This window comes from Ranitomeya variabilis, chromosome 7, assembly GCF_051348905.1.
Source record: "Ranitomeya variabilis isolate aRanVar5 chromosome 7, aRanVar5.hap1, whole genome shotgun sequence".
Classification (NCBI taxonomy): Eukaryota; Metazoa; Chordata; class Amphibia; order Anura; family Dendrobatidae; genus Ranitomeya; species Ranitomeya variabilis.
The window spans coordinates 245,046,086-245,190,264 of NC_135238.1; the positions used below are offsets into that span (position 1 = coordinate 245,046,086).

General features: G+C 46.3%; 1 protein-coding gene across 1 annotated transcript; it reads left to right on the top strand.

The window, feature by feature from the left end:
* The first annotated feature begins 50,776 nt into the window (after nucleotides 1-50,776).
* Nucleotides 50,777-106,561, top strand: EN1 (engrailed homeobox 1). The gene is made up of 2 exons (XM_077275259.1): nucleotides 50,777-51,450; nucleotides 106,055-106,561. The coding sequence occupies exons 1-2, from the start codon at nucleotides 51,099-51,101 to the stop codon at nucleotides 106,369-106,371; spliced, it is 669 nt and encodes a 222-aa protein (XP_077131374.1). The 5' UTR covers nucleotides 50,777-51,098; the 3' UTR covers nucleotides 106,372-106,561.
* Nucleotides 106,562-144,179: the final 37,618 nt, after the last annotated feature.

Below are 144,179 nucleotides of genomic sequence, written 5' to 3' on the forward strand. Positions count from 1 at the left end.
GTGATCACCAGTGACATTATACACAGGAGCTCTGTATATAGTGTACAGGTAATACAGTGATCACCAGTGACATTATACACAGGAGCTCTGTATATAGTGTCAGTGTACAGGTAATACAGTGATCACCAGTGACATTAAACACAGGAGCTCTGTATATAGTGTCAGTGTACAGGTAATACAGTGATCACCGGTGACATTATACACAGAAGCTCTGTGTATTGTGTACAGTGTACAGATAATACAGTGATCACCAGTGACATTATACACAGGAGCTCTGTATATAGTGTCAGTGTACAGGTAATACAGTGATCACCAGTGACATTATACACTGGAGCTTTGTATAAAGTGTCAGTGTACGGGTAATACAGTGATCACCAGTGACATTATTCACAGGAGCTTTCTATATGGTGTACATGATGCTGTCCTCACAATAGCATGTTGTGTACTGAGACATGTAGCTAAACCATCTGTCTTCTTAAAGATAAAAAGTCTGTAAAGATGTAACCTTTTATTAATTCTAGATGTGACAGATAAAGGTGGAGCTATAACATGCAATAACAGGAGCATTTAAGAATATATAACTGTACAGTGAATAAAATGCAGAAAGTCTGCAATACACAGTAACGAGGTAATATACAAGCTGATAATTACCTCTCTAATACAACAAACGTAATAATAAACACAGGACTGTAGCACATAGATATTGACTTACCAACTATGCTTAGAGCAGGTTATTTACAATGAGCATGATAGAAAAGCGAGTGCTATGGTTTCTCCTCAGAAGCATACAGGAAGAATGGCAGCTCTTCCTTTCACAGTGTCAAATAAGGCCGCAATGCAGGATCTTCCCATGATACATTGCAAACTGTACTAGAATGCATACATTGAAACGCCAGCAGATGGTGTTGTTACCTAAAAACCATAGAAAGAATTTATATATATACAGGAAAATATACCTATAGCAATCGTGAGGCATACAATGACCAAACTATCCTGCTAGGACAGAACAGTGATCACCAGTGACATTAAACACAGGAGCTATGTATATAGTGTACAGATAATACAGTGATCACCAGTGACATTATACACAGGAGCTCTGTATATAGTGTCATTGTACAGGTAATACAGTGATCAACAGTGACATTATTCACCGGAGCTCTGTATATAGTGTCAGTGTACAGGTAATACAGTGATTACCGGTGACATTATACACAGGAGCTCTGTATATAGTGTCAGTGTACAGGTAATACAGTGATCACCTTTGACATTATACACAGGAGCTCTGTATATAGTGTCATTGTACAGGTAATACAGTGATCAACAGTGACATTATTCACCGGAGCTCTGTATATAGTGTCAGTGTACAGGTAATACAGTGATTACCGGTGACATTATACACAGGAGCTCTGTATATAGTGTCAGTGTACAGGTAATACAGTGATCACCACTGACATTATACACAGGAGCTCTGTTTATAGTGTCATTGTACAGGTAATACAGTGATCACCAGTGACAATATTCACCGGAGCTCTGTCTATAGTGTCAGTGTACAGGTAATACAGTGATTACTGGTGACATTATACACAGGAGCTCTGTATATAATGTCAGTGTACAGGTAATACAGTGATCACCAGTGACATTATACACAGGAGCTCTGTATATATAGTGTCAGTGTCCAGGTAATACAGTGGTCACTGGTGACATTATACACAGGAGCTCTGTATATAGTGTCAGTGTCCAGGTAATACAGTGATCACTGGTGACATTATACACAGGAGCTCTGTATATAGTGTCATTGTACAGGTAATACAGTGATCACCAGTGACATTACACAGGAGCTCTATATATAGCGTCAGTGTACAGGTAATACAGGGATCACCATTGACATTATACACAGGAGCTCTGTATATAGTCTCAGTGTACAGGTAATACAGTGATCACCAGTGACATTATACACAGGATCTCTGTATATAGTGTCATTGTACAGGTAATACAGTGATCACCAGTGACATTATACACAGGAGCTCTGTATATAATATCAGTGTACAGGTAATACAATGATCACTGGTGACATTATACACAGGAGCTCTGTATATAGTGTCAGTGTACAGGTAATACAGTGATCACCAGTGAAATTATACACAGGAGCTCTGTATATAGTGTCAGTGTATAGGTAATACAGTGATCACCAGTGACATTATACACAGGAGCTCTGTATATAGTGTCAGTGTACAGGTAATACAGTGATCACCAGTGACATTATACACAGGAGCTCTGTATATAGTGTCAGTGTCCAGGTTATACAGTGATCACTGGTGACATTATACACAGGAGCTCTGTATATAGTGTCAGTGTACAGGTAATACAGTGATCACTAGTGACATTATACACAAGAGGTCTGTATGTAGTGTACAGATAATACAGTGATCACCAGTGACATTATACACAGGAGCTCTGTATATAGTGTCAGTGTAAAGGTATTACAGTGATCACCAGTGACATTATACTCAGGAACTCTGTATATAGTGTCAGTGTACAGGTAATACAGTGATAACCAGTGACATTATACACAGGAGCTTTGTATATAGTGTCAGTGTACAGGTAATACAGTGATCACTGGTGACATTATACACTGGAGCTCTGTATATAGTGTCAGTTTACAGGTAATACAGGGATCACCAGTGACATTATACACAGGAGCTCTGTATATAGTGTCAGTGTACAGGTAATACAGTGATCACCAGTGACATTATACACTGGAGCTCTGTATATAGTGTCAGTGTACAGGTAATACAGTGATCACCAGTGACATTATACACAAGAGCTATGTATATAGTGTTATTGTACAGGTAATACAGTGATCACCAGTGACATTATTCACCGGAGTTCTGTATATAGTGTCAGTGTACAGGTAATACAGTGATCACCAGTGACATTATACACAGGAGCTATGTATATAGTGTTATTGTACAGGTAATACAGTGATCACCAGTGACATTATTCACCGGAGCTCTGTATATAGTGTACAGGTAATACAGTGATCACCAGTGACATTATACACTGGAGCTCTGTATATAGTGTCAGTGTACAGGTAATACATTGAACACAAGTGACATTATGCACAGGAGCTCTGTATATAGTGTCAGTTTACAGGTAATACAGTGATCACCAGTGACATTATACACTGGAGCTCTGTATATAGTGTCAGTGTACAGGTAATACAGGGATCACCAGTGACATTATACACAGGAGCTCTGTATATAGTGTCAGTGTACAGGTAATACAGTGATCACCAGCGACATTATACACAGGAGCTCTGTATATAGTGTCAGTGTACAGGTAATACAGTGATCACCAGCGAAATTATACACAGGAGCTCTGTATATAGTGTCAGTGTACAGGTAATACAGTGATCACCAGTAACATTATACACAGGAGCTCTGTATATAGTGTCAGTGTACAGGTAATACAGTGATCACCAGTGACATTATACACAGGAGCTCTGTATATAGTGTCAGTGTACAGGTAATACAGTGATCACCAGTGACGTTATACACGGGAGCTTTGTATAAAGTGTCAGTGTACAGGTAATACAGTGATCACCAGTGACATTATACACAGGAGCTATGTATATAGTGTTATTGTACAGGTAATACAGCGATCACCAGTGACATTATTCACAGGAGCTTTCTATATGGTGTACATGATGCTGTCCTCACAATAGCATGGTGTGTAATGAGACATGTAGCTAAACCATCTGTCTTCTTAAAGATAAAAAGTCTGTAAAGATGTAACCTTTTATTAATTCTAGATGTGACAGATAAAAGTGGAGCTATAACATGCAATAACAGGAGCATTTAAGAATTTATAACTTTACAGTGAATAAAATGCAGAAAGTCTGCAATACACAGTAACGAGGTAATATACAAGCTGATAATTACCTCTCTAATACAACAAACGTAATAATAAACACAGGACTGTAGCACATAGATAATGACTTACCAACTATGCTTAGAGCAGGATATTTACAATGAGCATGATAGAAAAGCGAGTGGTATGGTTTCTCCTCAGAAGCATACAGGAACAATGGCAGCTCTTCCTTTCACAGTGTCAAATAAGGCCGCAATGCAGGATCTTCCCATAATACATTGCAAACTGTACTAGAATGCATACATTGAAACACCAGGAGATGGTGTTGTTACCTAAAAACCATAGAAAGAATTTATATATATACAGGAAAATATACCTGTAGCAATCGTGAGGCATACAATGACCAAACTTTGGACTGCAACTATCCTGCTAGGACAGAACAGTGATCACCAGTGACATTAAACACAGGAGCTATGTATATAGTGTACAGATAATACAGTGATCACCAGTGACATTATACACAGGAGCTCTGTATATAGTGTCATTGTACAGGTAATACAGTGATCAACAGTGACATTATTCACCGGAGCTCTGTATATAGTGTCAGTGTACAGGTAATACAGTGATTACCGGTGACATTATACACAGGAGCTCTGTATATAGTGTCAGTGTACAGGTAATACAGTGATCAACTTTGACATTATACACAGGAGCTCTGTATATAGTGTCAGTGTACAGGTAATACAGTGATCACCAGTGACATTATACATAGGAGCTCTGTATATAGTGTCAGTGTACAGGTAATACAGGGATTACCAGTGACATTATACACAGGAGCTCTGTTTATAGTGTCATTGTACAGGTAATACAGTGATCACCAGTGACATTATTCACCGGAGCTCTGTATATAGTGTCAGTGTACAGGTAATACAGTGATTACTGGTGACATTATACACAGGAGCTCTGTATATAGTGTCATTGTACAGGTAATACAGTGATCACCAGTGACATTATACACAGGAGCTCTGTATATAGTGTCAGTGTCCAGGTAATACAGTGGTCACTGGTGACATTATACACAGGAGCTCTGTATATAGTGTCAGTGTCCAGGTAATACAGTGATCACTGGTGACATTATACACAGGAGCTCTATATATATCGTCAGTGTACAGGTAATACAGGGATCACCAGTGACATTATACACAGGAGCTCTGTATATAGTGTCATTGTACAGTAATACAGTGATCACCAGTGACATTATACACAGGAGCTCTGTATATAGTGTCAGTGTACAGGTAATACATTGATCACCAGTGACATTATACATAGGAGCTCTGTATATAGTGTCATTGTACAGGTAATACAGTGATCACCAGTGACATTATACACAGGAGCTCTGTATATAATATCAGTGTACAGGTAATACAATGATCACTGGTGACATTATACACAGGAGCTCTGTATATAGTGTCAGTGTACAGGTAATACAGTGATCACCAGTGAAATTATACACAGGAGCTCTGTATATAGTGTCAGTGTATAGGTAATACAGTGATCACCAGTGACATTATACACAGGAGCTCTGTATATAGTGTCAGTGTACAGGTAATACAGTGATCACCAGTGACATTATACACAATAGCTCTGTATATAGTGTCAGTGTCCAGGTAATACAGTGATCACTGGTGACATTATACACAGGAGCTCTGTATATAGTGTCAGTGTACAGGTAATACAGTGATCACTAGTGACATTATACACAGGAGGTCTGTATGTAGTGTACAGATAATACAGTGATCACCAGTGACATTATACACAAGAGCTCTGTATATAGTGTCAGTGTAAAGGTATTACAGTGATCACCAGTGACATTATACTCAGGAGCTCTGTATATAGTGTCAGTGTACAGGTAATACAGTGATAACCAGTGACATTATACACAGGAGCTCTGTATATAGTGTCAGTGTACAGGTAATACAGTGATCACTGGTGACATTATACACTGGAGCTCTGTATATAGTGTCAGTTTACAGGTAATACAGGGATCACCAGTGACATTATACACAGGAGCTCTGTATATAGTGTTAGTGTACAGGTAATACAGTGATCACCAGTGACATTATACACTGGAGCTCTGTATATAGTGTACAGGTAATACAGTGATCACCAGTGACATTATGCACTGGAGCTCTGTATATAGTGTTAGTGTACAGGTAATACAGTGATCACCAGTGATATTATACACAGGAGCTCTGTATATAGTGTACAGGTAATACAGTGATCACCAGTGACATTATGCACTGGAGCTCTGTACATAGTGTCAGTGTACAGGTAATACATTGATCACAAGTGACATTATGCACAGGAGCTCTGTATATAGTGTCAGTTTACAGGTAATACAGTGATCACCAGTGACATTATACACAGGAGCTCTGTATATAGTGTCAGTGTACAGGTAATACAGGGATCACCAGTGACATTATACACAGGAGCTCTGTATATAGTGTCAGTGTACAGGTAATACGGTGATCACCAGCGACATTATACACAGGAGCTCTGTATATAGTGTCAGTGTACTGGTAATACAGTGATCACCAGTGACATTATACACAGGAGCTCTGTATATAGTGTCAGTGTACAGGTAATACAGTGATCACCAGTGACATTATACACAGGAGCTCTGTATATAGTGTCAGTGTATAGGTAACACAGTGATCACCAGTGACATTATACACAGGAGCTCTGTATATAGTGTCAATGTACAGGTAATACAGTGATCACCAGTGACATTATACACAGGAGCTCTGTATATAGTGTCAGTGTACAGGTAATACAGTGATCACCAGTGACATTATACACAGGAGCTCTGTATATAGTGTCAGTGTACAGGTAATACAGGGATCACCAGTGACATTATACACAGGAGCTCTGTATATAGTGTCAGTGTACAGGTAATACAGTGATCACCAGTGACATTATACACAGGAGCTCTGTATATAGTGTCAGTGTACAGGTAATACAGTGATCACCAGTGACATTATACACAGGAGCTCTGTATATAGTGTCAGTGTATAGGTAATACAGGGATCACCAGTGACATTATACACAGGAGCTCTGTATATAGTGTCAATGTACAGGTAATACAGTGATCACCAGTGACATTATACACTGGAGCTTTGTATAAAGTGTCAGTGTACAGGTAATACAGTGATCACCAGTGACATTATTCACAGGAGCTTTCTATATGGTGTACATGATGCTGTCCTCACAATAGCATGGTGTGTAATGAGACATGTAGCTAAACCATCTGTCTTCTTAAAGATAAAAAGTCTGTAAAGATGTAACCTTTTATTAATTCTAGATGTGACAGATAAAGGTGGAGCTATAACATGCAATAAGAGGAGCATTTAAGAATTTATAACTGTACAGTGAATAAAATGCAGAAAGTCTGCAATACACAGTAACAAGGTAATATACAAGCTGATAATTACCTCTCTAATACAACAAACGTAATAATAAACACAGGACTGTAGCACATAGATAATGACTTACCAACTATGCTTAGAGCAGGTTACTTACAATGAGCATGATAGAAAAGCGAGTGCTATGGTTTCTCCTCAGAAGCATACAGGAACAATGGCAGCTCTTCCTTTCACAGTGTCAAATAAGGCCGCAATGCAGGATCTTCCCATAATACATTGCAAACTGTACTAGAATGCATACATTGAAACACCAGGAGATGGTGTTGTTACCTTACAATATAAAAACCATAGAAAAAAAAAATATATATATACAGGAAAATATACCTGTAGCAATCGTGAGACGTACAATGACCAAACTTTGGACTAAAACTATCCTGCTAGGATAGAACAAATAGTGTACAGGTAATACAGTGATCACCAGTGAAATTATACACAGGAGCTCTGTATATAGTGTCAGTGTACAGGTAATACAGTGATCACCAGTGACATTATACACAGGAGATCTGTATATAGTGTATAGTGTACAGGTAATATACACTGATCACCAGTGACATTATACACAGGAGCTCTTTGTATAGTGTCTTTTATACAGGTAATACAGTGACCACCAGTGACACTATACACAGGAGCTCTGTGTATAGTGTCAGTGTACACGTAATATACAGTGATCACCAGTGACATTATACACAGGAGCTCTGTATATAGTGTCATTGTACAGGTAATACAGTGATCACCAGTGACATTATACACTGGAGCTCTGTATATGGTGTCAGTGTACAGGTAATACAGGGATTACCAGTGACATTATACACCGGACCTCTGTATATACTGTCAGTGTACAGGTAATACAGTGATCACCAGTGACACTATACACAAGAGCTCTGTTTATAGTGTCAGTGTACAGGTAATACAGTGATCACCAGTGACATTATACACAGGAGCTCTGTATATACTGTCAGTGTACAGGTTGTACAGTGATCACCAGTGACATTATACACAGGAGCTCTGTATATAGTGTCAGTGTACAGGTAATAAAGTGATCACCAGTGAAAATATACACAGGAGCTCTGTATATAATGTCAGTGTACAGGTAATACAGTGATCACCAGTGACATTATACACAGGAGCTCTGTATATAGTGTCAGTGTACAGGTAATACAGTGATCACCAGTGACATTATACACAGGAGCTCTGTATATACTGTCAGTGTACAGGTAATACAGTGATCACCAGTGACATTATACACAGGAGCTCTGTATATAGTGTCATTGTACAGTTAATACAGTCATCACCAGTGACATTATACACAGGAGCTCTGTATATACTGTCAGTGTACAGATAATACAGTGATCACCAGTGACATTACACACAGGAGCTCTGTATATAGTGTCAGTGTACAGATAATACAGTGATCACCAGTGACATTATACACAGGAGCTCTGTATATAGTGTCAGTGTACAGGTAATACAGGGATCACCAGTGACATTATACACAGGAGCTCTGTATATAGTGTACAGATAATACAGTGAACACCAGCAGTGACATTATACACAGGAGCTCTGTATATAGTGTACAGGTAATACAGTGAACACCAGTGACATTATACACAGGAGCTCTGTATATAGTTTACAGGTAATACAGTGATCACCAGTGACATTATACACTGGAGCTCTGTATATAGTGTCAGTGTACAGGTAATACATTGATCACCAGTGACATTATACACAGGAGCTCTGTATATAGTGTCAGTGTACAGGTTAATACAGGGGTCACCAGTGACATTATACACAGGAGCTCTGTATATAGTGTCATTGTACAGGTAATACAGTGATCACCAGTGACATTATACACAAGAGCTCTGTATATACTGTCAGTGTACAGGTAATACAGTGATCACCAGTGACATTATACACAGGAGCTCTGTATATAATGTCAGTGTACAGGTAATACAGTTATCACCAGTGACATTATACACTGGAGCTATGTATATATTGTCAGTGCACAGGTAATACAGGGATCACCAGTGACATTATACACAGGAGCTCTGTATATAGTGTCAGTGTACAGGTAATACAGTGATCACCAGTGACATTATACACAGGAGCTCTGTATATGGTGTCAGTGTACAGGTAATACAGTGATCACCAGTAACATTATACACAAGAGCTCTGTATATAGTGTACAGGTAATACAGTGATCACCAGTGACATTATACACAGGAGCTCTGTATATAGTGTTCAGGTAATACAGTGATCACCAGTGACATTATACACAAGAGCTCTGTATATAGTGTATAGTGTACATGTAATACAGTGATCACCAGTGACATACACAGGAGCTCTGTATATATTGTTCAGGTAATACAGTGATCACGGTGACATTATACACAGGAGCTCTGTATATACTGTTCAGGTAATACAGTGATCACCAGTGACATTATACACAGGAACTAGGTATATAGTGTCAGTGTACAGGTAATGCAGTGATCACCAGTGACATTATACACAGGAGCTCTGTAAATACTGTCAGTGTATAATTAATGCAGATATCATCAGTGACATTATACACAGGAGCTCTGTATGTAGTGTATTGTGTACAGGTAATACAGTGATTAGTGATGAGCGAATATACTCATTGCTCGGGTGATGTCCGAGTATTTTTTAGTGTTCGGAGATTTTATCGCCTCAGCTGAATGATTTACAGTTATTAGCCAGGCTGAGTACATGTGGGGGTTGCCTGGTTGCTAGGGAATCCCCACATGTAATCAAGCTGGCTAATAGCTGTAAATCATTCAGCTGCCACTATGAAAACTTAATCTCCGAACACTAACAAATACACGGAGATCACCCGAGCGTGCTCAGGAAAACCCGAGCAATGTGTATACTCGCCCATCACTAACAGTGATCACTGGTGACATTATACATAGGAGTTCTGTATATAGTGTCAGTGTATAGGTAATACAGTGATCACCAGTGACATTATACACAGGAGCTCTGTATATAGTGTATAGTGTACAGGTAATACAGTGATCACTGGTGACATTATACACAGAAGCTCTGTATATAGTGTTAGTGTACAGGTAATACAGTGATCACCAGTGACATTATACACAGGATCTCTGTATATAGTGTCAGTGTATAGGTAATAAAGGGATCACCAGTGACATTTTACAGAGGAGCTCTGTATATAGTGTCATTGTACAGGCCACAAACTTAGTGGGAACCTGCAGCTCTCTGGCTCCTCCTTACCTTGCTGACCAATAAGGGTATAGACAGAGGATAAGAAAATGAGCGCAGCTGCTCTAATTTATGTCAAATATTGCAGCACGTGATGTGATGGGATGGATATATATCACCGGTTTCTGGTAGGAACATACATGTTCATCGATCCAGTCACCATCAAGTCACCAACACCGCATAAATACGACAAATATGCTGCCACCACTGACCTCTTATTGGTGGAGGAGACACCCATTTGGTAGCTTGAATTTGCACGGAGTATGTGGCGGATCGCTCATAGGACAAGAATAACGAAGCTACCAAATTTATAATTTTACTCCGGAAGAATCGGCAGTGTTTACAAAAGTTATAAATGATATTACAAAAAGAGACAAAATACATATATGCATAAACTATTATGATGTAAAACGGGATAAAAATACGAAAACTTACTGTCATGAACCGGGGGTGTTTGGTTGCCCCCTCTTCTTCATCAGGGATTTATTTATATCCCACTTCCCAGTTCCGGTTTGGAACTTGCAGCTCTCTGGAGCCCCTTTACCCTCAGGTCAGTCAGGGAACTGCACCCAGGATAATTAATCACCAGAAAGGCTGCCTGCTATGTACTGGCTATTGGGCACACACTGCAGTGAGGGCAATATAACTATTCCCAGCCGCAGTCAGGCAATACACTTATAAACCCCTTTCCGTCACTGCCAGTTTCACCAAAAGTGCAGGACAATTCACTGCCACCAGCTCCTATTACTATGACTAATAGCGGGTCAGGAGCCAACCCAATCAGCAGCATAATTTACTTCAGAGGATGTGGTAGGTACGTTTTAGAGCGACAAAAACGAAGCTAGTAGATATTATAACTTTTACTCCAGAAAGATTAGGCAGTGTTTACAAAATTATAAAAAAAGATATTACAAGTTGAGACAATAATATTATGTACAGAACTATTACAAATAAAAAAGGATTAAAGTTGAAAAAACACTTACACTTCTCTCATATCATTTCAGATCATGGCACACCATGTGGTGGGTGGAGGGGCAACATCAAAATGCATCAGAGCAGCTTGCAGAACTGCAGTTAGCTCTTTTCCTGTGCAAAGACTGCTCCTAAAATGAGGCTGAATCTCTTATACCCTCTCCTAGTGTCATCACTGAGGGGCTGGATACGCCCCCTTTGGAAAGGTATGGAAAACCATCTATTAAACATATCTCGGGGTATGAACCTCGTAGAAGGACCCCAAAATTAGCACTCTCCCGAACATGAGCTGGGCGTTAATGTAAGCCCAAACATGAGGTATCTGTATGACCCGGTTAATTAGTAATCCATTTCTCGAATTCAGCTGGTGCGGGAAATTAGAAAATGCACTTGTGTGTAGGTCTATTAATGAACATTCCAAAAATGTCAGCTTCACACCTATACCAATACTTGGGGTCGAGTTATTCCATACTATTAAGTTTATAGATAAACAAAAGAGCACGTTTCTACATTTCTGTTATTTTCAGTCAAGATAGGGTGCAGAGTGTACATTATTTACATTATTGAGAAAAAAATGAACTTTTTTGAATTTACCAAATGGCTGCAATGAAACAAAGAGTGAAAAATTGAAAGGGATCTGAATACTTTCTGTACCCACTGTGTGTACATCCATCAGCAGATCCAGGTCTGCTCTGTACTCTATATACACAGACATATGTATTTGTGTATGGTGCCACCTTCCTGTCATCTGCACAATGCTGGGATGATGAAGGTTGTGGCCCCTTCTGCTGCTGCAGCTGCTGCTCTGTATCCACCCTGCGCTCCGTGATCTGCTCTCCGTCAGGGGAGACGACACTGTGCACATACTGTATATATATATGTATATACTCCTGTGCTCACGCTGCCCTTCATGGACCTGGTTTGTTATTACAGAGCTGCAGCTCTTTACACTGTGCACTGTCAAAGCAAGCAGAGCTGTCAGAGTAGAGCAGAGCTGTCGAAGCAGAGTTGTCAGAGCAGAGCAGGGCAGTCAGAAGAGCTGTCAGAGAAGATCGGTCAGAGCATAGTAGAGCTGTCAGAACAAAGAGAGCTGTCAGAATAAAGCTGTCAGAGCAGAGCTGTCAGGGCAGAGCAGAGCTGTCAAAGCAGAGCAGACCTTACAGAGCAGAGCTGAGCTGTCAGAGCAAAGCAGAGCTGCCAGAGCAAAGCAGAGCTGTCAGGGCAAAGCAGAGCTGTCTGAGCAGAGCTGTCAGAGTAAAGCTGTCAGAGCAGGGCAGAGCTGTCAGAGCAGAGCAGAGCTGTCAGAGCAGAGCTGTCAGAGCAAAGCAGAGCTGTCAGAGCAGAGCAGAGCTGTCAGAGCAAAGCAGAGCTGTCAGAGTGTAAGAGGGTGGTGCTGTTATGGATAGTAAGGAACACGCTGTCACTTTAAGAGGCTACACCCCCTTGTCTGGCGTGATGGAATGTTCTGCTTCTCCCCTGCAATAATAATTGTGATGAACTAGTCTGTGCAGAGTACAGGTGTGGAGCTGGAGCAGCGTGTGTGAGCTGAGGCTGGTGCAGAGAGGACTTTTTCTGCTGATAGCTGAAAGAGAGAAGAAATGTGCCCTGATATAGCTGCAAGAGAGCCACGAAGATACAGAGAAAGGGATTTACAGTTTCCAGGAGCATCCCTATGATCCAGAAGCAAGGAGAAGACCACGCTTCACAGAGCTGACAGAAAGCCGTGCGCACCACCATATTAGACTGCTGGGGGCCCCCTGGGACTGGAGCTGATTCTCCAACATCACCGTGAGTTTTTTCCTGTTTGGTGCACCTGTCAGGGCCTAGTGTAGGCTTCAATAGTCAGTACACGGGAGCCGTGTGGCCTGCTTAGTAAAGGCCAGGGAGGTTATACGTAGAGTAGCATCATCACTTGTTTATTGTTTGCATTTGCTTGTTAGAAATATTTTGAGTCTGCAATAGTTGTAGCACCGTGTTATTTTACGGAAAAATTAAAGTTTATAACTCTTGTAAATTGTCTGTTGCCATTGTATACCCCTGTTTGCATCTTCCTCATTCCCTTCATTCCTTGCCTTCCAGTAAATCTACCCTTTGTTGTTTGCACCTCATCTTGTGTACAGTAGTCTTCCTGCACCGTGGTGGTCCCCCGGCCATCGCTTCAAGTGGCGCTGCGAGCAGGGAACTGTCACCAAGATGGAGGCAGCAGACGGCAATGGTGGGAATGCTAATGTTAATGGAGATGCTGTGGGCATTGGTGGAACCCCTGCAAGGACACTCCCTATGGGCACCATATTTAGTGTGCTACCAAAGTTTGACGGCAATAATATGCCACTGTCCGACTGGGTGTCCCGGCTGCAAAGCACCCTGAAGATTTATAACATCAGCCCAGACCTTAAAGTGGACATTGCGTTAACTGCCCTAGAGGGAGAAGCCCGTAGAAACATCTGCCTACAACTAGAACTCACCCGCAGTACCCTGAAGGAGCTAGTGAAGTTCCTGGAAGAGATCTACGGCAAGACTGCTAGCGCCGGACACCTTCGCGCCAAATTTTTCTCTAGGCTTCAGCGGGAAGAAGAAGGAATTTCTCAGTATGCAACAGCACTGCAAGAAGTGTTAGCAGAGGTGCAGAGAAAGGAGGTGGATGGATTTGGCGGCATGGGCTCTAAAGACCGGATACTCCGAGAGCAATTCATTCTGGGACTGCACTGCACATCCCTAAGGCGAGCACTGTCAGAACGGGTCCGGGCAGATCCGGCTCTTACGTTTCGTTAAATCCTGGCGGAAACAGTGGCCCGAAGTAAAGAAGAGAGCTATGCATCTGGGGTGATGCGTGTCCAGGACGCCAATACCAGAGGGGACCCAAACCATCAGGAGGTGCTGGTCCAGGTGGTGCAAGACTTGCAGCAGTCCCTTGTCAACGTGCAAGAGAAACTGACCCAGATGGAGCAAAGAGTGGGGGAACTACAACAGTCTGACCCACCGTACTTATGCAACCACTCTTCAGCCCGACCGATAAGGGATCAGTGGGAGCCTCCCATCAGGCATCGGAGGCACGAGGACAGGCTCGAGGTACCCCTCGGCGAGGCGGAGGCATCCAATGCTGGGAATGTGGAGGACGGGGGCACCTTGCCAGAGACTGTCGGAACTATACTCAAGGCCAGCGGAAGCCGCCGTTAAACTACCAACCCCGCAGTAGTGCGGCACTCTGCGGGGGAGGCGAGAAGAGAGGCCGCTCCATATCACAATGAACACTTGATTGCTGGGAGCCCCATCCTACGTGCTGAATTCGAAGGAGTTCTAGTGGATTGCCTGATAGATACCGGGTCACAAGTGACAACAATGCCAGAAGCATATTTCAAGCAGCATTTCCACACCTGGCCAAGCCAGAAAAAGAGACATTGATCCGGTTGTTTGCTGCCAACCAACAACCGATCCCGGTCACAGGGGTCATGTGTATGAATATTCGAATCTGTGGGCAAGAAGTTGGGAGAAAAGGGATCCTGCTAGTCCCTGAGCCTATCAAGGAGGATGTGCCTGTAGTACTGGGAATGAATATCCTACGTGAACTCGATCAGATTATGTTTACCAAAGGGGACCTGGATATGGGAAGAAGGCTACTATACATAAGCCTACCCAAGAAGCCCTTCAATGACTGATCCACATCTGTGGGACACAGAAGAGTGTGCCATCTTATCAGACTGTAGGGGTCATCAGGGCTCCTGGTAAAGAACCTGTAATCCTACCTCCCGAGCGAGAAACTATATTATACCTTCCAGTTGGGACACACCGCAACCTTGACGGGTTGGAAGTGGTTGTTCAGCCTCTGGTAGGCGGAGGAGTGGACCAAGAAGTCATGATAGCTCGTACGATAGCTGTGGTCCAGCGAGGACATGTCCCCATAAGATCTTTGAATGTGGGCCCCGGGGAGGTCACCTTGCCACGAGGGATAGATCTGGCCCTGGTGTACCTACATAAGGGTAAAGTGGTTAGTCAGTAGGAGATGTCTTTATCACCGAAAGAAGGCGCGGGGTGGACCCTAGCAGTTACTGCGGGGGACGAAGAGATGCCATCCCCGGAGTGGAGTGGACGGGTCATCCTTGATCAAATGGAATTGGATGTGAAGGCTCTGGGCCCTGAGCGTGTGCAAGCAATAGAAACTATGCTGTGGGAAAATCAGGCCGCATTCGCCCGTCACGCCGAAGATTTCGGCTGTACTGAAGCCATCACGCATGAGATACCGACTGGGGAAGCTCGTCCAATTCGAGAGCGATACCGGGGCAGATCCCGCCCAAGATGTATCAAGAGGTGAAAACATTACTGAGGCAGATGCTGGACTCAGGAGTGGTGCAGAGTAGTCAGAGCCCTTGGGCAGCCCCGGTGGTGCTCATCAAGAAAAAGGATGGGACCATCCGGTTCTGTCTAGATTACAGGAAACTCAATGCCTGCACTGTTCGAGCCCCTTCCCCATTGCCCCGCATCAAGGAATCTTTGACAGCGTTGGGGAAAGCCAAGTACTTCTCCACACTGGACCTAGCAAGCGGATACTGGCAAGTACCGGGGCAGAGAAAGACAAAGAGAAAACCGCCTTCATCCTCCCTATGGGGCTGTTCGAGTTTAACCGGATGCCCTTCGGGCTCTCCAATGCTCCAGGCACATTTCAACGGCTGATGGAAAAGTGTTTGGGAGACTTAAATTTTGAGGCTACCCTGATCTATCTGGATGACATTGTGTTTTCGGCCTCATTCGAAGAACACCTTGCCTGGCTTGGACAGGTACTCAGAAGACTGCGGGCTCATAACCTGAAGGTTAAGCCAAAGAAGTGCCACCTCTTCAAGAGAGATCGAGTACCTGGGCCACATAGTGTCACAAGATGGAGTTCTACCCTCACCAGAAAAATTGGCTGCTATCCAGAAGTGGCCAGTCCCTTGAACCATGAGAGAACTCCAGGCCTTCCTGGGACTCGCTGGGTACTACCGCCGGTTTGTTAAAGACTTTGCAAAGGTGGCGGGTCCTCTCAATGAGTTGCTGAGGGGGACCACTGGAGTGCCGAAGACCCAGCGCATCCCCTGGGCACAGGGACAAGACAAAGCCTTCCAGGCTATAAAGAATGCCCTTACCTCAGCCCCGATTTTGGCCTACGCAGACTTCGATCAACCGTTCCTGTTGTACACAGATGGTAGCCTTCATGGACTTGGTGCAGTACTTTCTCAGATACAGGATGGACATGAGAGAGTTATCGGGTATGCCAGCAGGTCCCTGCGAGACAGCGAAAGAAACCCTCACAATTACAGCTCTTTCCGGTTAGAGCTCCTGGCCCTGGTGTGGGCCATCACAGAAAAGTTTGCAGGCTTCCTGACAGGTACCAAGATTCAAGTTCGAACAGACAATAATCCCCTGGCCCACCTTGAGAGTGCTAAATTGGGGGCCTTGGAACAACGGTGGGTGGCTCGCCTATCCAAGTTCGACTTTACCATGCGTTATTGCTCTGCTACCGAAAACGCAAATGCTAATGGGCTGTCAAGAGTGACTGTGGAGACTCCAGTGGGGGATCTTGATGAGCAACTCGAAGAGGAGGAAACCCCAGACTTTCGTAAGTTTAAGCCCCCAATGGTTGCAGCCCAGTCAAGAAGGGAGGCCTGCGCATTACCCCGGTCCCTGGGGAGAACCAATGAGGAATGGAGACACGTTCAGGATGAAGACGAAGGGCTGAGACAGATGAAATAGTGGGTAACTCAAAAGTGGAAGCCTGGCAAACAAGAGAGAGATGATCTGGACTCTGAAATGGGGAGTGTGTTACACCAGTGGGATAGCCAAAAGATATGGAAGTAAGGTGGCAAGTGGTCATCCCAGGAAAAATGGCTCAAGAAGTAGCTAAAGAAGCCCACGAATTTGGAGTGCACTTCGGCCCCACAAAGACCTACAAATGGTTACAGCGGTATGTGTATTGCCCCCGGTTGGAGTTTGTGGTGGAAGAGGTTTGCCGGCAATGTCGAGTATGTGACCTCATTAAGAGTATCGAACAGAGGGCACCCATCCAAACCATACAAACTAAGGAACCGCTAGAAGTCTTGATGATCGACTATCTCCTCGTGGGAAACTCGGCTCGGGGGCAGCAATACTGTTTGGTGATGACCGATCATTTCTCTAAGTTCGCAGTAGTCACTCCGACTAGAGATCAGACTACAGAATCGGCTGCGCGAGCCATTTGTCAAGACTTCATCCGGGTGTATGGGTGCCCAAAGCGCATCCTCTCCAACCAAGGCGCATGTTTCCAAGGCAAGGCACCCCTTACCACCCTAAAGGCAACGGAGCTTGTGACCGCTTCAACCGAACCTTACTTCAAATGCTGAGAAGGTTGGAGGAGGATAAGAAGGCGTGTTGGCCAGACTATCTGCCGGAATTGGTCTGGACCTACAACAATCGGGTCCACTCCACCACGGGTTATACCCCTTATCTACTGTTGTTTGGAAGAGCTGGACGAGAGATCATTGAGCTGAATTTGGAACAGCCAGAGGAGCTGATGGAGCGAACTGTCACCCCATGGGTGAAAGAGCATCGGCAACGATTGCAAATGATACGGCGGTTGGCGGGTCAGCAGCTGCAAGAAAAAGAACATACGGGCCGCAAACCGACTCAAGAGTTACCGCTCCAACCTGGAGGCCGAGTATTAGTCAGAGAGAAACGCCCCAAGGGAAAACTAAGTGAGAGATGGGAAGTACAGCCGTACAAAGTTATCGATCGAGTGTATGCTAACGGCCCTGTCTACAAGGTACAGATTGAGACTGGGGCATCTGCCCCTAGAGTACTTCACAGAAATATGCTGCGGCCTTGCCAGTCTGAGGACTGTTCTACACCATTGTCGCCTGAAGGCGCTACTCCACTTCCTGAATCTGTCATGCCTGATGGTGAAATCAATAATGAGTGGTGGACCGTCCCTGATTACAGGAGGGGGTCCTCAGCCGCACAGAGACGGTAATCCCATGGATGTACCAGTACCGCCATGCGAGGACGAGACCGGACAAGATCTCGCAATGTCTCCTGCAACAAGTGTTCCTCAGGAAGATAGTCAAGCCTTGCCTGACAGCCAAGAGCTTCGGAGATCCCAGAGGTCTAATGCAGGGGTTCCACCAGTCCGATATGTAGAACAGTGTGCTCTGTCTGTTTTTACACCTTTGTTGCCCCCTCTATAGGTGCTGTTTCCGCATTGCACATTCCTCCATTACACTTTGACCCTGATGCTGTGATGGCCGAGGACGACCATCATTAAGAAGGGAGGCATGTAAGAGGGTGGTGCTGTTATGGACAGTAAGGAACACACTGTCACTTTAAGAGGCTGCACCCCCTTGTCTGGTGTGATGGAATGTTCTGCTTCTCCCCTGCAATAATAATTGTGATGAACTAGTCTGTGCAGAGTGCAGGTGTGGTGCTGGAGCAGCTTGTGTGAGCTGAGGCTGGTGCAGAGAGAACTTTTTGTGCTGATAGCTGAAAGAGAGAAGAACTGTGCCCTGATATAGCTGCAAGAGAGCTACAAAGATACAGAGAAAGGGATTTACAGTTTCCAAGAGCATCCCTAGGATCCAGAAGCAAGGAGAAGATCACGCTTCACAGAGCTGACAGAAAGCCGTGCTCACCACCATATTAGACTGCTGGGGGACCCCCTGGGACTGGACCTGATTCTCCAACATCACCGTGAGTCTGTTCCTGTTTGGTGCACCTGTTAGAGCTTAGTGTAGGCTTCAATAGTCAGTACACGGGAGCCGTGTGGCCTGCTTAGTAAAGGCTAGGGAGGTTATACGTAGAGTAGCATCATCGCTTGTTTATTGTTTACATTTGCTTGTTAGACATATTTTGAGTCTGCAATAGTTGTAGCACCATGCTGTTTTGCGGAAAAGTTAAAGTTCATAACTCTTGTAAATTGTCTGTTACCATTGTATACCCCTGTTTGTATCTTCCTCATTCCATTCATTCCTTGCCTTCCAATAAATCTACCCTTTGTTATTTGCACCTCATCTTGTGTACAGTAGTCTTCCTGCACCGTGGTGGTCCCCAGGCCATCGCTTCAAGAGCAGAGCAGACCTTACAGAGCAGAGCTGAGCTGTCAGAGCAAAGCAGAGCTGCCAGAGCAAAGCAGAGCTGCCAGAGCAAAGCAGAGCTGTCAGAGCTGAGCTGTCAGAGTAAAGCTGTCAGAGCAGGGCAGAGCTGTCAGAGCAGAACAGAGCTGTCAGAGCAGAGCTGTCAGAGCAAAGCAGAGCTGTCAGAGCAAAGCAGAGCTGCCAGAGCAAAGCAGAGCTGTCAGAGCTGAGCTGTCAGAGTAAAGCTGACAGAGCAGGGCAGAGCTGTCAGAGCAGAACAGAGCTGTCAGAGCAGAGCTGTCAGAGCAAAGCAGAGCTGTCAGAGCAGAGCTGTCAGAGCAAAGCAGAGCTGTCAGAGCAGAGCAAAGCTGTCAGAGCAGAGCTGGCAGAGCATAGCAGAGCTGTCATAGCAGAGCTGCCAGAGCAGTGCTGTTAGAGCAGAGCAGAGCTGTCAGAGCAAAGCAGAGCTGTAAGAGCAGAGTTGACAGAACAGAGCTGTTAGAGCAGAGCAGAACTGACAGAGTAAGGCAGAGCTGTCAGAGCAGAGCAGACCTTACAGAGCAGAGGAGAGCAGAGCTGTCAGAGCAGAGTTGTCACAGCAGAGCTGTCAGAGCAGAGCTGTCAGAGCATAGCAGAGTTAACAGAGCAGAGCTGTCAGACCAGAGCAGAACTGTCAGAGTAGAGCAGTCAGAGCAGAGCTCTCAGAGCAGAGCTGTCAGAGCATCGCAGAGCTGTCAGAGCATCGCAGAGCTGTCAGAGCAGAGCTTTCAGAGCAAAGCAGAGCTGTCAGAGCAGAGCAGAGCTAACAGAGCAGAGCTGTCAGAGCAGAGCAGAGCTGTCAGAGCAGACCTTACAGAGCAGTGCTATTAGAGCAAAACAGAGCTGTCAGAGCAAGGTAGAGATGTCAGAGCAGAGCTGTCAGAGCAGAGCAGACCTTACAGAACAGAGCAGAACTGTCAGAGCAGAGCAGTCCTTACAGAGCAGAGCAGAGCTGTCAGAGCAGAGCAGACATTACAGAGCAGAGCAGATCTGTCAGAGCAGAGCAGACCTTACAGAGCATAACAGAGCTGTCAGAGCAGAGCGGACCTTACCGAGCAGAGCAGAGATGTCAGAGCAAAGCAGAGTTGTCAGAGCAAAGCAGAGCAGTCAGAGCAGAGCTGTCAGAGCAAAGCTGTCAGGGCAGTGCATAGCTGTCAGAGCAAAACAGCTGTCTGAGCAGAGCAGAGCTGTCAGAGCAGAGCTGTCAGAGCAGAGCAGAGCTGTTACAGCAGAGCAGAGCTGTCAGAGCAGAGCAGAGCTGTTACAGCAGAGCAGAGCTGTCAGAGCAGAGCAGACCTTACAGAGCAAAGCAGAGCAGAGCTGTCAGAGCATAGCAGAGCTATCAGAGCAGAGCTGTCAGAGCAAAACAGAGCTGTCAGAGCATAGCAGAGCTATCAGAGCAGAGCTGTCAGAGCAGAGCTGTCAGAGCAGAGTAAAGCTGTCAGAGCAGAGAAGAGCTGTCAGAGGAGAGCAGAGTTGTCAGAGCAGAGCTGTCAGATAAAAGCAGAGCTGTCAGATCAGAGAAGACCTTACAGAGCAGAGCTGTCAGAGCAGAGCAGACCTTACAGAGCAGAGCAGAGCTGTCAGAGCAAAGCAGAGCTATCAGAACAGAGTTCTCAGAGCAAAGCAGAGCCGTCAGAGCAGAGCTGTCAGAGCAGAGCAGACCTTACAGAGTAGAACAGAGCTGTCAGAGCAGAGCAGAACTTACAGAACAGAGCAGATCAGCCAGAGCAGAGCAGTCCTTACAGAGCAGAGCTGTCAGAGCAGAGCAGACATTACAGAGCAGAGCAGATCTGTCAGAGCAGAGCAGACCTTACAGAGCATAACAGAGCTGTCAGAGCAGAGCAGACATTACAGAGCAGAGCTGTCAGAGCAAAGCTGTCAGGGCAGTGCATAGCTGTCAGAGCAAAACAGCTGTCTGAGCAGAGCAGAGCTGTCAGAGCAGAGCAGAGCTGTTACAGCAGAGCAGAGCTGGCAGAGCAGAGCAGAGCTGTTACAGCAGAGCAGAGCTGTCAGAGCAGAGCAGACCTTACAGAGCAAAGCAGAGCAGAGCTGTCAGAGCATAGCAGAGCTATCAGAGCAGAGCTGTCAGAGCAGAGCTGTCAGAGCAGAGTAAAGCTGTCAGAGCAGAGAAGAGCTGTCAGAGGAGAGCAGAGTTGTCAGAGCAGAGCTGTCAGATAAAAGCAGAGCTGTCAGATCAGAGCAGACCTTACAGAGCAGAGCTGTCAGAGCAGAGCAGACCTTACAGAGCAGAGCAGAGCTGTCAGAGCAAAGCAGAGCTATCAGAACAGAGTTCTCAGAGCAAAGCAGAGCCGTCAGAGCAGAGCTGTCAGAGCAGAGCAGACCTTACAGAGTAGAACAGAGCTGTCAGAGCAGAGCAGAACTTACAGAACAGAGCAGATCAGCCAGAGCAGAGCAGTCCTTACAGAGCAGAGCTGTCAGAGCAGAGCAGACATTACAGAGCAGAGCAGATCTGTCAGAGCAGAGCAGACCTTACAGAGCATAACAGAGCTGTCAGAGCAGAGCAGACATTACAGAGCAGAGATGTCAGAGCAAAGCAGAGCTGTCAGAGCAGAGCTGTCGGAGCAAAGCTTTCAGAGCAGAGCAGAGATGTCAGAGCAGAGCAGAGCTGTTACAGCAAAGCAGAGCTGGCAGAGCAGAGCAGACCTTACAGAGCAAAGCAGAGCAGAGCTGTCAGAGCATAGCAGAGCTGTCAGAGCATAGCAGAGCTATCAGAGCAGAGCTGTCAGAGCAAAACAGAGCTGTCAGAGCAGAGAGAGCTGTCAGAGCATAGCAGAGTTGTCAGAGCAGAGCTGTCAGAGCAAAGCAGAGCTGTCAGAACAGAGCAGAGCTGTTACGGCAGAGCAGAGCTGGCAGAGCAGAGCAGACCTTACAGAGCAAAGCAGAGCAGAGCTGTCAGAGCATAGCAGAGCTATCAGAGCAGAGCTGTCAGAGCAAAACAGAGCTGTCGGAGCATAGCAGAGCTATCAGAGCAGAGCTGTCATGATCTCTGCAGGCAGAGATCATAGCAAGCCTATAGAGGGACAAGCTCTCGGAAGATGGAACTATACTGACCATGAACTAAGCCTGCCGCGCAACTAGAAATAGCCAGGTAGCATTTCCTATTTATTGCTAGATGCCCAGCTCTGGCCTAAGACCTAAATAGCTAGCAGAGGGAAATATAAGACCTGGCTCACCTCTAGAGAAATATTCCAAAGAAGACAGTAGCCCCCCACATATAATGACGGTGAGTTCAGATGAAACAACAAACGCAGCAGGAAAATAGTCTTAGCAAATTTGAGGTCCGCTTACTAGATAGCAGAAGACAGATAGTATACTTTCATGGTCAGCAGAAAAACACTAACAAAACACCATCCAGAGATTACCTTAAACTCTGGCATTAACTCATAACGCCAGAGTAGCAATCCCTGATCAACGAGAGCTTTCCAGACACAGTAACAAAACTTCAGCAGTGAACTGGAACAAATAGGCAAAACGAAACATGGACAAAAGTCCAACTTATCTAGTAGTTGTCAGAAGCAGGAACAAGCACTGAGAGGCATCAGATAACATTGTTGACCGGCAAGAAACCACCAGAGAAATGAGCTTAAATAGCGACACCCACTACTGATGGAACCAGGTGAAACAGGAAAGAGGATGACAAGTCCAATTCCACAAGCGGCCATCGGGGGAGCCCAGAATCCAAATTCACAACAGTACCCCCCCCTCAAGGAGGGGGCACCGAACCCTCACCAGATCCACCAGGGCGACCAGGATGAGCCCTATGGAAGGCACGAACAAGATCAGAAGCATGAACATCAGATGCATTGACCCAAGAATTATCCTCCTGGCCGTAACCCTTCCAGTTGACCAGATACTGGAGTCTCCGTCTGGAAACACGAGAGTCCAAAATTTTCTCCACAACGTACTCCAACTCACCCTCAACCAACACCGGAGCAGGAGGCTCAACTGAAGGTACAACAGGTACCTCATACCTGCGCAATAACGACCGATGAAAAACGTTATGAATGGAAAAGGACGCAGGGAGGTCCAAACGGAAAGAAACAGGATTAAGAATCTCCAATATTCTATAAGGGCCGATGAACCGAGGTTTAAACTTAGGAGAAGAGACCCTCATAGGGACAAAACGAGAAGACAACCACACCAAATCTCCAACACAAAGCCGAGAACCAACACGACGATGACGGTTGGCAAAACGCTGAGTCTTCTCCTGGGACAACTTCAAATTGTCCATAACCTGCCCCCAGATGTGATGCAATCTCTCCACCACCGCATCCACTCCAGGACAATCCGAGGATTCCACCTGACCGGAGGAAAATCGAGGGTGAAACCCCGAATTACAGAAAAACGGGGACACCAAGGTGGAAGAGCTGGCCCGATTATTGAGGGCGAACTCTGCCAATGGCAAAAAAGCAACCCAATCATCCTGGTCAGCAGAGACAAAACACCTCAGATATGTCTCCAGGGTCTGATTAGTCCGCTCGGTCTGGCCATTAGTCTGAGGGTGAAAAGCAGATGAAAAAGACAAATCTATGCCCATCCTAGCACAGAATGCCCGCCAAAATCTAGACACAAATTGGGTACCTCTGTCAGAAACAATATTCTCAGGAATACCGTGCAATCGGACAACATTCTGAAAAAACAGAGGAACCAACTCAGAAGAAGAAGGCAACTTGGGCAGAGGAACCAAATGGACCATTTTAGAGAAACGGTCACAGACCACCCAGATGACAGACATCTTCTGGGAAACAGGCAGATCTGAAATAAAATCCATCGAGATGTGTGTCCAAGGTCTCTTAGGAATAGGCAAGGGCAACAGCAGTCCGCTAGCCCGAGAACTACAAGACTTGGCCCGAGCACAAATGTCACATGACTGCACAAAGACTCGCACATCTCGTGACAGGGAAGGCCACCAGAAGGATCTTGCCACCAAATCCCTGGTACCAAAAATTCCGGGATGACCTGCCAATGCAGAAGAATGTACCTCAGAGATGACTCTACTGGTCCAATCATCCGGAACAAACAGTCTATCAGGCGGACAACGATCCGGTCTATCCGCCTGAAACTCTTGCAAGGACCGCCGCAGATCAGGAGAAACGGCCGACAAAATTACTCCCTCCCTAAGGATACCTGTGGGTTCAGCATTACCAGGAGAGTCCGGGTCAAAACTCCTAGAAAGGGCATCTGCCTTAACATTCTTAGAACCCGGTAGGTATGACACCACAAAATTAAAGCGAGAAAAAAATAAAGACCAGCGCGCCTGTCTAGGATTCAGGCGCCTGGCAGTCTCAAGATAAATCAAATTTTTGTGGTCAGTCAATACCACCACCTGATGCTTAGCCCCCTCTAGCCAATGGCGCCACTCCTCAAACGCCCACTTCATGGCCAAAAGCTCCCTATTCCCAACATCATAATTCCGCTCTGCGGGCGAAAATTTGCGAGAAAAGAAGGCACAAGGCCTAATGACGGAGCAGTCGGAACCTTTCTGCGACAACACTGCCCCAGCTCCGATCTCCGAAGCGTCAACCTCAACCTGAAAAGGCAGATTCACATCAGGCTGACGTAACACAGGGGCAGAGGCAAAACGGTGCTTAAGCTCCTGAAAGGCCTCTACAGCATGAGGGGACCAATTAGCAACATCAGCGCCATGTCTGGTCAAATCAGTCAGTGGTTTAACGACATCCGAAAAACCAGCAATAAATCGGCGGTAAAAGTTGGCAAAGCCCAAAAATCTCTGAAGACCCTTAAGAGAGGAGGGCTGAGTCCAGTCACAAATAGCTTGCACCTTGACGGGATCCATCTCAATGGAAGAGGGAGAAAAAATATACCCCAAAAAGGAAATTTTCTGGACCCCAAAAACGCACTTAGACCCCTTCACACATAAAGAATTAGACCGCAGAACCTGAAAAACTCTCCTGACCTGCTGGACATGAGAGTCCCAGTCATCAGAAAAAATCAGAATATCATCCAGATATATTATCATAAATTTATCCAGAAAATCGCGGAAAATATCATGCATAAAAGACTGGAAAACTGAAGGGGCATTAGAAAGACCAAAAGGCATGACCAAATACTCAAAGTGGCCCTCGGGCGTATTAAATGCGGTCTTCCACTCATCCCCCTGCCTGATCCGCACCAAATTATACGCCCCACGAAGATCAATTTTAGAGAACCACTTAGCACCCTCTATACGAGCAAACAAATCAGTAAGCAATGGCAATGGGTATTGGTACTTAACAGTGATCTTATTCAGAAGCCGATAATCAATACATGGTCTCAAAGAGCCGTCCTTTTTTGAGACAAAGAAAAACCCAGCTCCCAAGGGAGAAGAAGATGGACGAATATGTCCCTTTTCCAAAGACTCCTTTATATATTCCCGCATAGCAGCATGTTCCGGCACAGACAGATTAAACAAACGACCCTTTGGATATTTGCAACCCGGTATCAAATCTATGGCACAATCGCACTCACGGTGCGGAGGTAACGACCCAAGCTTGGGTTCGTCAAAGACGTCTTGATAATCAGAGAGGAACTCAGGGACTTCAGAGGGAATGGACGACGAAATAGAAACCAAAGGTAAGTCCCCATGAATACCCTTACATCCCCAGCTCAACACAGACATTGCTCTCCAGTCCAAGACTGGATTGTGAGACTGCAACCATGGCAATCCCAGTACCAAATCGTCATGTAAATTATACAGCACCAGGAAACGAATAATCTCCTGGTGATCCGGATTGATACGCATGGTTACTTGTGTCCAGTATTGTGGTTTATTATTAGCCAATGGGGTGGAGTCAATCCCCTTCAGAGGAATAAGAGTCTCCAAAGGCTCTAAATCAAAACCACAACGATTGGCAAAGGACCAATCCATAAAACTCAGAGCGGCGCCAGAGTCAACATAGGCGTCCGTGGCAATGGATGACAAAGAGCAAATCAGGGTTACAGACAAAATAAACTTAGACTGAATGGTGCCAATGGAAACAGACTTATCAAGCTTCTTTGTACGCCTAGAGCATGCTGATATAACATGAGTAGAATCCCCACAATAGAAGCACAATCCATTCTTCCGTCTAAAATTCTGTCGCTCGCTCCTGGACAGAATTCTATCACACTGCATACTTTCTGGCGTCTTTTCCATAGACACCGCCAGATGGTGCACCGGTTTGCGCTCCCGCAGACGCCTATCAATCTGAATAGCCATTGTCATGGACTCATTCAGACCTGCAGGCACAGGGAACCCCACCATAACATCCTTAACGGCATCAGAGAGACCTTCTCTGAAAGTTGCCGCCAAGGCGCACTCATTCCACTGAGTAAGCACAGACCATTTACGGAATTTTTGGCAGTAAACCTCAGCTTCGTCTTGCCCCTGAGATAGTGCCATCAAAGTTTTTTCTGCCTGAAGTTCCAAATGAGGTTCCTCATAAAGCAAGCCCAAGGCCAGAAAAAACGCATCCACATCGCGCAACGCAGGATCCCCTGCTGGCAATGAGAAGGCCCAATCTTGAGGGTCACCCCTGAGCAAGGAAATCACAATCCTAACCTGCTGAGCAGGGTCTCCAGCTGAACGAGACTTCAGGGACAAATAAAGCTTACAATTATTTCGGAAATTCTGGAAGCTAGCTCTATTCCCTGTGAAGAACTCCGGCAAAGGAATTCTCGGCTCAGATACTGGAGCATGTACCACAAAATCTTGTAAATTTTGTACTTTCGTGATGAGATTATTCAAACCCGCAGTTACACTCTGAAGATCCATTATTGTCAGGTGCACACAGAGCCATACAGAGATTAGGAGGAGAGAGAGAAAAAAGACTGCAGCAAGGCAAACTGGAGGAAAAAAAAAAAAAAAAAAAATTCCAGCAGACTTCTTATAACTCTCCTTTCTCAACCTGGGTCTTTAACACTTTATTGGCCGGTCAAACTGTCATGATCTCTGCAGGCAGAGATCATAGCAAGCCTATAGAGGGACAAGCTCTCGGAAGATGGAACTATACTGACCATGAACTAAGCCTGCCGCGCAACTAGAAATAGCCAGGTAGCATTTCCTATTTATTGCTAGATGCCCAGCTCTGGCCTAAGACCTAAATAGCTAGCAGAGGGAAATATAAGACCTGGCTCACCTCTAGAGAAATATTCCAAAGAAGACAGTAGCCCCCCACATATAATGACGGTGAGTTCAGATGAAACAACAAACGCAGCAGGAAAATAGTCTTAGCAAATTTGAGGTCCGCTTACTAGATAGCAGAAGACAGATAGTATACTTTCATGGTCAGCAGAAAAACACTAACAAAACACCATCCAGAGATTACCTTAAACTCTGGCATTAACTCATAACGCCAGAGTAGCAATCCCTGATCAACGAGAGCTTTCCAGACACAGTAACAAAACTTCAGCAGTGAACTGGAACAAATAGGCAAAACGAAACATGGACAAAAGTCCAACTTATCTAGTAGTTGTCAGAAGCAGGAACAAGCACTGAGAGGCATCAGATAACATTGTTGACCGGCAAGAAACCACCAGAGAAATGAGCTTAAATAGCGACACCCACTACTGATGGAACCAGGTGAAACAGGAAAGAGGATGACAAGTCCAATTCCACAAGCGGCCATCGGGGGAGCCCAGAATCCAAATTCACAACACAGAGCTGTCAGAGCAGAGCTGTCAGAGCATCAGAGCAGAGTAGAGCTGTCAGAGCAGAGAAGAGCTGTCAGAAAAGAGCAGAGTTGTCAGAGCAGAGCTGTCAGAGCAAAGCAGAGCTGTCAGAGCAGAGCAGACCTTACAGAGCAGAGCTGTCAGAGCAGAGCAGACCTTACAGAGCAGAGCAGAGCTGTCAGAGCAAAGCAGAGCTATCAGAAGAGTTGTCAGAGCAAAGCAGAGCCGTCAGAGCAGAGCTGTCAGAGCAGAGCAGACCTTACAGAGCAGAGCGGACCTTTCAGAGCAGAGCAGATCTGTCAGAGCAGAGCAGAGCTTACAGTACCCCTATTATTCTATGTGACAAGATCTGCTGCTCCTGGGGTGAAGAGATCTGTGCATGATGGGGGTAGTAGTAATGATTCGCCGTCATTGCTCCATGTCAGCGCCAGGTGTAAGAGGAGCAGAGGACACGGGATGTTGTGAGAGTCATTGCCCCATATATCGCTCGCACCGCAGTGTCCTGGGCCCATGGCTTACTGCACATCCCCGATCTGCGCTGTATGTCTGCGTATTGTCTCAGTGTCCTACCTTACTTATAAAGTCACATTACTAGTAAGAATGTAGGGTATTAAATGTGTGATTAGTGTGGCCAAGGGCAGAGGCAGGGGCAGAGGCAAGGGCAGAGGCAGAGGCAGGGGCAGAGGCCAGAACTGGGGCAGAAGCAGGGGCAGGGACAGAGGCAAAGGCAAGGGTAGAGGGAGGGGCAGTGGCAGAGGCTGGGCAGATGCAGAAACAGAGGTAGGGGCAAGGGCAGAGGCAGGGGCAGATTCAAAGGTGGGGCAGAGGCAAGGGCAGAGGCAGGTACTGGGGCAGGGGCAAAGGCAGAGACATGGGCAGAGGCAATAGCAGGGGCAAGGGCAGAGGCAGGGGAACAGGCAAGGGCAGAGGCCAGAACAGGAGCAGGGGCAGGGACAGAGGTAGGGGCAGAGACATGAGCAGAGGCAGGGGCAGGGACACAGGCAGGGGCAGAGACATGAGCAGAGGCAGGGGCAGAGGCAAAGGCAGGGGCAGAGGAATAGGCAGGGGCAAAGGCAAGGGCAGGTGCAGAGGCAGGTGCAGAGGCAGAGGCCAGGGGAGGAGCAGGGGCAGAGGCAAGGGCAGAGGCAGGGGCAGAGGCAGGTGCAGGGGCAGAGGAAGGGGCAGAGGCAGGGGCAGAGGTAAGTGCAGGGGCTGTTGCAGTGGCAGAGGCAGAGGCCAGAACCGGGGCAGGGACAAAGACAGGGGCAGAGGTAGAGGCAGGGGCAGAGGCCAGAACCAGGGCAGGGGCAGGGACAGAGGCAAAGGCAAGGGCAGAGGGAGGGGCAGTGGCAAAGGTAGGGGCAGAGGCAAGGGCAGAGGCAGGTGCAGGGGCAGAGGCAGGGGCAAAGGCAGAGACATGGGCAGAGGCAGAGGCACAGGCAAGGGCAGAGGCAGAGGCCAGAACAGGGGCAGAGGCAGGGACAGAGACAGGGGCAGAGACATGAGCAGAGGCAGGGGTAGAGGCCAGGGCAGGGGTAGAGGCAAGGGCAGATGTAGGTGCAGAGGTAGGGGCAGAGGCAGGTGCAGAGGTAGGTGCAGAGGTAGGGGCAGAGGCAGGTGCAGAGGCAGAGGCCAGGGCAGGCGCCTTCTTCTCTTCCTTCTTCTTCTCCTTCTTCATCTTCTTTTTCTCCTCCTTCTTCTTCCTCTTTTTTCCTCTTCTTCTTTCTCTTCTTCTTCTTCTTGCTCGTCTTCCTCTTTTATTTCTTCCTCTTCTTCTTCCTCTTTTTCTTCTTTTTCTTCCTCTTATTCTTCTTCCTCTTCTTTTACTTCCTCTTCTTCTTCCTCCTCTTCTTTTTCTGCAGGAGCAGAGGAAAGGGCAGAGGCAGGTGCAGAGGCAGGGGCAGGGGCAAAGGCATAGACATGGGCAGAGGCAAGGACAGAGGCAAAGGCCAGAACAGGGACATGAGCAGAGGCGGGCAGAGGTCAGGGCAGGGGTAGAGGCAGTGGCAGAGGCAGGTGCAGAGGTAGGGGCAGGGGCAGAGGCAGAGGCAGGGGCAGAGGCAGGGGCAGAGGCAAGGGCAGAGGCAGGTGCAGAGGCCAGGCAGGTGCCTTCTTTTTCTCTTTCTTCTTCTTCTCGTTCTTCTTCATCTTCTTCTTCTCCTCCTCCTTCTTCTTCTTCCTCTTCTTCTTTCTCTTCTTCTTCTTGCTCGTCTTTCTCTTCTATTTCTTCCTCTTCTTCTTTTTCTTTTTCTTCCTCTTCTTCTTCCTCTTCTTTTACTTCCTCTTCTTCCTCATCTTCTTCTTCTGCAGGAGCAGAGGCAAGGGCAGAGGCAGGGGCAGAGGTAGGGGCAGAGGCAGGGGCAGGGGCAGAGGCAGGGGCAGATACAAGGGCAGAGGTAGGGGCAGGGGCAGAGGAAGTGGCAGGGGCAGAGGCAAGGGCGGAAGCAGAGGCAGGTGCAGAGGCCAGGCAGGTGCCTTCTTCTTCTCTTCCTTCTTCTCGTTCTTCTTCATCTTCATCTTTTTCTCCTCCTCCTTCTTCTTCCTCTTTTTTTCCTCTTCTTCTTCTTTCTCTTCTTCTTCTTCTTGCTCGTCTTCCTCTTCTATTTCTTCCTCTTCTTCTTTTTCTTTTTCTTCCTCTTCTTCTTCTTCCTCTTCTTTTACTTCCTCTTCTTCCTCCTCTTCTTCATCTGCAGAGGCAAGGGCAGAGACAGGGGCAGAGGTAGGGGCAGAGGCAGGGGCAGAGGCAGGTGCAGAGGCAGAGGCAGGGGTAGGGGCAGAGGCAGAGGCAAGGGCAGAGGCAGGTGCAGAGGCAGGGGCAGGGGCAAAGGCATAGACATGGGCAGAGGCAAGGACAGAGGCAGAGGCCAGAACAGGGACATGAGCAGAGGCGGGCAGAGGTCAGGGCAGGGGTAGAGGCAGTGGCAGAGGCAGGTGCAGAGGTAGGGGCAGGGGCAGAGGCAGAGGCAGGGGCAGAGGCAGGGGCAGAGGCAAGGGCAGAGGCAGGTGCAGAGGCCAGGCAGGTGCCTTCTTTATCTCTTCCTTCTTCTTCTCGTTCTTCTTCATCTTCTTCTTCTCCTCCTCCTTCTTCTTCTTCCTCTTTTTTTCCTCTTCTTCTTCTTTCTCTTCTTCTTCTTCTTGCTCGTCTTCCTCTTCTATTTCTTCCTCTTCTTCTTTTTCTTCCTTTTCTTCTTCTTCCTCTTCTTTTACTTCCTCTTCTTCCTCCTCTTCTTCATCTGCAGAGGCAAGGGCAGAGACAGGGGCAGAGGTAGGGGCAGAGGCAGGGGCAAGGGAAGAGGCAGGGGCAGATGCAAGGGCAGAGGTAGGGGCAGGGGCAGAGGAATTGGCAGGGGCAGAGGCAAGGGCAGAAGCAGGGGCAGGGGCAGAGGCCAGGGCAAGGGCAGGGGCAGAGGCTTGTGCAGAGGTAGTGGCAGGGACAGAGGCAGGGGCAGAGGCAGGGGCAGAGGCAAAGGCAAGGGCAGAGGGAGGGGCAGTGGCAAATGTAGGGGCAGAGGCAGGGGCAGAGGCAGGTGCAGAGGCAGAGGCTGGGGTAGGGGCAGAGGCAAGGGCAGAGGCAGGTGCAGGGGCAGAGGCAGGGGCAAAGGCATAGACATGGTCAGAGGCAAGGACAGAGGCAGGGGCACAGGCAAGGGCAGAGGCAGAGGCCAGAACAGGGACATGAGCAGAGGCGGGCAGAGGCCAGGGCAGGGGTAAAGGCAGTGGCAGAGGCAGGTGCAGAGGTAGGGGCAGGGGCAGAGGCAGGGGCAGAGGCAAGGGCAGAGGCAGGTGCAGAGGCCAGGCCGGTGCCTTCTTCTTCTCTTCCTTCTTCTTCTCGTTCTTCTTCATCTTCATCTTCTTCTCCTCCTCCTTCTTCTTCTTCCTCTTTTTTTCCTCTTCTTCTTTCTCTTCTTCTTCTGGCTCGTCTTTCTCTTCTATTTCTTCCTCTTCTTCTTTTTCTTTTTCTTCCTCTTCTTCTTCATCTTCTTTTACTTCCTCTTCTTCCTCCTCTTCTTCTTCTGCAGGAGCAGAGGCAAGGGCAGAGGCAGGGTGTCACGATATGGTATGAAATATCATAAGTTTAGTTTCTCTGGTCAGCCCAGGATGTGGGCTAAGAAACCCCCCTTGTCTTTTACTTCAGAGTTGAGCTTGCCGTGCCAATGTATGTGAGAGGGGAGTTTTATTGAAGAAAGGAATTTACGACCGGCATTTCCTGCCGGGTAAGCTCTTGTCCAGCATCACTGGAATGGAAACTTCTAGAACACATGGAAGTTCTTTGTTCCATTTTTGTAAGATATTAGGCGAACGATTTAAAATACGAACACCAAAATATATCGTCATAATCACACTCGGAGGATCTACGCATCACTCTAACTACGGGCTTCTAACTCCATCTAAAAAAGAAGTAGTGATTGCTCTGTACATAATAGGACATATTTGATCTCATTAGAAAGCCCACGGTAATCTGAGATGAATGCTGGGTATGATATGATTCTGACATGTCCTGTAGCGAAGATACCAGCATTAGATATCTTTACGGGACATTTAGTTACACTGAAGAAAGAGGCGGGCGATCTCAACACAGCCCTTTCTGTGAGATCACAGGCTGTAGGTTATAAAGTTGCTGGCAGGCTTCCAGGGGGGACTTGTGAGTTTTTACCTGAAGCGACCAGACTGCGAGTGCAAATGCACTGGGATAGATGGAAAGCTCTCCTAGCCTGTTGCCTGCAATGCAATGATCTGAGAATATGTGAGTGTTACCTTTTCTTCATTTAATCCTTTTATTTTTATAATTACCTGGTACATATTTGCAATTGTCTCATTTGTAACATCTTTGTAAAATATTTTGATAAACACTGCATAAACTTTATGGGTATATTATTTCATGCCAGTTATTTCTCCATGCTCTAAAAACGTACCCTGTCTCTTGAAGGGAAAGTACGCTACTGTTTTGGGGTTTGCTTCGTACCCGTTTAATCGAGGCTGGTGGCAGTGATACCGTGTACTGTGCAGGCCTTTGGGTTTCACTGTAGCGACTGCGGCTTGATAATTATTGTTCCTGCCTGAGCGGGAGTAGTTATCGCGTCGCTGCAGCGCACCCAATAGCCAGTACATAGCAGGCAGCCTTTCTGGCGACCAATTACCCTAGGTGCAGTACCTAATCTGACCTGAGAGTAAGGGGGGCGCCAGAGAGCTGCAAGTGTTAAGTGGAACTGTAAGCGGGATTGACACAAATCCCTGCAGTTCATGGTATATTGAAGAGCAGTGGGATACCTAAAATAAGCCCCTGCTGTAAACTAAGAGGTCAATAGCCTCGTGTGTGTTTTTTTCATCACATTGAGGCAGTGGAGGGATAACTAAGATAAGCCCCCTGCACATGTGATAGCCGTCTGTTGGTTTAAAGTCACCCCAATCCGTGACATATTGTGGGCAGCGGCTAAGGGATCTTGACAGTCACGGTGTGAATCGTGACAAATTGGTGGCAGCGGTGGGATATTAGAGCATTAGTGATTTGGTTTGAGCAATCATTCCTCTCACTAAAAACTTGCAGAAAGTTCTTGCGAGAACTCTGCGCAAATAAGTTTGGAGAACGAACTCAGTGTTTATTAGTTGTGAGACAATTGTGTACTGGTAATTATCCCTTCCCTTTTTCTTCGTTTTTCTATCCTATCTTTTATTTGGCAACCATGGTTGTGCTGGGAGAAACCTTTTATAAGAAGCAGTCCAAGGACACTCTTATGGCCTTGTGCATGTCACAGCAGATTGACTGTACAAACAAAACCAAGGCTCAAATGGTCGCTGAACTGGTGCAATGTGAAGCAGACCAAGCCAGGCCACAGAGCCCAGAGGCCGCAGAAGCCGGCACAAGCGAACATGGTGCTGCAGCAGAGGTCCAACCACTGAATACGGGCCCTACTGGCAACCAAGGGGGCGCAGACCACCTCCTGCAGCTGATCCTGCAACAATGCTCCGCAGATGACCTGGACCGACGTCTGCAGCTGATCCAGCAATACCGGCAGGAGGCCGAGGCCCGAGCCGAGCGAGAGGCCCAGCGAGAGGCAGAGAGAGCCGAGCGAGAGGCCCAGCGAGCCGAGCGAGAGGCCCAGGCCCAGCGAGCCGAGCGCCAAGCCCAGCGAGAACATGCACTGGAGATGCTCCGGCAGGGGGGGACGCCTTCCACCGCCAGGAGCCGTGAGCCCAGCAGCGCTCCGACACCAAAGCCCCGGCCCGACCACTTTCCTGTTATGGAAAAGGATGGGGACTTGGACACTTTTCTGCGGGCCTTTGAGAAAGCCTGCAGGCAGTACCAGCTGCCTACACAAGAATGGGCACGATACCTGACACCAGGGCTGAGAGGATAAGCTCTGGAGGCGTTTGCTGCCCTCCCTCAAGAACAAGATGGTGACTATGAGGCCATCAAGCAGGCTCTGATAGCCAAGTACTAGCTTACACCCGAGGTGTACCGTAAAAAGTTTCGGACCCTCCTACGTGGCCCACACGACAGTTACAGTGATGTGGTGCATGGACTGGGGACCCACTTTGACCAGTGGACCCAAGGACTGTCAGTGACCACCTTTGCACAGCTGCGAGACCTGATGATCAAAGACCAGTTCTTCCATCTTTGCCCAACTGAGGTGCGACAGTTCGTGATGGACAGAGAACCCAAAGACGTGACGAAAGCAGCGCAGATTGCCGATGCCTATGAGGCCAACCGTAGATCGGAAGTGCGGAAGCCAGTCACCACCAGCTGGAGAGGGGGTAAGCCTGCAGCCAACGCCAGTACCCCTGCCAGCCAACACACCAGAGGTCCTGTCCCCGTGGCCAACAGCACCAAACCTACCACCGAACTTCGCCAGTGTTACCACTGCAGGCAGACTGGACACCTCAGTCACCGATGTCCAGCCAAGCAGAAGAACCCCTCATCCCAGGCCCCAGGGCCTAATGCAGCAGTTCTTTTGGTGGGTGGTGTGGCTGGGAGGGGGTGTGATAACCTACAGCATGTCATTGTGGGAGGTCGTGTTGCTACAGGCCTCAAGGACACCAGGGCTGAACGAACCCTCATCCGACCCGAACTGGCGGCCCCTGAAGAAATCATTCCGGGGAAAACCCTAACTGTCACTGGGATTGGGGGCATCAGCTGTCCCTTACCGATGGCCCGGGTTTTTATTGATTGGGGTGCCGGGAGGGGGGTGAAGGAAGTGGGGCTGTCTGATAATTTGCCCACTGATGTTTTGTTGGGGACTGATTTGGGGAGGTTGTTTGCATACTACGTCATTGACACCCCTCCCCAATCTACTAATGAGGGTAAAGTTAACCCTGATGATGATGATGATGATGATGGGAAATCGCATGTGTTACCTGACCATGCTTTATCTTGTAGTGATGCATCTGCTAACCATTTTTTCCCTAGGATTGATGGTGAAAATGTTGTACCTGTGCCAACTGTATCTGATAATGATGTTTCTGTGAAAGTTGATGTGTCCATAGGTACAGGAGTGCTCAGCCACGTCGCTCTGCGGAGTGAGACGGCTGAGGAACCCCTAGCAGGGGCAAGTGTCGGTGCTACAAGAAATGGGGAGATACATGGGAACCGTGAGGAAGGTGATGCCATGCAATTGACCAGTGCCACCGAGGAAGGTAACTGGCCCATAAGTAGCAATGCTCCTGAGGTAATGGGGGTGGATGGGGAGGTAGAGCCCATAGCAGCATCGGCTGATGGGTCTGTGGAAACCCCCGGGGAGACAGCCTACGTAGCTGCTGTCACCCGCAGTCAGAGTGCCCGGAACGCAGATAACTGTTTGCCTCCCGGACCCTCCTCAGTCATCAGTGTGACTGAACCAGAGGTGGACCCAGAGCAGGTCCCAGAGGGCTCCCGTGGGGAAGGGACCCTGACGTCGCTTCTGGCTTCCCCTAGCCAGGAGTTTCAGGCCGCTCTGCACACAGATGCGAGCCTAGAGAGTTTGAGACAACTCGCCGGGACGTCATTCTCTGAAACTGATAAGGATAAGGTGTTCTGGGAAGGAGGAAGGTTGTACCGGGAGACAGTACCCGGAGAATCACAAAAGGAGTGGTTGAGGGAAAGACAGCTGGTCGTCCCACAGCAATTCCGGGGTGAGTTGTTGCGGATTGCCCATGAGATCCCGCTAGCTGGACACTTGGGGATCAGCAAAACTAAGGCCCGGCTGTCTCAACACTTCTATTGGCCTAAGATGGGGACAGATGTGTCAAACTACTGCCGCTCCTGTGTCACCTGTCAAAGAGTGGGGAAGGCGGGGCCTGCTCTTAAGGCTCCCCTGATCCCTTTGCCAGTGATAGAGGAGCCTTTCCAGAGGATTGCGGTGGACATTGTGGGCCCGCTGGCCGTCCCCAGCAGCTCTGGAAAGCAATATATTCTTACTGTGGTAGACTACGCTACCCGGTACCCAGAGGCAGTAGCTCTGTCGTCAACTAGGGCAGATAAGGTGGCGGATGCCCTGTTGGCCATCTTTTCACGGGTAGGATTTCCCAGGGAAATGCTTACTGATCGAGGGACCCAATTTATGTCTCACCTAATGGAGGCTCTCTGTAAGAAAATGCAGGTGAAGCACCTGGTATCGAGTGCGTATCACCCACAGACCAATGGCTTGTGTGAACGCTTCAATGGTACCCTCAAACAGATGCTACGCATGCTGGTTGAGACACAAGGGCGCGACTGGGAGCAGTACCTCCCACACCTGCTATTCGCTTACCGAGAGGTTCCGCAGGCCTCGACGGGGTTCTCCCCCTTCGAGCTCCTGTACGGCAGGCGAGTCCGGGGACCCCTTGGGTTGGTAAGAGAATCCTGGGAAGAGGAGCCGAACCCTTCTGAAGTGTCCATAGTGGAGTATGTCATGCGCTTCTGTGACAAGATGCAGACCTTGACGCAGTTGGTGCATGACAACATGACGCAGGCTCAGGCTGATCAGAAGCACTGGTACGACCAGAACGCCCGGGAGCGGACCTACCACGTGGGTCAAAAGGTGTGGGTGCTGGTTCCTGTACCAACGGATAAGCTTCAGGCAGCCTGGGAGGGCCCGTACGTCGTCCACCAACAGCTCAACCCGGTCACCTATGTGGTCACGCTTGACCACACTCGGGGTAGGCGAAAGGCCTTTCACGTCAACATGATGAAGGCTCATCACGAACGTGAACCTTTCGTCCTACCGGTCTGCAGCGCACCCGAAGACGGGGAGGAAGACACCCTCCTGGACATGCTGGCCCAAGCCCAGGCCCGTGGGTCCATTGAGGACGTGGAGGTAAGCGCCTCGCTAGATGAACCACAGCGGTTGCAGTTGCAAACCACACTGGAACCCTTCCGGGTCGTGTTCTCCAACTGGCCTGGAAGGACTGAGTTAGCGGTCCACGAGGTGGACACCGGGAATCACGCCCCACTACGGCAAACACCCTATCGAATCTCTGACCAGGTGCAGCAGATTATGCGCCAGGAGATCGATGAGATGTTACAGCTGGGGGTGATTCGACGGTCAAAGAGCGCGTGGGCCTCACCTGTAGTTCTCGTGCCAAAGAAGGACCGGACCACCCGGTTCTTCATGGACTACAGGGGGCTCAACGCCATTACAGCCTCTGATGCGCACCCAATGCCGCGCATCGAGGAGCTGCTTGAGAAGTTAGCTGGCGCAAAATACCTGACAATAATGGATCTGAGTCGCGGATACTGGCAGATTCCCCTGAGACCCGAGGCGCAGGAGAAGTCCGCCTTTATCACACCCTTTGGACTGTACGAGTCCACGGTCATGCCCTTCGGCATGAAGAATGCCCCTGCCACTTTCCAGCGGATGGTCAATCTCCTGCTTCAGGGACTGGAGAAGTACGCTGTGGCGTACTTAGATGACATTGCCATCTTCAGTCCCTCCTGGGATGAACACCTGCAGCATCTCGAGGAGGTGCTCGGGCGAATTCACCGAGCAGGACTGACTATCAAGCCGGGAAAGTGCCAGATGGGCATGAGGGAGGTTCACTACCTGGGGCACCGGGTAGGTGGAAACACCCTAAAGCCAGAGCCTGACAAAGTGGGCGTGATCGTGAACTGGCCCACTCCCAGGAACAAGAAACAGGTGATGTCCTTCCTGGGCACTGCAGGGTACTATAGGCGCTTCGTGCAGCACTATAGTAGCCTGGCAAAACCTTTGACGGACCTCACCAGGAAGAAGCTACCCCACATCGTCAACTGGACAGATGGCTGTGAGGGGGCCTTCCAGGCGTTGAAGACCGCACTGTGCAACGCCCCTGTGTTGAAAGCAGTCGACAGCAGTCGACCGTTCTTGGTACAGACTGACGCCAGCGAGTTTGGCCTTGGTGCTGTGCTCAGCCAGGTTGACTCGGAGGACCAAGAGCACCCCGTGTTGTACCTGAGCCGGAAACTTTTGCCGAGGGAAGTGGCCTACTCCACCATTGAGAAGGAGTGCCTGGCCATAGTCTGGGCCCTGCAGCGCTTGCAGCCCTACTTGTACGGTCGCACCTTCACGGTGGTGACTGACCACAACCCTCTGCGCTGGCTAAGCACCATGTGTGGAACCAATGGCAGGTTGCTACGCTGGAGCCTTGCCCTTCAGCAATTTGACTTCACCATTAAACACAAAGCGGGCAAGGAGCATGGGAATGCAGATGGACTCTCCCGCCAGGGTGAACCCACGGAGGTGCGCATGGAGGCATACCGAGAGGTTCTGCCGCCGTAGCGCACGCCAAAAGGGGGAGGTGTCACGATATGGTATGAAATATCATAAGTTTAGTTTCTCTGGTCAGCCCAGGATGTGGGCTAAGAAACCCCCCTTGTCTTTTACTTCAGAGTTGAGCTTGCCGTGCCAATGTATGTGAGAGGGGAGTTTTATTGAAGAAAGGAATTTACGACCGGCATTTCCTGCCGGGTAAGCTCTTGTCCAGCATCACTGGAATGGAAACTTCTAGAACACATGGAAGTTCTTTGTTCCATTTTTGTAAGATATTAGGCGAACGATTTAAAATACGAACACCAAAATATATCGTCATAATCACACTCGGAGGATCTACGCATCACTCTAACTACGGGCTTCTAACTCCATCTAAAAAAGAAGTAGTGATTGCTCTGTACATAATAGGACATATTTGATCTCATTAGAAAGCCCACGGTAATCTGAGATGAATGCTGGGTATGATATGATTCTGACATGTCCTGTAGCGAAGATACCAGCATTAGATATCTTTAGGGGACATTTAGTTACACTGAAGAAAGAGGCGGGCGATCTCAACACAGCCCTTTCTGTGAGATCACAGGCTGTAGGTTATAAAGTTGCTGGCAGGCTTCCAGGGGGGAGTTGTGAGTTTTTACCTGAAGCGACCAGACTGCGAGTGCAAATGCACTGGGATAGATGGAAAGCTCTCCTAGCCTGATGCCTGAAATGCAATGATCTGAGAATATGTGAGTGTTACCTTTTCTTCATTTAATCCTTTTATTTTTATAATTACCTGGTACATATTTGCAATTGTCTCATTTGTAACATCTTTGTAAAATATTTTGATAAACACTGCATAAACTTTATGGGTATATTATTTCATGCCAGTTATTTCTCCATGCTCTAAAAACGTACCCTGTCTCTTGAAGGGAAAGTACGCTACTGTTTTGGGGTTTGCTTCGTACCCGTTTAATCGAGGCTGGTGGCAGTGATACCGTGTACTGTGCAGGCCTTTGGGTTTCACTGTAGCGACTGCAGCTTGATAATTATTGTTCCTGCCTGAGCGGGAGTAGTTATCGCGTCGCTGCAGCACGCCCAATAGCCAGTACATAGCAGGCAGCCTTTCTGGCGACCAATTACCCTAGGTGCAGTACCTAATCTGACCTGAGAGTAAGGGGGGCGCCAGAGAGCTGCAAGTGTTAAGTGGAACTGTAAGCGGGATAGACACAAATCCCTGCAGTTCATGGTATATTGAAGAGCAGTGGGATACCTAAAATAAGCCCCTGCTGTAAACTAAGAGGTCAATAGCCTCGTGTGTGTTTTTTTCATCACATTGAGGCAGTGGAGGGATGACTAAGATAAACCCCCTGCACATGTGATAGCCGTCTGTTGGTTTAAAGTCACCCCAATCCGTGACATATTGTGGGCAGCGGCTAAGGGATCTTGACAGTCATGGTGTGAATCGTGACACAGGGGCAGAGGTAGGGGCAGAAGGAGGGGCAGGGGCAGAGGCAGGGGCAGATGCAAGGGCAGAGGTAGGGGCAGGTGTTATGGTTTCCAATGGCAAGGAAACATCAGAAGCATAGAATAAACGGACAAGCTCTCGGGTGATGGAAACTAGAGCTGACCGCGATGCTAAACCTACACACCACACTAGAAGTAGCCAGGGGGCATTCCTGCGTTGTCTCTAGATGCCGCGCGCCAGCCGGAGAACTAACTACCCCTGGTAGAAGAAAACACAGTCCTGGCTTGCCTCCAGAGAATGTTCCCACAGGAGATAGCAGCCCCCCACATATAATAACGGTGAGAGCAGATGAAAAGACACACGTAGTATGAAAGCAGATTTAGCACAGAGAGGCCCGCTAACTAAATAGCAGAAAGATACAACAGAGGACTTCGCGGTCAGCTGCAAAACCCTTCAAAACACCATCCTGAAATTACCTTAACTCATGTGACAACTCATGCCACTGGAGTGGTAATTTCAGCCCAACAAGAGCGTCCAGCTGCAGAGATTCACATAAGTGCAAACTGGACAAAACATACAAAAATAGACTAAAGGACTAAAGTGTCCAACTTAGCTGAGCAGAAAACTGGGAGCAGGAACATGCAACAGAATCACTCTGGATACATTGATGGCCAGCATTAGAATGACTGAGGAGCAAGGTTAAATAGGATACTCCCACATCCTGATAGGAACAGGTGAACTGAGAAGGCAAAGCTTGCAGGACACCAGTACCACAAGAGACCACCGGGGGAGCCCACGAACCGAATCACAACAGTACCCCCCCTTAAGGAGGGGGCACCGAACCCTCACAAGAACCACCAGGGCGATCTGGATGAGCCCTATGAAAGGCACGGACCAAATCAGAAGCATGAACATCAGAAGCTGTAACCCAAGAATTATCCTCTTGACCGTAGCCCTTCCATTTCACCAGATATTGAAGTCTCCGTCTGGAAACACGGGAGTCCAAGATTTTCTCCACCACGTACTCCAATTCACCCTCAACCAGCACAGGAGCAGGAGGCTCAACAGAAGGCACAAGTGGTACCTCATACCTCCGCAATAATGACCGATGGAAGACATTATGGATAGCAAAGGATGCTAGGAGGTCCAAACGAAAAGACACAGGGTTAAGAATTTCCAAAATCTTATAAGGACCGATGAACCGAGGCTTAAACTTAGGAGAAGAGACCCTCATAGGGACAAAACGGGAGGACAACCACACCAAGTCCCCAACACGAAGACGAGGACCAACACGACGATGGCGATTAGCAAAACGTTGAGTCCTCTCCTGGGACAACTCCAAATTGTCCACCACCTGCCCCCAAATACGATGCAACCTATCCACCATGGTATCCACTCCAGGACAATCCGAAGACTCCACCTGACCAGATGAAAAACGAGGATGGAACCCTGAATTGCAAAAGAAAGGGGAGACCAAAGTGGCAGAACTGGCCCGATTATTAAGGGCAAACTCAGCCAACGGCAAAAAGGAGACCCAGTCATCCTGATCAGCAGACACGAAACACCTCAAATAAGTCTCCAAGGTCTGATTAGTACGTTCCGTCTGGCCATTTGTCTGGGGATGAAATGCAGACGAAAAAGACAAATCAATGCCCATCCTATAATAATAATAATAATAATAATAATAATTTTATTTATATAGCGCCAACATATTCCGCAGCGCTTTACAACTTATAGAGGGGACTTATACAGACAACAGACATTACAGCATAACAGAAATCACAGTTCAAAACAGATACCAGGAGGAATGAGGGCCCTGCTGCTCGCAAGCTTACAATCTATGAGGAAAAGGGGAGACACAAGAGGTGGATGGTAACAATTGCTTTAGTTATTTGGACCAGCCATAGTGTAAGGCTCGGGTGTTCATGTAAAGCTGCATGAACCAGTTAACTGCCTAAGTATGTAACAGTACAGACACAGAGGCTATTAACTGCATAAAGTGTATGAGAACATGATGGAGGAACGTGATTATGTTGTTGTTTTTTATTAATAGGCCACACAGGGATAGTTAGGTTAATGCGTTGAGGCGGTAGGCCAATCTGAACAAATTAGTTTTTAGTGTACGCTTAAAACTGTGGGGATTGGGGATTAATTGTATTAACCTAGGTAGTGCATTCCAAAGAATCGGCGCCGCACGTGTAAAGTCTTGGAGACGGGAGTGGGAGGTTCTGATTATTGAGGATGCTAACCTGAGGTCATTAGCAGAGCGGAGGGCACGGGTAGGTTGGTAGACTGAGACCAGAGAGGAGATGTAGGGTGGTGCTGAGCCATGGAGTGCTTTGTGGATGAGGGTAGTAGTTTTGTACTGGATTCTGGATTGGATGGGTAGCCAGTGTAATGACTGGCACAAGGTAGAGGCATCGGTGTAACGGTTGGCGAGGAATATGATCCTAGCAGCAGCATTCAGGACAGATTGGAGCGGGGAGAGTTTGGTAAGAGGGAGGCCAATTAGTAGAGAGTTACAATAGTCCAGACGAGAATGAATAAGTGAGACAGTAAGAGTTTTTGCAGAGTCGAAAGTAAGAAAAGGGCGAATTCTGGAAATGTTTTTGAGATGCAGATAAGAAGAGCGAGCCAGTGATCGGATGTGGGGGGTGAATGAAAGCTCGGAATCAAGGATGACTCCAAGGCAGCGGGCATGTTGCTTTGGAGTAATGGTGGAACCGCACACAGAGATGGCAATGTCGGGCAAAGGTAGGTTTGTAGAGGGAGAGAACACGAGGAGTTCAGTTTTTGACAGGTTCAGTTTCAGATAGAGGGAGGACATGATGTTAGAGACAGCGGTAAGACAATCACTGGTGTTTTCTAAAAAGGTCGGCGTGATAACAGGAGAAGAGGTATATAATTGGGTGTCGTCAGCATAGAGATGGTACTGGAAACCAAATCTACTGATTGTTTGTCCAATAGGGGCAGTATACAAAGAGAAGAGGAGGGGGCCTAGGACTGATCCTTGAGGAACCCCAACAGTAAGGGGAAGGTGAGAGGAGGAGGAACCAGCAAAACAAACAGTTAAGGATCGGCCAGAGAGATAGGAGGAGAACCAAGAGAGAACGGTGTCCTTGAGGCCGATGGAGCGGAGCATAGTGAGGAGGAGCTGATGATCCACAGTGTCGAATCCTGGCACAAAACGCCCGCCAAAATCTGGACACAAACTGGGATCCCCTGTCGGAAACGATATTCTCCGGAATACCATGCAGCCGAACCACATTCTGAAAAAACAGGGGCACCAACTCAGATGAGGAAGGCAGCTTGGGCAAGGGCACCAAATGAACCATCTTAGAAAAGTGGTCACACACCACCCAAATGACGGACATCTTCTGAGAAACAGGGAGATCAGAAATAAAATCCATAGAGATGTGTGTCCAAGGCCTCTTAGGAACAGGCAAGGGCAACAACAACCCACTAGCCCGAGAACAATAAGGCTTGGCCCGAGCACAAACATCGCAAGACTGCACAAAAGTACGCACGTCCCGAGACAGGGAAGGCCACCAGAAGGACCTAGCCACCAAATCTCTGGTACCAAAAATTCCCGGATGACCTGCCAACGCAGAAGAATGAACCTCCGAGATGACTCTATTGGTCCACTCATCCGGCACAAACAATCTACCAGGCGGACAACGATCAGGCCGATCCGCCTGAAACTCTTGTAAAGCACGTCGCAGGTCTGGGAAGACAGCAGACAATATCACCCCATCCTTAAGTATACCCGTAGGTTTAGAATCACCAGGGGAATCAGGTTCAAAACTCCTAGAAAGGGCATCCGCCTTCACATTCTTAGTACCTGGCAGATACGAAACCACAAAATTAAACCGGGAGAAAAACAACGACCAGCGCGCCTGTCTAGGATTCAGACGTCTGGCCGACTCAAGATAAATCAAATTTTTGTGATCAGTCAAGACCACCACCTGATGTTTAGCACCCTCAAGCCAATGACGCCACTCCTCAAATGCCCACTTCATCGCCAAAAGCTCCCGATTACCGACGTCATAATTTCGCTCGGCGGGCGAAAATTTTCGAGAAAAGAACGCACAAGGTCTCATCACTGAACAATCTGAACTTTTCTGCGACAAAACCGCCCCCGCTCCGATCTCGGAAGCATCAACTTCCACCTGAAAAGGAAGAGAAACATCAGGCTGGCACAACACCGGAGCAGAAGAAAAACGGCACTTAAGCTCCCGAAAGGCCTCCACAGCAGCAGGAGACCAATCTGCAACATCAGCACCCTTTTTAGTCAAATCAGTCAAAGGCCTGACAACGCTAGAAAAACCAGTTATGAATCGACGATAAAAGTTAGCAAAGCCCAAAAATTTCTGAAGGCCCTTAAGAGAAGTCGGTTGCGTCCAGTCACAAATAGCCCGAACCTTCACAGGATCCATCTCAATAGAAGAGGGGGAAAAAATGTACCCCAAAAAAGAAATCTTCTGAACCCCAAAAACACACTTTGAACCTTTAACAAACAGAGAATTGGTCCGCAAAACCTGAAAAACCCTCCTAACTTGTTGAACATGAGATTCCCAGTCATCCGAAAAAATCAAGATATCGTCCAAATACACAATCATAAATTTATCCAGATATTCACGGAAAATATTGTGCATAAAAGACTGAAAGACCGAAGGGGCATTTGACAGACCAAAAGGCATCACCAAATACTCAAAATGGCCCTCGGGCGTATTAAATGCGGTTTTCCACTCATCCCCCTGCTTAATTCGCACCAAATTATACGCACCGCGAAGATCAATCTTAGAGAACCACTTCGCCCCCTCAATGCGAGCAAATAAATCTGTCAGCAATGGCAAAGGATACTGATACTTGACTGTGATCTTATTCAAGAGTCTATAATCAATACAAGGTCTCAAAGAACCATCGCTTTTAGCTACGAAAAAGAACCCCGCTCCAAGAGGAGACGAAGAAGGACGAATATGTCCCTTTTCCAAGGACTCCCTAATATACTCTCGCATGGCAGCATGTTCAGGTACAGACAGATTGAATAGACGACCCTTAGGAAATTTACTGCCAGGGATCAAATCTATGGCGCAATCGCAATCTCTGTGAGGAGGAAGAGAATTAAGAGTAGATTCCTCAAAAACCTCACGATAATCAGACAAAAACTCAGGAATTTCAGAGGGAATAGATGAAGCAATGGAGACCAAAGATGTGTCCCCATGATTTCCCTGACATCCCCAGCTTAGTACAGACATTGTTTTCCAGTCAAGGACTGGGTTATGAGTTTGCAACCATGGCAATCCCAGCACCAACACATCATGTAGATTATACAGTACAAGGAAGCGAATCACCTCTTGATGGTCTGGAGTCATACGCATAGTCACTTGTGTCCAGTATTGTGGTTTATTACTAGCCAATGGTGTAGAATCAATACCCTTTAAAGGTATAGGAACTTCCAGAGGCTCTAGATCAAACCCACAGCGCCTGGCAAAGGACCAATCCATAAGACTCAAAGCGGCGCCAGAATCCACATACGCATCCGCAACAATAGAAGATAACGAACAAATAAGAGTTACCGACAAAATAAACTTGGACTGCAAAGTGCCAATAGCAGAGGATTTATCAACTTTCTTTGTTCGTTTAGAGCATGCTGATATAACATGAGTAGAATTTCCACAATAGAAGCACAAATGATTTTTGCGCCTATAAATCTGTCGTTTGCTTCTGGACAGAAAGCTATCACATTGCATACTCTGTGGTGCCTCTTCAGAAGATACCGCCAACTGGTGCACAGGTTTGCGTTCCCGTAAACGCCGATCAATCTGAATTGCCATTGTCATGGACTCATTCAGACCAGTAGGCGCAGGAAACCCCACCATGACGTCTTTTACAGCCTCAGAGAGACCTTCTCTGAAAATTGCCGCCAGAGCGCACTCATGCCACTGAGTAAGCACAGACCATTTTCGAAATTTTTGGCAATATATTTCGGCTTCATCTTGCCCCTGAGAGAGGGCTATTAGGGCTTTCTCAGCCTGAATCTCCAAATTTGGTTCCTCATAAAGCAACCCCAAAGCCAGAAAAAACGCATCCACATTGAGCAACGCAGGATCCCCTGGTGCCAATGAAAATGCCCAATTTTGGGGGTCACCCCGCAGTAAAGAAATAACAATTTTTACTTGCTGGGCAGGATCTCCAGCAGAATGAGATCTCAGCGAAAGAAACAATTTACAATTGTATTTAAAATTTAGAAAACAAGATCGATCTCCAGATAAAAACTCCGGTATAGGAATTTTAGGTTCAGACCGAGGAGCATGTAACAAAAAATCTTGTATATTCTGAACTTTAGAGGCAAGATTATTCAAATTGGTAGCCAGACTCTGGGGATCCATATTTCAACAGATAAAGTCTGAGCCATTCAGGGGTTAAGAGGAGAGGAAAACAGGAGACTGCAATTAGAGCTGGAGTGCAACTTCAGAGGAAAAAAAAAAAAAAAAGGTTTCACACAGTTCCTTTTCTCTCCTGCTTCAGCCTATAGATTAAACATTTTGGGCTGGCCATACTGTTATGGTTTCCAATGGCAAGGAAACATCAGAAGCATAGAATAAACGGACAAGCTCTCGGGTGATGGAAACTAGAGCTGACCGCGATGCTAAACCTACACACCACACTAGAAGTAGCCAGGGGGCATTCCTGCGTTGTCTCTAGATGCCGCGCGCCAGCCGGAGAACTAACTACCCCTGGTAGAAGAAAACACAGTCCTGGCTTGCCTCCAGAGAATGTCCCCACAGGAGATAGCAGCCCCCCACATATAATAACGGTGAGAGCAGATGAAAAGACACACGTAGTATGAAAGCAGATTTAGCACAGAGAGGCCCGCTAACTAAATAGCAGAAAGATACAACAGAGGACTTCGCGGTCAGCTGCAAAACCCTTCAAAACACCATCCTGAAATTACCTTAACTCATGTGACAACTCATGCCACTGGAGTGGTAATTTCAGCCCAACAAGAGCTTCCAGCTGCAGAGATTCACATAAGTGCAAACTGGACAAAACATACAAAAATAGACTTAAGGACTAAAGTGTCCAACTTAGCTGAGCAGAAAACTGGGAGCAGGAACATGCAACAGAATCACTCTGGATACATTGATGGCCAGCATTAGAATGACTGAGGAGCAAGGTTAAATAGGATACTCCCACATCCTGATAGGAACAGGTGAACTGAGAAGGCAAAGCTTGCAGGACACCAGTACCACAAGAGACCACCGGGGGAGCCCACGAACCGAATCACAACAGGCAGGGGCAGAGGAAGTGGCAGGGGCAGAGGCAAGGGCGGAAGCAGAGGCAGGTGCAGAGGCCAGGCAGGTGCCTTCTTCTTCTCTTCCTTCTTCTTCTCGTTCTTCTTCATCTTCATCTTCTTCTCCTCCTCCTTCTTCTTCTTCTTCCTCTTTTTTTCCTCTTTTTCTTCTTTCTCTTCTTCTTCTTCTTGCTCGTCTTCCTCTTCTATTTCTTCCTCTTCTTCTTTTTCTTTTTCTTCCTCTTCTTCTTCCTCTTCTTTTACTTCCTCTTCTTCCTCCTCTTCTTCATCTGCAGAGGCAAGGGCAGAGACAGGGGCAGAGGTAGGGGCAGAGGCAGGGGCAGAGGCAGGGGCAGATGCAGGGGCAGGGGCAGAGGCCAGGGCAAGGGCAGGGGCAGAGGCTTGTGCAGAGGTAGTGGCAGGGACAGAGGCAGGGGCAGAGGCAAAGGCAAGGGCAGAGGGAGGGGCAGTGGCAAAGGTAGGGGCAGAGGCAGGGGCAGAGGCAGGGGCAGAGGCAGGTGCAGAGGCATAGGCTGGGGTAGGGGCAGAGGCAGAGGCAAGGGCAGAGGCAGGTGCAGGGGCAGAGGCAGGGGCAAAGGCAGGGGCAAAGGCATAGAAATGGGGAGAGGCAAGGACAGAGGCAGGGGCACAGGCAAGGGCAGAGGCAGAGGCCAGAACAGGGACATGAGCAGAGGCGGGCAGAGGCCAGGGCAGGGGTAAAGGCAGTGGCAGAGGCAGGTGCAGAGGTAGGGGCAGAGGCAGAGGCAGGGGCAGAGGCAAGGGCAGAGGCAGGTGCAGAGGCCAGGCCGGTGCCTTCTTCTTCTCTTCCTTCTTCTTCTCGTTCTTCTTCTTCCTCTTTTTTTCCTCTTCTTCTTCTTTCTCTTCTTCTTCTGGCTCGTCTTTCTCTTCTATTTCTTCCTCTTCTTCTTCTTTTTCTTCCTCTTCTTCTTCTTGCTCTTCTTTTACTTCCTCTTCTTCCTACTCTTCTTCTTCTGCAGGAGCAGAGGCAAGGGCAGAGGCAGGGGCAGAGGTAGGGGCAGAGGCAGGGGCAGGGGCAGAGGCAGGGCAGAGGCAAGGGTGGAAGCAGAGGCAGGTGCAGAGGCCAGGTAGGTGCCTTCTTCTTCTCTTCCTTCTTCTCGTTCATCTTCATCTTCTTCTCCTCCTCCTTCTTCTTCCTCTTTTTTTTCCTCTTCTTCTTTTTCTTCTTGCTTGTCTTCCTCTTCTATTTCTTCTTCTGGGGTAGGGGCAGAGGCAGGGGCAGAGGCAGAGGCAGATGCAAGGGCAGAGGTAGGGGCAGGGGCAGAGGAAGTGGCAGGGGCAGAGGCAAGGGTGGAAGCAGGGGCAGAGGCCAGAGCAAGGGCAGGGGCAGAGGCTTGTGCAGAGGTAGTGGCAGGGACAGAGGCAGGGGCAGAGGCCGGGGCAGGGACCTTCTTCTTCTTCTCTTCCTTCTTCTCCTTCTTCTTCATCTTTTTTTAATTCTTCTCATCTTTCTTCTTCTTCTTCCTCTTCTTCTTCGTCCTCTTCTTCCTCTTTTTCTTCTTCCTCTTCTCATTTTTCTTCTTCCTCTTCTTTTTCTTCCTCTTCTTCTTCTTCCTCTTCTTCTTCTCCTTCTCCTTCTTCTCCCTCTTCTCCCTCTTCTTCCTATTCTCCTTCTACTTCCTCGTCTCCTTCTTCTCCTTCTTCTTCCTCTTCTCCTTCTACTTCCTCTTCCTCTTCTTATTCTTCTTCTCTCCTTCCTCTTCCTCTTCTTCTCCTTCTTCTCCTTCTTCCTCTTCCTCTTCTTCTTCTTTTTCTTCTTCTCCTCCTCTTTCTTCTCGTTCTTCCTCTTCCTCTTATTCTTCTTTTTCATCTTCTCCTCCTTCTTCTCCTTTTTCTCCTTCCTCTTCCTCTTCTTCTTCTTTTCCTTCCTCTTCTTCCTCTTCCTCTTCTTCTCCTTTTTCTTCTTCCTCTTCCTCTTCTTCTCCTTTTTCTTCTTCCTCTTCTTCTTCCTCTTCCTCTTCTTCTCCTTTTTCTTCTTCCTCTTCTTCATCCTCTTCCTTTTCTCCTCCTCCTCCCTCTTCTTCTCCTACCTCTTCTTCTCCTCCTTCTTCTACTTCCTCTTCCTCTTCTCCTTCTCCTTCTTCTTCCTTTTCTCCTCCTCCTCCCTCTTCTTCTGCTCCCTCTTCTTCTCCTCCTTCTTCTCCTTCTCCTTCTCCTTCTCCTTCTTCCTCTTCCTCTTCCTCATCTCCTTCTCCTTCTTCTTCCTCTTCCTTTTCTCCTTCTCCTCCTCCCTCTTCTTCTCCTCCCTCTTCTTCTCCTCCTTCTTCTTCTTCTTCTTCTTCTTCTTCTTCTCCTTCTTCTCCTTCTCCTTCTTCCTCTTCCTCTTCTTCTCCTCCTCCTCCTTCCTCTTCTTCCTCTTCTCTTTTTTCTTCTTCCTCTTCCCCTTCTTCTCCTTTTTCCTCTTCCTCTTCTTCTCCTTTTTCTTCTTCCTCTTCTCCTTCTCCCTCTTCCTCTTCCTCTTCCTCTTCCTCTTCCTCTTCTCCTTCTCCTTCTTCTTCCTCTTCCACTTCCTTTTCTCCTCCTCCTCCCTCTTCTTCTCCTCCCTCTTCTTCTCCTCCTTCTTCTTCTTCTTCTCCCTCTTCTCCTTCTCCTTCTTCCTCCTCTTCGTTTTCTCCTCCTCCTCCCTCTTCTTCTCCTCCTTCCTCTTCTTCTCCTTTGTCTTCTTCCTCTTCCTCTTCTCCTTTTTCTTCTTCGTCTTCCTCTTCTCCTTCTTCTCCTCCTCCTCCTTCCTCTTCTTCTCCTTTTTCTTCTTCCTCTTCCACTTCTTCTCCTTTTTCTTCTTCCTCTTCCTCTTCTTCTCCTCCCTCTTCTTCTCCTCCTTCTTCTTCTTCTCCTTCTTCCTCTTCTTCTTCTCCTCCTCCTCCTTCCTCTTCTTCGGTGTTCGGTGATAGATCTATTTCGGGGTCGGCTCCGTGCGCTCAGATTGGTCGCTGGCCGAATGTCGGCGCCTGCCGCGGCGTCTGATTGGTCGGCCACACGTGTAGTTGTTCTCTTGCGCTTCCGGCTGCGGGGTAAACTCCAGAGAAGACGCAGCGGAGTCGGAGCGCGGAGCGGAGCGCACGGATCGCGGGGCACTGACGGATCGCGGGGCACTGACGGATCGCGGGGCACTGACGGATCGCGCGGCGCTGCCGGGGGTCGCGGGGTGCACGATCTGCCGGCGGCCGGTGATGAGGCGCTCCGGGCTGTAGCACAGTCAGTGTCGGGCTCACAGGCGCTGCCTCCTCGGGGTCCCCGGCCGGGTGGGCTCCGGGGCTGCCGGGTGTCACAATGGAGGATCAGACTGAGCAAAGTCCCGGAGCCCCCAGTGACGCGGATAACGGGGTCTCCCCGCCGCCTCCGCCAAGGACCACCAACTTCTTCATAGACAATATTCTCCGTCCAGATTTCGGCTGCAGAAAGGAGACGCCCGGGCGAGAGACCGTCAGCCCCCTGCACACCCGCCAGGGCAACCCGGCGCCCAGCCCGGACTCCGACTCCACCTCGGAGAGCTCCCGGGGCAGCGACCCCAACCCGGCCCTCCTGCTGGTGGCGAAGCCGGGACCCCCGGCCCACAAGAGCGACCCGATGGTGTGGCCCGCCTGGGTGTACTGCACCCGCTACTCCGACCGGCCGTCCTCAGGTGAGTGTCCGGGGGAACGGCCCGACCTGCGGCCGTCAGAGCTCACAGACGTCCGGACACATTAGAACGATCCTGTACACTATATCAATCCGGTCCTGTACATTATATCAATCCGGTCCTGTACATTATATCAATCCGGTCCTGTACGTTATATCAATTCTGCCCCTGTATATTATATCTGTCCGGTCCTGTATATTATATCAATCCTGCCCCTGTATATTATATCAATCCGGTCCCTGTACATTATATCTGTCCTGTATATTATATCTGTCCTGTCCTGTATATTATATCAATCCGGTCCCTGTACATTATATCTGTCCTGTATATTATATCTGTCCTGTCCCTGTACATTATATCAATCCGGTCCTGTACATTATATCAATCCTGTCCCTGTATATTATATCTGTCCTGTATATTATATCTGTCCTGTCCTGTATATTATATCAATCCGGTCCTGTATATTATATCTGTCCTGTATATTATATCTGTCCTGTCTTGTATATTATAACGATCCTGTCCTGTGTATTATATCTGTCCTGTCCTGTATATTATATCAATCCGGTCCTGTACATTATATCAATCCTGTCCTGTACATTATATCAATCCTGTCCCTGTACATTATATCAATCCGGTCCTGTACATTATATCAATCCGGTCCTGTACATTATATCAATCCGGTCCTGTACATTATATCAATCCGGTCCTGTACACTATATCAATCCGGTCCCTGTATATTATATCAATCCGGTCGTGTACATTATATCAATCCGGTCCTGTACACTATATCAATCCGGTCCCTGTATATTATATCAATCCTGTCCCTGTATATTATATCTGTCCTGTATATTATATCTGTCCTGTCTTGTATATTATAACGATCCTGTCCTGTGTATTATATCTGTCCTGCCCCTGTATATTATATCAATCCGGTCCTGTACATTATATCAATCCTGTCCTGTACATTATATCAATCCTGTCCCTGTACATTATATCAATCCGGTCCTGTACATTATATCAATCCGGTCCTGTACATTATATCAATCCGGTCCTGTACATTATATCAATCCGGTCCTGTACATTATATCAATCCGGTCCTGTACATTATATCAATCCGGTCCTGTACATTATATCAATCCGGTCCTGTACATTATATCAATCCGGTCCTGTACACTATATCAATCCGGTCCCTGTATATTATATCAATCCGGTCGTGTACATTATATCAATCCGGTCCTGTACACTATATCAATCCGGTCCCTGTATATTATATCAATCCGGTCCCTGTATATTATATCAATCCTGTCCCTGTATATTATATCTGTCCTGTATATTATATCTGTCCTGTCTTGTATATTATAACGATCCTGTCCTGTGTATTATATCTGTCCTGCCCCTGTATATTATATCAATCCGGTCCTGTACATTATATCAATCCTGTCCTGTACATTATATCAATCCTGTCCCTGTACATTATATCAATCCGGTCCTGTACATTATATCAATCCGGTCCTGTACATTATATCAATCCGGTCCTGTACATTATATCAATCCGGTCCTGTACATTATATCAATCCGGTCCTGTACATTATATCAATCCGGTCCTGTACATTATATCAATCCGGTCCTGTACACTATATCAATCCGGTCCCTGTATATTATATCAATCCGGTCGTGTACATTATATCAATCCGGTCCTGTACACTATATCAATCCGGTCCCTGTATATTATATCAATCCGGTCCCTGTATATTATATCAATCCGGTCCTGTACATTATATCAATCCGGTCCTGTACATTATAACAATCCGGTCCTGTACGTTATATCAATTCTGCCCCTGTACATTATAATGATCCTGTCCTGTATATTATAACGATCCTGTCCCTGTATATTATTACAATCCTGTCCTGTATATTATAACGATCCTGATGATGAATATTATAACAATCCGGTCCCTGTATATTATAATAATCCTATCTCAGTATATTATATCAATCCTGTCCCTGTATATTATAACAATCCTGTCCCTGTATATTATAATAATCCTATCTCAGTATATTATATCAATCCTGTCCCTGTATATTATAACGATCCGGTCTCTCTATATTATAACAATCCTGTCCCTGTATATTATAAGGGAATATAACCTCCAAGCACATGTGGCGCTCGGAACTTTGCTCGGAGTTTATTTCCTCTTTACCTCTGTGGATCGGATGAGCCCAGATCTCCGCACAACACACGGAGGAGAGCGGCGGCCTCAGAGCGGATCCCTATAGGATCTCACCAGGTCAGCAGAACCACAACTACAAGAATATTTAACTGTTGGTAAAAACGTATTACACTCAGAGGAAGCGCCGCACTTGTCTCTTTTTTTCCCTTTTTCCCTAAACCAGGGTATTTCTAAAGTCTCTATATTATAACAATCCTATCACTGTACAATATAACAATCCTGCCCCTGCACATTATAACAATCCTGCCCCTGTATATTATAACAATCCTGTCCCTGTATATTATAACAATCCTGGCCTGTATATTACAAAAATCCTGACGATGAATATTATAACAATTTTGTCCCTATATATTATAACGATCCTGTCCGTGTACATTATAACAATCCTGCCCTGTATATTATAACAATCCTGCCCCTGTATATTATAACAATCTTGTCTGCCCCTGTATATTATAACAATCCTGTCCCTGTATATTATATCAATCCTGTCCTGTACATTATAACAATCCTGCTCTGTATATTATAATAATCCTGACGATGAATATTATAACAATCCTGTCTCTGTATATTATAACAATCCTAACGATTAATATTATTACAATCCTGTCAATGTAAATTATAACAATACTGTTCCCGTACATTATAACGATCCTGTCCCTGTACATTACAATTATTCTGTCCCTGCATATTTTAACAATCTTGACGATGAATATTATAACAATCCTGCCCCTGTACATTATAACAACCCTGTCCCTGTATATTATAACAATCCAGCCCCTGTATATTATAAAAATCCTGTCCCTGTATATTATAACAATCCTGTCCCTGTATATTATAACAATCCTGTCCCTGTATATTATAACGATCCTCTCGCTGTATAATAAAACAATCCTGCCCCTGAGTATTATAGCAATCCTGCCACAGTATATTATAACGATCCTGCCCCTGTGTATTATAAAAATTCTGCCCCTGTATATTATAACAATCCTGTCTGTCCCTGACTATTATAACAATCCTGTCCCTGTATATAATAACGATCCTGCCCCTGTATATTATAACAATCCTGTCCCTGTATATTATAACAATCCTGTCCTTGTACATTATAAATATCCTGTCCGTGTACATTATAACAATCCTCTCCCTGTATATTATAACAATCCTGTCCCTGTATATTATAACAATCCTGTCCCTGTATATTATAACAATCCTGTCCTTGTACATTATAAATATCCTGTCCCTGTACATTATAACAATCCTGTCCCTGTATATTATAACAATTATGTCCCTGTATATTATAACAATCCTGTCCCTGTACATTATAACAGTCTTGTCCCTGTATATTATAACGATCCTACCCCTGTATATTATAACAATCCTGTCCCTGTATATTATAACAATCCGGTCCCTGTATATTATAACAATCCTGTCCTTGTATATTATAGCAATCCTGTCCCTGTATATTATAACAATCCTATCCCTGTATATAATAACGATCCTGCCCCTGTATATTATAACAATCCTGTCCCTGTATATTATAACAATCCTGTCCTTGTACATTATAAATATCCTGTCCCTGTACATTATAACAATCCTCTCCCTGTATATTATAACAATCCTGTCCCTGTATATTATAACAATCCTGTCCCTGTACATTATAACAGTCTTGTCCCTGTATATTATAACGATCCTACCCCTGTATATTATAACAATCCTGTCCCTGTATATTATAGCAATCCTGTCCCTGTATATAATAACGATCCTGCCCCTGTATATTATAACAATCCTGTCCCTGTATATTATAACAATCCTGTCCTTGTACATTATAAATATCCTGTCCCTGTACATTATAACAATCCTGTCCCTGTATATAATAACGATCCTGCCCCTGTATATTATAACAATCCTGTCCCTGTATATTATAACAATCCTGTCCTTGTACATTATAAATATCCTGTCCCTGTACATTATAACAATCCTCTCCCTGTATATTATAACAATCCTGTCCCTGTATATTATAACAATCCGGTCCCTGTATATTATAACAATCCTGTCCCTGTATATAATAACGATCCTGCCCCTGTATATTATAACAATCCTGTCCCTGTATATTATAACAATCCTGTCCCTGTACATTATAACAGTCTTGTCCCTGTATATTATAACGATCCTACCCCTGTATATTATAACAATCCTGTCCCTGTATATTATAGCAATCCTGTCCCTGTATATAATAACGATCCTGCCCTTGTATATTATAACAATCCTGTCCCTGTATATTATAACAATCCTGTCCCTGTATATTATAGCAATCCTGTCCCTGTATATTATAACAATCCTGTCCCTGTATATAATAACGATCCTGCCCCTGTATATTATAACAATCCTGTCCCTGTATATTATAACAATCCTGTCCTTGTACATTATAAATATCCTGTCCCTGTACATTATAACAATCCTCTCCCTGTATATTATAACAATCCTGTCCCTGTATATTATAACAATCCTGTCCCTGTACATTATAACAGTCTTGTCCCTGTATATTATAACGATCCTACCCCTGTATATTATAACAATCCTGTCCCTGTATATTATAGCAATCCTGTCCCTGTATATTATAACAATCCTGTCCCTGTATATTATAACAATCCTGTCCTTGTACATTATAAATATCCTGTCCCTGTACATTATAACAATCCTGTCCCTGTATATTATAACAATCCTGTCCCTGTATATTATAACAATCCTGTCCCTGTACATTATAACAGTCTTGTCCCTGTATATTATAACGATCCTACCCCTGTATATTATAACAATCCTGTCCCTGTATATTATAACAATCCTGTCCCTGTATATTATAGCAATCCTGTCCCTGTATATTATAACAATCCTGTCCCTGTGTATAATAACGATCCTGCCCCTGTATACTATAACAATCCTGTCCCTGTATATTATAACAACCCTGTCCCTGCACATTATAACAATCCTGTCCCTGTATATTATAACAATCCTGTCCCTGTATATTATAACAATCCTGGCCTGTATATTACAAAAATCCTGACGATGAATATTATAACAATTTTGTCTCTATATATTATAACAATCCTGCCCTGCATATTATAACAATCCTGTCCTTGTACATTATAACAATCCTGCTCTGTATATTATAATAATCCTGACGATAAATATTATAACAATCCTGTCCATGTGCATTATAACAATGCTGCCCTGTATTTTATAACAATCCTGACGATTAATATTATTACAATCCTGTCAATGTAAATTATAACAATACTGTTCCCGTACATTATAACGATCCTGTCCCTGTACATTATAATTATTCTGTCCCTGCATATTGTAACAATCTTGACGATGAATATTATAACAATCCTGCCCCTGTACATTAAAACAACCCTGTCCCTTATATATTATAACAATCCGGCCCCTGTATATTATAAAAATCCTTTCCCTGTATATTATAACAATCCTGTCGCTGTATAATAAAACAATCCTGCCCCTGAGTATTATAGCAATCCTGCCACAGTATATTATAACGATCCTGCCCCTGTGTATTATAAAAATTCTGCCCCTGTATATTATAACAATCCTGTCTGTCCCTGTATATTATAGCAATCCTGTCCCTGTATATTACAGCAATCCTGTCCCTGTCTATTATAACAATCCTGTCCCTGTATATAATAACGATCCTGCCCCTGTATATTATAAAAATTCTGCCCCTGTATATTATAACAATCCTGTCTGTCCCTGTATATTATAACAATCCTGTCCCTGTATGTTATAGCAATCCTGTCCCTGTATATTATAACAATCCTGTCCCTGTATATTATAACAATCCTGTCCCTGTATATTATAACAATCCTGTCCCTGTACATTATAACAGTCTTGTCCCTGTATATTATAACAATCCTGTCCCTGTATATAATAACGATCCTGCCCCTGTATATTATAACAATCCTGTCCCTGTATATTATAACAATCCTGTCCCTGTACATTATAAATATCCTGTCCCTGTATATTATAACAATCCTGTCCCTGTATATTATAACAATCCTGTCCCTGTATATTATAACAATCCTGCCCCTGTGTATTATAAAAATCCTGTCCCTGTATATTATAACGATCCTGTCGCTGTATAATAAAACAATCCTGCCCCTGAGTATTATAGCAATCCTGCCACAGTATATTATAACGATCCTGCCCCTGTGTATTATAAAAATTCTGCCCCTGTATATTATAACAATCCTGTCTGTCCCTGTATATTATAGCAATCCTGTCCCTGTATATTACAGCAATCCTGTCCCTGTCTATTATAACAATCCTGTCCCTGTATATAATAACGATCCTGCCCCTGTATATTATAAATATCCTGTCTGTCCCTGTACATTATAACAGTCTTGTCCCTGTATATTATAATAATTCTGTCCCTGTGTATTATAACGATCCTGTCCCTGTATATTATAATAATTTTGTCCCTGTGTATTAAAATGATCCTGCCTCTGTATATTATAAGGATCCTGTCCCTGTACATTATAACAATCCTGTCCCTGTATATTATAACAATCCTGTCCCTGTATATTATAACGATCCAGCCACAGTACATTGTAATATTTATGCGGTATAGCCGGCTTCCCTATAAACACTGCGGTATAGCCGGCTTCCCTATATACACTGCGGTATAGCCGGCTCCCCTATAGATACTGCGGTATAGCCGGCTTCCCTATAAACACTGCGGTATAGCCGGCTTCCCTATAAACACTGCGGTATAGCCGGCTTCCCTATAGACACTGCGGTATAGCCGGCTTCCCTATAGACACTGCGGTATAGCCGGCTTCCCTATAAACACTGCGGTATAGCCGGCTTCCCTATAAACACTGCGGTATAGCCGGCTTCCCTATAGACACTGCGGTATAGCCGGCTTCCCTATACACACTGCGGTATAGCCGGCTTCCCTATATACACCGCGGTATAGCCGGCTTCCCTGTATACACTGCGGTATAGCCGGCTCCCCTGTAAACACTGCGGTATAGCCGGCTTCCCTATAAACACTGCGGTATAGCCGGCTTCCCTATAGATACTGCGGTATTGCCGGCTTCCCTATAGATACCGCGGTATAGCCGGCTTCCCTATATACACTGCGGTATAGCCGGCTTCCCTATAGACACTGCGGTATAGCCGGCTTCCCTATAGATACCGCGGTATAGCCGGCTTCCCTATACACACTGCGGTATAGCCGGCTTCCCTATAGATACTGCGGTATAGCCGGCTTCCCTATAGATACTGCGGTATAGACGGCTTCCCTATACACTGCGGTATAGCCGGCTTCCCTATACACTGCGGTATAGCCGGCTCCCCTATATACACTGCGGTATAGCCGACTTCCCTATACACTGCGGTATAGCCGGCTTCCCTATAGATACTGCGATATAGCCGGCTTCCCTATAGATACTGCGGTATAGCCGGCTTCCCTATACACTGCGGTATAGCCGGCTTCCCTATACACTGCGGTATAGCCGGCTCCCCTATATACACTGCGGTATAGCCGGCTTCCCTATAGATACCGCGGTATAGCCGGCTTCCCTATATACACTGCGGTATAGCCGGCTCCCCTATATACACTGCGGTATAGCCGGCTTCCCTATACACTGCGGTATAGCCGGCTCCCCTATACACTGCGGTATAGCCGGCTCCCCTATATACACTGCGGTATTGCCGGCTTCCCTATAAACACTGCGGTATAGCCGGCTTCCCTATACACTGCGGTATAGCCGGCTTCCCTATAGATACCGCGGTATAGCCGGCTTCCCTATATACACTGCGGTATAGCCGACTTCCCTATACACTGCGGTATAGCCGGCTCCCCTATATACACTGCGGTATAGCCGGCTTCCCTATACACTGCGGTATAGCCGGCTTCCCTATACACTGCGGTATAGCCGGCTTCCCTATATACACTGCGGTATAACCGGCTTCCCTGTATACATTGCGGTATAACCGGCTCCCCTATAGATACTGCGGTATAGCCGGCTCCCTGTATACACTGCGGTATAGCCGGCTCCCCTATAAACATTGCGGTATAGCCGGCTCCCCTATAAACATTGCGGTATAACCGGCTTCCCTGTATACACCGCGGTATAGCCGGCTTCCTTGTATACACCGCGGTATAGCCGGCTCCCTGTATACACTGCGGTATAGCCGGCTCCCTGTAAACACCGCGGTATATGCGGACTGTAATCGGGTTATTATATGCGGGCAGGAGCCCTTGTGTTTATTCTGGCCTGTAATCCTGCTATAATCGCCACTTCCTGCCTTTATAAAAATCCGGTCACGTTACATTATAATTCACCGAGCCGCGGTGCGCGGTATAACAGGGGAAGAGGCTCCTGAACAGCCTGACCCTGGAGATTATACAGATGTGACCGTTAATAATATATAATCCGGATAATCCCCTATACATCCGGTCCACACATCATTACCCCAGTATAACGCTATATTATACTGACTGCCATTAATAATCCGGATAATCCCCTGCACCCCGCGCTGTAGATTATAACTCCAGAACATTATAAACACCGCTCGCCGCCCCTGGGGGTTATTAACATTCATTCCCGCCCGTACAGATATAACCGGAGCCGGAACCTCGGAACAACGCGGCTGTTATCACGGTTATTATTAACATCAATGTAATCGGCATCAATTATAATAATAATAACAATAATAATAAATAGAATGTAAGTGGGACAAGGTCTAAACGATCTGTAGGACCCTGGGTGCGACCCCTCATGTGCAGACCCCGGAATTAGTGGTGCTATAGAAATACATAATAATAATAATAATAATAATAATAATAATGATGATGATAATAATAGTAGTAGTAATAATATAAATAATAATAGTAATAGAAATTACAACAATTATAATAATAATAGTAATAATAGTAATAATAATACTAGAAATAATAATAACAATAATAATAATGATGATAATAATAGTAGTAGTAACAATAATAATGTAAATAATAATGATGATAATACTAATAATAGTAACATGTCCGGACCATCAGTGTAAATACACCCTGTACTTTGTATCTCCCCACCTCATTGTAGATTGTTAGGTCTCACGAGCAGGGGCGGCTTATTGTGCTTTATCATTGTATTATTGTTAACGTTGTTACGTATGACTGTTAAACTGTAAAGCGCTGCGGAATATGTTGGCGCTATATAAATAAAGATGATTATATTATATATATATATACAGTATATATATATATATATATATATATATATATATATATATATATATATATATATATTATAGTAATAATAATAATATCATGGTTTTCATTCTTCTTCTTGGTATTATTATTACAATTATTGTAGCTATTCTTCGCCTTCTTTTTTTATCTCCTCCTCCTCCTTCCTCTTCTTCTTCTCATTCTGCTTCCTCTTCTTCTCCTCGATCTTCTTCTCCTTCTCCTTCTTCTCGTTGTTCTTCTTCCACTTCTTCTTTTTCCTTCTTCTTCTTCCTCTTTTTCCTGTTTTCTCTCCTCTTCTTCTTTTTCCTCATCTCCTTCTTCCACTTCTTATTTTTCTTCATCCTCTTCTCCTTCTCCCACTTCTTCTTATTCTTCTTCATCATCCTCTTCTTCCTTTACTTTTCCTCCTCTTCTTCTTCCTCTTCTTTTTCTTCTTCCTCTTCATCTTCTTCTTTTTCTTCTTCTTCCTCTTCTCCTCCTTCTTCTTCTCCCTCTTCCTCTTCTCCTCTTCCTTCTTCTCCTCTTCCTCCTTCCCCTTCCCCTTCATCTCCTTTTTCTTCTAATTCTTCATTTCCTCCTTTTTTCCTTATTCTTCTTATTCTCCTTCTTTTACTTCTTCTTCCTCTTCTTCTCCTTCTTCCACTTCTTCTTCCTCTTCCTCTTCTTCTTTCTCTTCTTCTTGATCCTTTTCTTCATCTTCTTCCTCTTCTTTTTTTTCTTCTTCCTCTTGTTCTTCTTCTCCTTCTTCCACTTCTTCCTTTTCTTCTTCTTCATATTCTTCTTTTTTCTCTTCTTTTTCTTCTCCTTCCTCTTCTTCCTCTTCTTTTACTCCTTCCTCTTCCTCTTCTTCTCCTTCTCCTTCTTCCTCTTCTTCTCCTTCTCATTCTTTCTCTTCTCCTTCTTCTTCCTTTTCTTCTCCCTTTTCCACTTCCTCTTCTCCTTCTCCTCTTTTGCTTTCTTCCTCTTCTTCTCCTTCTTCTCCTTCTTCCTCTTCTACTTTTTCCTCTTCTTCCTCTTCTACTTTTTTCCTCTTCTTCCTCTTCTTTTTCTTCATCGTCCTCTCTTCTTTTACTTTTTCCGCTTCTTCTTCCTTTTCTTCTCTTCTTCATTGTCTTCTTCTTCTTCTTCCTCTTCTCCTCCTTCTTCTTCCTCTTCTCCTCCTTCTTCTTCTCCTCCTCCTTCTCCTTCTTCTTCATCTCCTTTTTCTTCTCCTCCTTCTTCATTTCCTCCTTTTTCTCCTTATTTTTCTTATTCTCTTTCTTCTTTCTCTTCTTCTTCTTTTTCGTTTCCTTCCCATTCTTCTTCCTCTTCTTCTACTCCTTCTGCTTCTTCCACTTCCTCTTCTTCTCCTTCTCATTCTTCCTCTTCTCCTTCTTCCTTTTCTTCTCCCTTTTCCACTTCCTTTTCTCCTTCTCCTCTTTCGTATTCTTACTTTTCTTCTCCTTTTTCTTCTTCTTCCTCTTCTTCTTCTTTTTCCTTTTTTTCTTCCTCTTGTTCTTCCTTTTCCTCTTCTTCTCCTTCCTCTTCTTCTTCCTCTTCTTCTTCCTCTTCTTTCTCTTCTCCTTCTTCCACTTCTTCCTCTTCCTCTTTTTCCTCTTCTCCTCCTTCTTCCTCTTCTCCTTCTTCTTCTCCTTCTTCTTAGTTACAAACCGGTCCCTCATAAACCTAAGAGCAGACATGGCCCCATGACCAGTGATCCCCCCCATGACCAGTGATCCCCCCCCATGACCAGTGATCCCCCCATGACCAGTGATCCCCCCATGACCAGTGATCCCACAGTTTGCTGATAATCTCTTCCTTGCACATGATCACAATTCACACGGAGACACAATATACGGAGCGACCACATGTCCGCAGATTAATGTACAAACTGTAGAAATGGAGGAAGAAAAGGAGAAATCAGAAACTTCACTCCCTGCCAAATACATTATACAAGTAGACTGCAGCCGATACATATTGTGATCATTTATTCCAGCAGATCTACATTGTGATCATTTATTCCTGCAGATCTATATTGGGATCATTTATTCCAGCAGATCTACCTTGTGATCATTTATTCCAGCAGATCTACCTTGTGATCATTTATTCCAGCAGATCTACATTGTGATCACTTATGGCATCGATCTACATTGTGATCATTTATTCCAGCCGATCTACATTATGATAATTTATTCCAGTCGATCTACATTGTGATCATTTATTAATGCAGATCTACATTGCGATCATTTATTCCTGCAGATCTACATTATGATCATTTATTCCAGCAGATCTACATTGTGATCAATTATTCCAGCAGATCTCCATTGTGATCATTTATTCCTGCAGATCTACATTGTGATCATTTATTCCAGCAGATCTCCATTGTGATCATTTATTCCTGCAGATCTACATTGTGATCATTTATTCCAGCAGATCTATATTGTGATCACTTATTGCATCGATCTACATTGTGATCATTTATTCCAGCAGATCTACATTGTGATCATTTATTCCTGCAGATCTAAATTGTGATCATTTATTCCAGCCGATCTACATTGTGATCATTTATTCCTGCAGATCTACATTATGATAATTTATTCCAGTCGATCTACATTGTGATCATTTATTAATGCAGATCTACATTGTGATCATTTATTCCTGCAGATCTACATTATGATCATTTATTCCTGCAGATCTACATTATGATCATTTATTGCATCGATGTACATTGTGATCATTTATTCCTGCAGATCTACATTGTGATCATTTATTCCTGCAGATCTACATTGTGATCAGTTATTCCAGTCGATCTACATTGTGATCATTTATTCCAGACGATCTACATTGTGATCATTTATTCCAGCCGATCTACATTGTGATCATTTATTCCAGCCGATCTACATTGTGATCATTTATTCCTGCAGATCTATATTGGGATAATTTATTCCAGCAGATCTACATTGTGATCATTTATTCCAGCCGATCTACATTGTGATCATTTATTCCTGCAGATCTATATTGGGATCATTTATTCCAGCCGATCTACATTATGATCATTTATTCCTGCAGATCTACATTGTGATCATTTATTCCTGCAGATCTACATTGTGATCATTTATTCCTGCAGATCTACATTATGATCATTTATTGCATCGATGTACATTGTGATCATTTATTCCAGCCGATCTACATTGTGATCATTTATTCCTGCAGATCGATATTGGGATCATTTATTCCAGCCGATCTACATTGTGATCATTTATTCCTGCAGATCTACATTGTGATCAGTTATTCCAGTCGATCTACATTGTGATCATTTATTCCTGCAGATCTACATTGTGATCATTTATTCCAGCCGATCTACATTGTGATCATTTATTCCTGCAGATCGATATTGGGATCATTTATTCCTGCAGATCTACATTGTGATCATTTATTCCTGCAGATCTACATTGTGATCATTTATTTCAGCCGATCTACATTATGATCATTTATTCCAGTCGATCTACATTGTGATCAGGTATTCCAGTCTACATTGTGATCATTTATTCCTGCAGATCTACATTGTGATCAGTTATTCCAGTCGATCTACATTGTGATCATTTATTCCAGACGATCTACATTGTGATCATTTATTCCAGCCGATCTACATTGTGATCATTTATTCCAGCAGATCTACATTGTGATCATTTATTCCAGTCGATCTACATTGTGATCAGGTATTCCAGTCTACATTGTGATCATTTATTCCTGCAGATCTACATTGTGATCAGTTATTCCAGTCGATCTACATTGTGATCATTTATTCCAGACGATCTACATTGTGATCATTTATTCCAGCCGATCTACATTGTGATCATTTATTCCAGCAGATCTACATTGTGATCATTTATTCCAGCAGATCTACATTGTGATAATTTATTCCTGCAGATCTACATTGTGATCATTTATTCCTGCAGATCTCCATTGTGATCATTTATTCCTGCAGATCTACATTGTGATCATTTATTCCAGCAGATCTATATTGTGATCACTTACTGCATCGATCTACATTGTGATCATTTATTCCAGCAGATCTACATTGCGATCATTTATTCCTGCAGATCTACATTATGATCATTTATTCCAGCAGATCTACATTGTGATCAATTATTCCAGCAGATCTCCATTGTGATCATTTATTCCTGCAGATCTACATTGTGATCATTTATTCCAGCAGATCTCCATTGTGATCATTTATTCCTGCAGATCTACATTGTGATCATTTATTCCAGCAGATCTATATTGTGATCACTTATTGCATCGATCTACATTGTGATCATTTATTCCAGCAGATCTACATTGTGATCATTTATTCCTGCAGATCTAAATTGTGATCATTTATTCCAGCCGATCTACATTGTGATCATTTATTCCTGCAGATCTACATTATGATAATTTATTCCAGTCGATCTACATTGTGATCATTTATTAATGCAGATCTACATTGTGATCATTTATTCCTGCAGATCTACATTATGATCATTTATTCCTGCAGATCTACATTATGATCATTTATTGCATCGATGTACATTGTGATCATTTATTCCTGCAGATCTACATTGTGATCATTTATTCCTGCAGATCTACATTGTGATCAGTTATTCCAGTCGATCTACATTGTGATCATTTATTCCAGACGATCTACATTGTGATCATTTATTCCAGCCGATCTACATTGTGATCATTTATTCCAGCCGATCTACATTGTGATCATTTATTCCTGCAGATCTATATTGGGATAATTTATTCCAGCAGATCTACATTGTGATCATTTATTCCAGCCGATCTACATTGTGATCATTTATTCCTGCAGATCTATATTGGGATCATTTATTCCAGCCGATCTACATTATGATCATTTATTCCTGCAGATCTACATTGTGATCATTTATTCCTGCAGATCTACATTGTGATCATTTATTCCTGCAGATCTACATTATGATCATTTATTGCATCGATGTACATTGTGATCATTTATTCCAGCCGATCTACATTGTGATCATTTATTCCTGCAGATCGATATTGGGATCATTTATTCCAGCCGATCTACATTGTGATCATTTATTCCTGCAGATCTACATTGTGATCAGTTATTCCAGTCGATCTACATTGTGATCATTTATTCCTGCAGATCTACATTGTGATCATTTATTCCAGCCGATCTACATTGTGATCATTTATTCCTGCAGATCGATATTGGGATCATTTATTCCTGCAGATCTACATTGTGATCATTTATTCCTGCAGATCTACATTGTGATCATTTATTTCAGCCGATCTACATTATGATCATTTATTCCAGTCGATCTACATTGTGATCAGGTATTCCAGTCTACATTGTGATCATTTATTCCTGCAGATCTACATTGTGATCAGTTATTCCAGTCGATCTACATTGTGATCATTTATTCCAGACGATCTACATTGTGATCATTTATTCCAGCCGATCTACATTGTGATCATTTATTCCAGCAGATCTACATTGTGATCATTTATTCCAGTCGATCTACATTGTGATCAGGTATTCCAGTCTACATTGTGATCATTTATTCCTGCAGATCTACATTGTGATCAGTTATTCCAGTCGATCTACATTGTGATCATTTATTCCAGACGATCTACATTGTGATCATTTATTCCAGCCGATCTACATTGTGATCATTTATTCCAGCAGATCTACATTGTGATCATTTATTCCAGCAGATCTACATTGTGATAATTTATTCCTGCAGATCTACATTGTGATCATTTATTCCTGCAGATCTCCATTGTGATCATTTATTCCTGCAGATCTACATTGTGATCATTTATTCCAGCAGATCTATATTGTGATCACTTACTGCATCGATCTACATTGTGATCATTTATTCCAGCAGATCTACATTGCGATCATTTATTCCTGCAGATCTACATTATGATCATTTATTCCAGCAGATCTACATTGTGATAATTTATTCCTGCAGATCTAAATTGTGATCATTTATTCCAGCCGATCTACATTGTGATCATTTATTCCTGCAGATCTACATTATGATAATTTATTCCAGTCGATCTACATTGTGATCATTTATTAATGCAGATCTACATTGTGATCATTTATTCCTGCAGATCTACATTGTGATCATTTATTCCTGCAGATCTACATTGTGATCATTTATTCCTGCAGATCTACATTATGATCATTTATTGCATCGATGTACATTGTGATCATTTATTCCAGCCGATCTACATTGTGATCATTTATTCCTGCAGATCGATATTGGGATCATTTATTCCAGCAGATCTACATTGTGATCATTTATTCCTGCAGATCTACATTGTGATCATTTATTTCAGCCGATCTACATTATGATCATTTATTCCAGTCGATCTACATTGTGATCAGGTATTCCAGTCTACATTGTGATCATTTATTCCTGCAGATCTACATTGTGATCAGTTATTCCAGTCGAACTACATTGTGATCATTTATTCCTGCAGATCTACATTGTGATCATTTATTCCAGCCGATCTACATTGTGATCATTTATTCCTGCAGATCGATATTGGGATCATTTATTCCTGCAGATCTACATTGTGATCATTTATTCCTGCAGATCTACATTGTGATCATTTATTCCAGCAGATCTACATTGTGATCATTTATTCCAGCAGATCTACATTGTGATCATTTATTCCTGCAGATCTACATTGTGATCATTTATTCCAGCCGATCTACATTGTGATCAGTTATTCCAGTCGATCTACATTGTGATCAGTTATTCCAGTCGATCTACATTGTGATCATTTATTCCAGCCGATCTACATTGTGATCATTTATTCCTGCAGATCTACATTGTGATCATTTATTCCAGCAGATCTACATTATGATCATTTATTCCAGCCGATCTACATTGTGATCATTTATTCCAGCCGATCTACATTGTGATCATTTATTCCAGCAGATCTACATTGTGATCATTTATTCCTGCAGATCTACATTGTGATCATTTATTCCAGCAGATCTACATTGTGATCATTTATTCCAGCCGATCTACATTGTGATCATTTATTCCAGCCGATCTACATTGTGATCATTTATTCCAGTTGATCTACATTGTGATCATTTATTCCAGCCGATCTACATTGTGATCATTTATTCCAGCAGATTTAAATTGTGATCAGGTATTCCAGTCGATCTACATTGTGATAATTTATTCCTGCAGATCTACATTGTGATCATTTATTCCAGCAGATCTACATTGTGATAATTTATTCCTGCAGATCTACATTGTGATCATTTATTCCAACCGATCTACATTGTGATCATTTATTCCTGCAGATCTACATTGTGATCATTTATTCCAGCAGATCTATTTTGTGATCATTTATTCCAGCAGATCTACATTGTGATAATTTATTCCTGCAGATCTACATTGTGATCATTTATTCCAACCGATCTACATTGTGATCATTTTTTCCTGCAGATCTGTATTGTGATCATTTATTCCTGCAGATCCACATTGTGATCATTTATTCCTGCAGATCTACATTGTGATCATTTATTCCTGCAGATCTACATTGTGATAATTTATTCCTGCAGATCTACATTGTGATAATTTATTACTGCCGATCTAAATTGTGATCATTTATTCCTGCAGATATATATTGTGATCATTTATTCCAGCAGATCTACATTGTGATCATTTATTCCAGCAGATCTACATTGTGATAATTTATTCCTGCAGATCTACATTGTGATAATTTATTACTGCCGATCTACATTGTGATCATTTATTCCTGCAGATATATATTGTGATCATTTATTCCAGCAGATCTACATTGTGATCATTTATTCCTGCAGATATATATTGTGATCATTTATTTCAGCCGATCTACATTGTGATCATTTATTCCTGCAGATATATATTGTGATCATTTATTCCAGAAGATCTACATTGTGATAATTTATTCCAGCAGATATATATTTTGATCATTTATTCCAGCCGATCTGCATTGTGATCATTTATTCCAGCAGATCTACATTGTGATCATTTATTTCTGCAGATCTACAGTGTGATCATTTATTCCTGCAGATCCACATTGTGATCATTTATTCCTGCAGATCTGCATCTGCATTGTGATCATTTATTCCTGCAGATCTACATTGTGATCATTTATTCCAGCAGATCTACATTGTGATCATTTATTCCAGCAGATCTACATTGTGATCATTTATTCCTGCAGATCTACATTGTGATCATTTATTCCAGCAGATCACACTGTGATCATTTATTCCAGCAGATCTACATTGTGACCAATTATCCCTGCAGATCTACATTGTGATCATTTATTCCTGCAGATCTACATTGTGATCATTTATTCCTGCAGATCTATTTTGTGATCATTTATTCCTGCAGATCTATATTGTGATCATATATTGCGATATTATCCTCTGAGAGCAGGGACAGCATTGAGAAAATGACTGGGTCGCGCTGTGTTGGAATATTCGGTGCAGACTGAAGCTCGGCAGAGTCCAGATCACAGGAGCAGAGGATCAGCCGCACTCAGCAGGGAGCGTTGGTTTTGCAAAATAACGTTCAGATGTATTGACCACAGTGCACCACAGAGGGCGCCAGCCTGGTACAAGGAGCAGCCCCTCTGCTGCGGCCCCCGCGGGACCTCTGTCTGCTCCGCCTCTGCTGCGGCCCCCGCGGGTCCTCTGTCTGCTCCGCCTCTGCTGCGGCCCCCGCGGGACCTCTGTCTGCTCCGCCTCTGCTGCGCCCCCGCGGGACCTCTGTCTGCTCCGCCTCTGCTGCGGCCCCCGCGGGACCTCTGTCTGCTCCGCCTCTGCTGCGCCCCCGCGGGACCTCTGTCTGCTCCGCCTCTGCTGCGGCCCCCGCGGGACCTCTGTCTGCTCCGCCTCTGCTGCGGCCCCCGCGGGACCTCTGTCTGCTCCACCTCTGCTGCGGCCCCCGCGGGACCTCTGTCTGCTCCGCCTCTGCTGCGGCCCCCGCGGGACCTCTGTCTGCTCCGCCTCTGCTGCGGCCCCGCGGCCCTTCTTCTCTACTGCATCAGTGAGGTTTCATAAAGACCCGGATCAGGGTGGAAACGTTACCACATTCTCTGTCACTTCTCCTTCTCTGTGGAGGACTGTCACTACATTTGAGCACTATTCTGCAAAAGCAAAGAACCTTGATGGATACAGCTGTTCCTCTTTTCCAGAGAGCAGGAACAGGCTGGACACAGCTATAACTATCAGTATACTCCTCCCCATTATATATCTGTACCCTCCTCCCCGTTATATATCTGTACGCTCCTCCCCGTTATATATCTGTACACTCCTCCCCATTATATATCTGTATGCTCCTCCCCGTTATATATCTGTACGCTCCTCCCCGTTATATATCTGTATGCTCCTCCCCGTTATATATCTGTACGCTCCTCCCCATTATATATCTGTACGCTCCTCCCCATTATATATCTGTACCCTCCTCCCCATTATATATCTGTACCCTACTTCCCGTTATATATCTGTACGCTCCTCCCCATTATATATCTGTACGCTCCTCCCCGTTATATATCTGTACGCTCCTCCCCGTTATATATCTGTATGCTCCTCCCCATTATATATCTGTACCCTACTCCCCGTTATATATCTGTACACTCCTCCCCATTATATATCTGTACGCTCCTCCCCATTATATATCTGTACGCTCCTCCCCATTATATATCTGTACCCTCCTCCCCATTATATATCTGTACCCTACTCCCCGTTATATATCTGTACGCTCCTCCCCATTATATATCTGTACGCTCCTCCCCGTTATATATCTGTACGCTCCTCCCCGTTATATATCTGTATGCTCCTCCCCATTATATATCTGTACCCTACTCCCCGTTATATATCTGTACACTCCTCCCCATTATATATCTGTACTCTCCTCCCCATTATATATCTGTACGCTCCTCCCCATTATATATCTGTACGCTCCTCCCCATTATATATCTGTACCCTACTCCCCGTTATATATCTGTACGCTCCTCCCCATTATATATCTGTACGCTCCTCCCCGTTATATATCTGTACCCTACTCCCCGTTATATATCTGTACGCTCCTCCCCATTATATATCTGTACGCTCCTCCCCGTTATATATCTGTACGCTCCTCCCCGTTATATATCTGTATGCTCCTCCCCGTTATATATCTGTACTCTCCTCCCCGTTATATATCTGTACGCTCCTCTCCATTATATATCTGTACGCTCCTCCCCGTTATATATCTGTACGCTCCTCCCCGTTATATATCTGTACGCTCCTCCCATTATATATCTGTACATTTCTCCATATTATATATCTGTACTCTCCTCCCTGTTATATATCTGTACGCTCCTCCCCATTATATATCTGTACGCTCCTCCCCATTATATATCTGTACCCTACTCCCCGTTATATATCTGTACGCTCCTCCCCATTATATATCTGTACGCTCCTCCCCGTTATATATCTGTACGCTCCTCCCCATTATATATCTGTACGCTCCTCCCCATTATATATCTGTACCCTACTCCCCGTTATATATCTGTACGCTCCTCCCCATTATATATCTGTACGCTCCTCCCCGTTATATATCTGTACGCTCCTCTCCATTATATATCTGTATGCTCCTCCCCGTTATATATCTGTACACTCCTCCCCGTTATATATCTGTACGCTCCTCCCCATTATATATCTGTATGCTCCTCCCCATTATATATCTGTATGCTCCTCCCCATTATATATCTGTGCTCTCCTCCCCATTATATATCTGTACTCTCCTCCCCATTATATATCTGTACCCTACTCCCCGTTATATATCTGTACGCTCCTCCCCATTATATATCTGTACTCTCCTCCCCGTTATATATCTGTACGCTCCTCCCCATTATATATCTGTGCTCTCCTCCCCATTATATATCTGTACGCTCCTCCCCATTATATATCTGTACTTTCCTCCCCGTTATATATCTGTACGCTCCTCCCCATTATATATCTGTGCTCTCCTCCCCATTATATATCTGTACTCTCCTCCCCATTATATATCTGTACCCTACTCCCCGTTATATATCTGTACGCTCCTCCCCATTATATATCTGTACTCTCCTCCCCGTTATATATCTGTACGCTCCTCCCCGTTATATACCTGTACGCTCCTCTCCATTATATATCTGTATGCTCCTCCCCATTATATATCTGTACGCTCCTCCCCGTTATATATCTGTACGCTCCTACCCATTATATATCTGTGCTCTCCTCCCCATTATATATCTGTGCTCTCCTCCCCATTATATATCTGTACTCTCCTCCCCATTATATATCTGTACGCTCCTCCCCGTTATTTATCTGTACGCTCCTCCACATTATATATCTGTACTCTCCTCCCCATTATATATCTGTACCCTACTCCCCGTTATATATCTGTACGCTCCTCCCCATTATATATCTGTACCCTCCTCCCCGTTATATATCTGTACTCTCCTCCCATTATATATCTGTATGCTCCTCTCCATTATATATCTGTACGCTCCTCCCCATTATATATCTGTACGCTCCTCCCCGTTATATATCTGTATGCTCCTCCCCATTGTATATCTGTACGCTCCCACTGTTATATATCTGTACGCTCCTCCCCGTTATATATCTGTACGCTCCTCCCCATTATATATCTGTACCCTCCTCCCCGTTCTATATCTGTACGCTCCTCCCCGTTATATATCTGTACGCTCCTCCCATTATATATCTGTACCCTCCTCCCCGTTATATATCTGTACCCTCCTCCCCGTTATATATCTGTACGCTCCTCCCCATTATATATCTGTACTTTCCTCCCCATTATATATCTGTACGCTCCTCCCCATTATATATCTGTATGCTCCTCCCCATTATATATCTGTACTCTCCTCCCATTATATATCTGTATGCTCCTCCCCATTATATATCTGTATGCTCCTCTCCATTATATATCTGTATGCTCCTCCCCGTTATATATCTGTATGCTCCTCCCCGTTCTATATCTGTACCCTCCTCCCCATTATATATCTGTACCCTCCTCCCCGTTATATATCTGTACCCTCCTCCCCGTTATATATCTCTACGCTCCTCCCCGTTATATATCTGTATGCTCCTCCCCGTTATATATCTGTACCCTCCTCCCCATTATATATCTGTACCCTCCTCCCCGTTATATATCTGTACCCTCCTCCCCGTTATATATCTGTACTCTCCTCCCCATTATATATCTGTACGCTCCTCCCCGTTATATATCTGTACGCTCCTCTCCATTATATATCTGTACGATCCTCCCATTATATATCTGTACGCTCCTTCCTGTAATATATCTGTACGCTCCTCCCTATTATATATCTGTACACTCCTCCCCATTATATATCTGTACACTCCTCCCCATTATATATCTGTACGCTCCCCCCGTTATATATCTGTACGCTCCTCCCCGTTATATATCTGTACTCTCCTCCCATTATATATCTGTATGCTCCTCTCCATTATATATCTGTACGCTCCTCCCCGTTATATATCTGTACTCTCCTCCCCATTATATATCTGTACCCTCCTCCCCGTTATATATCTGTACTCTCCTCCCCATTATATATCTGTACTCTCCTCCCCATTATATATCTGTACTCTCCTCCCCATTATATATCTGTACCCTACTCCCCGTTATATATCTGTACGCTTCTCCCCATTATATATCTGAACGCTCCTCCCCATTATATATCTGTACGCTCCTCCCCATTATATATCTGTACTCTCCTCCCCGTTATATATCTGTACTCTCCTCCCATTATATATCTGTATGCTCCTCCCCATTATATATCTGTGCGCTCCTCCCCATTATATATCTGTACGCTCCTCTCCATTATATATCTGTACGCTCCTCCCATTATATATCTGTACCCTCCTCCCCTTTATATATCTGTACCCTCCTACCCGTTATATATCTGTATGCTCCTCCCCGTTATATATCTGTACGCTCCTCCCATTATATATCTGTACCCTCCTCCCCGTTATATATCTGTACCCTCCTCCCCGTTATATATCTGTACGCTCCTCCCATTATATATCTGTACCCTCCTCCCCGTTATATATCTGTACCCTCCTCCCCGTTATATATCTGTACGCTCCTCCCCATTATATATCTGTACGCTCCTCCCCGTTATATATCTGTACGCTCCTCCCCATTATATATCTGTAATCTCCTCCCCGTTATATATCTGTACGCTCCTCCCCATTATATATCTGTATGCTCCTCCCCGTTATATATCTGTACGCTCCTCCCCATTATATATCTGTACGCTCCTCCCCATTATGTATCTGTACGCTCCTCCCCATTATGTATCTGTACTCTCCTCCCATTATATATCTGTACGCTCCTCGCAATATATATATCTGTACACTCCTCCCCATTATATATCTGTATGCTCCTCCCCGTTATATATCTGTACGCTCCTCCCCATTATATATCTGTACGCTCCTCCCCATTATGTATCTGTACGCTCCTCCCATTGTATATCTGTACCCTCCTCCCCGTTATATATCTGTACCCTCCTCCCCGTTATATATCTGTACGCTCCTCCTCATTATATATCTGTACACTCCTCCCCATTATATACCTGTACGCTCCTCCCCGTTATATATCTGTACGCTCCTCCCCATTATATATCTGTAACCTCCTCCCCGTTATATATCTGTACGCTCCTCCCCATTATATATCTGTACGCTCCTCCCCGTTATATATCTATACGCTCATCCCCATTATATATCTGTACACTCCTCCCCATTATATATCTGTACGCTCCTCCCCGTTATATATCTGTACGCTCCTCTCCATTATGTATCTGTACACTCCTCCCCATTATATATCTGTACTTTCCTCCTCGTTATATATCTGTACGCTCCTCCCCGTTATATATCTGTACGCTCCTCCTCATTATGTATCTGTACGCTCCTCCCCATTATATATCTGTAATTTCCTCCTCGTTATATATCTGTACGCTCCTCCCCGTTATATATCTGTACGCTCCTCCCCATTATATATCTGTACTTTCCTCCTCGTTATATATCTGTACGCTCCTCCCCGTTATATATCTGTACGCTCCTCCTCATTATGTATCTGTACGCTCCTCCCCATTATATATCTGTAATTTCCTCCTCGTTATATATCTGTACGCTCCTCCCCGATATATATATCTGTAGGCTCCTCCCATTATATATCTGTACCCTCCTCCCCGTTATATATCAGTACTCTCCTCCCCATTATATATCTGTACGCTCCTCCTCATTATATATCTGTACGCTCCTCCCCGTTATATATCTGTACGCTCCTCCCCATTATATATCTGTACCCTCCTCCCCGTTATATATCTGTACTCTCCTCCCATTATATATCTGTACTTTCCTCCTCGTTATATATCTGTGCGCTCCTTCCCAATATATATATGTACGCTCCTCCCCGTTATATATCTGTGCACTCATCCCGTTATATATCTGTACTCTCCTCCTATTATATATCTGTACGCTCCTCCCCATTATATATCTGTACTCTCCTCCCCATTATATATCTGTACGCTCCTCCCCCGTTATATATCTGTACCCTCCTCCCCGTTATATATCCGTACGTTCCTCCCCGTTATATATCTGTACGCTCCTCCCCGTTATATTTCTGTATGCTCCTCCCCATTATATATCTGTACGCTCCTCCCCATTATATATCTTTACTCTCCTCTCCGTTATATATCTGTACGCTCCTTCCCATTATATATCTGTACGTTCCTCCCTGTTATATATCTGTACGCTCCTCCCCAATATATATCTGTATGCTCCTCCCTGTTATAAATCTGTATGCTCCTCCCCAATATATATCTGTTCGCTCCTCCCCATTATATATCTGTCCACTCCTCCCCATTATATATCTGTATGCTCCTCCCCATTATATATCTGTACTCTCCATCCCGTTATATATCTGTACGCTCCTCCCCATTATATATCTGTAACCTCCTCCCCGTTATATATCTGTACGCTCCTCCCCATTATATATCTGTACGCTCCTCCCCGTTATATATCTATACGCTCCTCCCCATTATATATCTGTACACTCCTCCCCATTATATATCTGTATGCTCCTCCCCGTTATATATCTGTACGCTCCTCCTTATTATGTATCTGTACGCTCCTCCCCATTATATAACTGTACGCTCCGCCCCATTATATAACTGTACGCTCCTCCCCATTATATATCTGTACGCTCCTCCCCGTTATATTTCTGTACTTTCCTCCTCGTTATATATCTGTACGCTCCTCCCTGTTATATATCTGTACGCTCCTCCCCGATATATATATCTGTAGGCTCCTCCCATTATATATCTGTACCCTCCTCCCCGTTATATATTAGTACTCTCCTCCCCATTATATATCTGTACGCTCCTCCTCATTATATATCTGTACGCTCCTCCCCGTTATATATCTGTACGCTCCTCCCCATTATATATCTGTACCCTCCTCCCCGTTATATATCTGTACTCTCCTCCCATTATATATATGTACTTTCCTCCTCGTTATATATCTGTGCGCTCCTTCCCAATATATATATGTACGCTCCTCCCCGTTATATATCTGTGCACTCATCCCGTTATATATCTGTACTCTCCTCCTATTATATATCTGTACGCTCCTCCCCATTATATATCTGTACTCTCCTCCCCATTATATATCTGTACGCTCCTCCCCCGTTATATATCTGTACCCTCCTCCCCGTTATATATCCGTACGTTCCTCCCCGTTATATATCTGTACGCTCCTCCCCGTTATATTTCTGTATGCTCCTCCCCATTATATATCTGTACGCTCCTCCCCATTATATATCTTTACTCTCCTCTCCGTTATATATCTGTACGCTCCTCCCCATTATATATCTGTACGTTCCTCCCTGTTATATATCTGTACGCTCCTCCCCATTATATATCTGTATGCTCCTCCCTGTTATAAATCTGTACGCTCCTCCCCATTATATATCTGTTCGCTCCTCCCCATTATATATCTGTCCACTCCTCCCCATTATATATCTGTATGCTCCTCCCCATTATATATCTGTACTCTCCATCCCGTTATATATCTGTACGCTCCTCCCCGTTATATATCTGTATGCTCCTCCCTGTTATATATCCGTACGCTCCTCCAAGTTATATATCCGTACGCTCCTCCAAGTTATATATCTGTACACTCCTCCCTATTATATATCTGTACTCTCCTCCCCATTATATATCTGTATGCTCCTCCCCATTATATATCTGTGCGCTCCTCCCCATTATATATCTGTATGCTCCTCCCCATTATATATCTGCACGCTCCTCCCCAATATATATCTGTACTCTCCTCCCCATTATATATCTCTATGCTCCTCCCCAATATATATCTGTACGCTCCTCCCCAATATATATCTGTACACTCCTCCCCATTATATATCTGTACGCTCCTCCCCATTATATATCTGTATGCTCCTCCCCATTATATATCTGTATGCTCCTCCCCATTATATATCTGTACACTCCTCCCCGTTATATATCTGTACGCTCCTCCCCATTATATATCTGTATGCTCCTCCCCATTATATATCTGTATGCTCCTCCCCAATATATATCTGTACGCTCCTCCCCATTATATATCTGTACGCTCCTCCCCATTATATATCTGTATGCTCCTCCCTATTATATATCTGTGCGCTCCTCCCCATTATATATCTGTATGCTCCTCCCCATTATATATCTGTACACTCCTCCCCGTTATATATCTGTACGCTCCTCCCCATTATATATCTGTACGCTCCTCCCCATTATATATCTGTATGCTCCTCCCTATTATATATCTGTGCGCTCCTCCCCAATATATATCTGTATGCTCCTCCCCATTATATATCTGTACACTCCTCCCCGTTATATATCTGTACGCTCCTCCCCATTATATATCTGTGCGCTCCTCCCCATTATATATCTGTATGCTCCTCCCCATTATATATCTGTATGCTCCTCCCCATTATATATCTGTACGCTCCTCCCCATTATATATCTGTACACTCCTCCCCGTTATATATCTGTAAGCTCCTCCCCAATATATATCTGTACGCTCCTCCCCATTATATATCTGTGCGCTCCTCCCCATTATATATCTGTATGCTCCTCCCCATTATATATCTGTATGCTCCTCCCCATTATATATCTGTACGCTCCTCCCCATTATATATCTGTACACTCCTCCCCGTTATATATCTGTAAGCTCCTCCCCAATATATATCTGTATGCTCCTCCCTGTTATAAATCTGTATGCTCCTCCCCAATATATATCTGTTCGCTCCTCCCCATTATATATCTGTCCACTCCTCCCCATTATATATCTGTATGCTCCTCCCCATTATATATCTGTACTCTCCATCCCGTTATATATCTGTACGCTCCTCCCCATTATATATCTGTAACCTCCTCCCCGTTATATATCTGTACGCTCCTCCCCATTATATATCTGTACGCTCCTCCCCGTTATATATCTATACGCTCCTCCCCATTATATATCTGTACACTCCTCCCCATTATATATCTGTATGCTCCTCCCCGTTATATATCTGTACGCTCCTCCTTATTATGTATCTGTACGCTCCTCCCCATTATATAACTGTACGCTCCGCCCCATTATATAACTGTACGCTCCTCCCCATTATATATCTGTACGCTCCTCCCCGTTATATTTCTGTACTTTCCTCCTCGTTATATATCTGTACGCTCCTCCCTGTTATATATCTGTACGCTCCTCCCCGATATATATATCTGTAGGCTCCTCCCATTATATATCTGTACCCTCCTCCCCGTTATATATTAGTACTCTCCTCCCCATTATATATCTGTACGCTCCTCCTCATTATATATCTGTACGCTCCTCCCCGTTATATATCTGTACGCTCCTCCCCATTATATATCTGTACCCTCCTCCCCGTTATATATCTGTACTCTCCTCCCATTATATATATGTACTTTCCTCCTCGTTATATATCTGTGCGCTCCTTCCCAATATATATATGTACGCTCCTCCCCGTTATATATCTGTGCACTCATCCCGTTATATATCTGTACTCTCCTCCTCATTATATATCTGTATGCTCCTCCCCATTATATATCTGTACTCTCCATCCCGTTATATATCTGTACGCTCCTCCCCGTTATATATCTGTATGCTCCTCCCTGTTATATATCCGTACGCTCCTCCAAGTTATATATCCGTACGCTCCTCCAAGTTATATATCTGTACACTCCTCCCTATTATATATCTGTACTCTCCTCCCCATTATATATCTGTATGCTCCTCCCCATTATATATCTGTGCGCTCCTCCCCATTATATATCTGTATGCTCCTCCCCATTATATATCTGCACGCTCCTCCCCAATATATATCTGTACTCTCCTCCCCATTATATATCTCTATGCTCCTCCCCAATATATATCTGTACGCTCCTCCCCAATATATATCTGTACACTCCTCCCCATTATATATCTGTACGCTCCTCCCCATTATATATCTGTATGCTCCTCCCCATTATATATCTGTATGCTCCTCCCCATTATATATCTGTACACTCCTCCCCGTTATATATCTGTACGCTCCTCCCCATTATATATCTGTATGCTCCTCCCCATTATATATCTGTATGCTCCTCCCCAATATATATCTGTACGCTCCTCCCCATTATATATCTGTACGCTCCTCCCCATTATATATCTGTATGCTCCTCCCTATTATATATCTGTGCGCTCCTCCCCATTATATATCTGTATGCTCCTCCCCATTATATATCTGTACACTCCTCCCCGTTATATATCTGTACGCTCCTCCCCATTATATATCTGTACGCTCCTCCCCATTATATATCTGTATGCTCCTCCCTATTATATATCTGTGCGCTCCTCCCCAATATATATCTGTATGCTCCTCCCCATTATATATCTGTACACTCCTCCCCGTTATATATCTGTACGCTCCTCCCCATTATATATCTGTGCGCTCCTCCCCATTATATATCTGTATGCTCCTCCCCATTATATATCTGTATGCTCCTCCCCATTATATATCTGTACGCTCCTCCCCATTATATATCTGTACACTCCTCCCCGTTATATATCTGTAAGCTCCTCCCCAATATATATCTGTACGCTCCTCCCCATTATATATCTGTACGCTCCTCCCCATTATATATCTGTATGCTCCTCCCTATTATATATCTGTGCGCTCCTCCCCATTATATATCTGTATGCTCCTCCCCATTATATATCTGTATGCTCCTCCCCATTATATATCTGTACGCTCCTCCCCATTATATATTTGTTCCCTCCTCTCCATTATATATCTGTACTCTCCTCCCCATTATATATCTGTTCGCTCCTCTCCATTATATATCTGTACTCTCCTCCCCATTATATATCTGTACGCTACTCCCCATTATATAACTGTACGCTCCTCCCCATTATATATTTGTACGCTGCTCCCCATTATATATCTGTACGCTCCTCCCCATTATATAACTGTATGCTCCTCCCCATTATATATCTGTATGCTCCTCCCCATTATATAACTGTACGCTCCTCCCCATTATATAACTGTACGCTCCTCCCCGTTATATATCTGTACGCTCCTCCCATTATATATCTGTACGCTCCTCCCCGTTATATATCTGTACTCTCCTCCCCATTATATATCTGTATGCTCCTCCCCATTATATATCTGTACACTCCTCCCCGTTATATATCTGTACGCTCCTCCCCGTTATATATCTGTATGCTCCTCCCTTTTATATATCTGTACGCTCCTCTCCATTATATATCTGTACTTTCCTCCCCATTATATATCAGTTCGCTCCTCTCCATTATATATCTGTACTCTCCTCCCCATTATATATCTGTACGCTCCTCCCCATTATATAACTGTAGGCTCCTCCCAATTATATATCTGTACACTCCTCCCCATTATATATCTGTACACTCCTCCCCATTATATATCTGTACTCTCCTCCCATTATAACACTGTACGCTCCTCCCCATTATATATCTGTATGCACCTCCCCGTTATATATCTGTATGCTCCTCCCCATTATATATCTGTACGCTCCTCCCCATTATATATCTGTACGCTCCTCCCAGTTATATATCTGTACACTCCTCCCCATTATATATCTGTACACGCCTCCCCATTATATAACTGTACGCTCCTCCCCATTATATATCTGTACGCTCCTCCCCATTATAAATCTGTATGCTCCTCCCCATTATATATCTGTACACTCCTCCCCATTATATATCTGTACACTCCTCCCCATTATATATCTGTACGCTCCTCCCCATTATACAACTGTACGCTCCTCCCATTATATATCTGTACGCTCCTTCCCATTGTACATCTGTACACTCCTCCCATTATATATCTGTCCACTTCTCTACATTATATATCTGTCCGCTCCTCCCCTTTATATATCTGTACGCTCATCCCCAATATACATCTGTACTCTCCTCCCCGTTATAAATCTGTACGCTCCTCTCCATTATATTTCTGTACGCTCCTCCCGTTATATATCTGTATGCTCCTCCCCGTTATATATCTGTACCCTCCTCCCCGTTATATATCTGTACGCTCCTCCCCATTATATATATGTATGCTCCTCCCCATTATATATCTGTACGCTCCTCCCTGTTATATAGTTTACCAACATAAATTAGACCAATAAATATATAAGGTGTGCCACCATAATCATATATATCCAGAAGAAAAGGGAGGTACCACGCAAAGGAAGTATAAAATTCAAATTGTTTTATTAAAGATAATTAAAAGCAAAAGGAAATATTTAGACAAACACATATTAGAACAAGGGTGTAGGAACAAGGCAGAGTGGCCCCACAGCAGTCCACATAAAGGTCAAATAACCAAGCATATACATATAGACATAATGAACTTGTACAAAATATACGATAAAATTCTATGCAACAGCAGGCTCAGGATTTGTACTAGCAAATATCGCTGAAATTAATTCTATATAGATAGATATCATGGCTCATAGAAATATATAGGTATGTCCCATAAATGTTATGCTGCACGTATATGTGTATTGAAAGAGTATATGACCAAAATCGTAAGGTAAGTAGTGAATTAATAAAGTGTCAGTGCATGCACAAGATTGACCATCAGGCCTGTGGACAATAATAAAGGGACAACGCAAGAGCAATGAAAAATAATACGAGCACTCAATATCATATAACTACCTGCTGGCGAGAGGGCTGCGGTGTGGGAATGAACCCCGACGCGCGTTTCGCAACGTAGCTTCTTCCTGGGGGTAGTGGTATATAACTGTCTACTCCTCCCCATTATATATCTGTCCTCTCCTCCACATTATATATCTGTATGCTCCTCCCATTATATATCTGTATGCTCCTCCCCAGTATATATCTGTACTCTCCTCCCCGTTATATATCTGTGCTCTCCTCCCCGTTTTATGTCTGTATGCTCATCCCATTATATATCTGTCCGCTCCTCCACGTTATATATCTGTACGATTTTCCCAATTATACAGTATATCTGTACACACCCCCATTATATATCTGTACACTTCTCCCCATTATATATATCTTTACTCTCTCCCCTTTTTATATCTGTATGCTCCTCCCATTATATATCTGTACACTCCTCCCCATTATATAACTATCCACTCCTCCCCATTATATATCTGTACGCTCCTCCCATTATTTATCTGTACGCTCCTCCCCGTTATATATCTGTACGCTCCTCCCCATTATATAACTGCCTACTCCTCCCCATTGTATATCTGTACTCTTCTCCCCAATATATATCTGTACGCTCCTCCCCAATATATATCTGTACTCTCCTCCCCGTTATATATCTGCACGTTCCTCCCCGTTATATATCTGTCCACTCCTCCCCATTATACATCTGTATGCTCCTCCCCATTAAATATCTGTACGCTCCTCCCCGTTATATATCTGTACGCTCCTCCCCGTTATATACCTGTACGCTCCTACCCGTTATATATCTGTACGCTCCTCCCCATTATATAACTGTATGCTCCTCCCCATTATATATCTGTATGCACCTCCCCGTTATTTATCTGTACGCTCCTCCCCGTTATATACCTGTACGCTCCTCCCCGTTATATACCTGTACGCTCCTACCCGTTATATATCTGTACGCTCCTCCCCATTATATCACTGTATGCTCCTCCCCATTATATATCTGTATGCTCCTCCCCGTTATTTATCTGTACGCTCCTCCCCGTTATATACCTGTACGCTCCTCCTCGTTATATATCCGTACGCTCCTCCCATTATATATCTGTACGCTCCTCCCCATTATATCTGTACGCTCCTTCCCGTTATATCTGTACGCTCCTCCCTGTTATATCTGTACGCTCCTCCACGTTATATCTGTGCGCTCCTCCCCGTTATATATCTTTTTGCTCCTCCCCATTATATATCTGTACCCTCCTCACCGTTATATATCTGTACGCTCCTCTCCATTATATATCTGTACCCTCCTCACCGTTATATATCTGTACGCTCCTCTCCATTATATATCTGTACGCTCCTCCCCATTATATATCTGTACCCTCCTCACCGTTATATATCTGTACTCTCCTCCCCATTATATATCTGTGCGCTTCTCCCCATTATATATCTGTATGCTCCTCCCCATTATATATCTGTATGCTCCTCCCCATTATATATATGTACGCTCCTCCCCGTTATTTATCTGTACGCTCCTCCACATTATATATCTGTATGTTTCTCCCCGTTATATATCTCTACGCTCCTCTCCATTTTATATTTGTACGCTCCTCCCCATTATATATCTGTATGCTCCTCCCCATTATATCTGTAAGCTCCTCCCCGTTATATATCGGTACGCTCCTCCCCGTTATATATCTGTACGCTCCTCACCGTTATATATCTGTACGCTACTCACATTATATATCTGTCCGCCACTCCCCGTTATCTATCTGTACACTCCTCACCGTTATATATCTGTACTCTCCTCCCCATTATATATCTGTACTCTCCTCCCCATTATATATCTGTACGCTCCTCCCCGTTATATATCTGTACGCTCCTCCCCGTTATATCTGTAAGCTCCTCCCCGTTATATATCGGTACGCTCCTCCCCGTTATATATCTGTACGCTCCTCCCCGTTATATATCTGTACGCTCCTCCCATTATATATCTGTACTCTCCTCCCAATTATATATCTGTATGCTCCTCCCCGTTATATATCTGTACACTCCTCCCCATTATATATCTGTACTCTCCTCCCAATTATATATCTGTACGCTCTTCCCCATTATATATCTGTACGCTCCTCCCCGTTATATATCTGTATGCTCCTCACCGTTATATGTCTGTACGCTCCTCCCCATTATATATCTGTACGCTCTTCCATGTTATATATCTGTACGCTCCTCCCCGTTATATATGCAGCACCCCAGAGTCCTGGTTGTTGCAGTACTGTGGCTCCGCCACTATGGGGAGCTATGGTACGTCTGATTGCACTAAGGAGTTTCTCTGACCAGGTACACTCACACCACACTTCACACTCCGGCCACCAGGGGGGGTGGTCCTATCTAGTAGGCCACTCCTCACAACTTTGGTAAAACTGGGGGTTGGACAGGAAGACAGGGAGAAGTAGCTGGGAAGAGCTAGTGAGAGGACCTGTTAGGGATGGGATCCTGGCAGACTCCTCAGAGCAGAACTAACCAGTGAACAACGGGAATACAGTAAAGAAGTATTGGGACCAGAAGGAGTCGTGCTGTTAGACCGAGGCAACATCCTTCTGAGGCGCAAACAGTCGGTGGCCGGAACGCCGAGCAAGTAAGAGACTTTAAGTACTACTGCAAACCACGGCCGGACAGCTAATTACAGGTTGGCTGTCTCACTTAACACCTAAGCAGACAACGGAGGCAGCTGTGGGAGAGGGGCGACTCTAGGGTCCCGGAAGAACTCCAGGCCTACCCCGTCATACGGGTGCGTCCTACCATATCATCTGGGGGACGGAGAAAGCGAACATCAGAGACAGACAGAAACAGTTGTGAGGACTATCCCGGGAGCTCAGCAGGGAAGGACTACAACACCCAGCGCTAGCAGGTAGACACTGATTCCCACCTGTAAAGAGAACTCCTGATGTGCCTTTGGACCGGCCGGTCTCTGACAACCCAGTTAACAGCGCTCTGGACTGAGGTCTCCAAAACCTTCAGTAAAGAGGTAAAGAGACTGCAACCTGGTGTCCTCATTATTTACCGCGACCTGCACCCCACAACTGCACCGTTACAACACCACTTATTGCACCGGACGTCCCCCACTGACAGACAGGGCCACGGACCGGGTCTAGCCACCGTGACAACCCCAGAACAGAGACTCAGAGGCCCGGTACCGGGTACCCCTCGGCCCTGCGGCGGTGTGGGGGCGCTCCAACTTGGCGTCACGAACAGGATCTACTTAAGCCTGAAGAATCAGGTCATGTGTGCCTTGGAACTGTGATTTATTGCGCTTGAATTGTACTTTATTGAAAAGACTGTGTATTGCCATTTACCGCCAAAATTCGCCATTGCCGCGCACGGAGGGAGGAGCCTTAGCTACGTAGGCGGAATCAGCCAAAAGAATCGCGGAACGGAAAGCGCGGTAAGGCGCCAATCCCGGAAGAGGAACTCCGACCTCCAGCAGGTTCGTGGGAGGAAGGGACAGCCATGTCTGAGTCGGGAGGAGAGGAGGTGGCGGTCGCAGCCGCGGACGCAGGGGCAGCTCCGGTCCCCGCAGCGGACGGAGCCGCGGCCCTAATACCACCACCGGTAGCCGCAGAACCCGCTGTTCCTCCCAACCAGCCAGACGCTGCCGCTAACACAAAAGCCATAATGCCCTTCTCTATGCCGTACCTGCCCGGAGCGGCTTGGCTTCCGCGATACTCTGGGGAGTCGCATACGTTCACTGACTTTAAAGAGGGGCTCTGCAGCCTGCTCGAGTTCTATCCCCTAACCGAGCCTCAGAAGGTCCATATGATAACCGGCCAACTCTTTGGGGCGGCTCTGAGAGAATTGAAATCCTGGCCCGCTGAGGATAAAGAAACTGCACAACAGATTTTTGCCAAGCTTAAAGCCACCTTTGATACTCGCACTGCTACGGAAATTAAACTGACTTTTTATGGATGCAAACAAAGGCCTCAGGATAGCTTACGGGACTATGCCCTTAATCTCCAGGAAGCGATGCGGGCCATTAAGCAGAGTGACCCCGGCAGCATGCAGGATGAGGATAAAATCCTGAAGGAGCGGTTCATTGAGGGGCTCCTGTGCAGTCACCAGCGGGGCCAATTGCACTTCCTGGCCATGCAAAATCCAGACTTGACTTTTGCGCAGTTTAAAGATAAAGCTATCCAGGCATTGCAGGAGCGACAGCCCAGCCGCGCAGTACCACCCAGGCGCCCCGCTCTCACATACCACCAGGAGGTGGCATCGGATACCCCAGTTGCCGCGGAGGCCGACGCCCAGAGCTTCGAGGACGACTCCCCTGCAGGACTCCGTCTCCAGATGCAAGAGCTAACCAAGAGCGTTGCTGCCCTGGCCCGGACGGTGCAGTCCCTACAGGAGGCCCCCAAAGAGAAGATCCAGTTGGCTTCCAGCCCGGAGGATGTCCCTTGGATGCGACAGAGGAGGACTCCGCCGACCAGGAGCCGGCCCGACGATCGCTTCCACCAGGATGGACGACCCATCTGCCGCCGCTGTCACCAGATGGGCCATCTTGCAAGGTACTGTCCTTTAAACGAGCAACCCCTGGGGCAAAGGGCCAACCCCCAGGAGTAGGACGGTCAGGCCCGCAGCATTGGAGAACCAAGTATATTGGAGGACGACCAGTTCTCCCTGTAGTGATTGATGGAATCCCCTTGAATGCTTTGCTGGACACCGGTTCTCAGGTGACGACTATACCTTACGTGCTCTACAAACGGTATTGGGAGGACGCTGATATTACTCGTGTCCCTGACGATGATTTCATCATAATCGCCAGTAATGGTCAGCCGTTGCCACAAGTGGGGTATAAGGAGGTCACCATCAAAGTGGGGCGGGTGGAATTGAAAGCCCAAGGGATTGTGATTGTTGATATTGATCGTCGAGAATGTAATCCCATGATGACTCTTGGTACTAATGTTATAGAAAATTGTCTTGCAGAAGTGATTGTTTTGTTGCAACAGGTGGCAGAAACCGCTGGCCACAGTGAGCAACCTGCCCTGCAGAAGGAAATCAGAGCTCTGATGCAGAGACAGCAGGTAGAGCTGACTGGTGGTGAGATTGGTCGTGTCACTGTGAGTGATTCAAACCCCATCGCGATACCCCCCAAGAGTGAAATGTTAATATGGTGTCGAGCAGCCATAGGCCTCAGGGGTAAGGACTACCAGGCCTTGGTAGAACCCGTATATTCAGACAATAGGCCTACTGTTCTGACAGCCCGGGGGGTGGTCGACGTCCGACAGGGGAGAGTGCCCGTACGTGTCCTCAATTGTGGGGAGGAAGAGGTCCACCTAACCAAGTATACCATGCTCGCCAAACTGTTCACTGTCAATAATAGTGTAATACAGACACCTGAACCCTTGGTCCCGTCAAACGTGGCGGAGAACAAAGGTTCTGCAGAGCACTCGAAAGACTGGTGTCGGGAATTGCATGTGGGCACTGACTCCACCCCATCTCATCAAATACAGGGGGCTTACAGGGTGGTACACGAGTACGAGCAGGTATTCAGCAAACACCCCTCAGATTTTGGGCAGGTGAAAGGGATCCAACATCACATCCCCACGGGAGATCACCGACCCATAAAAGAGAGATATCGCCTTGTACCCCCAGCTCATTACCAGTGTGCCAAGGACATGTTGCGGGAAATGAAGGAGGCTGGGGTGGTGAGAGACAGCTGTAGCCCCTGGGCAGCTCCGTTAGTCCTTGTTAAAAAGAAAGATGGTACAATGAGGATGTGTGTTGATTACAGGCAGTTGAATCGCATTACACATAAGGACGCATACCCACTGCCCAGGATAGAGGAGTCTCTGGCTGCCTTAAAATCTGCTAACTACTTCTCTACCTTAGATCTCACCAGTGGGTACTGGCAGGTTCCTGTAGCGGAGGCGGACAAAGAGAAGACGGCCTTCACGACGCCAATGGGTCTCTGTGAGTTCAACTACATGCCCTTCGGATTGTGCAATGCTCCCGGAACGTTCCAGAGGATGATGGAGTGCTGCCTGGGACACCTGAACTTTGAAACCGTGCTGCTATATCTGGATGACGTCATAGTCTTCTCTAAAACCTACGAAGACCATCTGAAGCACCTGGCCGAGGTGTTTGAGGCCTTGTCCAACTTCGGCCTAAAAGTGAAACCGTCCAAGTGTCATCTGCTGAAACCTAAAGTGCAGTACCTGGGCCATGTGGTGAGCGCTGAAGGAGTGGCCCCAGACCCCGACAAGGTCACAGTGATCAAGGACTGGCCAAAGCCCAGTGACCTCCACGAAGTCCGGCAGTTCCTCGGGCTGGTAGGCTATTACCGGAGGTTCATTAAAGACTTCACCAAGAAGGCCGCACCCTTGCAAAACCTGTTGGTGGGCCAACCAAAGAAGACCAAGGGGAAGAACACCCCCTTTGACTGGAACGGGGAGCTGGAGGAATCCTTCACCTGCTTGAAGTCGGCGCTGACGGGAGAAGAGGTACTGGCTTACCCCGAATACGACCAACCGTTTGTGCTGTACACAGATGCCAGTAATGTGGGACTAGGAGCCGTGCTGTCTCAAGTCCAGAAAGGCAAAGAAAGAGTGATCGCTTACGCCAGCAGGAAACTCCGTCCCACGGAAAGGAACCCTGACAACTACAGTTCCTTCAAACTGGAATTCCTTGCCCTTGTCTGGGCAGTGACAGAGAGGTTTAAGCACTACCTGGCCTCCGCGAAATTCACCGTCTTCACGGACAACAATCCGCTAACGCATCTGGATACTGCCAAACTCAGGGCTTTGGAACAGCGGTGGATGGCCCGGCTGTCCAACTATGATTTCACCATCAAATATCGGGCAGGACACCAGAATGCCAATGCCGATGCTCTGTCCCGAATGCCCAATTTACCAGAAGTGGGAGAAGACCCGGAGGCACTTGAAGAGGTGGAGCTGCCTGCCTTCCATCGCCCCAAAGCCACTCAGAACTCTCACCATGTGAAGAACAGGCACAAGAACCAACCGGATGCCACGCTGAATCCCCTGCCCCACCACGGATGGGCAGAAACCCAGGATAGTGACCCCGCGGTCCGTCAGGTGAAGGAACTCTTGACGCAGGCTGGGTTGCACCCTGGCCCAGATGATCCACAAGAAACCCAACAGCTGTGGAAGGGGAGAAGCAAACTGTTTATCCATGATGGCAAGTTGTGCAGGAGGAGCATCGACCCACGTACTCATGAATTGGTGTGGCAGATAGTGGTGCCGAGGCGAGATGCGCCAATGGTTCTGGGAGCATACCATGATGGAGCCGGACACTTCGGATAGAGGAAGCTGGAGAAGCTGCTCCGAGGGAGGTTCTATTGGATTGGCATGAAGAGAACCATTGAGAAGTGGTGTCGGGAGTGTGGTCCATGTAGTCTGCGCAGGAAGGACCGTGACAGTCAACGGGCTCCCCTGCGGCCTATCATCACCAAACGGCCGCTCGAACTGGTCGCGCTGGATCATGTGAAGCTGACACCTAGCCGGTCGGGCTATATCTACGCCCTTACCATCGTGGACCACTACTCCAGGTTTTTGGTGGTTGTGCCTGTCAAGGATCTAACAGCTAGGACTGCCGCCAGGGCCTTCCAGCAGCACTTTTGTAGGCCCCATGGCTACCCAGAGAAAGTACTGACCGATCAGGGGCCTGCATTCGAAGCGGAAGTGTTCCAAGAATTCTGCCAGTTGTACGGGTGTAAGAAGATCAGAACTACACCGTACCACCCTCAAACCAACGGGATGTGCGAGAAGATGAACCAGGTAGTAATCGATTTATTGAAGACCTTGCCTGTGGAGGAACGGAACCTGTGGCTGACAAAGTTGCCTGACTTGGTGGATATGTACAACCACATCCCAGTAAGTTCCACCAACTGTACTCCAGCGTACCTGATGCGAGGAAGGTCTAGTCGGTTACCCGTTGATCTGGACATGGGGGTCCTAGTACCCGAAGATACCTCGCCGGATGCAGATTGGGATGCAGAAAGGCAGCGAAGGTACCGCGAAGTACAGGAGTGTGTAGAGAGAAGTCTCGCCCAGGCTAGGCAGAAGCAAGAAAGGGACTACAACCAACACGCTCCTGCGATTCCCCTGTCACCTGGTGAGCAAGTACTTAAACGAAAGAGGAGATTACACAAGCTCGATGACCAATGGGAAGCAGAACCGTATACCATCCTGCCATCCGACTTCGACAACACAAAGGTCTGTCTCATCAGCAAGGACAGAGGGGAGACCTCGACAGCGGTATCCAGGGATCACCTTAAAGTCTGCCCCGATAAGTTAAAAGAGAGGGGCACGGCCCCAGAAATCTCCCCGCCGGTGGAAAAGGAGAAGATGTTCCATACTGTCCTTGGTGACTTTCCCCAGTCCTGGACTCAGATAAACCAAGCCGTCGTGGTACCTGTCATAATGTTTGAACAGCCGGACCCGCCAGAAACGATGGTGGTACCAGATCATCTGGCCCCGCTACCTCAACAAGCCTTACCTGATGAAGCCATGCCAACCATTGAGCCGGCAAATCCTCCCTCTGCTATCAGTGAATCTGCTGTACCCACTGTTGATAACCGCAGCTCTGAGAGCCCCAACCTGCCAGTGCTACCCAGACTCACTAGAAGTGTAGTTAGAAGACAGTGCACTACACCAGCGGTAGCAAGCATAGCGGGCCCTGTTAGGCCAATAGCAACCCCTGCGCTGCGAAGGTCCACACGCAGCACTCAAAATCAAACTCCCCTCCGCTACAAAACTTGGAGGTATTGATAAGGGCTGCTATTTAATTGAAAATGTTTGTATGCATATCTTTTTGTTACAGGTTTTTAAATGGACACTAGAGTAATGGACGGTGAATTGCTCAAAAACTTTCATAAGGGGGACCCCTTTGTTTACCCGGGGTCCCCGCTGTTTCAACCACTGAACTGAGAGTCATAAACTGTGCATGACCTAACTTTTGCAACGTTCAAGAATCCTCACCTCCCGTAAAGGGAAGCATAGTTATGTTCAATTGTTATGCTATTTCAAAAATTTGTGTGTTTCCTGTTAACATGTATTATTGTTCTTGTTTTCCCAGTCCCGGAGTACTGGATTTAACCGGGGGGAGTGCAGCACCCCAGAGTCCTGGTTGTTGCAGTACTGTGGCTCCGCCACTATGGGGAGCTATGGTACGTCTGATTGCACTAAGGAGTTTCTCTGACCAGGTACACTCACACCACACTTCACACTCCGGCCACCAGGGGGGGTGGTCCTATCTAGTAGGCCACTCCTCACAACTCTGGTAAAAACTGGGGGTTGGACAGGAAGACAGGGAGAAGTAGCTGGGAAGAGCTAGTGAGAGGACCTGTCAGGGATGGGATCCTGGCAGACTCCTCAGAGCAGAACAAACCAGTGAACAACGGGAATACAGTAAAGAGGAATTAGAACCAGAAGGAGTCGTGCTGTTAGACCGAGGCAACATCCTTCTGAGGTGCAAACAGTCGGTGGCCGGAACGCCGAGCAAGTAAGAGACTTTAAGTACTACTGCAAACCACGGCCGGACAGCTAATTACAGGTTGGCTGTCTCACTTAACACCTAAGCAGACAACGGAGGCAGCTGTGGGAGAGGGGCGACTCTAGGGTCCCGGAAGAACTCCAGGCCTACCCCGTCATACGGGTGCGTCCTACCATATCATCTGGGGGACGGAGAAAGCGAACATCAGAGACAGACAGAAACAGTTGTGAGGACTATCCCGGGAGCTCAGCAGGGAAGAACTACAACACTCAGTGCTAGCAGGTAGACACTGATTCCCACCTGTAAAGAGAACTTCTGATGTGCCTTTGGACCGGCCGGTCTCTGACAACCCAGTTAACAGCGCTCTGGACTGAGGTCTCCAAAACCTTCAGTAAAGAGGTAAAGAGACTGCAACCTGGTGTCCTCATTATTTACCGCGACCTGCACCCCACAACTGCACCGTTACAACACCACTTATTGCACCGGACGTCCCCCACTGACAGACAGGGCCACGGACCGGGTCTAGCCACCGTGACAACCCCAGAACTGAGACTCAGAAGCCCGGCTCCGGGTACCCCTCGGCCCTGCGGCGGTGTGGGGGCGCTCCATATATCTGTACGCTCCTCCCCGTTATATATCTGTACGCTCCTCCCCGTTATATATCTGTACGCTCTTCCACGTTATATATCTGTACGCCCCTCCCCATTATATATCTGTACGCTCCTCCCCGTTATATATCTGTACGCTCCTCCCCATTATATATCTGTACGCTCCTCCCCATTATATATCTGTACGCTCTTCCACGTTATATATCTATACGCTCCTCCCCATTATATATCTGTATGCTCCTCTCTGTTATATATCTGTACTCTCCTCCCCAGTATATATCTGTATGCTCCTCCCCTTTATATATCTGTACGCTCCTCCCCATTATATATCTGTACGCTCCTCCCCGTTATATATCTGTACGCTCCTCCCCGTTATATATTTGTACGCTCCTCCCCGTTATATATCTGTACGCTCCTCGCCGTTATATATTTGTATGCTCCTCCCTATTATATATTTGTACGCTCCTCTCCGCTATATACAGTATCTGTACGTTCCTCCCCGTTATATATCTGTATGTTCCTCTCCATTATATATCTGTACGCTCCTCCCCGTAATATGTCTGTACGCTCCCCTGTTATATATCTGTACGCTCCTCCCCGTTATATATCTGTACGCTCCCCCCGTTATATATCTGTACGCTCCTCCCCGTAATATGTCTGTATGCTCCCCCCGTTATATATCTGTAGTCTCCTCCCCGTTATATATCTGTACGCTCCTCCCCATTATATATCTGTACGCTCCTCCCCATTATATTTCTGTCCGCTCCCCCATTATATATCTCTACACTCCTCCCCGTTATATATCTGTACTGTAATAATTATAGGGGATAATTCAGGAGACTCTTTGCGTGGAACAAGACAACAGGACACAGTTTTGTAAGTGGTAAAGTTTATATTATCACATGGTGATTCAAGCAGGTGCAGAGAGAAACTCAAGTCCACAACACTTGGTGCAAATAATAAACGCAGCTTAGCAGTCAATTGGAAACTTCAGAGGTAGATGCAAACAAACAGAAAGTCTATGAAGCACAGTTATACTTGAGGAAACTTGACACGAATAGATCCTTGACTTAGTCCAGACACAGATAGATATGCTATAAGGCAGTTCACATCATATCTTAGCTCAACCAGGGAGGCCTGGGTGATAGTCTCAGGTTTTGCAGAGCAGAAACAGCTTACATGTCCAGCAAATGCAGATGAAGTAAACACGAGCAGCAGATGAAGGAGGATTACTGAACACTGGTGTATGCAGCAGGAACTCAGAGCAGAGTAGCAGGATCTCCAACACAGGTTCACAGGAGCAGGTGCAGGTGCAAGGCCAGGGAGTAATTAGGAGCTGGATGCAAAGCAGAATAATCTAGCACAGACTGAAGGCTGGGGTGGAGTTTTATAGCAGGAAGACAAGTGCACATGAGACCAAAGACGCCATGTTGGAAAAGGGCAGTAATGCACAAAAGGTAAAAAATGTTCAGAGTCCTGACATTACTCCCTCCTTAGAAGTGGCCTCAGGACGATCCTGGACCTGGTTTCTCAGGGAATCTCTGATGAAAACGAGAAATCTTCTGTTGGGCATTGATGTTTTCCACAGGTTCCCAAGAGTCTTCCTCAGGGGGATATCCCTGCCATCTTATCAGATATTGGAGCCGATTCCTGCGAATCCTGGAATCAATAATTTCCTCCACCACGAATTGTTCTTGCCCATCAATCACCACAGGCTGCGGAGGTGGCACAACACGTCCCTGGAAGGTATTAGGAGATACAGGCTTTAGTAAAGATACATGAAAAACTGGGTGTACCTTCATAGTCCTAGGCAGCTTCAGCCGGCAGGCCACAGAGCTCACAATACTGTTGATCTTGAAAGGGCCAATGAATTTCTGTCCAAGTTTTTGTGAAGGAACATTTAACTTCAGATTCTTAGTTGCTAACCACATGGAATCTCCTACCTTGAACATGGGTGCAGGTTTACGGAATCTATCAGCTGATCTCTTATAACGTTCTTGAGCCGTGGTCAGGGATTCCTTCAGAACCTCCAGATTTTGTCTCATCGCAGTCAGCCTTTCCTCCACTGCCGGAACCGGAGAATTAATTGGAGACCTAGGTAAGATACATGGATGATAACCCAGATTGGCAAAGAAAGGTGTAAATGTAGTGCAGGCACTCTGAGAATTATTATATGAAAATTCGGCTAACGGCAACAACTCCAACCAATCATCCTGGAGATGGCTAACATAGCATCTTAGATATTGTTCCAGCGTCTGGTTGGTACGCTCAGTCTGACCATTTGTCTGGGGATGGTAAGCAGAAGAGAGACAGACATTAATATTGAGTACAGAGCAAAACCCCTTACAGATTCTTGAAGTGAACTGTACTCCACGGTCAGAGATGATCTCATCCGGCACCCCATGCAACCGAAAGACATTCTGTATAACCAAGTTCACTGTATCTTTAGCAGAGGGGAGGCCGGTGCACGGAACAAAATGAGCAGCTTTAGTCAGGCGATCAACTACCACCATGATTGTATTCATGCCCCCCGATGTAGGCAGCTCCACAATAAAGTCCATTGATATAGACCCCCAAGGGTGGTATGGAACAGGTAATGGTTGTAGAAGACCCGTAGGTGCCACATGAGGAGTCTTGTAACGGGCACATACCTCGCAAGAGAGAACATAGTCCTTGGTATCCTTCAGGCAAGTTGGCCACCAGAAGAATCGGCTCAGGAACTCTTGTGTCTTCTGTACACCCCTGTGACCAGCCAACTTGGAGTCATGTACCAACTTGAGGATCTGCAGACGGACGACCTCCGGGACGTAGATACGTCGATCTCTGAACCACATGCCACCCTTAAAGACAAGATTAATATCCACAGGTGGGTTGGCCAGAAATACATCACCTTCATAGGCCTCCCTGCACTCCTTCCACAAGTCCTGATCGTGGATAACTCCGATGAAATTGGCATCAGATAGAATGGTCTTGGACGGGGCTCCAGGTAGGAATCCGCAGCATGGATTCGGGATAAAGCATCAGCCTTCCCATTACGAGAACCTGGACGGTACGAGATAACAAAGTTAAATTGATTTAAGAATAATTTCCAACGAGCCTGATGAGGAGAAAGACATCTAGCGGATCTAAGGAACTCTAGATTGCGATGGTCAGTTGGCACTATTGTCACGATATGGTATGAAATATCATATAAGTTTAGTTTCTGTTGCTAGCTTGCTGTGGGCTAAGCCCCCCTTCTTGGAGTGATTCTGCAACAGCTTTTATGGCTTGTAGCTGCGAATTCCTGACTTTCAGCTCCAAAGCCCTCATCCCCCTCGCCAAGGTATTTACGACCGGCATCCCTGCAGTGGAAAGTGACCAGCTTAAACTGGTAGAGAAGCTTCCAGAATCCATGAAAGTCCTGTGTTCTGTTTTTGTAAGATATTAGGCAAACCATTTAAGTTAGGAACAGGAAAATATATATTCTTAATCTCCCTCGGTGGATCTATCCGCCACTCTAAACACGGGCTTCTAACTCCATCTGATAAAGAAGTAGGGATTTCTCTGTAAATATGCATCACAGATAGGACATATTTGATCTCATTAGAATGCCAACGTTAGTACGAGATGAATGCTGGGTTTGTTATGACTATGACATGTTCTGGAGCAGAGATACAAGCATTAGAAAAACTGTATGACAATTACTAAGACTGAAGAAAGAGGAGGGCGATCGTAACTCAACCGTTTTTGGTGATGTCACAGGCTGCAGGTTATAAGTTTCTGGCAAGCTTCCAGCAGGCAGTTTTTTGTTTTTTACCTGAAGAGCCCTGACTGCAAGTCCTAATGCACTGGGACAGATGGAAACTCCACTAGCCTGATTGCCATAAATGATCTGACCACATGTAAGTGTTATTTTCTTATTGTAATCCCTGTTTTTTATAATTACCTTGTACATAATTGCAATTGTCTCTTTTGTAACATCTTTGTAAAATATTTTGATAAAGCACTGCCTAAACTTTATGGAGTATAATAATTAATACTAGATTCGTTCTCCTGCTCTAAAACGTACCCTGTCTCTTGAAGGGAATTACGCTACTGTGTTGGGTTAGCTTCGGACCCGTTTAATCGGAGCTTGTGGCAGCAATACCGTGTGCAGGCTTTTGGGTGTTGTAGCGACTGCGGCATTGATAATTATTGTTCCTGCCTGAGTGGTAGTAGTTTATCGCGTCGCTGCAGCGTGCCCAATAGCCAGTACATAACAGGCAGCCTTTCTGGCGACTAATTACCCTAGGTGCAGTACCTAATCTGACCTGAGAGTTAGGGGGGCGCCAGAGAGCTGCAAGTGTTAAGTGGAACTGTAAGCGGGATACACAAGTCCCTGCAGTTCGTGGTATATTGAAGAGCAGTGGGATACGTAGAATAAGCCCCTGCTGTAAACTAAGAGGTCAATAGCCTTGTGTGTGTCTTTTTATCACATTGTGGAGTGGAGGGATAACTAAGATAAGCCCCCCTGCACATGTGATAGCCGTCTGTTAGCCTAAAGTCACCCCGATCCGTGACGTAGGGGTGACGGTCATGGTGTGGATCCCTGACATATTGGTGGAAGCAGTCAGGGGTTCGTGACAACTATGATCTGTTGTGCAGCTCCTTGCAGATGATGCCTCCATTCTTTGAAAGCCGCAATAATAGCCAGCAATTCCTTGTCTCCCACGTCGTAATTCTTCTCTGCTGAGGTTAGTCTACGGGAAAAGAAAGCACAAGGATGTAGCAGACCCTTCTCTCCAGTTCTTTGGGAGAGAATAGCCCCCAAAGCATAATCAGAAGCGTCCACCTCCACAATGAAAGGATGTGTTGGATCTGGGTGTATCAACAGCGGTGCTGATGTGAAACAGATCTTCAGCCGATCAAAAGCTTCTTGAGCCTGTGATGACCACTTAAAGGGCTTTTCCTTCTTTGTCAAGGAAGTAATGGGACGGACAATATCAGAAAAATTTCGAATGAAGCGTAGAAATTTGCAAAACCAATAAAACGTTGGACCTCCTTAACGTTCTTGGGTGCCGGCCAGTCAAGGATAGCCTGAATCTTACCAGAATCCATGTTCAGCCCCTGGGGAGAGATGATATAACCCAAGAACTGTACCTCAGAATGATGGAACTCGCATTTCTCCAGCTTGATAAACAGTTGGTTCTCTTTCAGACGTCTTAAAACAGTTTTGACATGTTCTTCATGTTCCTGTAGAGAGTCAGAAAAGATTAGTATATCGTCCAAATAGATCACCACAAACTGGTCCAACAAATCTCTGAAGATGTCATTAATAAGGTGTTGAAATGCTGCAGGGGCGTTACAAAGCCCGAAGGGCATCACAAGAGATTCAAAGTGTCCATACCGGCATCTGAATGCTGTCTTCCACTCATCCCCTGGACGAATACGTGGAGCGCCCCCAGACACAGGGCCGTGGGGTACTCAGTACCGGGCCTCTCAGTCTCAGTCCTGAGGTTGTCACGGTGTCTAGACCCGGTCCGTGACCCTGCTAAGGGGCGTCCAATGAAAGGTGTGATGATGGTGCGTGGTGCAGGTCGCGATGAATAACGAGGACACAGGGTTGCAGTCTCTTTACCTCTTTCCTGAAGGCATCGGGATCCGCAATCCAGAGTACTGCTAACATGGCTGGCTGAGACCGGCCGGTCCGAAGGCACATCCAGAGTTTCCTTTGCAGGTGGAAATCAGTGCCTACCTTCTAGCGCCTGTGTGTTGTAGTACCTCCCTGCTGAGCACCACGGGATAGTCCTCACAACTGTTGTGTCTGTTTCTGATGTTCTTTCTCACAACTCGTATCTGTTCTGATGTTCTTTCTCCGTCCCCCAGATGATATGGCTAGGATGCACCCGTATGACGGGTTGGCCTGGAGTTCTTCCGGGACCCTAGCGTCGCCTCTCTCCCACAATTGCCCCCTATGTCTGCTTAGGTGTTTTAGGTGAGACAGCCAACCTATAATCAACTGTCCTGCCACTGTTTGAAGTACTGCTTGGAGCCCAATACTTCCTCGGCGTTCCGGCCACCGGCTACGCGCCTCAGTAGGATGTTGCCGATCTCGGGGCATGACTCCTACTGGCTTTATCTCCTTTTTGCTGCGATCTCGTTTCTCACTTCTCCACAATATATCTCGCTTCGTTTCCTTTCTTAAGATGCCACCGCATTCGAGTGCAGGCACGGCTCCGTAACAATCTGTCCTGTTCACTACGTCACTGTCAGGATCCCACCCCTGACAGAGACCCCCCTGAATCTTCCCCCGCAACACCCTCTGCCACAGGATGTTGCCTGGATCCAACCCAGTCAGCTTCTGTCTAACTTCCTATCCAGCCCCCAGTTTTACCCAAGTCTGAGGAGTGGCCTAATACATAGAACCTTTTGCTCCCCCTGGTGGCTGAAGTGTGAAATGTAGTGTTTGACTGTGATACCTGGTCAGGTGAACTCCTTTTGTGCAGACGTAACATCACTCCCCTGAGTGGCAGAGCGGCATTACTGCAACGACCAGGTCTCTGGGGCGCTGCATACGCACCAAATTATAAGCCCCACGAAGATCCAGCTTAGAGAACACCTTAGCATGGCGGACTCTTTCCAGTAATTCGGGAATCAGAGGCAAAGGGTAACGGTTTCGTACGGTTACCTTATTGAGTTCCCGATAGTCAACACAGGGTCTCAGGGTCCCATCCTTCTTCTTTACAAAAAAAATGGGTGCCCCTGCTGGTGAGGAAGAAGGACATATGAAGCCTTTGGCCAGATTTTCATCAATATACTCCTTTAAGGCTTGAAGCTCAGGTGCTGCCAAAGGGTATACGTGACCAAAAGGAATATCTGCCCCAGGAAGCAACTCAATGGAACAGTCATAATGCATGCGTGGAGGAAGTTGATCTGCATTATTCTTGTCACAGAGGTCAGAGAACTCTTTAAATGCTGGAGGTAAAGAAGATACCTGTACATGTGGACTCGGGGACAGCTTCTGTTAATGCTGAGTTGCTCCTTGTTGGAAAGATAATCTCCTTTGTCTCCCAGTTGATAATTGGGTTCTGAGAACGCAACCAAGGAATGCCTAAAATCACAGGAAAATGAGAAGAAATTAGCAAGAAAGAAAGTTGCTCCTGATGATTAGGCTCCAACAAAATTTCAAGGGGTACGGTCTCCTGATCCACAGGCCCAGAGATTAAAGGTGACCCATCCACTGTTTCCATGGTAATTGGAGAGGCTCTTTGCTGAATTTTAATACCATGTTCCTTGGCAAATGCGATATCCATGAAATTGCCACCTGCACCAGAGTCAATCATAGCTGAACTGGAAATCCACTGTCCTGAACACAGGATCTTAATAGGGAGAGAACAGTGAGAGTTCTTCTCCTTCAGCTCCTTGGGGGGTGAAGTCATAGAAAGTGAATGGAATACAGCGTTTAAAGGCAGGCTACATTCAGAGATGTCAGATTCATCATCACAGTTGTCATACTCCCCTATTGCTGCTAGCACCTTGTTAGGCTGTCTAGGACACTTAGGACAATTGATCAAGAAGTGGTCAGACTGGCCGCAGTAGAAACATAGACTTTCACGAAGGTGATGCTCCCGGCGCTCATTGATCTCGCGTCTCTGAACGGAATCAATTTGCATGGGAACCTCCTCCACCTCCCGAGAGGTTTTACCTGCAGGCTCTTTGGAAGGAAGGGAAAAGTTAGAAATACTGTTATATGCAGCAAACTTCTCCTGCCTACGCTCAGTAAGGCGAATGTCTATGCTCACACAATGCTGTATAAATGTCTCTAGTTCTTGTGGTGACTCTGAGCGAGCTAGTTCATCTTTTACAATACTAGACAGACCCCTTTTAAAAATAGGCAATTGTGCATAACTGTCCCAATTGGTATCTACCGCCAATCTCCTGAATTCAGTGGCATACTCAAAAACAGAACGTTTAGCCTGGCGTAAAGACAAAAAAGCAGATTCAGCGGTTGCATGGCGATTAGGATCATCAAACATTAATGCCATAGCGGCCAAGAAATCATCCAAGTCATTTAACCATGGGTCACGAGACTCAATCATCGGATTCGCCCAGGCGAGCGCTCGTGAGGTCAGTAGCATTATTACACACAATACTTTGGATCTATCATTAGGAAAACGGTCAGCATGCACATCAAAATATAGCATACATTGATTCACAAAGCCACGAAATTTGTCGCGATCACCATTAAGTCTGAATAGGGGCAACTTAGGTGGGCTAGCTGGTGGCGGTTGCCCATAGGGTAAAGTCACTTGTGCAGCTATTTGCGTGCTTATGTCCTGAAAAGCCCGTCCATACTGGGACTCTATGCCAGCAAGTTTGTTTTCCTGGGCTGCCATGCGATTGCTTAAGTCCTGCAAAGTTTGTCCAAACACTTGTTGATTGTGTTCAAAGCTTCCAAACTTCTTTTGCAGACCTTCCACATCTTTCTGCAGTGATCTAATTATGGAAAACACCTGCTCTAATCTGCTCTCTGCAGTCATTGTTCCAGCAGTCTCCTTTTTTTTATGGCTAGATTATCCTGTAATAATTATAGGGGATAATTCAGGAGACTCTTTGCGTGGAACAAGACAACAGGACACAGTTTTATAAGTGGTAAAGTTTATATTATCACACGGTGATTCAAGCAGGTGCAGAGAGAAACTCAAGTCCACAACACTTGGTGCAAATAATAAACGCAGCTCAGCAGTCAATAGGAAACTTCAGAGGTAGATGCAAACAAACAGAAAGTCTATGAAGCACAGTTATACTTGAGGAAACTTGACACGAATAGATCCTTGACTTAGTCCAGACACAGATAGATATGCTATAAGGCAGTTCACATCATATCTTAGCTCAACCAGGGAGGCCTGGGTGATAGTCTCAGGTTTTGCAGAGCAGAAACAGCTTACATGTCCAGCAAATGCAGATGGAAGTAACACGAGCAGCAGATGAAGGAGGATTACTGAACACTGGTGTATGCAGCAGGAACTCAGAGCAGAGTAGCAGGAACTCCAACACAGGTTCACTGGAGCAGGTGCAGGTGCAAGGCCAGGGAGTAATCAGGAGCTGGATGCAATGCAGAATAATCTAGCACAGACTGAAGGCTGGGGTGGAGTTTTATAGCAGGAAGACAAGTGCACATGAGACCAAAGACCCATGTTGGAAAAGGGCAGTAATGCACAAAAGCTCCTCCCCGTTATATATCTGTACGCTCCTCCCCGTTATATATCTGTACGCTCCTCCCTTATATATCTGTACGCTCCTCCCCATTACATATCTGTAAGTTCCTCTCCATTATATTTCTGTAAGCTCCTCCCCGTTATATATCTGTATGCTCCTCCCCATTATATATATCTGTACGCTCCTCCCCATTATATATCTGTATGCTCCTCCCCGTTATATATTTGTACGCTCCTCCCCATTATATATCTGTACACTCTTTTCATCATTATATCTCTGTATACTTTACATAGGAATCTTACCTGATGTTACATTGTAGTTGATTGTAGCATAATGAAAGTGTTTTTGGTTGATTTTCTTCCTCTGCACAGTGATCTATGATTTTTAGTCGGCAGCGGTCAGTAATCTGCGGTGACCAGTAGTTGGCTGTGATTGCCAGGAATGATTGGGCCCCGTGTGTAATATGTCACAGAGAGAACCTTAAGTCCATGATACCTCTCCAGAATGGTGAAATAGCTGACTCTTCATACTGTATATGAAGAATGCTTCCCATTGAACATTTGGGGAAGGGAGATGGAAACTGTTTAAAACAACCTTTGAAGCAGAGACCTCCTGCTGTAGACAGGGGATTAAAACAGTATAACTGCTGAGGAAAACAGACATCAAGGCTGAGATGTGTTTACACATAGGAGGAGAAAAATGTTCCCCAAGAAAGAAATTCCTATGACGAAAGAAAACTGTACAATTCCAGCTACCATTCTATCTCCAGTGTCCAGATAGGAATATTGGGATTTGCATCAATTTGATAATTATGGGAGTTACATTTTTGGCATCATAGTGAAGGGATGGTCGTGACGCATTCGCTTACATCACCGTGGGGCCACTAGAACCCCTCCTACTTAATAACGGTCCCATATATGATGCGATCCACGCCATGTTTTATCCCTACCAAAATTAAAATCACCATAAAAATATGACGACAATCAGTGTTGAACTGGGGTGCCAAGGGCCCACCAATAACATTGACTTTGGGGGGGCCCACTTTTCACCTGCAAACAAATATTACTTGACCCTGGTTCACAGATTTACCTATATCTCTATATAATAATGAACTGGTTAGTTTGGTTAATGAATGATGGGATTCAGCTTTTTTCTGTACAGAGAGAATCAAGTAAATTATGACAATACTGCCCATACAGTAAGGTTGAGGGCCTAGATCTCCACTGGGGCCCACCGGGGGATTCCTCTGTGGGCTAGTTCGAGCCTGACGACAATATCTCCAGCCTAGGACCTCCGGGGGCGAAGACATCTTGTAAGTTGGGGATCTGATAAAATTCTACCAGACCCAGCACAATCCACCATCAGCCCCTACATGTGCTCAATAAAGGGAGGAATATGGGCATAACTTTGAACTAGTAAGAAGCATAAATTGGGTTAGGGTCTTTTGTCAGTGCTTGGGAGTTCGCTGTGGGTTCGTACTGATTCTCCATCCTAGGGCCTGCCTCCATATATCGTTTTGTTTTGCTCCCATTTTGTATCATTTTTATTAAAAAAAAATATAACACTGCCTATCTTTCTGGATTAAACATAAAATGTAATAGCTCTCTTCCTCTTGCTCTATAAACCGCACTCTAAAGCCATATGCTGCTTGTAATGGGCGTCCATTTGGCCTGTATAAACCATTTGTGGTGGCAACGAGTTCATTTTGTTATTGTGGAGCTGGCAGTGACCGTACTGGGGTATATATATTATTATTTTTTTATTATTAATTTTTATAGCACCATTTATTCCATGGCGCTTTACATGTGAACGGGGCAAATATAGACAAGTACAATAAACATGAGTACAACAAGGCACACACAAGTACAGGAGGAGAGAGGACTCTGCCCGCGAGGGCTCACAGTCTACAGGGGATGGGTGAGGATACACTAGGTGAGGGTAGAGCTGGTCATGCGGCGGTTCAGTAGTCTGGGGATCACTGCAGGTTGGAGGCTTGTCGGAAGAGGTGGGTCTTCAGGTTCCTTTTGAAGGTTTCCGTGGTAGGTGAGAGCCTGATGTGTTGGGGTAGAGAGTTCCAGAGTATAGGGGAAGCACGTGAGAAGTCTTGGATGCAGTTGTGGGAGGAAGAGATGAGAGAGGAGTAGAGAAGGAGATCATGAGATGATCAGATTGTGAATGGCTTTGTATGTCATTTTTAGTGTTTTGAACTGTAGCCTCTGGGCAATAGGAAGCCAGTGAAGGGCCTGGCAGAGAGGAGAGGCTGGGGAGTAACGGGGAGACAGGTGGATTAGTTGGGCAGCAGAGTTTAGGATGGATTGGAGTGGTGCCAGAGTGCTAGAGGGGAGGCCAGAGAGTAGGAGGTTGCAGTAGTCGAGGCAGGAGGTGATAAGGGCATGTACTAGTGTTTTTGTGTTTTCATGGTCAAGGAATGCACGGATGCGGAAAATGTTTTTGAGTTGGAATCGGCAAGAGGAGGCAAGGGCTTGGATATGTGGCTTGAAAGAGAGGGTAGAGTCAAGGATCACCCCGAGGCACCAAGCGTGCGGGACCGGGGAAAGTGAGCAGCCATTGACATTGATGGATAGGTCGGGTGGAGGGGTAGAGTGAGGTGGGGGAAAGATGATGAATTCTGTTTTGTCCATGTTCAGTTTTAGAAAACGAGCAGAAAAGAAAGATGAAATAGCAGACAGACATTGTGGGATTTTGGTCAGTAAGGAAGTGAGGTCGGGTCCAGATAGGTAGATCTGCGTGTCATCAGCGTAGAGATAAACCGTGGGATTCTAGGAGCTGTCCCAGGCCGAAGGTGTAGATGAGAAGAGTAGGGGTCCTAGAACTGGGCCTTGGGGAACACCGACAGACAAGGGGCGAGATGAGGAGGTGGTGTGGGAGAGGGAGACACTGAATGTCCGGTCTGTTAGATATGATGAGATCCAGGATAGGGCCAAGTCTGTGATGCCAAGAGATGAGAGAATCTGTAACAGGAGGGAGTGGTCCACAGTGTCGAAGGCAGAAGACAGGTCCAGGAGGAGGAGGACAGAATAGTGTCGCTTGCTCTTGGCGGTTAGTAGGTCATTGGTCACTTTAGTTAGGGCAGTTTCAGTTGAGTGATGTGTTTGGAAGCCAGATTGTAACCGGTCAAAGAGGGAGCAGGAGGAGAGGTGGGAGGACAATTCAAGATGGACATGCTGTTCCAGTAGTTTTGAGGCATAAGGGAGAAGGGATATCGGGCGATAGCTAGACACAGAGGATGGGTCGAGGGAGGGTTTTTTGAGGATAGGTGTGATTGATGCATGTTTGAAGGATGAGAGGAAGACACCGTTTGTAAGTGAGAGGTTGAAGAGTTGTGTTAGGGTTGGGATGAAGACTTTTGCGAGGTTAGGGATGAGGTGGGATGGGAGCGGGTCAAGAGTGCAAGTGGTGAGATGTGATCTTGATAGAATGATGGAGAGCTGATTGTCTGTCATGGTGGAGAAGCTGGCTTTGGAACAGGGCTGAGAAGTCAAGAGGAGGGGCATTGGGGGCTGCGGGCCAAAGCTTTGTCTAATATTATCTATCTTCTGCTTAAAGAAAGAGGCAAATTCTTCAGCCGAAATGAGAGGAGAGGGAGGAGATGCTTGGGGACGGAGTAGAGAATTGAAGGTGTTGAAGAGCTGTTTAGGGTTGTGAGTCAGGGAGGATATGAGAGATGAGAAGTAAGTTTGTTTTGCGGCAGTGAGCATGGACTTGAAGCTCGCGAGGGACTGCTTCTATGCAGTGAAGTGCTCAGCAGAACGAGATCTCTTCCATCACCGTTCAGCGATCCTAGAAGCCCGTCTCAGTTCTTTGGTCAGGCTGGTTAGCCAGGGCTGCCTGTTGATTTTATGAGTTATATATGTATATATATTCCATGTGATGGAATTGAAGGTGTATATGCCATACGTTCACTGTGCATCCTCCAACAATCGGCCTATTAGTGGAAGCCACGGCAACAGATTCCATCACTTGTCAATTACGTATTTGTCCTGATGATTAGAGGCAGCAGATTTGGCTTTCTGCGATATATTGGTGGCATACTCCATGACTGTGTATCTTTGACATAATAAACATACATATTATATTCCCCCCTTCCTGCAATAAATGAATTTTCTCTCTGCTCACAATATAATCAAATTATATCCAATCTACCTAATATAAATGTGGTACTATGGTTTCACAGCAAATGGGAGATGTCCCAAAAACCCAAAACGATTGCAATATATGCTAGATATGTTAAAAGCATAATAAGAATTACAGTAATAGAGCCTTTCCTCATATTCAGTGTCCCCCTCTTTTTTTGTAGCCTCCTTCATCAGTGTTCCCTTCTATTTTTGTAGCCCCTTTCATCAGTGCCTCCCTCTTTACTTGCAGACCCTTTCATCAGTGTCTCCCTCTTTTCTTGCAGACCCTTTCATCAGTGTCTCCCTCTTTTCTTGCAGACCCTTCATCAGTGTTCCCCTCCTCTTTTCCGCAGGACCTCGCACTCGAAAGCTGAAGAAGAAGAAGAGTGATAAGGAGGATAAGCGGCCCCGCACCGCTTTTACTGCGGAACAGCTGCAGCGGTTGAAGGCTGAGTTCCAGGCCAATCGCTATATCACGGAGCAGAGGCGCCAGACCTTGGCCCAAGAGCTCAACCTCAACGAGTCTCAGATCAAGATCTGGTTCCAGAATAAGCGGGCTAAGATCAAGAAGGCGTCCGGACTAAAGAACGGGCTTGCGCTGCACTTGATGGCACAGGGGCTGTACAACCACTCCACGACCACCGTGCAGGACAAAGAGGACAGCGACTAGGGTGGCACCATGGCTCAGAGACCTTTTTTAGACTGAGACCACCTGCGGCACAACTGTCCTATCAAGCCAAAGATTTTATTATGACGATGATGATGAGGATAATAAGGAGGTGATTGTACTGGCGGTCATCGGAGGCTGTAATTTATTTTCTAATAAAGCAATTATTCCAGGACTCCTGAACTCATTGTGACAGCCCCCGAAGCAAGGAATGGAGAGCTACAAAAACAAGGTCTACACGGGACTGTGGCTACACGGGACAGGGGTTGCAGGGGACAGGGGCTACACGGGACAGGGGCTACACGCAGGGGTGGGATTCAAATTTTTAACAGGTTCTGTGTTTGTGTAGGAAAACCACACCCATTTTTAAGCCACACCCATTTACACACACCTTTTCCTCAAACATATACAAGTAGGGGCGCAGTCAATCCGTACCTCCCAACTTTTGAAGAAGGGAAAGAGGGAGCAAGTTTGCGGCAAATTTTAGGCCATGCCTCTGACCACACCCATTTCACAACTAGTCACACCCATATCCATGTCCCAACCACACCCATTTAGCACTGCTGATCACACTGTTTCATAAACAATAATTACAAACAAAAAAAAATATGGCCACACAGTGCTCCTTACTGTATAATGGCCCCACATGATGCTCAATACTGTATAATGGCCACACGATACTCAATACTGTATAATGGCCCCACATGATGCTCAATACTGTATAATGGCCACATGATACTCAAAACTGTATAATGGCCACACGATACTCAATACTGCATAATGGCCCCACATGATGCTCAATACTGTATAATGGCCACATGATACTCAATACTGCATAATGGCCACACACTGCTCCACACTGTAAAATGGCCACACTATACTCAATACTCTATAATGGCCCCACATGACACTCAATACTGTATAATGGCCCCACATGATGCTCCATACTGTATAATGGCCCCACATGATGCTCAATACTGTATAATGGCCCCACATGATGCTCAATACTGTATAATGGTCACACGATACTCAATACTGTATAATGGCCACACATGATGCTCAATACTGTATAATGGCCCCGCATGATGCTCAATACTGTATAATGGCCCCACATGATGCTCAATACTATGTAATGGCCACACAGTGCTTCATACTGCATAATGGCCCCACATGATGCTCCATACTGTATAATGGCCACACTTGATATTGCGTACAGTATAATGGCTCCACATGATGCTCCATACTGTATAATGGCCCCACATGATGCTCAATACTGTATAATGGCCACACATGATGCTCAATACTGTATAATGGCCCCGCATGATGCTCAATACTGTATAATGGCCCCACATGATGCTCAATACTGTATAATGGCCACAGAGTGCTTCATACTGCATAATGGCCCCACATGATGCTCCATACTGTATAATGGCCACATATGATATTGCATACAGTATAATGGCCACACATAGTTACTCCTATGCATGCAACTCCGCTCACCTCGTACACACACGGCTCCGCTCCATGCACCTTGTGCACACCCGGCTCCGCTCCGTTCACCTTGTACACACCCAGCTCCGCTCCGTGCACCTCGTACACACCCGGCTCCGCTCTGTGCACTTTGTACACACCCTACTCCGCTCCGTGCACCTCGTACACACCCGGCTACGCTCCGTGCACATCGTACACACCCGGCTCCGCTCCGTACACCTCGTACACACCCGGCTCCGCTCCGTACACCTCGTACACACGTTGCTCCGCTCCGTACACGTGGCACACACACGGCTCCGCTCCGTACACCTTGTACAGATAGCTCTGGTACATCCACACTGTAAACCCCTCCTGACTCCACACATAAGCTTAGCTTACCCTCATCCAGAACCATGACAACCAGCACAGCAGAGTCCTGCAATACACTGAGGCCCTTGATCATGTGACTCCTGACTCCTCCCCTCCCTTGACCTCATAACAGGTCCTGTGCGCACAGAGCAGCGGCAGCCATATATGTGGTGTGCGGCTCTCTACGGGTGGAGGGATGCGGTTCTGCAGTGCGGGACCGCTGGGCACTCTCAAACTCAGGACTGCCCCGTGGGATATGGGATGGTTGGGAGGTGTGGTACCGGATTGGGGCTCTAAATCATCCCGGTTCGGGGAAGTGGCTGCTTTTTTAACAAGCGGTTCCATCGAACCGGGGAGAGCTGGCCGAATCCCACCCCTGGCTACACGGGACGGGGGTTACAGGGGACGGGAGCTACAGGAGACAGGGGCTACATAGGAAAAGGGATACTGGGGAAAGTGACAGGGCCACAGAGAATAAAAAGGAGGATACAAAGTAATTGTTGAGAATGATATAATCTGTAAGGTCAGGTGAGTGACAAACAAATATGATTAACTGTTATGTCAGATTACATATAAGCCCACAAGGCATATCAATAAAGATCAAGCGATAAAAGATTGAAAAAAAAATTTGCTGAGATGCAGTAAACACTGCAGATAACTCGGTAGTCGGTATATATAGAGATAATGGAGGAGATGAATAATCAATGATAACCTGTATATATAGAGATAATGGGTGTCATGAATCACGGTGGATATTTTTATCATCCCCACCGCTGACACCTATATGTCATGAACCCGGGTTGTTTGGTTGCCCCCAGTTCTTTTCTGAAGGGGATTTATTTATATCCTACTTCCGGATTGGAACTTGCAGCTCTATGGCACCCCCCTTACCCTCAGGTCAGACAGGGAACTGCACCTAGGATAATTAGTCCCCAGAAAGGCTGCCTTGCGGTGTACTGGCTAATGGGCACACCCTGCAGCGAAGGCGATATAACTGCTCCCACTCAGGCGGGAACAATAATTATCAACGATGTCTGTCGCTGCCAGTTTTCCCAAAGGCTCAGAACACTTCCGCTGACACCAGCTCCTATTTCTTAATTAATAAAGGGTTAGGAGCCAACCCAATCAGCAAAATAATTCACTTCAGAGGATGTGACAGTACGTTATAGAGCAAGGAGAAACTAAGCTAGCAATTTTATATATTTTACTCCAAAAGGTCGGCAGTGTTTACCAAAAGTTTTAAAAAGATATTATAAAAGGAGACAAGTATCATATGTACAGACAATTACAAAAATAAAAGGGATCAAAGATGAAAATAAACTTATAGTTGCTTATGTCCTTTCATAGCAGAACATGCGGTGCGGGGGAGGGGCCATACATCAATATACATGACAGAGCGTCTCTCAGCTAGCTTCCTGGACAAAGACTAGTGAAAATGTGGTCTCAATATCTTATACCTGTGCCCAAAACCAAGGCACTCCCCCCTGTGGTGACCTCACTGGGTGGCTGAATACTCCCATTTCTGAAAGATATGAAATCCTGCTATTACCCATATCTTTCAGGGTGATCCTCATAGAAGAAAGACAAAATTATCATAATGGTCAGCATGACATGGGGTTAATTTATGTATAAACATGAAGTGGATACATGTCCCGCTTATGGAGAAATCCGTTCCTTGGATTTCATTGGGTTTGGATCCTACAGACTTCATTGAATTATAGATCTCTCAGTGGACATTCGGAATATGTAACTTTTATATCTCTATCACTAATTCGGATCAAGTTATGCCCTACTAAGTTTTTACATGAAAAAAAGAGCACATTACCACAGCTGCCTTTAGCCAGCTTAACACCATAAACTACACAGTGGGGGCTGCTGCACACTGGTATCAAATTGCAGAGAGTGTGTAGTGAGAAGAAGAGTTTCCTATGCAGTGTGAAGGGGGGGTCTGAAAGCCCACAGCGTGTGCCTGTAAAGCCATGGAACCTTCTGGAAGTAAACACAGAATATGGCATATTTATATTGTCATGACACCTCCCTCTTGTGGACCTTGCTATGGAGGCAGGACCTCTCGGTACTCCTCCATGCGCAACTCGGCAGGTTTGCCCCAGTGGGACAACTCATCTACGTTGCCATGCTTGCTGCCCATTTTGTGTTTGACCGTAAATTCATACTGCTGGAGGGCAAGGCTCCAGCGCAGCAACCTTCAGTTGGCACCAGACATGGATTGAAGCCAGAGCAGAGGGTTGTGGTTGGTCACCACAGTGAAGGTGCGACTGTACAGGTAGTGCTGCAAACATTGCAGGGCCCAGACCATGGCCAGGCACTCCTTCTCGATGGTGGAATAGGCCACTTCCCTTGGCAGAAGCTTCCGGCTCAGGTACAACACGGGGTCCTCTTGGTTCCCTGAGTAGACTTATGTAAAGTAAGCTGCGGAGACACCATCACGTGTTTCTCAACGCAAGCAATGAATAGCCAGGCCTTTCTCCGGGAAGGAACAACCACGGGAAGGGCAGCATCCAATAAAGGAGAATATCCAATAAAGGAAGACCACCTATGCCAAGCATGGTATCCATCCACAAACAGCTGTTTCGGGGTTTTTGCCCCTCATCAGTGTGGAGTAGGAAACTGGCTATTAGGAGCAGTGCCTGGTGAAAGGCTATGAAGGAACAGATGAATGACCTCGGGGAGACCAAAACATCCAACACTGCGGAGACACCATCACGTGTTTCTCAACGCAGTGATCCAGAACACTGCCCCCATCCCTTATGGGAAATATGCAAACGCATGTAAAGTAAGCTGCGGAGACACCATCACGTGTTTCTCAACGCAAGCAATGAATAGCCAGGCCTTTCTCCGGGAAGGAACAACCACAGGAAGGGCAGCATCCAATAAAGGAGAATATCCAATAAAGGAAGACCACCTATGCCAAGCATGGTATCCATCCACAAACAGCTGTTTCGGGGTTTTTGCCCCTCATCAGTGTGGAGTAGGAAACTGGCTATTAGGAGCAGTGCCTGGTGAAAGGCTATGAAGGAACAGATGAATGACCTCGGGGAGACCAAAACATCCAACACTGCGGAGACACCATCACGTGTTTCTCAACGCAGTGATCCAGAACACTGCCCCCATCCCTTATGGGAAATATGCAAACGCATGTAAAGTAAGCGCAGCTTACGCAGGATCACTGCGTTGAGAAACACGTGATGGTGTCTCCGCAGTGTTGGATGTTTTGGTCTCCCCGAGGTCATTCATCTGTTCCTTCATAGCCTTTCACCAGGCACTGCTCCTAATAGCCAGTTTCCTACTCCACACTGATGAGGGGCAAAAACCCTGAAACAGCTGTTTGTGGATGGATACCATGCTTGGCATAGGTGGTCTTCCTTTATTGGATATTCTCCTTTATTGGATGCTGCCCTTCCCGTGGTTGTTCCTTCCCGGAGAAAGGCCTGGCTATTCATTGCTTGCGTTGAGAAACACGTGATGGTGTCTCCGCAGCTTACTTTACATGCGTTTGCATATTTCCCATAAGGGATGGAGGCAGTGTTCTGGATCACTGCGTTGAGAAACACGTGATGGTGTCTCCGCAGTGTTGGATGTTTTGGTCTCCCTGAGGTCATTCATCTTTTCCTTCATAGCCTTTCACCAGGCACTGCTCCTAATAGCCAGTTTCCTACTCCACACTGATGAGGGGCAAAAACCCCGAAACAGCTGTTTGTGGATGGATACCATGCTTGGCATAGGTGGTCTTCCTTTATTGGATATTCTCCTTTATTGGATGCTGCCCTTCCCGTGGTTGTTCCTTCCCGGAGAAAGGCCTGGCTATTCATTGCTTGCGTTGAGAAACACGTGATGGTGTCTCCGCAGCTTACTTTACATGCGTTTGCATATTTCCCATAAGGGATGGGGGCAGTGTTCTGTATCACTGCGTTGAGAAACACGTGATGGTGTCTCCGCAGTGTTGGATGTTTTGGTCTCCCCGAGGTCATTCATCTGTTCCTTCATACCCTGAGTAGACTTGGCTGAGCACAGGACCGAGGCCAAACTCGCTGGCGTCAGTCTGTACCAGGATCGCTCGACTGCTTTTAACATGGGAGAGTTGCGCAGGGCTGTTTTCAAAGCCCAGAAAGCCATCTCACAGCTGTTCATCCAGTTGACTGTTTGGGGTGCCTCTTCCTGGTGAGGTCCTTCAAGGGTTTTGCCAGGCTACTATAGTTTTGTACAAAGCGCCTATAGTACCCTGCAGTGCCCAGGACGGACATCACCTGTTTCTTGGTCCTGGGGATGGGCCAGGATGCGATTGCATCCACTTTCTCAGGCTCTGGCCTCATGGAGCCCCCGCCTACCCGAGTGGACCTCTTTCATGCCCATCTGGCACTTTCCTGGCTTTATGGTCAGGCCTGCTTGGTGAATTCATTGGAGCACCTCCTGGAGATGCTGCAGGTGTTCCTCCCAGGAGAGACTAAAGATGGCAATGTCATCCAGGTACGCCAACGCTTACTTCTCCAGTCCCTGATGAAGGTGGTTGACCATCCGCTGGAAAGTGGCAGGGGCATTCTTCATGTTGAATGGCATGACCGTGGACTCGTACAGTCCGAAGGGTGTGATAAAGGTGGACTTCTCCTACCCTCAGTGCTCAAGGGAATCTGCCAGTATCCCTGAATCGGATCCATTACCGACAAATAATTCATGCCAGCTAACCGCTCAAGCAGCTCCTCGATGCGCAGCACTGGGTGCGTATCAGAGGCTGTGATGGCATTGAGCCCCCTGTAATCCACGCAGAACCGGGTGGTCTGATCCTTCTTTGGCACGAGGACTACATGTGAGGCCCACATGTGAGGCCCATGCGCTTTTGGACCGTTGAATCACCCCCAGCTGTAACATCTCATTGATCTCCTGGTGCGTAACCTGCTGCACCTCATCGGAGATCCAATAGGGTGTTCACCGTAGTGGGACAGGATACCAGGTGTCCACCTCATGGACCACTAACTCAGTTCTTCCAGGTCGGTTGGAGAACATGGCCCGGAAGGGTTCCAGCCTGGCTCGCAGCTGCGACCACTGGGTTCGGTGTTGTGAATTCCGCTCTTGGGCTCCCTCCGGTGGTTATAAGTAGCATTTTTGTGAGTTCTGCTCTTGGGCTCCCTCCTGTGGTTTTAAGTGGTGTGGCTGCTTCTTGGATTTAGCATCAGCAGCTGTTTTCACTGATCGTCTTTCTGGCTCTGCTATATTAGTCTGGCCTTTTCCCTAATTCAATGCCAGTTGTCAATTGTTGAGCTTGGAGTCATGGCTCTCTGAGGATTTCCCTGTCACTCTGACCATTTCAGCAAAGCTAAGTCCTTGCTTGTCTTTTTGCAGTTCACTTGTTGTGGACTTTGTTGTTTAGCACTTTTTATGTTTTGCTCATTTGTCCAGCTTATCAGTATGTATCTAGTCAGCTAAGCTGGAAGCTCTGGACAGCAGAGTTTGCCCTCCACACCTTTAGTCAGGTGTGGAGATTTTTGCATTTCTCTGCGGTGGACTTTTTCTAGTTTTTATTACTGACCGCACAGTGTTCTGTCCTGTACTAATTCTTTCTAGCTAGTAGTGGCCTCCTTTGCTAAATCTTGTTTCATACTACGTATGTAATTTCCTTCTCCTCTCACAGTCATTATTTGTGGGGGGCTGTCCTATCCTTTGGGGATTTTCTCTGAGGCAAGATAGCTTTCCTGCTTCTACCTTTAGGGGTAGCGAGATCTCCGGCTGTGACGAGGTGTTCAGGGAGTGACAGGAACATCCCACGGCTACTGCTAGTGTCTGTGTTAAGATCAGGAACTGCGGTCGGTATAGTTACTACCTGCTCAGAGCTAGTCGCATGTCGCTCCTTAATCACCAGACCATAACAGTTCGGTTAACAAGGTGCTTACCTCGACGTCCTCGATGGACCCACTGGCCTTGGCTTGGGCCAGCATGTCCAGGAGGGTGTCTTCCTCCCGGGAAGGTTGTAGACCAGTGGGACGCAGGCTTCATGTTCATGATGAGCCTTCATCATATTGATGTGAAATGCCTTTGGCCTAACCTGAGCGTGGTCAAGCGTGACCACGTAGGTGACTAGGTTGAACTGTTGGTGGACGACGTACGGGCCTTCCCAGGCTGCCTGAAGCTTATCCTTTGGAACGGGGACCAGCACCCACACCTTCTGACCCACCTGGTAAGTTCACTCCAGGGCGTTTTGGTCATACCAGTGCTTCTGATTGGCCTGGGCCTGCCCCATGTTGTCATACACCAACTGCGTCAAGGTCTGCATTTTGTCATTGACGCACAAGACATAATGCATGATCGACACTTCAGAAGGGTTCGGCTCCTCTTCCCAGGATTTCCTTACCAACCCAAGGGGTCCCCGAACTCGCCTGCCATACAGGAGTTCGAAGGGGGAGAACCCTGTCGAGGTGAGCGGAACGTCTTGGTAAGCGAAATAGCAGGTGTGAGACATACCACTCCCAGTCGCATCCTTGGGTCTCAACCAGCATGCGTAACAACTGTTTGAGGGTACCGTTGAAGCGCTCACATAAACCATTGGTCTGGGGGGGATACGCACTCGATACCAGATGCTTCACCTGCATCTTCTTTCAGAGAGCCTCCATTAGGCGAGACATGAATTGGGTCCCTTGGTCGGTAAGCATCTCCTTGGGAAATCCTACCTGTAAAAAGATGGCCAACAGTGCATCCGCCACCTTATCCGCCCTAGTTGAGGACAGAGCCACTGCCTCTGTGTACCGGGTAGCACAGTCTACCACATTGAGGACGTATTGCTTTCCAGAGCTGCTGGGGACGGCCAGCGGGCCCACAATGTCCACTGCGATCCTCTGTAAAGGCTCCTCTATCACTGACAAAGGGATTAGGGGAGCCTTAAGAGCAGGCCCCGCATTCCCCACTCTGACAGGGGATACAGGTGCGGCAGTAGTTAGTCACATCTGTCCCCATCTTGGGCCAATCGAAGTGTTGAGACAGCCGGGCCTTAGTTTTGCTGATCCCCAAGTGCCCAGCTAGTGGGATCTCATAGACAATCTGCAACAACTCACCCCTGAATTGGTACGGGACAACCAACTATCTTTCCCTCAACCACTCCTTTTGAGATTTTCCGAGTACTGTCTCCCAGTACAACCTCCCTCGTTCCCAGTACACCCTCTCCTTATCAGTCACGGAGGTTGGCATCTCAGCGAGGTGTCTCAAATTCTCCAGGCTTGCATCTGCACGCAGAGCAGCTTGAAACTCCTGGCTAGGGGCAGCCAGAAGCGACGTCAGAGTCACTTCCCCACTGGAACCCTCTGGGACCTGCTCTGGGTCCATCTCTGGTTCAGTCATCCCTGTGACTGAGGAGGTTCCAGAAGGCAGAACGTTATCTGCGTTCCGGGCACTCTGACTGCGGATGAAAGCAGCTATGTAGGCTGTCTCCCCGGGGATTTCCACAGACCCATCACCCGATGCTGATATGGGTACTACCTCCCCATGCACCACCAACATCTCAGGAGCAGTGCTACCTATGGGGCAGTTACCTTCCTCTGTGGCACTGGTCAGTTGCACGGCATTACCTTCCTCCCGGTTTCCATGCATCTCCCCATTTCCCTTAGCAACATTGCTTGCACCCATTAGGGGTTTCTCATCCATTTCACCCTGCAGAGTGACATGGCTGAGCACTCCTGCACCTGTAGACACATCATTAGGAGATAAATGGTTAGCAGGTAAAACATGCACATTTTCATCATCAGTATCACCCTTGGCATTTTCAGAAAAATGGTTATCAGGTAAATCGTTAAACGGTAATGCATTGTCGGGTAACACATGCAATTTCCCATCATTATCATCAGCATTAGATTGGGGAGGGAGGTCAGGGACATAATATGCAACCATCCTCCCCAAATCAGTCCCCAATAAAACATCAGTGAGCAAGTTATCAGACAACCCCACTTCCTTCACCCCGCTCCCGGAACCCCAATCTATATACACCCAGGCCATCGGCAAGGGACAATGGATGCCTTCAATCCCGGTGACAGTCAGGGTTTTCCCTGGAATAATCTCTTCAGGGGCCACCAGTTCAGGTCGGATGAGAGATCGTTCTACCCCGGTGTCCTTGAGGCCTTTAGCGACATGGCCCCCCATGGTGACTTGCTGCACGTTATCATAGACCCTCCTAACCACCCCACCCATGAAAAAAAGTGCTGCATTAGGCCCGGGGGCCTTGACTGTGGGGTTCTTCTGCTTCTCCGGACAGTTGACGCTAATATGACCAGTCCTATTGCAGGCAAACGCTTGCAAAGATCGGTGGTAGTTCTGGTGCTGGCAACGGGGACAGGGCCTCCGGTGAGTTGGCTGGCAGGGGTTCTGGACTTGGTTGCAGGCTTACCCTCTCTCTAGTTGGCGGTTCCTGGCTTCTGCACTTCTGATTTATGGTTGGCTTCATAGGCGTCGGCAATCTGAGCTGCTTTATCCGCGTCTTTGGGCTCTCGGTCCATCACGAACTGTCACACCTCAGCTGGGCAAAGATGTAGGAACTGGTCTTTGATCATCAGGTATCACAGCTGTGCAAAGGTGGTCACTGACAGTCCTTGGGTCCACAGGTCAAAGTGCATCCCGATTCCATGCACCACATCACTGTAACTGTCATGTGGGCCACGTTGGAGGTTCTGGAACTTTCTACAGTAAACCTCAGGTGTAAGCTGGTACTTCGTTATCAAGGCCTGCTTGATGGCCTCATATTCTTCATCTTGGTCTGGCGGGAGAGAAGCAAACACCTCCAGAGCTTTGCCTTTGAGCCCTGGGGTCAAATATCTGGCCCATTGGTCCCCAGGCAGCCGTTACTGTCTGCAGGTTTTCTCAAATGCCCACAGAAAAGTGTCCAAGTTTCCATCCTTTTCCATCACAGGAAAGTGCTCTGGCAGGGGTTTGCGTGATGGAGCATTGCTTGACTCATGGTTCCGCGTGGTAGATGGTACTGCCCCAAGTTGGGCCATCTGCAGTTCATGGGCCCTCTGAGCTTGGGCCTCCCGCTCGGCTCTCTCTGCCTCCCACTGGGCTCTCTCCACCTCTTGGAATTGCAGGACCAGCTGCAGATGTCTCTCCACGTCATCTGCCGAGCACTGTTGCAGAGCTAGCTGCAGATGGGGGTCTACACTACCCTGATTGCAAGTAGCCTAGGGCTGGCATTCAGTGGTTGGACCTCTGCTGCAGAACCATTTTTTGCTTGGGCTGGCTTCTGCATCCTCTGGGCCCTGAGCGATTTCCAGTTGCACCAGAGCCGCGACCAGTTGGGTTCTGTTTTTGCCTGTGGCCTCAATCTGTCTCAACCCGCAAAGGGCAATATCAGTGTCCTTGTTATGCTGCTTATACCAGTCTTCTCCAAGCATAGCCATGGTTGCCAAATAAAAGATAGGACAGATAAATGAAGAGAAGGGTAGGAGGTAATCGCTATACACACTATTGTCTCAAGACTAATAAACACTGAGTTTGTTCTCCCAAACTTTTGCGCAGAGTCCTCGCAAGAACTGTGTAAGTTTTTAGTGAGAGGAATGATTGCTCAAACCAGATCACTAAAGCTCTATTATCCCATTGTTCTTCCACCAATATGTCATGAACCAGGGTTGTTTGGTAGCCCGCGGTTCTTTTCTGAACAGGATTTATTTATATCCCGCTTCCCAGTTCTGGTTTGGAACTTGCAGCTCTCTGGCACCCTCCTTACCCTCAGATCAGACAGGGAACTGCACCTAGAATAATTAGTTGCCAGGAAGGTTGCCTTACTATGTCCTGGCTAATGGGCACAAGGCAGCGAGGGTGATATAACTGCTCCCACTCAGGCGGGAACAATAATTATCAATGCCATCCATCGCTGCCAGTTTTCCCAAAGGCTCAGGACACTTCCGCTGCCACCAGCTCCTATTTCCTAATTAATAAAGGATCAGGAGCCAACCCAATCAGTAAAATAATTTACTTCAGAGGATGTGAAAGTACGTTATAGAGCAAGGAGAAACTAAGCTAGTAATTTTATATATTTTACTCCAAAAGGTAGGCAGTGCTTACCAAAAGTATAAAAAGATATTATAAAAGGAGACAAGTATCGTATGTACAGACAATTACAAAAATAAAAGGGATCAAAGATGAAAATAAACTTACAGTTGTTTATGTCCTTTCATAGCAGACCATGTGGTGCGGGGGAGGGGCGATACAGCAAGATGCATGACAGAGCGTCTCTCAGATAGCTTCCTGGACAAAGAATAGTGCAAAATGAGGTCTCACTATCTTATACCTGTGCCCAAAACCAAGGCACTCCCCGTGTGGTGACCTCACTGGGTGGCTGAATACTCCCATTTCTGAAAGATATGAAATCCTGCTATTACCCATATCTTTTACGGTGAACCTCGTAGAAGAAAGACACAATTATCATGATGCTCAGCATGACATGGGGGTTCATCTATTATATAATTGTCTAAGGGTCACTTCCGTCTTTCTGTCTGTCCTTCTGTCTGTCACGGATATTCATTGGTCGCGGCCTCTGTCTGTCATGGAATCCAAGTCGCTGATTGGTCGTGGTAAAACGCCCACGACCATTGCCACAACCAATCAGCGACGCGCACAGTCCGGAAGAAAATGGCAACTCCTTACTCCCCGCACTCACTGCCCGGCGCCCGCATACACCCCTCCGGTCACCGCGGTAACGGACCGCGTTATGCCGCGGGTAACGCACTCCGTTACTGCTGCTATTAACCCTCTGTGACCAAGTTTTTTACTATTGACGCAGCCTATGCAGCGTCAATAGTAAAAACATCTAATGTTAAAAATAATTTAAAAAATAAAAAATGATTATACAGGTCCTTCTCAAAAAATTAGCATATAGTGTTAAATTTCATTATTTACCATAATGTAATGATTACAATTAAACTTTCATATATTATAGATTCATTATCCACCAACTGAAATTTGTCAGGTCTTTTATTGTTTTAATACTGATGATTTTGGCATACAACTCCTGATAACCCAAAAAACCTGTCTCAATAAATTAGCATATCAAGAAAAGGTTCTCTAAACGACCTATTACCCTAATCTTCTGAATCAACTAATTAACTCTAAACACATGCAAAAGATACCTGAGGCTTTTAAAAACTCCCTGCCTGGTTCATTACTCAAAACCCCCATCATGGGTAAGACTAGCGACCTGACAGATGTCAAGAAGGCCATCATTGACACCCTCAAGCAAGAGGGTAAGACCCAGAAAGAAATTTCTCAACAAATAGGCTGTTCCCAGAGTGCTGTATCAAGGCACCTCAATGGTAAGTCTGTTGGAAGGAAACAATGTGGCAGAAAACGCTGTACAACGAGAAGAGGTGACCGGACCCTGAGGAAGATTGTGGAGAAGGACCGATTCCAGACCTTGGGGAACCTGAGGAAGCAGTGGACTGAGTCTGGTGTGGAAACATCCAGAGCCACCGTGCACAGGCGTGTGCAGGAAATGGGCTACAGGTGCCGCATTCCCCAGGTAAACAGCGGCAGAAGCGCCTGACCTGGGCTACAGAGAAGCAGCACTGGACTGTTGCTAAGTGGTCCCAAGTACTTTTTTCTGATGAAAGCAAATTTTGCATGTCATTCGGAAATCAAGGTGCCAGAGTCTGGAGGAAGACTGGGGAGAAGGAAATGCCAAAATGCCTGAAGTCCAGTGTCAAGTACCCACAGTCAGTGATGGTGTGGGGTGCCATGTCAGCTGCTGGTGTTGGTCCACTGTGTTTCATCAAGGGCAGGGTCAATGCAGCTAGCTATCAGGAGATTTTGGAGCACTTCATGCTTCCATCGGCTGAAATGCTTTATGGAGATGAAGATTTCATTTTTCAGCACGACCTGGCACCTGCTCACAGTGCCAAAACCACTGGTAAATGGTTTACTGACCATGGTATTACTGTGCTCAATTGGCCTGCCAACTCTCCTGACCTGAACCCCATAGAGAATCTGTGGGATATTGTGAAGAGAAAGTTGAGAGACGCAAGACCCAACACTCTGGATGAGCTTAAGGCCGCTATTGAAGCATCCTGGGCCTCCATAACATCTCAGCAGTGTCACAGGCTGATTGCCTCCATGCCACGCCGCATTGAAGCAGTCATTTCTGCCAAAGGATTCCCGACCAAGTATTGAGTGCATAACTGAACATTATTATTTGATGGTTTTTTGTTTGTTATTAAAAAACACTTTTATTTGATTGGTCGGGTGAAATATGCTAATTTATTGAGACAGGTTTTTTGGGTTATCAGGAGTTGTATGCCAAAATCATCAGTATTAAAACAATAAAAGACCTGACAAATTTCAGTTGGTGGATAATGAATCTATAATATATGAAACTTTAATTGTAATCATTACATTATGGTAAATAATGAAATTTAACACTATATGCTAATTTTTTGAGAAGGACCTGTATACTCAACTACGCCGCCTTTCCCGCTCCTCGCGATGCAAGCGGCACGTTCCGGTGGCAAGGATGGTCTGGCAGAAGGACCTGCCATGACGTCACGGTCATGTGACCGCGACATCTCACAAGTCCCGCGCGCCTGCGCGGAAAGGACCTGCCGTGAGTCACGGTCATGTGACTGCTACACGGTCATGTGACCGCGACGTCATCACAGGTCCTGCGCGACAAGGACCTGCCGTGACGTCACGGTCATGTGACCGCGATACGGTCACGTGACAGCGACGTCATCACACCCTGGGACCGGAAGCTGCCGCCTGCACCCCACACAGGCGACAGAGCTACAACGCGACTGCGGAAGGTGAGTATATGTTTATTTTTTATTTTTTTCAACCTGTGTCATACGTGGCTGGGCAATATACTACGTAGCTGGGCAATATACTACATGGGCTGTGCAATATACTACGTGGCTCTGTGCTGTATACTACGTCACTGGGCAATATACTACGTGGCTGGGCAATATACTACGTGGCTCTGTGCTGTATACTACGTCACTGGGCAATATACAATGTAACTGGGCAATATACTACGTGGCTGGGCAATATACTACGTCACTGGGCAATATACTATGTGGCTGGGCAATATACTACGTGGCTCTGTGCTGTATACTACGTCACTGGGCAATATACTACGTGGCTGGGCAATATTCTACGTGGCTGGGCAATATACTACGTGACTGGGCAATATACTGCACGGCTGGGCAATATACTACATGACTGGGCAATATACTACGTGTCTGTGCTGTATACTACGTGGCTCTGTGCTGTATACTACGTCACTGGGCAATATACAATGTAACTGGGCAATATACTACGTCACTGGGCAATATACTACGTGGCTGGGCAATATACTACATCACTGGGCAATATACTACGTGACTGGGCAATATACTACGTGGCTGGGCAATATACTACGTAGCTGGGCAATATACTACGTCACTGGGCAATATACTACGTCACTGGGCAATATACTACGTGGCTGGGCAATATTCTACGTGGCTGGGCAATATACTACGTGGCTGGGCAATATACTACGTGACTGGGCAATATACTGCACGGCTGGGCAATATACTACATGACTGGGCAATATACTACGTGTCTGTGCTGTATACTACGTGGCTCTGTGCTGTATACTACGTCGCTGTGCAATATACTACATCACTGGGCAATATACTACGCTACTGGGCAATATATTACGTGGCTGGGCAGTATACTACGTGTCTGTGCTGTATACTACGTGGCTCTTTTCTGTATACTACGTCGCTGTGCAATAGACTACATGGCTGGGCAATATACTACGCTACTGGGCAATATATTACGTGGCTGGGCAGTATACTACGTGTCTGTGCTGTATACTACGTGGCTCTTTTCTGTATACTACGTCGCTGTGCAATAGACTACATGGCTGGGCAATATACTACGCGACTGGGCAATATGCTACGTGGACATACATATTCTAGAATACCCAATGCGTTAGAATCGGGCCACCATCTAGTTTAAGTATAAACATGAAGTGGATAAATGACCCACCTACAGAGAAATCCGTTCCTTGGATTTCATTGGGTTAGGATCCTAGAGATTTTAGTGGGGTATAGATCTCACGGTGGACATTCGGAATATGTAACTTTTATATCTCTATCACTAATTTGGGTCGTTATGCCCTACTGTTAAATTTTTACATGAAAAGAGCACATGTTATAACAGCTACCTTTAGCCAGCTTAAGGCCATAAACTACTCAGTGGGGGGCTGCTGTGCACTGGTATTAAATTGCACAGAGTGTGTAGTGAGAAGAAGAGTTTGGCATATTTATAGTTGTGACAATGGGGAGATGAATAATCACTGATAACCTGTATATAAAGATAATGGAGGAGATGAATAATCACTGATAACCTGTATATATATAGAGATAATGAGGAGATGAATAATCACTAGTGATGAGCGAACATGCTTGCCACTAGGGTTGAGCGAAACGGATCGTTCATTTTCATAAGTCGCCGACTTTTGGCAAAGTCGGCGTCTCATGAAACCGAGCCGATCCCTGTGTGGGGTCTGCCATGCGGTACGCGACTTTCGCGTAAAGTCGCGTTTCAATGACGCTAAAAGCGCCATTTCTCAGCCAATGAAGGTTGACGCAGAGTGTGGGCAGCGTGATGACATAGATCTCAGTCCCCACCATCTTAGAGAAGGGCATTGCAGTGATTGGCTTGCTTTCTGCGGCGTCACAGGGGCTATAAAGGGGCGTTCCCGCCGACCGCCATCTTACTGCTGCTGATGTGAGCGTAGGGAGAGGTTGCTGCCGCTTCTTCGGAAGCAGGGATAGTGATAGGCAGGGTACATAAAGCTACAAACCGCTTGTGCTGTAGCGATTTCCACTGTCCAACACCACCTTTTGTTTGCAGGGACAGTGGAAGCTATGTTTTTTTTTCCTCAGCACTGTCGCTCATTGGGCTGCCCTAGAAGGCTCCCTGACCCTGATAGCTGCGTTGCTGTGTGTACGCTGCTGTGCAAACCAACTGCTTTTTTCAAAGCACAAATCCTGTTTTTCCTTCCTTTCTGCACAGCTATCTTGTGTGTTTGTCCACACTTTTGTGTGCAGCAGTCCTTTTTATAGCTGCCTGCCATACTTTTCTGAGATAACTGCAGGGAGATAAATATTGGCAAGTCTGCCTCCGTGCCATTGCTGTGGGTGGCATCTGTCTCTCATTGTGTGGCACCGAAAACCACTGTGTAATACTTGGCCATTTTTTTTGGGGGGGGTACACTCTCGATTTAAAAAAAAAAATAATTAGTGGGAGATAAATATTGGCAACTCTGCCTCTGTGCCAGTCCTGTGTGTGGCATCTGTCTCTCATTGTGTACCACCGAAAACCACTGTGTAATACTTGGCCATTTTTTTGGGGGGGTACATTCTCCCTTTTCAAAAAAAAAAATTAGTGGGAGATAAATATTGGCAAGTCTGCCTCCGTGCCATTGCTGTGTGTGGCATCTGTCTCTCATTGTGTGCCACCGAAAACCACTGTGTAATACTTGGCCATTTTTTTTTTTTTTGGGTACATTCTCCCTTTTCAAAAAAAAAAAATTAGTGGGAGATAAATATTGGCAAGTCTGCCTCCGTGCCATTGCTGTGGGTGGCATCTGTCTCTCATTGTGTGGCACCGAAAACCACTGTGTAATACTTGGCCATTTTTTTTGGGGGGGTACATTCTCCCTTTTCAAAAAAAAATAATTAGTGGGAGATAAATAATGGCAACTCTGCCTCTGTGCCAGTCCTGTGTGTGGCATCTGTCTCTCATTGTGTGCCACCGAAAACCACTGTGTAATACTTGGCCATTTTTTTGGGGGGGGTACATTCTCCCTTTTCAAAAAAAAAAAATTAGTGGGAGATAAATATTGGCAAGTCTGCCTCTGTGCCATTGCTGTGGGTGGCATCTGTCTCTCATTGTGTGCCACCGAAAACCACTGTGTAATACTTGGCCATTTTTTTTGGGGGGGTACATTCTCCCTTTTCAAAAAAAAAAATTAGTGGGAGATAAATATTGGCAAGTCTGCCTCCGTGTATTGCACATAGAATCCCCTTTAAAACTTAGCTTTTAATATTATCAGAATAAAACCCTGACCCAAAACAAACCTTGGTTAGATAACCAATAATAAAATACCACCAATAGGTAACCTGTTGAGGTGCTACAATACAGCCTACTGCTCACCACTGCCTTGCTGTGGAGGTTGGCACCCTAAGAATCGATTATTTGGCGCCCCCACTCAACGTAGGCTATCCCTAACTTCCCTATAGAATCCCTATCAATGTAGGTGGGAAAACAAAATAGTGGAGAGCAGTGGTGAAAAAAAGTGGAACAAAACAACCCCAACAAAAATTAACAAACACCCCCACTTAGGATAATATTAATAATACTGCAGCACATCGCTCAATAGCGAACCATGTCACAACAAAATCTTCGGTCAAAAGATAACCGTATCGGTCCCCTGTTTATCATGGATATACATTGATTAAATATACAGATCCAGTAGGGACCGGAATAGCAGACCAGAGTATTGTGATAAAGAATGACAGGAGATCACTTAGCGTGTGCTGACATCACCCCGACGCGTTTCCCCGTTTACACGGTTCATCAGGAGGAGATAGTGTGGTGACCGATGTTGCCGCATGCCATGAAGATGAATAGCATAAGCCGGCGGTGGTAATCAGCGAGTATAAATAACTCACATCAAATCCGCGCGCCTCCATAGGCCCCGCCCCCATACAGATACAGCGGGACTACATCCGGGTCATGACAGCGTTATGCATCCCAATTTAGCATCAGAACGAGATACCATTAGCACTATTAGCATTCTCAAGACATTGCCATATTGAAGATAGATATAGAATATAAATTCCCCAAATCCCTGGGCTGTTAGTTACCTGCCCGATATTATCACTTCCGGGTCCTGAAGTTTTTGCGGCGCGTACATCTCTCCCTACCTCGCTCATGCGCACCAGTTATTTATCCACCCTAAACTGGAACGCACAGCAAGAAGCGATCTGCGCTCCAGAAGGCGATTGCGTAGTGGTGAAAGGGAGGAGTGAAAGGAGGGGGGAGAGGAAGGGGCGTGCCCTATTGTCGCTAAAGGGATAACCTCATATCTATATGTCACTCAGCATTCAGGGAGCCGTATTAGATTACCGGACATTCTAAGATAATACCTAACAGCTACAGGAAATAGTGAGAAGACATATATATACTTAAAGGAGTATGAAGATAGAACAGATTATGAACATTAATAAAAATATATATATGTGGCAATAACCGAAGAACAAATGAAGCGCCCCCACTGAGGCAGGGCTGAGGGGTACCTGGTGCCGGGCCTCTGAGTCTCTGCTCCGGAATTGTCACGGTGGCTAGGCCCGGTCCGTGACCCTGTCGTGGGGCGCACAGTGTAATAGGTATAACGGATGATGGTGATGAGGCTGTAGTGGTGCGGTGCAGTAAATAACGAGGACACCAGGTTGCAGTCTCTTTACCTCTTTACTGAAGATCTCTGGGTCCTCAGTCCAGAATACGGTTCCACAGGCTGCGCAAGTCCGGCCGGTCCAATGGCACCTCCAGAGTTCTCTTTACAGGAGGAAATCTGTGCCTTCCCTCTAGCGCTATGTGTTGTAGTCCTTCCCTGCTGTGCTTACGGAAAGTCCCCCACAAACTGTTGTGTCTGTTTCTTAAGTTCCCTCACAACTCGATTAAATGATGTTCTTCTAATCCTCCGTCCCTCCCTGATGTTCTGGTTGGGACGGCACCCGTTTGACGGGTAGGCTCGGAGCTCTTCCGGGACCCTAGAGTTGCCCCTCTCCACAAGTTGCCCCCCAAGACTGCATAGGTGATTTGAGTTAGACAGCCCGCCTGAGACTGACTGTCCTGCCGCGGTTTAGAGTATTGCTTGAAGCTGAATCTTATGATACTCCCTCGGCGTTCCGGCCACCGGTAGTGCGCCTCAGTAGGATGTTGCCTCGGTCTTACAGCACGACCCCTACTGGTATTTCTCCTTTTGCTTGATCTCGTTTCTCACTCAGCACAATCTATCTCGCTTCTAGTCCTTCCTTGGGCACCGCCGCTACCCGGAGCAGGCGCAGTCCCGTTACGTTCGCTCAAGTTGCCAAGCCTCTGTCAGGATCCCACCCCTGACAGAGACCCTACCGTATCTTCCCCCACAACACCCTCTGCCACAAGGTGTTGCCTGGTTCCAACCCAGTCAGCTTTCTGATCTAACTTCCTGCCTGACCCCCAGTTTACCCACTATGGTGGGGAGTGGCCTAATGAATAGAACCCTTAGCTCCCCCCGGAGGCCCAGCTGTGAAATGTATTGGTGTCTGTGATACCTGATCAGATGAACCCCTTCAGTGCCATCGGACGCACCATGGCTCCCCATAGTGGCGGAGCCACAGTACTGCAACGACTAGGACTCTGGGGCGCTGCACTCCCCCCTGGTTAAACACAGTACTCCGGGACTGGGAAGAAAAAACAACAATACAAGTTAGCAAAAAGACATACAGTTTCGTTGAGTGTAATAACAATAAGTATACTTGAACAGGCTTCCCTTTATGGGAGGTAAGGACACTTGAACGTTACAAACATGGTTAACATTATAAATTACAGGCTATAAATAACTCCTGTTACCCAACCGGGTATTCTACTAAGTCCAAAAATTGTTGAACAATAATTTAACATTGCCTTTAAGGACATACACTCTGTATCCACTAAAGACCTTCCTATAATCACATTATAAGGTAATTTAACTTTTTCATTCTCCTTCTTTAAATCTGCAGGACCGCCTGTCCTATCGGCACCAGACCTACTGCCTCTCCTTTCTGTTACAGGACCGCCCCGTTCAACCAGGGCCTACTGCCTTTTCAACTACTATACACAGTATAGAACATAACATTACTTTCAGTTTAAGAGCACTAAGTCATCTCTACATGACTCCTATGAGGACTCAGGGTTTACCTTCTATCCTAACTATCTATCAACATTATCTAAACATTTTCTATCGAACATTAAGCCTTCTCATTATCTTTCTCTCTATCATGCATGCTGGACACCGCATCTATCCCTACGGGCCCACTGCATCCTTCTTCTATCTTTCACCTTTTTCTTCTCAGAGAACATCATCAGTATTTCTTCACAATTAACTAATTAAATACATATAACTCTCTCATATAAACATTATCATTATTTTCTTTGGTCAAGACATTATTGCTTCCGGTCTTAAAGCAATATCACGGTTTAAGCGCAACAAATGAACATCCCCTTTAAGAGGGGACCAAGTCTCTATGAGGTAGCGTATCTTCTCAAGCTACCAGTCCATACTCAGCAAAGGTTCCAGTGTGGTATCTTCACAAAGAGTCCTTCTTTAAGTAAAACCAGTAGGGAGCGCCTTTAATAAGGTGCAAACTATATACAAGAAGTTCGGATCATGCACTGTTCATGATTTCAGCAGTTCTAGAAACTTGTGCAAAAACTTTAGAAAAATCAAATAAAAGCAAAACAATAGGGATCCCGGGTCAACAGAAGGATCCCCTTAAGAGTTAACCCTGAACGGGTTTAGCAGCAAACAGCAGAGAAACAGTTAACTATTTACATACTCATGGTATCGAGGTTTATCCTTATAGCAAATCACAAGACATCAGCCGAAAGTGGACACCTTCCGACTGTGCAGGCTCCGATCCTTGGCCAGCAGCTGATGCCGCACCAGTGTCACTGGCGGATTTCCCCGGGGCAGTCAGACCTCCTGAGGTCTGAACCTGCAGGCGGACTCTAGCTGCCAGCTCAGTCGCTGCAATGAGACGTACGACGGCAATATTGGTAAGATCCGTCACGTCTGGTTCCATCATGGTTGGAGTAACAGATGACACTCTCCCAGGCCCACAGTGACGCACATTCCGGGCATACCATCCGCATGCATTCCGATGACGAGTGTAAGTCACCTGATCCCCCTTTTTCAATCAGTCACCACTTCGGCCGCAGCAGGGAGTCTTCACGTTGCAACTGGCAACAAAGACGTCAGTTGGTAACCCCGGTTCCTGTATGGAACCCCATCCCCTCCTCGGGTGGAAAGTCAATACAGTGCCCCACTTTACCATGTCCCGGTCATCACATACAAGAGGCGATTATTGCGCCCTCGGTGGGTCAGTCGGTTCTGCCTCTTTTTGCCGTTTCCAATGTAAGATCAAGCATTGTTTGTATTGTTCCCAGGTAAGTACAGCAAGGGTGAATCCTTCTTCCCGAACTCCATCTGGCCCAACCCGGGGGGTGTCCCACTGGAGGATCACCCCATCTGGACCCACGTCTATGGGTTCTCCCATCCTGGTCGGCAGCGGCGGTACCAGCTTTCCCATTGCATCAGGGGGTAACACCATTAGCTCTGCCGAGCTGAGACGGCTTTTACTGGGGTGAGAGCCGATCGCGGGAGCGGGATCGAGCGGGGGAGCAGGGGCGTCTTCCATACCTGCGCCTGATGTGGTTCCACCGATGTCGATCCGGTCCGTTAACGAGGACACTGGAATCGGCTGCAGTCCGGACCGCGGCTCCTCCAACGCGGTCTCCGCATGCGGCTCCGCCCACCATGGTTCCTCCTCCACTAGTTCCGAGGACGGGATGGGTAGGTTCAGCTCCGCGGCCGGTTCCATCAGATCCTTCCGCTGCGGTGGACATAAGTCCGCCTCCGGTGGATGAGGGCAAGCCGGGGTCACTCCTTCCTTGTTCGGGCACTTGCTGTTCATCATCGCTGCCTGATAGTCGGTGGCAGTGCATGCACCTGACTCCGCCATTTCTCCGAGGTCGAGCTTCTCCGTCACCCGCTTCCCGCCGTTGCAAATCAAGGGGTCGTCCTCTGCTTTGGGGCAGGTCTTCGCTTTGCAGCAAGAGGTGCAGGGGGCGGTCGCCGCTTCTGGCGCCACTTTGGTAGTCCCCTCCCATGGCACGCCCCCCTTCTTCTTTGGTGTAGCAATGGCGACGGTTTTTGGCGGGAATTTTTAGCGGCAAACGACACAGCACAGTCTTTGCAATAAAGTACAGTCCAAGCACGATAAATCACAGCTCCAAGGCACACATGACCCGATTCCTCAGGCTTAAGTAGATCCTGTTCGTGACGCCAAGTTGAAGCGCCCCCACTGAGGCAGGGCCGAGGGGTACCCGGTGCCGGGCCTCTGAGTCTCTGCTCCGGGGTTGTCACGGTGGCTAGGCCCGGTCCGTGACCCTGTCGTGGGGCGCACAGTGTAATAGGTATAACGGATGATGGTGATGAGGCTATAGTGGTGCGGTGCAGTAAATAACGAGGACACCAGGTTGCAGTCTCTTTACCTCTTTACTGAAGATCTCTGGGTCCTCAGTCCGGAATCCGGTTCACCAGGCTGCGCAAGTCCGGCCGGTCCAATGGCACCTCCAGAGTTCTCCTCACAGGTGGAAATCGGTGCCTTCCTTCTAGCGCTATGTGTTGTGGTCCTTCCCTGCTGTGCTTACGGAAAGTCCCCCACAACTGTTGTGTCTGTTTCTTAAGTTCCCTCACAACTCGATTAAATGATGTTCTTCTAATCCTCCGTCCCTCCCTGATGTTCTGGTTGGGACGGCACCCGTTTGACGGGTAGGCTCGGAGCTCTTCCGGGACCCTAGAGTCGCCCCTCTCCACAAGTTGCCCCCCAAGACTTCATAGGTGATTTGAGTTAGACAGCCCGCCTGAGACTGACTGTCCTGCCGCTGTTTGGAGTATTGCTTGAAGCTGAATCTTATGATACTCCCTCGGCGTTCCGGCCACCGGTAATGCGCCTCAGTAGGATGTTGCCTCGGTCTTACAGCACGACTCCTACTGGTATTTCTCCTTTCGCGTGATCTCGTTTCTCACTCAGCACAATCTATCTCGCTTCTAGTCCTTCCTTGGGCACCGCCGCTACCCGGAGCAGGCGCGGTCCCGTTACGTTCGCTCAAGTTGCCAAGCCTCTGTCAGGATCCCACCCCTGACAGAGACCCTACCGTATCTTCCCCCACAACACCCTCTGCCACAAGGTGTTGCCTGGTTCCAACCCAGTCAGCTTTCTGATCTAACTTCCTGCCTGACCCCCAGTTTACCCACTATGGTTGGGAGTGGCCTAATGAATAGAACCCTTAGCTCCCCCCGGAGGCCCAGCTGTGAAATGTATTGGTGTCTGTGATACCTGGTCAGATGAACTCCTTCAGTGCCATCAGACGCACCATAGCTCCCCATAGTGGCGGAGCCACAGTACTGCAACGACCAGGACTCTGGGGCGCTGCACAAACTAGTGATACAAATGTATTCATTATAGCTCTACCATCCGAATAATTGGGATGACCAAACGCCCAAAAATATATTGGGTAACCATAGATATTAATAATATGATATATAATTAATTCCCTACAATCGGGAGCATGCTAAAGCATAACAGGATAGGGGATTCATACGGAATATGTCCCAATCTTTCATTATAGTTTTGTGCGTAACAGGCAGTCAAATAAAGGTATCCACCATTATATTCAGATAAAACAGGTATATGACAAAAACTCATTTAACCCCTTAGGGGACATTGATTGCATCCTGTATATCCACTCAGTCTCCCTCCTTAGTAAAATTTTGTCAAGATCGCCTCCCCTAATTTTAGGTCTCACCAGTTCGATCATACTAAAAGAGATTTCACGAATGTTACCACCATGATAGTCATTCATATGACGAGCCACTGGGGTATCCCGTTTGTGCCTGATATCCCCCAGGTGCTCGCCAACCCTGACTCTAAGTTCCCTCAGAGTCTTCCCTATATAATCCAACGGACATGTACAGGTAGCTTTGTAAATCACACCGGTGGACTTGCAATTTCCAAAGTCCCTCAAAGAGAACATTCTACCATTCGAAGCACTCCTGAAAACCTTCCCTTGAGACATGACATCACACTTAGTACAGTTTCCACACCTAAAGAAACCCAGAGGTTTTCTGTCTAACCATGTCCCTGGTTTTGGTGGTCTCTGGTATAGGCTGTGTACCAGGCGATCCCCTATTGATCTACCCTTTCTATATGTCACACTCGGTTTCAATGGTAGATATTTCCTTAAAGCTGGATCCGCCAGTAGGATCCCCCAGTGTTTTTTGAGAACCTGGTAAACCCTCTCTGATTGCCCGTCAAAAGTTCCAATGAGCCTAACCGTCTCCTCCTTCAATCGACTGGCGGTATCTTTAGGCCTAAGCAGGGACTGCCTTTCCATCCTCAAAGTCTCGTTAAAGGGGCCATCCAATACCTCACGGGGGTAATCTCTTGCCCTAAAACGTTGGTATAGATCTTTTGCCTGTTTCTTGTATGTTACCTCATCCGTGCAATTTCTTCTAATTCTCATGAATTGCCCCTTTGGTATCCCCCTCTTTAGGGGAACCGGATGGTGGCTTGTCCATCTCCGCCCCCCATCACCACCTGGTCCCATCATAAGGGCATGCGCACCTCTCCAAGGTGAAATGAGTGATGAAAGGGAAAATACTACCAATACCTGTATGGATGTCAACTGAATGATGAAAATGGGTGACCAAAAATTTGTTTTCAAAGTATTAATAAGTGACCTATGGGCTAACTAATTAATAGATGAGTATAAAGTGCCAAAGTTAGATGACATGTGAAACAGCATCAATAAATGAATACAAGTGAAATACATCAAAAATTAGAGCCTAGACTGGCCACTCTATATTTGGTCCCAAAGGTGCACAAAAACCAGCTTGATCCGCCGGGTAGGCCTATTATAGCAGCCAATGAAGGATTGTGTGAAACTGTATGCAATATCATCGAGCATTTTCTTCAGCCACTGGTCACACAATTACCATCTTATGTGAAAGACACCACTGCAGTCCTTGGACATCTGGAAAATATCCATTTAACAGAGAACATGGTCTTAGTGACTGCTGATGTTGAGGCTTTGTATTCCTCAATAAGGCACACTGATGGACTAAGAGCCATCAGTAGATACCTTGTACACAGTAACATCAATAAGGATATGGCCAATTTGGTTCTTATTCTGCTTGAATTTGTACTTACCCATAATGTGTTCACTTTCAATGGAAAGGTGTTCCTGCAATTACAAGGCACGGCTATGGGGGCGACTTGTGCCCCCTCATATGCCAATCTATTTATGGGAGCCTGGGAGTGGTCAATTTTTCAGGGGGAAGAAATTCCGGGTGTAGAACGTATTCACCATTGGGTTCGTTATATTGATGACATTATGTTCATCTGGGAGGGTCCTTCTAGTGATTTAGAAATTATGATGCAGGAACTCAATAAAAATGACCAAAATATCAAATTAACAAATAAGTTTGGACATCAAATAGAGTTCTTGGACCTTTACATTACAGCTCAATCTAACGGACATCTTTCCACCACGGTTTTTCAAAAACCAACAGCTACCAATGCACTACTCCATGCGTCATCCTCTCATCTTAAATCCACCATCAATGGAATACCAATCGGACAATTTCTTCGTGTCAAGAGAATTTGTTCTGAACATTCTGACTTTGAAATCCAATCAAAAGATTTAAAACGAAGATTTCGAGACCGAGGGTATAACAAAAAGACCATTGAAAAAGGATATAGGAGAGCCAGGGACACCGAAAGAAGCAAGTTGCTGCACAAGAATCAACCGATTCCTGTTCATGATAAGTACGACAACCAGGTAAGGTTTATCACAAATTATAGTGATGGGTGGCATGATCTAAAAACAGCCATTTTAAAACATTGGCAAATTTTGAGAACTGACACCATCCTCAACAGGATCTTACCAGAGCGCCCCTCATTTGTGGCAAAAAGGGCACCTAACTTACGTGATTTGTTAGTACACAGTACATATGATCCCAAAAGACAGGATACCAATAAGAAACGGGGAGAACGAAAGGGTTTTTTCCCTTGCCAATATGCAAAAAGGCCGTTCTTTCTTCAATCACGATGGCACTAGAAAATTTGAAATCAGGACCAACATTTCATGCAACACAAAAGGGGTGATCTACTATGCCCAATGCCTGTGTGAGAAAATATACATTGGCATGACTAGCCGCGAATTAAAAATAAGAGTACGGGAACACTGCCTAGATATTGAAAAGGCCAAAACAATCAAAGATGATAGTATGCTCAAAACACTTCCAAGACACTTCAAGAAATTCCATCAAAGCAACTCTAGAGCATTACAAATTAAGGGTATAGACTCCATTGATCTTGGATCCAGAGGGGGTGACCTAAGTAAGAGGCTAGCTAAAAAAGAATGCCAATGGATATACAGACTAGGTACACTGACACCACAGGGACTTAATGAGAACTCTGGGTTTGGAGCATTTTTGTAAATATAAGGTCCACAAATAAATAAGGTTGATGTTGGAAGCATTAGGTAGGGGTTTTTAATTTGTATGTCTGTATTGTTAAACATTTTATTAATAATTGTTTTTTTATCCTAGTTGTTACACCATATTATCTATATATATGAATATTTTGGCTGATATTGGATGCTTTCGGAGGGACTTCCGTGGGTGTATGACATCATCATTGACATATAAGGTCTTCTTGGTTGACATCGTATGTCTTCGTAGTTGAAGGACTATCATAACTCCAAGAAAGTATGAACATTTCTGCAGAGATTCAACACCTTCCATCGTGGTGGTTAAATGTGAATAACAAGTTTTTTCTGTGATACCATTAATTTTGGAACCAACCATGGACTTACGTTGGTGTGTGATATCATCATTTACATACAAGGATTTTTTGGCTGACATCGTATACTTTCGGAGGTGAAGGACTATCACAATCCCAACAAAAGTTTGAACTTTCTTTTTCAGAAATTATGCAATATGTCTCCTGTGATATATTGTTTGTAACCAGCATTGGACAGTACATTGGTTTTCTATTTTTGCACTTTTTTCACATGGACTGGTTCCCTTTTTATTTTTATAATCTTGGGCACTAATTCTTATTGCACAGGTTTTAACATATTTATTTATGTCAATCTATTTATGTTATTTTATTTTTTATATTATTTGTTTTACATTTACAGTTTAAATGTATTTATTTGGCATAATGTAAAGTTAGGCACTGCACAGTTTTGCAGTTTCACATGTCATCTAACTTTGGCACTTTATACTCATCTATTAATTAGTTAGCCCATAGGTCACTTATTAATACTTTGAAAACAAATTTTTGGTCACCCATTTTCATCATTCAGTTGACATCCATACAGGTATTGGTAGTATTTTCCCTTTCATCACTCATTTCACCTTGGAGAGGTGCGCATGCCCTTATGATGGGACCAGGTGGTGATGGGGGGCGGACCACTGCGCTGCCTCAGACCTACTCATCACACCCGATGAAGGGTTTGGGACACCGCTGGTCTGCTTTTCCATCACTTTTTCATTACCGGTCCGCCATTCGCACATGTGCCGTTATTCTCTTTATTCTCTCTGCACCCACACTTTGGTATTCATAAACTTAGTAACTCATTCCCCACTTTCGGCATTCCTATTAGTTTCGGTATTGTATACATAGCACATTTATTTTTCATACACAGTGGTCTTACAGACCTTTTGGCACGGTAATCTTGTCCACTGACTAATATTGAAGTTGGTTTTAGTAGTTTTAAAGTACACGCATGGGTGATACGGCCTTTTTACATTGTCAGAGCCGCAACTTACATGCACATCGTTTCTTCACATCACTCACTTTGGTAGCGTAGGGATATCCACAGTAACAGTAACGTCAAGGATGACGTTTTTTCACGCATGCGCAATGCTCCCTTCTCAGCTTGCACAGCTTGTACTTACGGGTGCATCAAAGTATCCATAGTAACGCTGCAGAAGGCATTTATTCACGCATGCGCAATGTTTTCATTAAAGCGTGTGTTGCGCTCACTCATGGCTGCATCACAACACCCATGGTTACGCCGCAAACGGAAATAATCATTCCTTGTACCCTCCTCCAGCACTATTACCACCAATCAGCACAGTCTTTTTGTATATATAAAGCAGTCTTTCCCCCTGCCTAGACACGCCTCCTGAAGAAGCGGTCTGTGAAACGCGCATCGGGGCAGAGGGACGCCGAGGAAAGCCACGCTATATTGCTCTGGTAATATATTTTGTTTATTTGGTCTTAGTGGAGCTTTATTTGCACAATAAATGTTCCAGCAATTAGTTCATGCATTTCATCTATGCTGTCATCGCTATCATACAAAGATAGTCTAAGCATTAGACATCAGTTCATTATATTGTCAGCATCTACTATGGCATTTTATTAATTTATTTAGCAATAAAGCATTAAGTACATCTAAATGTAATTTAGCTCCACTTTATAATTGTGCACATAATTATACCTCAGAGTTATAGGAAATTTGGTGGCTTTCCTATGGTGGTTTTGTCCCTCTTTTAATGGAATCTGCACTTTTCTTGTTGTTCATTCATGTTGTATGTTGATACAGTTTTTAATCTTTTGGTTTAATAAATTATATTTTAATCTAACAAGCACCACCTGTTTTGGAGTTTGCTATTTAGTATGAATTCCAAAAGAAAGTGATTAATGCATTACATATTCATTGGTACTTGTTTCCCCGGTAAAGGGACATAACACTGAGGGCAACTTTTTGTGATTTACCTGTAAAGGTATATATAAATCCTACAGAAGTTTGAGTTCACCTTTTAAGTTGTTTTACAGTAACAAATACCGTTACTTTGGTTACGTTTTGCAAACAATGAGGAAGTCTAGTGGAAGAGGTCGTGGCCGTGGGCGGTCATTGTCAGCTGGTAATGATGGTAGTGGTGGTAGAGCATCAGGTGGTCGTGGTAAAAGCAGTACAGCACCTAAGTCTCGAGTTGTTGAGCCAGGTTCGTTGTCTGGCTACACAAGGCCTCGAACGCTCTCTTTTCTGGAAGTAGGAAAACCACTTTTGAAGCCGGAGCAGGAGGAACAAGTATTGGCTTTCATTGCTGACTCTGCCTCTAGCTCTTTCGCCTCCTCCTCGGAAAGTGCCAAATGTCAGAGCAGTGCATCATCAGTGGATGCTCCCGGTCAGGAACAAGTCGCTTCCTTGTGTCCTTCACTAAAAACAACAGTGAAGGATGCGTCAGTCATCACAACAGGTTACTCCATGGAGCTCTTTACACATACCTTTCCTGGGTTAGACAGTGAAACAGTTAACAGGCCATGTCCATTAGAAGTTGAATCGGACATGGAGTGCACAGATGCACAGCCACAGCCAGATTACTATGCTGTTCCTTTGACTCAGACCAGAACATTGCCCTCGCAGTGTACTGAGGCAGAATCAAACCCAGCGGAGACTATGGTGCCCCGTCACGAACGCTATACCACCGGCTTACACGGTGACACAGACGAAGTTGCACACGACATAGAAGAGGAGGTCATAGATGACCCAGTTGTGGACCCCGATTGACAGCCATTGGGGGAACAGGGTGCAGGCAGCAGTAGTTCTGAAGCGGAGGAGGAGGAGCCGCAGCAGGCATCAACATCACAACAGGTTCCATCTACCGGGCCCGTATCTGGCCAAAAACGCGTGGCAAAACCAAAACCAGTTGGAGGACAGCGTGGCCATCCGGTTAAAGAAGCTCAGTCTGCAATGCCTGAAAAGGTATCCGATAGTAGAAAGAGTGCAGTCTGGCATTTTTTTAAACAACATCCAAATGATCAGCGCAAAGTCATCTGTCAAAAATGTTCAACTACCTTAAGCAGAGGTCAGAATCTTAAAAGTCTAAATACAAGTTGCATGCATAGACATTTATCCACCATGCATTTGCAAGCCTGGACTAACTACCAAACATCCCTAAAGGTTGCAGCACCCTCAGCCAATGAAGCTAGTCAGCAACGCTACATCCCTTCCCTCACTGTAAGCCCACCATTTCCCGCACCACCTGCAGTATCTGTGCAGCTTTCATCGCCAGGCCAAAGCAGTCAGGGAATCACCAGGTTAGTAGTAGGAAACACTGCATGTAGGGCACTGGCAAGAATACCATCTCCAACCCTCTCTCACTCACCCATGTCCACCGGCACCACCGCTAGTTCCACGATCTCCAGCTCTCCAGTCCAGCTCACCCTACATGAGACTCTTGTTAGGAAAAGGAAGTACTCATCCTCGCATCCGCGTACACAGGGTTTGAACGCCCACATTGCTAGACTAATCTCATTAGAGATGATGCCCTACCGGTTAGTTGAAAGCGAAGCTTTCAAAGCGCTGATGGACTACGCTGTACCACGCTACGAGCTACCCAGTCGGCACTTCTTTTCTAGAAAAGCCATCCCAGCCCTCCAACAGCATGTTAAAGACCGCATCGTCCATGCACTCAGGCAGTCTGTGACTACAAAGGTGCACCTGACAACAGATGCATGGACCAGTAGGCATGGCCAGGGACGTTACGTGTCCATCACGGCACACTGGGTGAATGTGGTGGATGCAGGCTCCACAGGGGACAGCAATATTGGGACAGTTCTGCCTAGCCCACGGTCAAGGAAAGAGTTGGCTGTAGGCGTTCGCCCCCCCTCCTCCTCTTCCTCCTCCTTATGCAGAAGCGAGAGCTCGTCCACAGACCGCAGTTGCACATCCACTCCATCCGCAGCTGCCACTGTTGCACACCAGGTGTGCCATTATGGGACAGCTAGTGGCAAGCGTCAGCAGGCTGTATTGGCAATGAAGTGTTTGGGCGACAACAGACACACCGCGGAAGTTCTGTCCGAGTTCTTGCAGAATGAAACTCAGTCATGGCTGGGCACTGTAAATCTTGAGGCAGGCAAGGTAGTGAGTGATAACGGAAGGAATTTCATGGCTACCATAGCCCTTTCCCAACTGAAACACATTCCTTGCCTGGCTCACACCTTAAACCTGGTGGTGCAGTGCTTCCTGAAAAGTTACCCGGGGTTACCCGACCTGCTCCTCAAAGTGCGCAGACTTTGCTCGCATATCCGCCGTTCGCCCGTACACTCCAGCCGTATGCAGAACTATCAGCGGTCTTTGAACCTTCCCCAGCATCGCCTAATCATCGACGTTGCAACAAGGTGGAACTCCACACTGCACATGCTTCAGAGACTGTGCCAACAGAGGCGTGCTGTTATGTTTTTGTGGGAGGATACACATACACGGGCAGGCAGTTGGATGGCAGACATGGAGTTGTCAGGTGTGCAGTGGTCGAAGCTACAAGACATGTGTCAAGTCCTTCAGTGTTTTGAGGAATGCACACGGCTGGTTAGTGCAGACAACGCCATAATAAGCATGAGCATCCCCCTAATGCGTCTGCTGATGCAAAGTTTGACGCACATAAAGGAGCAGGCGTCTGCAGCCGAGGAAGAGGAAAGCCTTGATGACAGTCAGCCATTGTCTGGTCAGGGCCGTGTAGAGGACGCGGTAGCGGGCGAAGAGGAGGAGGAGGACGAGGAGGATGATGGGGATGAGTACTTTTTGAATGAGGAAGCTTCTCCTGGGCCAACAGAAATTAGTGGCATTGCAAGGCTGGGTTCTGTTTTTTTAAGGGAGACAAGTGACGTAGATTTGCCTGTAACTGCCCCTCCAACCAGCACAACCGCAGATTTGACAACTGGAACTTTGGCCCACATGGCGGATTATGCCTTACGTATCCTCAAAAGGGACCCACGCATTATTAAAATGATGAGCGATGATGATTACTGGTTGGCCTGCATCCTTGACCCTCGCTATAAAGGCAAATTGCAAAATATTATGCCACATGAGAACCTCGAACAAATATTAGCAACCAAACAAGCTACTCTTGTAGACCGTTTGATTCAGGCATTCCCAGCACACAGCGCCGGTGATGGTTCTCACACAAGCTGCAGGGGGCTACATGGCAGAGGTGTTAGAGGTGCACAGATCAGAAGTGGCGTTGGACAGAGGGGTTTTCTGACCAGGTTGTGGAGTGATTTCGCAATGACCGCAGACAGGACAGGTGTAGCGCCCCCACTGCCGCAGGGCCGAGGGGTACCCGGTACCGGGCCTCTGAGTCTCTGCTCTGGGATTGTCACGGTGGCTAGACCCGGCCCGTGACCCTGCTGAGGGGCGCCCAATGAAAGGTGTGGATGGTGGTGGTAGTGCGGTGAAGTGCTGGTCGCAGTAAATAACGAGGACACCAGGTTGCAGTCTCTTTACCTCTTTACTGAAGGCTTCAGGATCCTCAGTCCGGAATACGGTTAACCGGGCTGCGCAAGTCCGGCCGGTCCAATGGCACCTCCAGAGTTCCCTTTGCAGGTGGAAATCTGTGCCTACCTTCTAGCGCTTGTGTGTTGCGGTCCTCCCCTGCTGTGCTTACAGGATAGTCCCCACAACTGTTGTGTCTGTTTCTCGTGTTCCCTCACAACTCGATTCTGATGTTCTTCTTCATCCCCCAGATGATATGGCTAGGACGCACCCGTATGACGGGTAGGCTCGGAGCTCTTCCTGGACCCTAGTGTCGCCCTTCTCCTATTGTTGTCCCCTATGTCTTCGTAGGTGATTTGTGTGAGACAGCCCGCCTATAGCTGACTGTCCTGCCATAGGTTTGAAGTATTGCTTGGAGCCTAGTACTTCCTCGGCGTTCCGGCCACCGGCTACGTGCCTCAGTAGAATGTTGCCTCGTCTTACAGCACGACTCCTACTGGTATTTCTCCTTGTTGCGTGATCTCGTTTCTCACTCAGCACAATATACCTTGCTTCTTGTCCTTTCTTAGGGCACCGCTGCTATCTAGTGCAGGCACGGTCCCGTAACGTTCTCTCTGTTCGCTAGGCCTCTGTCAGGATCCCACCCCTGACAGGGACCCCCCTGAGTCTCTCCCCGCAACACCCCCTGCCACAGGATGTTGCCTGTTCGATTCCCAGTCAGCTTCTCTCTAACTTCCTCTCTAACCCCCAGTTTTACCAGATTGTGAGGAGTGGACTAATACATAGCACCTTTAGCTCCCCCTGGAGGCCAGACTGTGAAGTGTATTGGTGTCTGTGATACCTGGTCAGGTGAACTCCTTCAGTGCCATCAGACGTACCATAGCCCCCCTTAGCGGCGGAGCATCAGTACTGCAACGACCAGGACTCTGGGGCGCTGCACTCCCCCCCGGTTAAATCCAGTACTCCTGGACTGGGAAGAAAACAACAATACATGTCAGCAAAAAGACATACAATTTTGAAAATGCAAATAACAAGTAAGTTTGAACAGAGCTTCCCTTTATGGGAGGTGAGGACACTTCAACGTTACAAACATGGTTAAATACTTTAAATAACATACTACAAATAACTTTTCTTACCCAACCGGGTATTCTACTTAGTGCAAATTGCTGAACAATAATTTAACATTGCCTTTAAGGACGTACACACTGAATCCACTAAAGACCTTCTTATAAAACATTATAAGGCTAATCAACTTTTTCTTCATTTTCCATTCTTACATCTGCAGGACCGCCTGTCTATCTGCCCCAGGCCTACTGCCTCTCGTTCTGTTACAGGACCGCCCCTTTCCGCCCGGGCCTACTGCCTTTCTGCTACTATACACAGTATAGAACGTATCATCCATCTCTCAGTTCAAGATCACTGAGCCATCTCTGTATGGCTCCTAGGAGGACTCACCGACTAACTCCATACGGGTTCACTTCCTGTCCTCATTCTTCTAGCAACATCATTATTAAACATTTCTTACAATTAACTAGCTTTCTACATATAACTTCACATGTAAGCATTATCACTATTTCTCTTAAGGCATCATTATACTTTAAGTGCTATCGATGAACGTTCCCTTTAAGAGGGGACCAAGTCTCTATGAGGTAGTGCAACTTCTCAAGCTGGGAGTTCGTATGCAGTAAGGACTCCAGTGCTGTTTCCAGGAACAGTTTCTTCGCAAAAAATCCTTTCTTTTGTAAAACCAGTAGAGGGCACCTTTAAGAAGGTGCAAACTATTTACAAGAAGTTTGTAATCATGCAGTGTTCATGATCCAGCAGTTCTTTCACAATGATAAAAAAGGAAACAAAACAAAAGCAGAAGAAGGGATCCCGGGTAAACAAAGGGATCCCTTTAAGAGTTACCCTGATTGGGTGGTAGCAGCAAAACAGCAAAAAGACAGTTAACTATTTACATGCTATAAGGCATCTAGAGCTTCATAGTAAGTTGCAAGACATCAGTCGATAGTGAACACCGCTTGACTGTTCAGGCTTCGGCCCCAGGTCCGCGGCTGATGTAGTGTCAGTGTCAATGGTTGGTCTCTCGGGTGCAGTCAGGTTACCCGGTGTCTGGATTCGAAGGCTAACCCTGGCTGCAAGCTCAGTAGCCGCAACAAGGCATACAGTGGCGATAGTAACAAGATCTGTCAAGTCCGGTTCAATCATGGTCGAGGCAACAGGTGACGCCCCCTCAGGCCCACATCGTTGGACGTTCCGAGCGCACCATCCTTGTGCACTCCGGTGGCGGGTGTAGGTCACCTGGTCCCCCCTTTGCAATAGTGGGTCACCATATCAGTTGCGGAAAGGAGTCTTCACATCATGACTAGTAACGAAGACGTCAGTCGGTAGTCCCGGTTCCTGTATGGAGCCCCAACCCCGCTTTGGGTGAAAGGCCAGCACAGTTCCCCGCTTTACCACGTCTTTCCTGCCGTGCGCAGGCTTTGGGTGTCGTACTGTTAGCGGATCAGTCTGTTCGGTCTCTTTTCAGTTTTTCCAATGTAGGATCAGACATTGTTTATATTGTTCCCAAGTGAGCACAGCAAGGGTGAGGCCTTCCTCCCGAGCTCCATCTGGCCCAGTCCAGGGGGTGTCCCACTGGAGGATCACCCCTTCTGGGCTCACATCTATGGGTTCCCCCATCGTGGTCGGTAGTGGAGGTACCAGCTTCCCCATCGTGTCGGGGGTGAGCACCACCAGCCCCGCCGAGAGGAAACGGTCATTGTTGGGGTGAGGAGCAGTCGCAGGAGCGGGATCGGTCAGGGGAGCAGGATCGGTCAGGGGAGCAGGTGCGTCTTCCATACCTGCGCCTGATGTGATTCCACCGATGTCGATCCGTTCCGCTGACAAGGACACTGGAATCGGCCGCAGCCCGGACTGCGGTTCCTCCAAGGTGGCCTCTTGATGTGGTTCCGCCCTCCATGGCTCCGTGGTTGGGATAGGTAGGCTCGGCTCCTCCGCCGGCGGCTCCAAGGAGTTCAGATCCTTCAGCTGCGGTGGACGCGAGTCCGCCTCTGGTGGGTGAGGGCAAGCCGGGATCACTTCGCCGCCGCTCGGGCACTTGCTGATCATCATCGCTGTCCGGCATTCGGCGGCAACGCAGATGGGTTCCACCATTTCTCCAAGGTCGAGCTCCCTCTTCACCTCGTTCCCGCCGTTGCAAATCAGGTGGCCGTTCTCCTCCGCTGCTGGGCAGGTCGTCATCTCGCAGCCGAAATCGGAGGGGGCAGTCGCTGCTTTTGGCGCCGCTTTGGTAGTCTCCTCCCATGGCACGCCCTCCTCCTTCTTCTGCGCTTCTCGGAGTGCTATAATGGCGGCGGTTTTGGCGGGAATTTTTGGCGTCAGCGGCAATGCACAGTCTTTGCACTAAGTCACAGTCCAAGCACAATAAATCACAGTTCCAAGGCACACATGACCCGATTCTTCAAGCTTAAGTAGATCCTGTTCGTGACGCCAAGTTGTAGCGCCCCCACTGCCGCAGGGCCGAGGGGTACCCGGTACCGGGCCTCTGAGTCTCTGCTCTGGGATTGTCACGGTGGCTAGACCCGGCCCGTGACCCTGCTGAGGGGCGCCCAATGAAAGGTGTGGATGATGGTGGTAGTGCGGTGAAGTGCTGGTCGCAGTAAATAACGAGGACACCAGGTTGCAGTCTCTTTACCTCTTTACTGAAGGCTTCAGGGTCCTCAGCCGGAATACGGTTAACCGGGCTGCGCAAGTCCGGCCGGTCCAATGGCACCTCCAGAGTTCCCTTTGCAGGTGGAAATCTGTGCCTACCTTCTAGCGCTTGTGTGTTGTGGTCCTCCCCTGCTGTGCTTACGGGATAGTCCCCACAACTGTTGTGTCTGTTTCTCGTGTTCCCTCACAACTCGATTCTGATGTTCTTCTTCGTCCCCCAGATGATATGGCTAGGACGCACCCGTATGACGGGTAGGCTCGGAGCTCTTCCTGGACCCTAGTGTCGCCCTTCTCCTATTGTTGCCCCCTATGTCTTCGTAGGTGATTTGTGTGAGACAGCCCGCCTATAGCTGACTGTCCTGCCGTAGGTTTGAAGTATTGCTTGGAGCCTAGTACTTCCTCGGCGTTCCGGCCACCGGCTACGCGCCTCAGTAGAATGTTGCCTCGTCTTACAGCACGACTCCTACTGGTATTTCTCCTTGTTGCGTGATCTCGTTTCTCACTCAGCACAATATACCTCGCTTCTTGTCCTTTCTTAGGGCACCACCGCTATCTAGTGCAGGCACGGTCCCGTAACGTTCTCTCTGTTCGCTAGGCCTCTGTCAGGATCCCACCCCTGACAGGGACCCCCCTGAGTCTCTCCCCGCAAAACCCCCTGCCACAGGATGTTGCCTGTTCGATTCCCAGTCAGCTTCTCTCTAACTTCCTATCTAACCCCCAGTTTTACCAGATTGTGAGGAGTGGCCTAATACATAGCACCTTTAGCTCCCCCTGGAGGCCAGACTGTGAAGTGTATTGGTGTCTGTGATACCTGGTCAGGTGAACTCCTTCAGTGCCATCAGACGTACCATAGCCCCCCTTAGCGGCGGAGCCACAGTACTGCAACGACCAGGACTCTGGGGCACTGCACAGGTACTGCAGCATCTATTCAAAGTGACAGGAGACAACATTTGTCCAGTATGGTTACTAACTATTTTTCATCCCTTATCGATGTTCTCCCTCAACCATCATTCCCATTTGATTACTGGGCATCCAAATTAGACACCTGGCCTGAATTGGCAGAATATGCGTTGCAGGAGCTTGCTTGCCCAGCAGCTAGTGTGCTATCAGAAAGAGTATTCAGTGCTGCTGGT

Excerpts from the sequence above, each read along its gene's own strand:
- EN1 (XM_077275259.1), top strand. The coding sequence starts at position 51,099 with ATGGAGGATCAGACTGAGCAAAGTCCCGGAGCCCCCAGTGACGCGGAT. Across the intron at positions 51,451-106,054 it reads CTCCGACCGGCCGTCCTCAG|GACCTCGCACTCGAAAGCTG; the intron begins GTGAGTGTCCGG and ends TCTTTTCCGCAG.